Source organism: Mastacembelus armatus, chromosome 24, assembly GCF_900324485.2.
Source record: "Mastacembelus armatus chromosome 24, fMasArm1.2, whole genome shotgun sequence".
Lineage (NCBI taxonomy): Eukaryota > Metazoa > Chordata > Actinopteri > Synbranchiformes > Mastacembelidae > Mastacembelus > Mastacembelus armatus.
This window is the reverse complement of record NC_046656.1, coordinates 11,537,797-11,659,692: the sequence shown is the minus strand read 5'-3', so window position 1 is coordinate 11,659,692 and position 121,896 is coordinate 11,537,797. Positions and strand designations below refer to the sequence as shown.

Genomic DNA, 121,896 nt, shown 5'->3' with positions numbered 1-121,896 from the left:
ACATGAGGCCTTCAAACTGCTGAGGGGTTACAGGTGCAGGCAGAGTCGACAGGGGGTTGAACTGTGACGTCCGGTTTTCACTCACTGTTGCTCAGGGAATAGTTCCAACACAGTAAGAAAATAAATTCTATTTAAGTTTGAAAAGGATAAAGATTATATGGTGCATTTTGTTACATTTGTTTTATGATTCTTAAGATGCAAAAGGAAAAATAAATGTGTCTGAAAAATCAAACCCTACTTTTTTGATGCATTACGGTAATTTCCATCATGGTATTAACATTTTTATTGTTACACGCACATACACACGATCAAGTGTCATAATTCAGTGTTTTCTATCTAATTCCACTTACTAGTCAGCAGTCAAGTGTATTACAAAGTGCACTTATGTCAATCAGTAATAAATCTAGGACAATGTGTTAACACAATGTTAAAGTTCAGCATTACAATGCACAGACATCACCAATGCTGCCATTATATCTAAAAGTGCAGAAAATTTTTATCTTTTTTTTTTTCTATTTTATCTAAAAAATTTGTTTTCTTTATGTTTTTCTGACTACAGCATCAGATGAAATCATCAATACTGCCACTTTGCATCACCATGTCAGGTCTTCTGACAAAAGTGTCAAAACATCTGACATGGTATCTTTGTCCTGTCAGGTCTGTAAGGGATGAGAGCAAGACCACACAGAGAGGGGGAGGTAGGAAACATTCATAAATGGAACACAGCCAGGTAAAGTCTGGCCACCAGCATCCACAGTCACGTGTCTTGTCTGAGAGCTCAGAGTGTAGAGTTGAGGTGCAGCACTTCTACTGATGGCTGTGTACAGACACAGAGGGAAAGAGATGAGGAAGAGGGAAAGGAAGAAGGCATCAGGTGGGGGTAGACAGGACTGTGGGCTCATACTGCAGGCCGATCTGTTCCAACGGAGACTAAAGTCTTGCGTCAGGTGTAGGCTGGAGCCTCTGGGGAGGGATTTTTCCAGCTACAGGGAGAGAGGAATAAAACAATAACTCAGGCTGCAGTTATGCCATCCACAGTCAACAGCAGATTTAAAACAGCTTTTTTATTTTTTAAAATATCACAACTTACAGAGCATGTCTCCAATTCTTCCAACGGCTGCGTTATTGACTCTGTACTCATTCTGCTCAGACCTGTGATAAGAAAACAAGATGCAGACTCTTAACAAGCGTAACATTGGCATCAGAAATACAGACAGCTTCTTAGCCACCACAGAAAATGAGCTTTAAACCAAACAGCTTTACAGGAGATAATCTCATCACTCACCCCCTCAACTTTGTCACAGCCTCCACTCTCCGCAAAGCTGACAAAACGTTTTTTTGGGTGTCAGATGAAAGGGCTTCATAGGTGTGAAGCTCCCCTGCAACACACAGAAATAATCAGCTGAGGTTTTTAACAGCTGGTGCTGATTTTAGAGGTCATAGGTCATTTCTGCCACTTTCTGTTTTACCTGAGAGGATGAGCTGTGTAGCCAGGTTTCTCACAGCAGGTAGGAACTGGTTCTCTGTGAACACATGACCTCCCTCTTCAGAGAGGCACCTGAACATCACCTAGACAACAAAAATACACCGGATCAACCTAGAGAACCCAAGACTTCCTCTTTATGTGCAGATAGCATAGTGGATTTCAATGAGTAAAAATATAAACACTCAGTGAACAAAACATGTCTTAATAATCTTCATCTCATCTAAGAGCAAAACTTGTTCTCACTTTGAGAAAATACAGAAATCAAAGGACCTGATAAGAGTCTATGAAGGGCCGTAGTAGAGCCTGCAGGAAAGACAACACTTCAAGCCCTGTTTCAGACACCGTCAGTTCTTGCTGACTGATGTGTACGGCTCCACATTTCTTCAGGAAGAAGCATGCCTCCTCAAAGTCCTGCAACACAAGTATCAACATTTTCTTAGATTTCTGCAGGTTAAGACCCCGAGTGACATAAGTAAAATGTCACATTTGTCAGAAGAGAGGTGTAATCATGTCTGTATGGAACATTTTGTTAAAAAAAGACATGGTTTAAAAGAATGAAAGTCATGATCTCTGTGGTGAAATGCTGCAGTGACTGAGCTCATCCCTGGCAGGTGAGGTTGTTACCTGAGACGACTTTCCAGGAATGAAGATGAACTCAAAGGAAAAGACGTCCTGTAGGAAGCAGAAGCATGAGAAGAGCTCGTCTGTGAACACAACAGTGGAGCACAGTGAAGTGGGAGGAAAGTACATGTCATGGTGTGTTAGCTAAGAAGGATAATGTGTCTAACCCTCACCTATCTGTGTGCTCTTTGTGATGTGTATGACAGATGCAAGCAAGGCAGGACGCACAAACACGTGCAGGGCCTGATTCCTGTAGGAGGCCAACATCAGCACCATTGCTGCTGTTTTGTTCACACCCTCCTCTGGGCTGACTGGGTGTCTCCTCGCCGGCTCTTCCTCCTGAACCAGGTAGACACGTCCCGATTTACAGCGAACTATGGAGTGATGAAGAGTCACGGTGGATGACATCACATCCGAGTCTGGCATTTGTCCTGCAGAAAACGTTACATATTATATTTCTTTGCATGTGTGCGTCTGTGTGCTATATACATGAGAGCTGTGAAGTGAAACAGTTCAGAGGGGTCCTCTTAGGGTAAGTTACTTAAAGCGCATTAATCCACTGAACATCTCTTAAGTGAAACTGAACACTTGTGCCAGCTCACATTCATCTAATCTGTCTGATCTACCTCAGACCAGGCTGAAAGAGCCTTTAGTGTCCTGCGGTGAGACGCTCACAGATTCAACAGGAGGAAACTACTCAGTTACTTTTCTCTGCATTAGCTTTGTCTGGGTCACTTGTAATGCAATAAGCAAATGCCACCTACTGGTCACTCATGGGATGTGTAAGTAAAACCTCACCGCAAGACCATTATAAGGAGAGCTTAGCAGGTGTCACATACTCAAGCTGTGTTTGTTTTAAATTAATTAAAAGCAGAAAAATGTAAACTATTCTTTCTTTCCCCCACCAGGCCAGTTTAGACGAGCCCCGAAGTCCAGCACCAGCTTCCTGAGCCAGAGGGTTTTTTCTGTGAGCTGATGCCACAGCAGGCCCTCTTCTGTTAAGGCTGTGATAGGTTCCTGGAGCAACAGGCAGGCCATCAGAGACCAAGGGCTGATGAGAGAACCCTCTTCTTGGATTCGTACCATTACGTGAGCCAGCCAGTTCACCCATGCCTGGGCCTCTGCAGTGGGCTTCTGAGGAAGATCTCTATGAATACAAACAAAGGGAGAAAAGAGGAGGGAGTGAGCAGGAAGGACGGAGGAGCAGCCAAACAGACTATGTTGCAGTCAGAATAAAAATTAGAAGAGTGTAGGAGTAGTGCTGCTATGGTTACTTCTAATATTTTAATCCTAGAATTTTCCATGTTTAGGTCTGCACCACATCATAGTAATTTGGCATCTCTGTGCAGCTGTTTGGCATCTCTCTGTGGAGATTTTGTGTCCTTTTGAGTACATTTTGCTGCTCTTTGTCAGTTTAGGGCTATTTTTAGTCATTTACATGTCCTTGGATATGTTTTTCCATCTCTTTGTAGTTGTCTTGCGTCTCATGCTGGTTGTTTTGTGTCTCTGTCTTGGATATTTTGCAGACAAGGACCAGAGCCACCCAACTCCTTGGACCTCTGGGCCTGTGCCTGGTAGACACGGGAAGGGATCCATTTGTGACTACATTGATGTAGCAACCACTGGGAAAACTGAGGTTAGGTCCTTTCTGATATTTTTTGGAACTTTGCGTGGTTTAACCCTGACTACAGGCCAGGACAAATGTGGTACACATGCAAATAAATAAATAAATAACCGTACAGATTTGTAAAGAACAGCTCTACCTGGGTGTCAGGTTGTACTGGCAGCGATTTATCTTGCCCTGACACATGTGTCTGACTGACAGGGGACGACCAAAGTTCACATGCATGCTGCCGTAATCTTCCTGGAGCACTTTTCTAGCCGTCAACAGACCCTGTAGTGAAGAGTGAACCACAAGAGTGAGCTTTATTTAAAGGTGAGCATAATCTTTCTGACCAGGATGGGAACAGGGCGTACCATAGTGCTTTCTTTTGGTTTAGGGACACCCAGTAACTCATGGGCAAGCAACGACTCCTCCAGCACTCGGTCGTAGCTGATGCTGATCGGCACCAACATGATGTCAAACACCTCACCTTTAAAATAGGGTTCCAGCACCATGTGCATCATACCTGCAGACATATAGAGATTCTGTAGAACATCTTTTAATGATTCATAATAAAACGGTGACCTTAAATGAAAATACGGAGTTAAAATTAGTTTGCACATTCAGAAATACTGCTATACTCACCTAGTTTAGGTGTCAGAGACTTCAATGTGCGGCTCCTCAAACCTTCCACATAAAACTCCAATGGAGCGTATCCTCTCTACAGAAAATAAATGAAACAGTTCGAAACATTTTTTTATATGCCAAACTTTAAAAAAAAATACTCAAACAAGCTAAAGCCATTTCAAAAAGTGCTATGCTGAGTTTGGTATGTTGGAGAAGGTTATCTTATCCTACCCTGACAATGGTTTTGACATATTCTGAAAGCATCGCCCAGTAAAGCTTGTCAGAGCCGATGGCACGGCGGATAAAGAAAGCTCCAGAGCGACGCAGTATCTCTCCCACTATCTTCATCCCAGCAAGAGCTTTATTACGTCAGAGGCGTAGAGGCAAAAAGAACAGAGAGGAAGAGACGTCATTAGCCTTCATTTGATGCAAACCTTAATCAACTAGAGATGCTGTAATATAACTATGATAACATTTTGATGTTTTGATCCAAATAGATACTTGCGAATTCCTGCAGCTATAACAGGCACAGGGATGTCGTAGGTGAACAGGATGTAGGAGATAATTAAGAAGTCCACATAACTCCTATGATTGGGCATCAGGATCACAGGGCTCTCCTGAATGGCTTGTTGGAGCTGCAAGAACAGAAATATTAGCCTGCTAAACAATTACTTCGAAGTGGTACATTTGTAAGTGTTTGGTGTATGTGTTTTTCTGTATACAGTATTGATTAGTAAATCGCACTGACCACATGGAGTCCTTCCATGTTGACAAAGATGCTGGTAAAGAGCCTCTTGAACACCTTGGTGAACATGTATCCCATCAGCCTGATAAAACCCAGCTGCAGGTTTTGAGACATTTCCTCCAAAACCCCAGAGGCCTTCTCTCTTACCTCCTCCACCGATGACCCCGTCTCCATGGCGATCTGAGGAGGAATGCAGAGAGAAGACTGAGTCCATGTTGATTAAGCTGCAGAATGAAACTTTAAAAAAATAAAATAAAACCACACAGTCCCACCTCTTTCACCACGTAATGTAAATACTGGGACTCGAGCACGGCTTTGTTGAGCTCAGCCGTGGAGCAGGATGGGGCTCCTTGGAAGGGGTGGGGGTTAAAGGTCCTGAGGGCATGGCCAAGATCACTGCTGCGCCTCCTCTCCTCCAGAATATCCACAAACTCCTCCTCATCATCATCCAGGCTCACTCTGCCTGAATCCCTACACTGGAGGAAGGAGTCATGCATGTGCCAAAGTTAAGTTGGATGTTGACACATGAAATAGAAACAGAAAGCACTGAACGGAAACAAGACATTGCTAAATTAACCCGTATCATGAGAGAGAAAGCAAAAGAGAAAATAAGATATTTTTGGGAACATACTGCGCAAACACAACAGCACAGAACAATGTTCGAATTTATACATAAACAAGAAAACCATTCAACTTCATATGCTTAGATTCATTATTAGGTTAGTCATTAATATTAAGGAAGATAGACTGAGGGGATCTATGGTTTTTGTAATCATGCAAAACCTTTTATCTGCAGTCTGCTCTGTTGTGTACTATGACCGGCTCATGTTATTGGGCAACATCCACATTGAAGCATTCAACGTGTTTCTAACTAGGCCAAAGTTTCAGCCGCTTATAATCTTGCGTGTGTGAGAACTCAGTGAGTTCACAGCTAAATAACCTCAACAACAAGCACACACACACACACACACACACACACACACACACACACACACACACACATCACATGTATTCTGCTCGACTAGTCTCCAAGCTCTTTCACACACTTTGAAGAATTTATAGTCACAGTTAAGTTTTAAAGCGCATTAAGGCGGGGGCAAAAGGATGCGACGCGCACAGAGATGCGCACAGTCTCTTACCGTATCCGCCATTGTTTCCAAGAAAAGACGCAACCCCTCGCAGCCGGTGACTGTCCTCATCCACTTTGGCTTTACGTCCTTAGAAAGCTTCACTCCATACACCCTGAGCCTGCGGTGCAGCGCCCTGGGGCCCAAGCCAATGGTGTCGCAGGCGTTTGGAAACTCCTCCCACATATCATTGGGCGCTCTGCCCTCTAGTGACCCCAAACACTTGGGCGAAAGAGTCTGTTGAGCAGTGGACCTAAGTATAGCTGAGCTTTGCTGACTGGAGAGAAGTGCTTGAGTTAACGCTCACTACAATATATCGTGCCTATAGCGAGTCACTGTGCGCTTATAGAGGAGCTTATTACATTATTCATTCATTATCCCAGCAAGGATCATATCTGGTCCACACAACTGTGAGGGTTTCATTTCTGTGCTAGTAATGAATTCTAGGTGTTCTGGCTGTGAACAGTGCCATTAATTAAACATTTATTCATTCAACTTTAATCCCAATCAAATGAAGTGCAGCATGTCTGCATACAGTTCACCAAGTCTCAGGAAGTGCAAAACAAAATCATGAGGATGGGGAGATGAGGCTTGTTCAGGTAAACTCCTCCATCAGACAACAGGAGTGCACTGAATAAAAAAACAACTAGCTCTTTTACTGGAGCTCAAAGGACTCGTCAATTATTCTTTAAACTTCTTGTTTTAGCTTTAGGTTATTGAAGCGGATGATCTGTTATCGCTGTAAAAAGTGATAGTGAGGTGAATGGATATCGATGCACAGTTACTGCTGTACCCAAGGCATGTTTATTGAGTTTGATTACACCATTTTAACAGTGAACTGGTCAACAGACAGGATCGAGCAAATAAATGAGCAGATTATCGATCACATTCACAGTTAAGAGAAAAAAATAAAACACTTTCACATTATCTGATCTCTTTCATGGAAAGAATAGTAGTGGCAAAGCATTATATACACATAACCTTATTAACTGGAGGCTTAACTCGCACCTACTGTACTGTTGCAATATTCTTGTGGTTTTATTCACAATAAAGCCACTGATACATCAGGCAGGACACCACCACAGCAGCGTACATTAATGACCTCGTAAAATCTGTGATATTTTGACAAAACAAGGGATTCCTCTTCAAATGTCAGTAACTTAGATGTGAAATGTTGATTTTAATACAGTGGCCTACTGGAATCGCTTATTCTGATAAGGATTTTCAGAGCAGTGCTTCGTTTTGAGTGCTATGACATGAGGAATGGCAGTAACAGTAAAGTATACCATACACTACATTTTATATCACTCAGCTGCTAATCGCAAGATATATAAAATAAATAGAACATACTTTTGTTGACGCTGGGCATGACCAGTATCTTACAACATGATGAAATGTTTCTGTGTGAACTTTAAGTGGCAGAATAAATTAAATGACATTTGACAAAAGTCCACCACAGAAATGATCATACACACTGGTATGGTTAGAAAAAGAAAAAAACAATTCAGCAATCTATCTCGTGCACACACACACACACACACACACACTCCTTATTTCTAAGATAAAGATATGGCTATGAGTATTATTTCTGTTCTCATCGGCACTACTTTTTCTCAACAATGAATATTATTTTTAACTCCCTTTATAACATACGTTTTGTTATCTAATAAAACTAGTTTCATTCATTCCTTGTGCTGTATAATACATTTTTTATGTACTATGTAACTAATACTGACTTGATTTCTTACAAACAGAAAAACGCATATGTTACTTTGAAAAAAAAAACTAGCACACACTCACAAGTGTCATTCCTGAAAAAAGTTCAGAGTAAGAAAATAGATTCTACATTTGGCACATTGGAATTTCCCTCTGGGGATGAATAAAGTTTGTCTTAGCTTTAGTTTAGGTAACCTTGTTTTTGTAGTATGCATAGTAGAGCTGTATTCTGTATGAAGACATACAAATACCTTAGATGCATTGTCTTTTAAACATAGTATACAACTGTGCGCATTAACACAAAGGCTCGCTACAGAAATAATGTCAGCATCCGCTACAAAATAATAAATGTGTTGAGGTGCCTGAATAAATAACTACAATTTCTTGTATACATACATCTAGTCAGATGACCACAGAGGGCATCTTTTCATAAAAGTGCATTTACATCCACCTTGTGTGTTGTAAGACTATTCACAGCAGGTTAGGCTACGCTGACTCTCTGCTGTACACTAAAAACGTGCCCCACATTCTACAAAAATCAGCATCATATCACACACATGCACTCGACACTCTCAAATGACTGCTACATCTCAGACCATAAGTCAGTCAGTGCTCTGCCTGCTATGAGCTGCTCAGCAGGCCACAGGTAGTCAGTTGCTGGGGCTGGGAGTCGGTGGAGGGGTTGTTTCCTGATGATCCACCTGGGGGAGCTGCTCCCTCCAGTATGTGAAGTGGCTGTAGGTGTCTGAGCAAGGGAAGTCGGAGGAGGAGGCTCGTGCCTTCAGGGGGAACACATGGTCCACCACCTCACCTAGACGTACATACCTGAGGAGGGCAGGATTGTTAAACAGTCAGGGGCATTAAATGAACAAAACAAACATTTTTAGTCATTAATGTATTTCCCCATAGTACAGTGGCTTACGATGAGATGTTGGTCTTGGCGTGCTCTTGCACCAGCTCGCCTTTGGGGTTAACTGTAAAAATCCTGTTCAGTGGCACTCCTACTTCTTTATAGGAATATACATCCTGCAGATATAAAAAAAGGAACATATTATTAGAGATTATGTACATCTTGAACTGCATAAATTGAATGCATTTATGCAAGAATATACAGCACTTTAACATTAAATCAAAAAGCAACAGATAGATCAAATTGTATACCACCAGCAATAAGCAGCTTAAATGACCCAGTGTGATAAATGCAAAGACAAATATAATGCCGTCATTTAAACAGGACGTAGCCAAATGTGTGCATGTACCGTTGGTCGGTTCCCAAACGCTGCGTAGAAAGGCTGTGTGTTGGGGTAGAAGAGGTTCTTGATGTCATTGAGACACTCCACCTTGAACTTCTCTGGTTTCTTCTCAATCACTTCCCTACAATCAGAAACACAAACAAACGCACACACATGAACAAACCAAAGAAATGTAACAGCAACCAACAGTCAGCACAGAACAACAATGCTTGAGTCAACAAAAAAATGTATTCTGAAGAAATATTTGCAACTGTTGCCTCACAGCAAGAAGGTCGTGGGTTCGCAACCCGGCCTTTCTGTGTGGACTTTGCATGTTCTCCCTGTGCTTGTGTGGGTTTTCTCCAGGTACTCTGGTTTCCTCCCACAGTCCAACAACATGTATGTCAGGATGATTGGTGAGTCTAAATTGCCCATAGGAGTGAGTGTGAGTGTGTGAGGTTGTTTGTCTCTATGTGGCCCTGTGATGGACTGGTGACCTGTGCAGGGTGTACCCCTGCCTTTCACCCAAAGAGAGCTGGGATAGGCTCCAGCAGATCCCTCTGACCCTGGTTAAGGAATAAGCGGGTATAGAAAATGGATGGAAATATGTGCATGTGTGTGTCTGTGTGTATGCCAGACCTGTGCAGAGCTGAAAAGAGGCTGCTCGGGCTGAGAAGGACGGGGCCCATTGGAAGCATGGTGCCTCTCTCATTGACCCAGTTAAGGTACCCTCTGGTCATGTCAGCCATGCCGATGGCTCGAGCGGAACAGTACAGGAACTTGTAGCCATTTCTGGTAGAGCACAAATTGCACGTGCAATCAATTTGACCATATGAAAGAAATAACAAATCCATTTTTGTCAGATGTGTTTGGTAATAATTTCTTCCATTTTGAAGGCAAGCTTTTTCCTATCTTCAGTGAAATAGGTAGAGGATGATCTAGCAGAGTGTTTCTTTCAAAGCAAATCACATCTGTGTTAATAAAGTAGTGCTTACTGGCTGACTTTGTGGTAGAGCTGTGCAATGCCCTGGTGGGTCCAGTCCTTCCCCAGTGTGGGTAGAATATGACCCAAAGTGTCTGACCTGGAGACGAACACAGAAGTGATATTAGGTCATGTGAATACAAGCATTTCTTTACCTTAAATGTGTATCTTGGTAAAAAAAAAAAAAAAAAAAGGGCCACGTCAAAAGCTCTAAAACAAATGTTGGTTTAAGGTTAAATAGGTTGAAAGATAAATTAACTGAAGCGAGTGGATCATATGTGGATATATGTGAACAGATTGTTTCATTCAATGCACAACTCACAGATGACTCTGACAATTTGGGGCCACATCTATAGCCATTTTCACTCCAAATGCAGTTCAACTAATGTAAAGGCTGATGTGCCAGGATGTTTTGACATGTATCACTCGCCTGGTGATGGTTCCATCTATGTCAGAGATTATTATCTTGTCGTCCCAGTTCCACAGGTAGATGGTTCCCTGACAGCGACAGGTTCCCTGGTACTGAGTGGTAACACTGAACACAACGTCATTCGGACCATCCTGCAGCTGGAGAGATAACTGTACAGACAAATAGTATGTGAAGGTAAGAACTATTATAATAACCAAACAAGGTCTGCATTGTATTCAAGCCAAATCCCTCACCAGCTGCTCTGATGTAAGTCGGAGCGTTTTCTTATAAGACACGCCTCCAGATGTGAGCCCAGGCTCTGATTGGATGGTGGGAGAGTTTTGGCTGTCTGCTCTGTGGTCTTCATCACTGGAGGATGATTCTTCTTTATGTCTGTTTTAATATAGATTAACAGTGGCTTACAGGTTGGAATTTACAGGGTTCAAGTTAGTCATTTCAGCTTCTTAATCCTTGAATATCATCTTTTTTTTTTATCCTGAAATGTTTTAGGATTTTTTACCTGCTTGCCATTTTCCCAGCCTGTTCAACAGAGCCACAGGCATCACACTCAGAGACTGAGTCCTACAAGAGAAGAAACAGTGTCATTCTGATTTACTCATTCAACATATCACATGGAAACCTGTTAAATGTCCCAGTGTTAGGGAGCTGTGGAAAAATCAACAAAAAAAGTAGTAATTACTGATTTGGAGCTGCTGTTTCTGCCTCTCCAGGAGAACCACCACCTCCCTCCTTTCTTGGGCATCTTCTCCTTCATGATGTTGTCCACTGCAGCCTGGAGGGGAGCACGCAACCCAAACAGCCACAACACAACACCATAAAAACACATTTAAAAAACCAAAGCCAAACCAGACCATAAATCAACAAACAGAAACAACAATGTGTCTGGAAAGTGGAATTGGGAATAAAAAGCGATGTTTGCTAGGGGAGGCAGAGAAAATAAAAACAGAAGAAAGGGACATAAGATCAGATGAAAGTGAGTGATGTTTCTGACATACAGAGCTGTAGCCCAGCACACCAGTCAGACAACAGAGCAGGAACTCAAAGGCTGAGTGAATATAACTGAGGCATGAGGACTAATGGATGAAGTGATGGAGCAGAGAGGGAGGAAGTGAGAAAATTAGGAGGGAGAACAGAGGGGAAGATAAAGTTTAACATGTGCGCCTAAATAGCAGAACAGAGCATTTTAAATGTAGGGTATTTATACAGAGATATAAACAAACAAGGTGTAGTACCGGTTTCAGTCAAAAGGGGGCATAGTATTCACGCAGGCTACTGTAACTCAGCCAGCTTGTGGTCTGAGTTGTTAGTGTCTGTACTGTGTGTGCATATCAATTTCTTACCTTTGGCAGAGGTTTCTGAAATGCTTGCATAGCCAACATAATTGGAGCTGCAGTGCTCCAATTATAGTACCTGAGGGAGACAACAAAATATATTAATATCAAATCCATAAATGCAGCAAAAACACACTTCGTCATGGCAAATGTCTTTGTGAAAACCTTTGCATGATTCCAAAGAATAAAGCAAACACTGCAATTTACTCTAAGGTGTGTAGCAGTTAAATCCATACAGAATACAACAGATTCTCAGAAACTTATATACAGGAATTTCACTATATTGAGATAAAATGGACTCACTAAAGTAAATGGGAATGTCTTACTTAGAGCCTATTTTTACCACTAAGTTGGGGTCGTCGATGATGGAGGGGTTCTCTGCAAACTGTTGGTAGGAGATGATTTTCTCATGAAACTGATCTGTAAGGAAACATTTTATCATCAGTCTCCACTACCCACAGCAGACACCCCAGTATATAAAGTGTGTCTTGGGCCTTACCTTTAGTGATCTCCCTGTTATCAGTGAGTCCTCCACACAGAGAGATGGCGATGGACGGCAGGTCAGTCATGTGGTCACAGTAGCTGTCCACGCCGCTGTCTCCTCCAGAGCTGACCGACTGCGGGGAAATACTGGTGCAGTGAAGGCCCGGGTCTGAGATGCTCCTCACCGCTGCACCACTACAAAGTAGGTGGGTAGACAACAAATCCCAAATCTCTATATTTATTTGTTAAAATTCTCATCCCACAAATGCTGTGACCCTGTGTGCCTGTCCACGTACCTCTTAGGGAAATAAAGCGCTGCCACTTCAGGCTCAAGCTCTGTGATGTCATCTAGGTAAATCCCATCAGAGCCAAGATGGCGACTCCTCTTGTCTTCAACAGAGCAAAGACTCAGTTCAAATCAATTCTCAGTTTCAGAGAATTTGCTTTTCTGTTTGGTTGCCCCATACAAAGAATCATTTGGCTGATTGGATTTGACTTGTTAACAGGAAAAATGAAATTGGATCTATCTTGTCAATTCAAAACAGTGGAAAAGAACATTCAAACTTCAGTATAGTGGCCTGATAAAACGAAGGGTTAAAACATCTGCTTCTTGGTAATGCTAGGACTCCAGTCTCCTCCATGTGTTCATGTTTCCTTCTTAGAGAAACTGATTTAATTATCTCTTAATAACATACGTTAACTGATTTTTAATGCAGTGTGCATGATTTAAAAAGACTTTAATTTACCCTTAAACAGCATTTTTATAATTTTCCTTCTGACCATCTAGATAGTTGTTTTGATTTGCTGTTAGTAGCTGCATCTGCTCACCCTAATACAATGCATGGAATGCTATTTGGTTTGTGGAACACCAAAAATTTATTGTTAAGACTGTAACAACATCATATGGCTTTGGGTTATTATAATTTTGGTGCTGTTAATACCACAAACCAAATGCTATTATTGCACAAGGGAGAACTACAGCTCTAACCCACAGCAAAATAAACTGTGTCTGAAGAAATGTTTTATTATTGTTATTTCGTGATCTGCCTTTTCAGTGTTACCTTTTCTCTTAGATGGAGAGTCCGTCTTCCCTGGCGGACGCAACATTGTCTCCTCCACATCGGTCATCATACGAGTCACCACACTTCCTGCTGCTGCAGCCTGCGCCTCTGAAGTTACTGTCTGGGCCTCCATCCTTGTGGACTCAGACTCCATCCCACCTGGGAACAGTGTTTCTTCCGTGACTGCTGCCTCCTCCGACATCACCAGCCCAAGCGCAGATATATCACAGGAGGCGCCACACTGTTCTGAAGATGTCTCATGGGTAATCACACGGAAGTGAGTGTTTTCAGAGACAGGGATGGATACAGGACTAACTGGTGCCAGGTCAGATTTCACTGGGAGGAAGGATGGCTACAGAAACAGGGAAAGATAGTAATGATGGACTCAACTGAGAAAAAACACAGGCCAATATTAACAGTACAAAAATCACTAGAGAAGTACAGGAACCACTGGCGTTCTCTATGCTTGTTTGCATGAATGGGCAGTTTGGTTACCGTGGCAGCCTGTGGCAGCTCTCCCCATGCCCAGTGCATGGCTGGATTTTGGTTGTCAGCATTAGTGGCCTTGGTTATTAGTTCAGAGTCACTCTTGGGAGAGGTGGGACGAGAGTTTCCAGGACTAAGAGAGAAACACATGGCAAACAAATATTAGAGTTCTGTATATTTGATGGACTCTGGGATGTAAGTTGTGTGTATATCTTTATTTGCATGAGGTGGGCACCTCTGGATTGGACTCCATTCTCCATCTGAACGAGTGTAGATGCCAGACTGTTTAAAAGCACTGCTGATCGAACCAACAGTCTCTTCTCTTAAGACATCCCGCGATGATGACCTAAAACATATATCCAAAAAAAGAGGTAAATGTATATGATATCAGATCTTTATTTTATTTATCTGTAGCATATGTTTTTATTATTTTATAATGACCTGTAACACCAGGCTATAATATTTAAACATAGACTCATTGGATATTCTTCATTGGATATGTGCTTTTGCAAAAACAATCCAATGAAGATTTTTTTTTTCTTTTCATATGTAAAACTACTTTTCATATCCAGTAAAAATCATAGAGTAGATGTAGTGTTTTCCATGTGGCCTTGAAATGTCTCATTGGTGTTTACTTGCTAGCACCACAGCTGGAGTTCTCTCCGCTCGACACTGTTTATTCTTAAAGAATGCTGGACCGACTCCAGTATTGTACTGTTTATCTCATTCCCTAACGTTTTTCCTACTTCTCTTAATCTGTCATGTTTGTCATGTTTCCTCTTTGCTTATATTTTGCATGTATTTCATTACTGTTTTCCCTCGTCTCACTCTTTTGTTTCTCACCTGCTGTTTTCCATGTCTGTCCCTTCATCTGAGCTGATGTCTATGGTGAACATATCTTCGTTCTCAGAGTAGTCTGCACTCTCCTCCCTCCTCACGCTGTCCACCCGAGCCTTCCTCCTCCTCTTCCTCCTCTTCTTTATCATCCCGCTGCCTGTCTCTCCGTTGCTCCCCGTGGAGCCCAGGGTCTGTATGGGTGGCCCAGAGCTCTTTCCCATCAGGGAGGAGCTCATCAGAGCAGCCCCTTCAGACAAGATGGGAGAGGTGGCCAGGTAGGAGGGAACCACCTCCTGTTTAGATAAGAAACAAAAGAGAAAAAATGAGGGCTTTCTTTGAAATTCCTACAGTGTAAAGTGACCTACCAGAATATGCATTCTGTGTTAGCTAACACTTCAATCAAAGGCTAGAATTATATTAACATAGTGCAATTCTCACTCAACCTTTTCTAATATAAAAATCCTGAAATACAGTATTTGTGCTGAAATGAAAAGCTGCAGGAGGATTATGACAGTGTATCTGGAACATATCCAAATCAAATAGATCAGCTGACTGCACCCTACAGTTAAATGACCTCAAGCAATAAGATTAAACATTGACATATAGATATATATATTCAAAGAAAAAGTAAATGCTGCATCAAAGATGTGTTCTCTGTGTGCATGCTGGCATTTTTTGTAAACAAGTTATAACTTGACTATAAAATATGGAACAACTCTGACTAAAACATGACTGTGTTTTGCACTACTTTAGGCTGAGTTTGACAAGGAAACAAATCATCCTATCCAAAACTGAATCTGTTCTTCGGCTTTACCCTCCTTCTAGGAAAAAGGCTTTCCAGGAAGATTGCCTGTTTTTAAGTGCAGAGTAAAATTGTGTATATGCATGCACATATATAGGCAGAGAGGGGAGGAGAGAGGAAAAACTGAGGCATAACCATATGATTTGTGGTTGGGCAATATTCTCTCACGTGTTGCTTCCCTGTGCCAAGAAAAAGGGTTCAGAGACACAGTCCTCCTTCCCCTCCTTTCTTTTCCAGGCCTGGGAATCTGACACCAATGTGAGGAGAATAAATCACCCACTTCCCTTGTTAAAGCCAGCCCCCCACCTCAGTACTTCACCGCTTGTTTATGTCTTTCAACAGCACACAGTTTTATGTGCATTCATTACAAACATTTATTAAGAAAGTACACACAAATTCCCTCATTAAATCTGTAACGTATGACCCTAAAATGAAGACAATGAAAAAGGTAGTTTTCCAAGACTTAAAAATGTATCTGTTTAACTTGCCGACTGGTATGCTCATAACTTATTCAGAAATACACATGCTTACTTAAATTTGATGCATATTTATTTTCCAGGAAACTGCTTTATGCTCAGTAGTAAGGTCATAGCATTTCATACAGATACCCTGGCTTAGCACATGTTGTATTTGGATTAATGTTAAACAGAGGAATTCTGTTCAACCTAAAGGGAAAGGAAGAAATGCCTGGCCACCGTGCCAAATCTGCACACAGCGTGACCTTGTTCAAGCTACTATTACCGGGAGTGAGGAGGAAGAATATTGCTTCTGCGTTGCAAACATGGGTGTGTCTTGGTTTAAAGCCATCAGGAGGAGGGACGATGTATGTTTTCTTTTGAATTTTGTTTTTATTTGAATAATGTGTGCCTTTAACAGTACTGCACTTTGAATTATCACAAACATAATCAGTCTAGAGCATTTTAGAAAACCATTTACTGCTCAGTCATGCATACCTGATCATTCTCTGTTTCTTGCACAAAGAATGCTTCTCCATTGTCCCCAAGTTTCATGTGTAGATCCACTGGTTCTCCATTGATCTCCATGTCCACCTACCCCAAAGAGGTGGGGAAAAGGGGAAACAAGACTTAGCCTCAGTCCTCAAGTATCTGAGAGGTTATCATTCACAATGTGAATCTTTTTCCTCTAAACTGATCTGTGTTTACCACTTTTTCTCGGGACCGGAGGACGCCCATCTTGCCAAAACGAACATGGAAAGGTGAGCACAGCAGTGAGCCATCAGGCTGTCTCACAACAATAACATCAATACAGCCGGAAAGGGTAGCGGGATTGAGCCCTCTGTACAGCTCTTTGACCTGGACAAACACCTGGCCTGCCAGCTGGCCCACGTAGTTCATGGTCTGACGGGTCTGGTGGAGGAAAAGGTGTGGGGAGTACGATGGATGGGAGAGGGATACAACAGGAGAAATTTAATTGTTTATTTATGATTACCTACGTTCATATGAAATGATCTACATGCGCTATTTAAATCACCTAGTCGTGACCACTAAGCTCCACAACTCTGGACGTAATCATGCCTCAGGATCAGACAACCTTCAAATGAGAAGGTGTTTATGAACCAGTGTCTGCTGTGCCACTCTTAGGTCTGTCATTCAAACCACTGATGGCGTATAACTTTGTTGAAGTTATTCTAATACTCTGATTTCAGGTCAGTTTTGGAGCTGCATGACAGTGTGACTGGTATGAGTCTTATCTTTTCTCCCAGTCCAGTCTGTTTTATACATAATGTTCAAACAACCTGTCGCTGCATTGATCTTCCCGCTGTCTTGTCCTTTTCCTGAGTTTAAAAATCTATCCCACTTGTTTTCCTTTGAGTAACATCAAACACAAGAAGTCAAAAGACAAAACAAGCTGGACCAGTGTGTACTCGTCCAGCAAAGGTGATGTCAAAGCCACTGTGGTGTTTACTAACTGAGCTAAACTAATGCATTATAAGACCTACAGCAGAATATCTAGTCAGTGATTTCAAGAGGTCTGTGTGTGTCGTCAACGCAGAAGTCTTTCGGAGGAAAAGGATACCTGTTACACAAGAATGAGCAGAGTATTTCAGTTAGTCATCTTTACATTGTTCTCCATGTTGTTCATACACTGTACACAGTATTCATTTATGGTATGAGACTCTACAGCAACCGAAATTTTCAGCTAAAGCATTTGGTTGTATCACATAAGATGAAATTGGCTTTTTGTCTAATTGGATAATTTGGAAGTGGAGAAGTGGAAGAAAAAGATGATGTCATGTCGGAGCAGAAATCATGATTTAGCAACATCTTATTCAGAATCAGATGACAGGTGTTGTTTGGTCAACGAACACCCCCTCCCAACACACACACACACACACACACACACTCACACAGTCTATTAGTTGCAACATTTACCCCTGTTGTACTTTATGTTATACTTAACCAAATTTATAACTAAGGCCTTTCGACACTCAAAAACAGCTGGGAGAGACAATGATATCTTGTTCTGTGTGATATCTGATCAATAGCCAACACTCATTATGTACTGGGCATCACACCTACTGCAGGTTCAATAACTTCTAGATCTGGTATAGATCCTATGTTATAGTGACATTTTTATTTCACAATTAATAATAGTTTACCCACCATGGTGACAAATTCCCTATAAAACAAACTATTGCGAAAACAATGCAAATGTAAAATGTAAAAAAATATCTAACCTTCACTAATTTGGCAGTGATGACAAAAAATAATTGCAGCATCTGAGAAGAACGGCTGGAACAATGCCAATGCATCCCCCTCCCCATTCCCACCCCAAATGCATGTGACTAGGAGAAGGACTCTTAACGGAAGTCCTAATTTTAGAGCAGCAGATCAACCTGAGAAGCCATGACCATGTCTGAATCATGTAACACCTCTTGCAGAGGGCCTTGCCTGTTAAATTATTAAGTCTTATGCACTTTTCATGAAGCATTCAGCTACCATGCTGCTAACAAACCCAGCTGATCTTCAAAACAGAGTTCTGTTGGTGTGAAATGCTGCCCCAGCATCCAAAAATAGACTCTTTTGTGTTACAGAACTAGAAAGAGGAACAAAACACTACTTATTTTCAAAAATGAGCTGTAGAGGATAAAACTGTACCCCTCCTTTACTGTCTAACTTAACAGAGCCTTTGAGATAGTGTTTAACAGTGTCTGGACCACTCTTGCATGTGTACAGAGAATTATCCACCAAGTCTTATCAGTCCAATGTTATTACACAGACATAAACAAAATATAATTACTGTACACACGGCACTATAATTCAAGAAAAACAACTGAGGAAAATCCAACTTATCAATTATTAATTTAATAAAAAAAAACTCTCACATTACAATAGATGTGCCTCACAGCAACAATCAATGTGCTGCAGTTTCCTTAAAGCCTAAGACAAAATCAAATCAAATAGAAAAACAAATAAATGAAGGTAAACATCTTACTCATCACATCCTGACGATGCGAACACAAAATGTGTTAGGACACGAGTGTGTATCCTCACAGATACTTGCAGCTGAATGTAAAGCATGAAGTGCATTCATCAGAACTTAACATCATACAGGCAGGTGCGGTCAAATGCACTGTAAATAGAGGCGCATACCTTTTAATGCAGCCTACGTTGACCGTCTTTACCAACACACGTACACTGGCGTTTCTTCAGCGGTGAATGACAACACAGCGACACATAATAGAGGAGTCGTTTTCCGCTGGATGTGATGTCTCAGCGTGTGATAACGCCCTGATCTGCTGTCATTGACTTAAAGCGATAGACAACAGACTGCTGGAGTGACAGCGACACTAACATCTCCCTCTGACTCCCTCTCTCTGTCTCCCTCTTTCTCTCTCTCTCTTTCTCTCTCTCTCTCGGTCTCAGACTCTCTCGTCTGTGGCTGACGTCATCTCCAGCGATGACCTGCCGCTGACCAATCAGCGTCGAGCTGTTGAGTTGTAAAACTCATCGTTTCCGTTGCCACAGTGGCAACAAAATTAGTCACGTGATTGCATTATTGCGGCTAGTTGACTCTTTTTTTATAAGCGGAAACCACTTATGAAAACAGTTTTAGGACTTGTGTTCTTTGTTATGGGATTCGATTCAATAAACAGCACTAATATTACCCTGTTTTCATTTGTAATTGATACCCAGCTTGTAGTAAAACTATAAAAGGAATTATATATTGAATGCTTCGTGTTCTTCGTGTTGGAATACACGACATGTGAGGTTAATGCAACACTAAGAGCTGCAAAGGGGGAATAGTTGCAGCTACTCGGTCATGTCGGCGGGAACTACAGGGGCTACGTCAGCGTTTAAAGTCACTGAGTCAGTCTGACGCAGTGAGGTGATCTTTCTGGCCAATCACAGCCCTGCATTTCAGCACATGCTACGTCGGCAGTTTCAGCCTGAGACCCTAGAGTGAGACTGTGTCAAAAGAGGATGTGGTTGACTGGGGATGGGACAACGCCGAAGTGAAAGCAGCAAAACCAGTTATTTAATGTCTGTGGGATATGAATTTGTCGTGCTCAATTACAGACACACGTCGACGTGTTACAGAAGAGACAGTCCTAAAGTAAACACAGATTTCACGGCCTAATGCACGGTGCTGTGTAGTAAGAAGGCACCGAGCCAAAATCTCTACAGCGAAATCATGAGTTCGTGCCAACAGCCTGAATATTTGGTGCAGTTCTTTCAAGACAAAAGCGTGTGTGTGTGTGTGTGTGGGCATGGCAACTAATTGTTTTTCCAGACTGAATCAGCCTTTCTGGGCTAAACCAAAAAAAAAACAAAAAAAAATTTTCCATCAGAGTCTAGCAGTGCTGAGCCCTGGTTGTTGTCATCTTGTGGGACTCTTGTTTACTTTTGAAGCGTTCATTATCATGCTTCACTGTGAATTAATAGAAGACAAAAATCAGGGATAAGAGCAACCAGATAACAACAGAGAGTAGTTTCATTCATGAATTTAAAGTAGTTACAGACTGATAAAGTGTGGAGTAGCAGACAGTCAGGCAGCTGTACAATGTTCACACCTGCCGGCTCACGTTGTACTGCTCCGTCTGTGTTTGTTCTTTGTGGTTTACCACCTTGCATGTTCACTATCTTTAGTTACTGTGTGAGACATTTGTCTTGTTAAATTGCTGACCTTGCAGCAAGGGAAAGAACCTTGTAATCTTCTTTACGGCATAATAAGTTATGTAAAACATAAAGCATGGTCAAAAACTGTCTCCTTCATTAGACATTTAAAATATAAACAACAAAGAATGTATTTTTGAGGTTTTTCTCTCTGCATACAAAGTTCATTTTCATTTATCACCTTAGAGTCAGCTCCTAGTGTAAATTTGGACTTCTGTCATATCCTGAAGACACCCTGTTCATCTGATCGTTTCCTCCAACTTGCAGCATTGAGGCAAAACACCTTATGAAAGTGAAATCTGTCAAACTGGCTGTTACATTGACCTAGCACCACCATTTCTTTTAGATCATCTTATAAAAGTGGCCTAAAGGTTATACACTAAGAATCATTTTAATATCACATGGCATATACATTCCAGTATTAGCAGTGGTGAGGCTATATTGGCACTGCTACAGTCAGGCATTCCCTATATCAGTCTATAGGCTAGGGTTACTTTATCCTTCAAGTATTTGTGGGTGGACGTAACTGAGATGTTTCTAAGAACAAATAGCTTTGCTAGGAAAAGCTCAACTCAGCCCATGTACTGTGGACTCATGTACTGTGGACACAAAAAAGCACAGGGTGGCAATTTCCTTTTTAACCTGCCTGATCAGTGGTGTGGTCAGTATCAGGCTAAAAAACAAGCTGACATCTCCATGTTTTCATTTGCTTGAACTGTGTGAAATCTTAAAATATTCTGAATTTTATTTATATGCATACAAAGACGTAGCTATGAGCTGACTTGCTTCCTGTGTAGCAGTGACACTGTAGTAGGGCGGCCCTGTGTTTACTTTACATTCTTACATCTCCCAAAAATAGCAGATATTTTTGAAAATGATATTTTAAGATGTTTAGAGAGGTAAACATCAGATTCTGTCCACAACCACACAGGCAGCAACTCACCGTATTTACCCAAAGCTTCTGTCAAACTTGTCATGCATTTTAATACATTTACAGTCTGCAAAGGTAGGACACTGGAAATTAGTTTAAATCACTCCAACAAACTTTAGTAACCCTATACAACATGTACAAGTCATTCTGTTTACATGCCATTTTAGTTGACTCAGCAAGGGCATGCCACTTTAACAAATTCAGTGCATAATCTTTTTTTTTCCACACTTGATTGAGATCAAGGCCTCTGATTGGCTCAGACTACTCTGGCCTGAGAATCATAAGACCTTACACAATCATTGGCTGAAACTCTGACAAAGAAACTCTTCGTCCTTAATTAGTGAGATTATGAGCATTAGCAAATGTTTTAAACCCCTTTTTGAGCATTATATTGTTGACACAGCTGCAGAATGTGAAAAGGTAGAGAAATGAGGCGAATGGTTCTTTAAAAATTCAAAATATAAGATAGGGGTATGCATAAAATCGAATAAAAGCATTCACAAATTGGAGGTTGTTTTGGTCACAGGATTTGCAAATGGAAACGAGATTAAGAACTTTGAACTTTAATAAATATCTGTCTTCCAGCAAACGTTGCTTTCAGGTAGAAGCACTGATTTCATGCACTGAAATTAAGCTAATTGGTTTACCCATAATTCATGCTTTTGTTTTACTTGCACACATGCAGATTTTTTACAAATCACTATACCCAGCTCCAGGTGGTGTCTGTGGCATATTGATCATTTAATTCTTCACCATCCTCTGCTGATATCATGATTCCATAATGCGATTAATCCCAGCTGCCGATTTCAGGTCTATTTTAATGCTCCGTAGATGTGTTTATATGAAACTGCACAAGTCTGCTTCAGTCTTGAAGTTGTGTCTTCACTCTGTGAGCATGTCAAGTGTCTGACTGCAGTGGACGAATGGATAGCATCTTACTAAATTTACCTGGGCCCCCGAGTGGAAACCAGAGATGATCGAGGAGTGGTCGTCATCCACCAGACCCTATGACTTCTTAGGCATTTGAGGAAGGGACACCTGTTAGGATTGTTTGTCGGAATGTCGGTCTGGCCTTCTCACACATAGACACACATGATCACACACTAGTCACAAATGACGTTGGCACAGAGCAAATTAGGTAACACACACAGCGTGGGACACATGTTATTGCTGTTGACACTACGTTGACCCCATGCTGACCATGGTGGTGATGTCACTGACATTCAGACCAGTGCACCTGTTGAATGGGTTGAAGTCCAAGTCTTACTGGTGCCCAGTGACTTTTCTCATGACCACTGTAATTAATATGAGACTTTTATCACGGATGTGTTTGACCTGGCGACCTTTGGAATACATTTTATAGACCAGCTGATCGCTTGCAACCATGTCATTCATCTGCAATGTGAAGCTTATTCAGTTTTGAACTACACTGCCCCCCTGTGTTCAAACAAAGTAAATACACGTAGATCCAAGAGTTGCATTCACTTGCAAAAGTTAAACTCCGATTTGTAAATTTATGATTATAGAAGAAATTTACACTTCATGTGTTTTTGGTAGTCAGTGAAACCCAAATATCAATTAACAATAAGATGTGATCTACATTTACACTTAAGCCAAGTTTTGGCCTGCTTTTTTAAAAACATTTGTTACAAATTCTGATTAAAGTTAGATACTAGCCTTGTTTCAACTTGCATTTTGATTTCGTTTACTTGATATTATTTTTATATTAAGGAGACCTACCACAACCACATAGACATAACAAAAAAATCGAAATCCATCTAATCTATGAAGCTCTGAGCCATAACAGTAGTCTTACATTTTACTGCAGCACTTTAAGGCAGCATCGTACCTCTTGCTGCCTTCACGGTGTCCTCTTGTCGCATATTGATCCAGCGAGCTGATTGTTAGCTTTTGTGTCAGGATGGTGTCTGTGGTGTGTCAGTGTTTGTCCGTTGTTTCTGGCTAAAGGTATCTGGCATTTGGCGGCTTTCATGTTCCGTGCAGCTAATCTAAAAACCATTGGCAAAGCGGGAACCGGCTGGTAGGTGGTCTTTGAAATCACGTAACGTTAACATATTGTTCACGTCCACTCCACTTTCGTGATTCAACCGGCTACCGGGCTAAAGCTACCTATGCTAACCGGCTAACTGCAAATCCATTGCGAGAATTAAATGTCTTCTTTGTTAATTTTCCTGTGACAGTCGTCAAAACTACTACACCCAGCGACAGTTGTGTAACGACATGTTGTATGTTGGGTTTAGGGATAACGTGGTTGGACGTTTGTTGAAGTGAACTTAGCTAGCTAGCAAGAAACATTAGCTAGCTCGTGGAGCTAATGACGACCTGAAACGCCAAGTAAATCAAATCGGTGTCAATGTTCATTTGAAAACCACTTCTGGAAGATTTAAGCTGGTTGTTAACGTAAGTACGGGCCAGTAAACTCGATGGGTGTTGGTCGCTGTTAGCTAATAATGCCTAGTATGTTGAACGAGTATAATGCTAATGTGAGTTTTATGGCTAACTTGCCCATTTCTAGCAGCATTAGCATCAGGTATTAATCATAGTATCAAAGCTAGTTAATGTCCTTTGATTTAGATCTGTTTTGACAATTAACGTCACTTCGCTCACCAATGACTATATAGATTGCCTCACTTTTTAATAAAGTACTAATAAGTATCTCAGTACCACTCATAGCAGTCTGACACGCAGTGCTAGTTGTTTAATGCTATTAAGTGTCACACCTGTCTAACAGTGCTTTCCTCCTTCTTAGGCACTTTCGCCGGACGATGGACGAGCTGGTCCATGACTTGGTGTCAGCACTGGAGGAGAGCTCAGAGCAAGCTGCGCGTGGTGGTTTTGGCGATGGGGGAGACCATGCATTGGCGGTGGGCTGTCTGCTGAAGAGGCAGGCTCGAAAGCGGAGAGGTAGAAAACGACGCTCAGACAATCCGCACCCACCCTGGGAGACAGGCCACCTCAGTGAGGGCTCAGAGTCCAGTGTGGAAGAACACAAGGTGAGTGAATGGAGGGCAGTCCAGTTCAGTACTGCCATCAAACCAGCCGGAGGGTCCTTGAGTAACACACACAGACTTTTGTAGTATATAGATGTACAGAGATGTTCTTTTGGGGTGACAAGAAAAGGAAAACAAAACATACCATAATTTGGAAAAACAAGACATAGGCATTAATCCCTCTAATGCTTTATGACTTGACTTTTTGTTCTGTTGTCACCCTGAAGCTGATATATGAGAAAATAGGTTTCCCCTTTATTTCTTTTTTAGCTTCATAGCTGACCTACTTAAATCCCTCAAAAATAAAGGAAGGCTGTGAGTCAGAGCTCTTAAATCAGGTGTTTTGCAAGAATAGTTAAACCTTAATTAGTTAGGACTGTTCACTAAGTAAAAATTCCTCATTATATTTGGACTGTAAAACATAATCATTTTCATTTTAACACAAATCTACGTGATAATGTCCTATTTAAGTGTTGCATAAATTAAGCTTTAGTTTGCTCTCACTGTGGTCTAACTGACATACTGAAGTTTGTTTAGGTTTCTTAATATAGCATCAGCATCACAGACTGGTATTTACCACAGTGACATTTGCTGCAGGACTACCGTGCCAGTACTGGAGGTGTCTCAGCTGCCAGTAGCCATGCTCGTGACAACAGCGACTCGGATGAACAACTTGGCCCCAAACGGCGCACCCCCCTCACAGCTGACATGGGGAGAAGCAAGCGACCGCTATGGCCAGATGATCTGGGCGTCCTGGGGTCTGCAGAGGGAACTCGTAGCCTCAGACGGCGACGTAAGGTCAAACGGATGGCTGTAGACCCACCTGTAGAAGCGGAGCCGCCCTCATCCACCATGCTGGGGCCACCACCTGTCCCCAAAGCCCGTGTTGGTGGCAGGCCACATAGACTGGGTGCACCTGAAGGGAGGATTGGTATGGAGCTCTGTGGAGGTAGCCTGCTAGGACCATCAGGAGGAAAAAACAGGGTGAAGAAAAGGAAACTAGCAGCCCACAGGCTGGGAGTAGAGGCTGCAGATGAAGGGGTGGTGGTGGAGAGTGAGGACCCCATCTCTTCTCCAACTGAAGGTTCCAAGGACAAGATGGAGTTGGAGGAGCAGAAGGGCTCAGATGAGGACATGAGTGACAGGTGGTTAGTGTTTTGACTTTTTTCTTTTTGTACCCTGTTTCCAGACATTGCTACACTTCTCTCTCTTTCTGTATTCTGTGTATACAGGTATCTGTGTGAGTCTTTAGGCCATCAGGTAAAGAGCAACTGTCAAGTTGAGCTTTGATACAAAAGTCTGTTACCCCAAGTATTAAAACCTGTGCGATACCAAAAGCTGGTATAGCATCGGAAAGTTTCTCTGTTTAAATTAAAATTTGACCAATTAATTTTTATTTAGCTGGATTTGCTGTTGTTTATCTGAAAACCTTGACCTTGTGTGTGTACGTGTGTGCGTGCACAGGAGAGCTAGCTAGTGTTTTTTTTTTTTTTTTTAGTACACAGTTACTGGCTTTTTGACCACAGATAATGTCTTTACTGGATTTCTAAATGTGTTTCTCCCGTTTTTCTTTGTGCAGTGAAACCAGCAGCGTCAGTAACAGCAGTGATGGTGGCCTCTACACCAATGATGAGGGGAGACAAGGTACTTATTTGGTTTTGTTTAATATTATGGGTTACAATGAAACACCAACTGGTTCTTTGTATATACAGTGTGTTAGTATTTTATATATAAGTAAGTAATTGGGACTATTTGGACACTGGAACAAAACTGTGGCAACCATGACAGAAAAAGAAACACACATTACATTTCTAGAAGTGCTTATGAACCTGAAGCTACATTTTATGTCTCTATCCTCTGTCATCCAGGTGATGACGAGCAGAGCGACTGGTTCTATGAGGGTGAGCCAGGCTCTGGTTCAGGGCCTGGTGGTGCATGTGGAATAGCGGGAGTGGTTCCCTGGTGGGAAAGGGAGACAGGGTCAGAGGAGCTGGACCTGGCTGACCCCGTCTTCAACAGCATCCTGACAGGGTCGTTCCCACTTATGAGCCCTGGAGGACAGAGAGGTAGACTGTAAACACATACACCAGTGGCATGAAAGCTACAGTATGATGTGTATGTGGGCAAGTTTTACACCCTAATCATGAGGATTTAGGGCTCGGTGGAAATGTGCCCTCACATGAAGTGTACAGTGTTGTACAGTTTCACTTATGACCAGTAGGAGGCAAACAGTTCCCACTTACTCAAACAAGGCAATGCTCAGCAGCGTGGCTGTGACGTTTTGCTATATAGCAAATATATGGGGTAAAATCCTCTACATACGGCATAAAGAAAAAAGGTCATGATAATTCAATGACTTAATTATCTAAAATATTACTTCACACATGTTCAACGCTGAATGCCAAGCCAGAACATTTTCTTTCACAGGTTTAACCGAATGCAGTGCACCATGAATGTTGACCTTATTGTGCACCAGTAGGCGTAGTTATAGCACCATGCAGGATTTTTGAGCATTTCCTTGCCTTACTAATATCCCATTGGTCAAGAGTTTTGAATGGTAAATATGGGACTCATTGGTTCCTTGTCCAACATTAACTGCTTAATCAAGCTAATCAAATTATTTCAATAGTTATATAATCTTTAATGAGTTGTATTGCTTATGAACCTGTGCTGTCTTTGCCAGGGTTCCATGCTAGATTGAGTCGCCTCCATGGGAACCAGCAGGCATCTGATGCGGGGTTGCAGGGCAGCTCCAGCCAAGGCTTCAATGACAGACTGGGCAGGCAAACCCAGGGCTCCGATGAGTGAGTCACCATCTTTTTTTAAAATTTTGCTGTTAATTTTGGCTCTGCTGTGGCTTATCTTTTCTGTTTATTCTTTCTTTGTTATTTTGATATTCAATATGTTCTTTTAAATATACCCTTAAATCTGAAATGTGCTGTAGAAATAAGATGCTTGATAAGAGTCACCACCTGCATAGCACAGTTTTCATTTAAGATCAGTTCATATTTAATTATCTATTACCCACATTTGGTTTGTAGACAGCAGGGATTGATCAAACAAACATAGGTAAATTAGCTTAAATGAGTATCAACACAATATAACGGCAAAGCAAAGTGGAATACAGTTCACATCAAATTACATGAAATGTAGGCAAGGGAACAGCATTTTATAATACTGTTTTTTGGTCATTGTTATAGCACTAGTTTCACTTTCTTTGGAATTTGAAACTTTAATTATACCCGATTTCCAGCAGGCCGTGGTTTAGCTCGGGGTTGAGGAGAGAACATGGACAAGTGAGTCAAGTTTCATTTTATTCCCTTTTAAACTGCTTGAAATCCAGAAATGCAAAGCTCAGGTTTTGATCAATTATCTATTATTAAAGACCTAATATAGTGCCTATACACTAATGCCCGTGTTATTAAAACAACAGCCTGTTTACTGTGTGAACATTAACATTTGTTTTTTTCTTCTTCCTGTCATTGTCACTTCAGTTGCACTGGGACCCACGGACAGACAGAGGGCATCGGAGAAGCTGTTCAGTGAAAACAGCCAGCAGGTAAGAACAACAGTTTAACGTAAAGCATCTGTGATTTATGACCACAGTCCAGACTCATTTCCTTTTGTTTCTGCTGCAGTCTTATCGACATAACTCTGTCTAATTTTGAAACAAACAAGAATACTTTCTGTAGTGCTGTTTGAGATCAAACTAATGTGGTCACATTCTTTTCCTGCTTGGCTGGTTTTGCAGACAGACCAGCGGGCATCTCGGTTCTCTATGTACAGGGGATGTCAAGCGGAGGCGAAAAGCTGCCCCACTTGGTTCCACCGCCCCCTCAGGTATTGGATGCACACCTAGCCACACCTAATACACCATCTGGCACTTATTACCAGCTGCCCCTTTTACTGTATTTTTGGCTCTCATTTTCTCTCTTGTTCTCCTCCCCCACTTGATGAAGCTCAGTATGTTCACCACCCTGCTTTCCTCTTTACCGTCTGTCTTGCACATAAAACGATGCAAGCAAGCAGTGAGGCTTTCCATATACATTTTTATGAGGGTAAATTGATAGAGTCCACATATTGCGCCTTCTCCCCTCCTCTCCTATTACTAAACCTTGCTTTAGCTCCTAACCCCCTTTCCTCCTAAGCCTTATTGGACCAGAGTCAGCTGGCTAAGTCATGCTGACAGCACAGAGATACTGGATTAGCTGTTAGCCAGTTACACTTGTGTTACACCCCCCTTCCCAACAAACCACTCCTTATCTCTGGGCCAGTTTATGCTTTTGTAAAAGGAAGGGGGGAAATAACGATGCCCAGTGCTGCTAGTCTGTTCCATGATAAGTTAATCTGAAACTATGCCCTGTTCTTTTGCCATAAATTACACCTTGAAGTCAGAACTGTATGCAAAAAGGAGCACCAGCTAAGGTCAATTAATAATTCATTGTCTGTGGTGGGTGCACATGCTTGTTAAAGTCAAAGTCTTAAATTTATTTAATTGTATTTTATTGTGCTTAGAAATGTTATTTTCATGTATGAGAGACTACTGAAACTTCAGTGATAAAATAATAACAAATATCACACACGTCCTGATACTCAAAGCACAGTTGGGATGTGCAGGAACAGCAGGTGCTGACCTCACAGCATGGTGCCAAATTGACATCCTCACAATTTGGCTTGAACCCACCTGCGACTCAACAGTTATGTGTAAATAAGCGAGCGGCTTTTCTCTGCACTGCATACACATATAGACAGGATTAAAAAAGGGTAATAGGTCAGTCTCCGTGACTGGCCTGTGAACTTCCAGGTAGAACGAAGACAAGATGTCCACTGTTTGAGATAAACCAGGGTGTACTTCCCCCCACTTGATGTATTTGCTACATGTCTGCCAAATACGTTGCTAAGTTGATTATGCAATCATTTACTGATTTTCTTTTTTTAATGCTCTTGGTCTTGTCATCACAAGTTCCCAGTGTCCATGGTGATGTCTTCAGATGTTTTTGTGCTACAAATTGCTTTAAGTTCAAATATATCCAATGTACGAAGATATAAATGTTTAGCATTACTGCCAAACATTCACTAGCAAACTTCAACTACATCAGCACCAACTGTCTTTAATAGTTCACATCTTAAGTAGTTTCCTAATACAATGTGTTGTTTGTTTGCTACATTCTTACATGCAGCCTCAAAGAAGAGTTTTTGTTTCTGCCACATTTGTGATGTCTTATTGTCAATAGCAGTGTTAGTTTTGGCGCCTTACTTTTGTATTATTCTTTGATGACAATCTATATTAGTTTTAGTCAGATTTTTAGTTTATTCTAGTTTTCCTCAGTGACATTTTAGTCTCTCAATCTTTACTGTGTACAGTTACCATGGTTACAGGTGGTGGTGGTTTTGTAAGGTTTGAGAAAAGGGTGGTTTATTAGGCCTTTTTTGCAGACCATGGAGTATTTTTTTTTTTTTTTTTTAAATACATTTTCTCCATAGTTTTTGTTGACATTAACACAGATGGATAGTTGCAGAAGTTACTAGTACACGTTTGTGTACTTGTTCAAGTATTCCTCTTTGCTAACCTCTGAGGTCTTTTTCAGGAGTGGTCGGGGAGAACGCCCCTCCCATCCCTGAAACGAACATGGGGAACCGCATGTTGCAGAGCATGGGCTGGAGCCCAGGGTTGGGCCTGGGTCCGGAAGGAAGGGGTATCACCGAGCCCATCCGGGCCACACAGAGACCTAAAGGCACAGGTTTAGGTTTCAACTGAACACCCTGTTTTTGCAGTCCTGAAGATTGAAGCAGCCTGGATGAAGACGCTCCAAGAGTTACAAGGAGCGACAGAAATGAAATGCTGCTCAGGCTGATGAACAATAAAAAATGTCCAGAGTAATCCAGGCATGCATGTTATAAGATGTGAAGGAGTGAGGCTTGTCCTGGAATCACAGTCTGAGCTAAAATAAGAAAAACTTTCCCATATTGGGGAAACTACAACAATTCTGCGACTGACAGAGACAATGACATCAAGATCAGGACTCCTTGCAAAGGTATCCTCTCAAGAACCTCCATGTTGGAGAAAATAGACAGCATTGTTAGTAGGTTAAGCTGGCATGCTGCCTCAGCCCTTTTTTACCTCAGATGCCAGCGTTATAGGCCTCAGACCTTGGGTACTGTTGACCATCTACTGATGACAGTGGTCTGTTTTCAGTCGGTGGTATTGGTTAATGATGATTTTTTTTTTTTTTTTTGTCAAACATTGCACAGAAATTTTGGAATCAAAGAGTATTTGAATAGGCCATATCTCAAGAAGATTTATTTTAGGTTCCTTTTATTGTGAAGAACTTAGAGAACAGTGTATGGATGTTGGGATGGCAGGATGTTTTCCATTCATTTTATTTTTCATTTAATGGAAGAAGCTATGTCATCAGATTGTTTTTATCTGTACAAAAACAAAAGATAAAAATCCAAACCACAATTTTCCATTCACTGACACCACTTTGTATGCATGTGCAGCTGTAGCTGCTCCAGGTTACTGCTGCTGTTTACTAAGAAAACACACTTTTGTACACGTGAGGTAAAGTCTTGGAAGTCTTGTTTTAGGCAGTTTGGGTGGTTTGTCCTGGAATATCTTTGTACTGCAACATTGGCTTACCATCGCAACGCTGTTACTTCACACCCGACATATGATGAAATAACAGATTTTTAAGGTTACACGCATTTCAAGTGTTTCCATGCAGGTTTGAAAATTCTGGTGAAGTACAGAAAATTGAATCGATTCACTGATTTCAAGGACTAATGAGAACATATAAGGAATGTTGCTGTAATAACAACCAAACTCAAATGAAAACACCTGTGTGGATGTGCAGGACCTTTAACTACATGACTACAATAAACGCTGTAGAAGAAGAGCGTTTAATTGAAGTAAATTGTGGACCCATTGCTATTTTCTGTTTGAAGTTTTAAGTCTTCAGGCATAATTATGACCACTGGGTAACATAGCTTGGTTGGCATTTCACGTTACATTGAACATAGATTTGAAAAAAATTTAAATGCATTTGGGTAGATTAAGCTCTCAAAAATATGGAAGTGTGAATTGGAGACACTGCAGACACGTTGTGCTGTAACATTTAGTTGTCACTGTAGTTGAATAGGCTTTCAATGTGACCATGAAGCACCAAAATGATGTTTCCCCCCTCCCAGGTTAGGCCAAGGACAATTCAGAGAAACATCTGCTAAGCTGTCAGTGACAGAAAAAAAGTCAGAGACTGAAACTGTCTGTTTTTGTCCTATGAGTCCAATCCTATGATTGTGGTTCAGTTGGTGGTCGTCATTTTAACTACATCCTGGCCGATGCTGGATTTTTGAGGCCCACACCCAGTGGTGTGTTTCTACCAGCAATTCTAAGGTAAATGTCATAATTTTTATCTCCACATTTTTCATGTAAAGAAAACTTGTTTCAGCTGAATTTTTGTTTTTGTGATGTTGGTATGACATTAAGTTAGTTAATTCATTAGTTAGTCAACAAAATTGGCAATCATTTTCATAACTGAATAAACATTTTAGTAGCGTGTAAGGCAGAAATTCACATTGGATGTTCCAGCTTGATGGTTTTTCTTTTTATTAGTCAGGCAATAAAAAGAAAAAGGTGTATTAAGACTGGTGAGAACTTTAAAAAAAAAAAAAGTATAGAGAAAATAAATTAATCAAGGAAATAAGCCATAAACACCCACAGAATTCAACATCATTGAAATGTTTCTTTACCATAGAAATACAAGTATGGTACTCTTAGATTTGTATCAAGACAAAGTAAGTATTTGTGGCTTAACCCCTTTATAAAACAGCAGTTTATACAGTATTTATGGTTAAATCACAATTGTAACTAATAAAATTCCTTGTTTTATCTTCATTTTTTTGAAGGCTTTCTGGGTTAATGAAATGGTCCATATTTGTTTTTAAACATCACACAGCAGAAGCATTTTTGATATTGATCCCATATATTAGTTTACTAAAGAATTGCTAGTAAGACTTGTGCAGGCATACATTTTAACATTAATGAACTTTTATTTCTTTGGGCAAACTATGACCTGACAATGCCAGTCTTGAGTGACCTCAAACATTCATCCATTATCTCTACCCGCTAATTCCCGTTTAGGGTCACAGTGATCTGCTGGAGCCTATCCCAGCTCTCTTTGGGTGAAAGGCAGGGGTACACCCTGGACAGGTCACCAGTCCATCACAGGGCCACTGACCTCAAAGACATTTTTTTCAAACAGATACTGATCAACTCCTCAATAACACTGGCTGCCCTGATGTATTGATCTGATTCAAATTTTGGCCTTTTGTTATTTTATAAGGATCTCATTAGGTGCTACAGCTGCTATTAGTAACATTTGTTACATGTTTAAAATTCCTTTTTTGTCCAAATACAATTTTCCAGTCTGTGGTCAGTTTTATCATGCTTAAACAGGACTGGAAAATAAACCTGTTGAATTACCTTATATGTCCTGTGTGACGGAAGCCAGTTTGTTACAGCCTCTGGTCATGACGTTCATTACTTTAACACAAACCAGGAGAAGTTTCTAGTCTTTCTGAGGCAGCCCATGCACAAACGCACACTCCTTCGGACAGAGACTGCTCAACAGAACATGTCCTCTGAATATTTCCAGCTCTATCAACACATGCATCACATTCACATGCTGACTCGACATTGTTGAAATATGATGCGCTCTCTCTCTCTCTGTCTGAGTCTCCCTCCCTCCCTCTTTTCTCTCTCTCTCCCATCTTTGCAAAGCTGCAATACAAATACTTCCTCTGTATCTATGGGAATACAGGAGTGCTGTGTGTCCTCTACCCTCCCTTCTACTCACCACCTCCCTCTGCATATAAGGCAACACTGGCTGTGTCCTACCCCTCACACCCCCCTCAGTCAGCTCACCTCCCCCTCCACCACCAACACCCCTTCACTTAGACACACTTTCTGTCTGACACACACTTGCAGGACTCCCCTGTGAGAAAGCTAGGCAGGTAGGTAGCTAAACTCAGCACTGGATCAGTGAGAGGAGAGAAAGAGGGAGAGGGGAATGTGTATGCGTGTGTTTATGTATTTGTGTGTGTTGGGATGGTGGGTGCGTGTGTGTGTGTGTGTGTGTTTGTGAGTGAGTGAGTGTGTGTGCGCTGCTGCTGCATCGCTGAGCTACAGAGACCGGAGGCGAGGAGAGCTGGAGCGTTTGTCCTTGAGACTGACTGACTGACTGCAGCTGTAGAGCAGAGGACCAGTGAGCCGGCCAGTGGATGAAACTGACCGTGAGTACTGAGCAGGAGCAGTAAGACGAATGAATGGGAAGAAGTAGATGTAAGGTTTCTTTTAAATGCTGCAAATAGGCTGATGTGTTTTTGTTCCTGTTTGCTTAGATACAGTCCAGTGTTTGAATGGAAACAGAGCTGTGGATGTGTGTGTGTGTGTGTGTGTGTGTGTGTATGTATGTGTGTCTGACCCGGTGAAGGTCTACTCTGCTCCCAGGTGAACTCATCTCTGTTTTTTGTTTTTTTTTTTTTATTGACTGCCATCCATACTTGTTTTAAAACCTTTAAGTGGGACTTTATGAGCAGTTCAGCAGTTGTTTAGCTATTCAGTGCATCTGCAGCAGTATCCAATGTGTGTGTGCGTGTGCGTGTGTGTGTGTGTGTGTGTGTGTGTGCGTGCACGCACGCAGTATCAAGAAAGATGTCAGCAAACATACCATTACTGTACATCTCTACAGCTCTGTCCCCTCCTCTCCTCACTCCTCTCTTCTGTCTCACAGCTTCTGTTGATAGATCGATACTTCTGCATCTATAATTCGAAGTTATCGTTTATGGGGCCCCTCCAAAGTGAGTCATTATCATGTGTAATCTTGCAGAAAATTACATTTTGACTGTTAGTACCTCAGTGTGGCCAGGAATCAGTGGACTGTGCTGAGCGGGGTAACCGGCTGAGGGATGACTGGACAGTGTGAGAGCACCCCAAAGCCTGAGGAAGGGGTGGGGTCTGGAGTGGAGTCGTGAGGTATTTCATAGGGACAGGATGGTGTGTGTCTATATGTGTGTGTTTGTGTGTGTGTGTGTGTGTGTTCCAAATCCTGCCCAAAAACTTAGAAATCCCAGCGGTGCCTCTGGGTCCATCTGTGTGATCAAATAGGGAAGGACAAGAGGGAATCGTAACAAGAAACAGTCAAAGAAAGGAAACACAGGTAAAAGCCGTGACAGAGTGTGAAAGATTAGAAAAAAAGAGGGGGAGGAATTAGAGAAAGATAGGCGAGTATTGGCATCCGCTCTCTGTGGTGTGAGACGGTGTCCTGATATTAGACTGGCTCACCTGTGGAGCTGCTGACAGAATGTGTTATGCCACATTATAGGGGTGCTTAGATGGATTGACAGAAGGAAAGCCAGAAGGTGAATACATAAGGCTGTGATAGAATTTTTTTAAACCAACATGACAGGATAGCTCTTAATCTGTGAGCGTCTGTGTTGATTTGTTTATTGTAGACATGCTGACACTGAGCCAGAGGGCTAAATTTACCACCTGTGGAGAAAGAAGTGATATGATGAGATAGACTGTGTACTGCTTGTGTGTGTGTCTCTGGGAGGTGGGGTATGCGAAAGTGTGTATAATAGATCCTGACATCAGCATTTTGTGTGTGTGCTGCTGACTCCCAGGATTCAGTGTGTTTTGGGCCCGCACCAGCATCTTCTCACCTGAGATACATCTGGGACCCAGGTGTGTTTGTACTGCACTTACCTGGGATTTTACAACAGGCTGTTTATTTCTATAACATGATTGTGAAACCATATTGTTTTACATTGAGTGAATGCAATTTTATACATTTTTATAGAGCCCTAAATTACGACCAGGGGTGGAAATCGGATCCTTTACCAATACTAGAAGGTAGAAATACTCCATTGTTAGTTTCAGTTGAATGTTATTATCATCTGAATGTATTTAAAATATAAGAGTACTCATTTTTACTGATTTTTACTGATATATATATATATATATATATATATATATGTTCATTAATCCAGTTTTGTAAGTATATGTTGATGTTTGTGAAATTGGGGGTAACTTTTTGTACTGCAAACTTTTAAGTTGGCGATCTCTCTTTAAACTGACTCAGATGTCTGAGTCGTGAACACTGTTATTGTCTAGTAAGGATAGAGGGTTGTGCTAAGGGGCAATCCAGTCAAGTTCTTAGGGTACTAACAACTAACCTCAAAATTAAAAACAGTGAAAAAATAAAGAAGAAATCTAAACAAGAACAGCAGAGAAGGTTGGGGAGTGATGGAAAAAATTAAAAAATAAAAAGCAAACCTAAAAGAATATGGACAGGAGAAAGTGTGGCCCTCTTATGTAGACCTTGAAAACCTGGAAAGAGGACAGGCTACACACGCACACAGGAGGCAACATACATAGAAGCAGAAGCTACATGTCAGACACCAGAAGCTGACCAGTTAATCCAATACTGCTCGTTGCGAATATGGAGGACCCGTGCTGTGGTAATCCACATTATGCTGTTAGGAGAGGTTTGGTTACGTAATCAACCTCACAGCCTCCAGGTGAGCACCTGCCACAGACAAAAACATGGCAGGATGGTGGGGTGGATGAACACTAAATTACTGGTAAAACATTCACACATCACGTTAACACTCATGGCACAGTCTGTAGCGGTGTCTTTAATGACGCAGCTCTTATTAAACTTGTGGTCAGTTCGAGGAATTTTAAAAAGCTGCTGTGAATGTCACAGAAATTCCCCCACTAGGGGGCAGTCCAGCCAAGTTATTAGGTTAATGTGAACCATTAAGCCTGTGTTCAGTGCTCCCTCAGTTTGATTAGTTTCAAATATTATAAAATGGTCCAATATTAGTTGTTATTAAACCCCTGCCTGCATGTCTTCCTGTGCATATGTTTCCTAGCACTGACTCACTTCCTCTCCAGTGGGACTGTACAATCTCCACATTTGGAAGTTGAAACCATTTGAAGACCTGCTGAGCACAGCAGCAGCAGCACCAGGTCCCAGCAGCTCTAAGTGACATTTCTATGGTCATGTTGCTTCTCCAAGAGGCTTTCTCATGTTTCTGGCATGAATGTGTGCGTGAGAGAGCGACCTCTGATCTCTCTACAGTGCATTACAGATCAGTACAATGAAACTTATCTCATTCAAAGTGCTCATCTGTCAATCAATCCATCATTTTGTGTATCATTTCCCTCTCATCCATCTATTTGAAGACACGAAACTGTAAAGAATATGTATAGAATGAGGCATGTTTTCTTATGTTTATATGATAGGACATGTTGTGTTTCTGTTCCCCTCACTCAGTACTGCACACAGTATCAATAGTCTTTCCCTCTGTCTCAGTAATTGAAGGATGACCATGAGTCAGGCATAAACTAAGCAGATTTCCCTGACTAGATCTGAGGGCTGATGCTGGTGTGTGTGTGTGTGTGTGGTTGGGTGGGTCGGGGTGGGGTGGGAGTTACCGACTGTCCGGTTTCAGTAGTCATTCTGACATCTGTACCAGCAGGCTGAGATTTGGTGGGTATTAGTTTAGTGATGAGGAGAAGAGGGAAAACACACTCGTGTTGTGGTGTCTGCTTCATTCCTACTTTTCTTCTTTTCAGAGAAAACTGGATGCATCTGGTGTGTGTGGGGTCAATAGCTGGCAGCCGAGTGCTGTGTTACAGGCAGTGTCCCTCCAGAGCATCTATTGAACGCCTGTCTTCAGTTCAGACTGAGCAGTGTAAAAATATTTTTGATAGTGTAGCCACGCGTGTTCGGTTTCAACTGCTCCATTCAGCTTCTTTCTATTTTTCTATTTCACTTCTGGATTTGCTCTGGTTCTTGGCACAATTTGTCGTTTGAAGGTGCTGTGTTCTTTAGGTTTTTGCATCAGCTGCATCAAGCAGGTCATTGATTTTTTTTTTTTTTTTTGGCTGATGCTCATATTTAAAGCTTCACCAGTCTTTTTTTTTTTTTTAATACATTAACACAAATTATAAACATTTTGGATAAAATCTTTGTGACCATGAAAACAAGACACTCTACAAACCCGTACGACCGAGCGATTAAGTTCACCAAGTGCAGTGTCTTTTCAGTCAGAACCATTTGTTCTAAATAACCTCAAACTACATTAAAGTCTGAAACAAAAAGCTTTTGTACAGTGGCACACAGCAATAAGAAAATTATCAGAAAAAAATAAACTACTCAAGAGCGTTCTCCCTTTCAAGTGCTTCACTTGACGCCACTCTGGCTTGACTCAAGTGTGTTTTACTATTGTTGTGGCGCGTCTCAAGACCAGTCAGCTGGTGCCAAGGAAAATATCAACCATCGATAAAATGATTAATCTTTGTTTTAATTTTAATCATTACTTGGACACAGTATGAATATCTACTCACAAAAAAAGTGTTGCTGGAGCAGGATCCATTGATGGCAGTTGCCAAACAAAAAGCCACTGAGAGATAAGAGCCACTTCGCTTTAACGTCAACATTCAATTTCCTAAATGGTTTATAGAAGATAATTTCTGTGTAGATAATTTTTTGTGTAATTCATTAACTTTAGGAGATGTGATACTAGCACTGTTTTTGTGTTTTGTAATTGAGATAAAATTATCTGCTCCCTTTATCTTTTATTGGATTTTTTTTTTGTGTGTACTCTTTCCTTTCTGTTTGCATGTGCTTGCGTCCGTATGTGTGTTTACACATGTAGCATGTGTGTGTATGGCTCTGCTTTGATGCGGTGTGTGTTACTGCTGGCGAGCTTTTTCATGCAGCGCATAATGAGATAAGGCCCCACTCCACGCAGTCTGCTGTCTGGCTTTTATCTGAGCAACAGATTAGTGCAGGTGATTTCATTCCTGTGGAGATTGGTTCAGCGGGAGTCGGCTCAGAGCTGGAGCACAACGTTGATGTCAGAGCAAAAATTCTGAGGCCTAGAAGTAACAAACTCCCTCTGACAGCTGTACATTTTTGTCCTAAAACATAACTTCAGACTGTGATCAATTGAGGAACTATTAACTGAAAACAAGTATATTTTTTCTGAGTTATTTGACCCACAGCCCTTCCTTTTAAATCTCTGGGATTTGCTTGTCATGAATAGTAAATTGCTTGTTCCACATTTGTGCTTGTGCACTGATGGAAAATTCTCCATTACTGTTCCCATTCATATCCCAAAGGAACTGGATTTTATATCATAAATCAATTCAGAAAGACCTGGAACAATGTGGATTGAAAATGGTTATTGCACTATAAACATAATTTGTGCAACGCTTTATTCCATGCATTCAAACAGAGTCATTATTAAGAATGACACGTTTGGCCCGTGTACCATTATGACTGGAATTTGACCCATTTGACACACCTCTGAACAAGCCTCAAGAGTAAATATTACATATAAACGATGATGATTAATGATCAGCATGATAAAACACATCATAAGGCTCTTTTCTGTGTGTACAAATGCATGTTTGAAGGTCTGCATAAAGAGGGATTTTTGCAGACCTGGACCCTGACCATTTATATGAGTTTCTGTCTCTTAATTGGGTCAACACACTATTCGTTTTGGAAACTGAGTGGTATTTTTTTTTCAAAGATTTTAAATGTGTGAAAATTGATAGAGGTTTTTGATAAAGGTTTTTTAACAATCAGAACTAAACCTTATTCCACAGGGTCAGTGCCAGAGCAGCAGACAATACAAGTCTACACCAGCAACATGATGTTTTAAAAATATTGGAATTTAAGGTTAGATTAAATTTCTAAGTGTTGCTCTGTTTTCCATTGCAGTTTTGTTGTCTGTCCACCATATCGTGTGCACCTTAGCGTTTTTTTTTTTTTTGTATGTGCCAGGCACTGCTTACTCATTTTCTGTGCACGTGTGCAGTCAGTGAAAGGTGAAAAACATTAGGCACACAGCCATAGCTGATGAGATCAGATACAAGTACTAGCGCTAAGTCAGTTAAAGCTTTGTTACAGCCTGTGCCTGTGTGGTTCTGTGTGTGCATTTCTTCATATGTGGATTTTATTTTAGAGGTGACACTGGCAGTTGTTTATAAGCTGATCCTGCATATAACACAATGTTTGGCTTCATTAGCATCACCGCTTGTGTCATTCGTTTTTCTTTTTTTTTTTTTTTTGCTGCATACAATGCCCTTCACTATGGCTCAAGGTTTGGCAACATAACTGAAAATTCACCTTCTACTTTCTTACATGAAGTTATTTTATATGCTAAAATAAAACCTGTTAAATTACCAGCATCCTCTCTTGGCACATTCACCTGCCCCAGTGAAAGGCTGGCTCTCATTGGCGCAGATCACAGCCAATCAGCTGTCAGCTCATTGTTGTGGGGGAAGGCCATTCAAATGATGTGGCTGGGTATTCAGGAGGGCCGGCTTTGCTTGGAGACCCTTGTCACACACGGCTAGTGACAACAGTCAGGACTTCAAAGGCAGCCAGCAGCAGCGAGAAGTGTGAATGACAGGAAGACAGACTGGAGGGACAATGGTAGTGTGCTGATAGTGTGATACAACAGAGGAGAGGGCAGTAGATGGAGAGAAAGTTTGGAGGCAAAAGAAAAAGTGACAGTGCAGTGAGAGAGACAGTTTATAGAAGCAGAGGCAGACGTCCCTGAACTGAACATTTTTCTCCTCTTCGGAGCATGGTGGCAGAGTGCACATGGATTTAGTCGACCTCTACCTCCCAGAGTGTTTCACCTACCACTGTGACACAGAGTAAGTAGTTTCTCTTCAAGTGTCACTTGGGTATTGTGAGCTATTGTGTGTGAAATGTTTGGTAATAGTGACTAACAGCTTCTTGTGGGAGACGGACCGTCTTAACCTGTGTGTGGTTAAGCCAAATCTGTCGGCTCTTACTGACATATTTGCCAGATCATTTAGTATTCATGCTGTACAGGTACTATGTGTTGGATTTGATTACATTAGTTACAATAATACCCTTAAAATACAACTTTTAATTATTTATTTTAAGAGAGTTGGAGTGTGTGAATCAGGGTGCTTTGTAGGAAAATTGGGTGCGACTAGTGTACATCATTGTCATTGATTACCAGCTTGTTTAGGTCTGCGACTTCATTCTTGCACTAAGCATTGCTTTTTAGTATGTGATTAATTGGATTATTATTTTTCTTGATTAGTCATGAATTCTATTAAAATTCAGAAAATCATAATTAAGGGGGTATCTGGTAGCCTAATGTTTGAGATGTACGACACAAAACAGCAACCATTTAATTCCCACACAGGGGGCCTCTCTCTCTATCTCTCCCTCAACACATTCAAGTGTCTGCCAGCTTTCAAATAAAAACACAAAATGCCCCCCAAAATACTTAAACAGTAATCAATGGGTGCTACAACTTCATCAAGCCCAAGATTACCTCTTAAAATTGTTTCTTTTATCTGATCAATAGTCCAAAACCCAGAGATATTCAATTAGGAATCCCCTGTTTTTATTAAGTGAAGCTCAAATTCGTCGTTTTCTCTTATCAAATGTCTCAGTAATAAACTGATGATCGAATATTCCCTGGAAATGTTTCTATCAATGGACTTTACTGAACTAAACAGGATATATATGATTAAGTTGTTGAAATATAAAGTTTTTTATTCTCTGTGCTGCAGGAAAATTTAGATGACAAATTTTCATGTGTGTAGATTTGTTTGCATTGCTTACTGTTAACATTGTTCGGCCAGTTTGCTTGTTGATAGTGAGGGTGGGCGGGTATTACCAGTTTGTAGTAAAGCAGTCCTAGTGTGGGAGAAAAGCCTGGGTCATCCAAAGCTGGTGAAAATCAACCCCTGGCAGATGATGTGCAATGCAGCTGTTTCGTTACACTGCTTTTTGATTGCCCTTCTTTGCTGAAATCATAAAATCATCAGCTGTGGCGTAATCACTCTTCACTGAGAATGCATCTCATCACGCATTTTAGGATTTAAATGAACTTTCCCTAGCGGAGAAACACAAAGACATGAACAGATGAGGACTAGAAAGGGGCAGATGACGAGCAGACATGGACGTACAGGTTGGCTGATTGCTGCTGATGGAAGAAACCAGATACAGAACGGGAGGAAAGACAGTGATGGACACAGATGATCCCCCTGCGTGGCATGCTATCCATGTTTCCAGAGCCTGTGGGTCCAAGCTGCAGCCACAGGAACCTCATCACCACACTAACAGATTCATCCAAAGCCTGGCTAAGGCTCTTAGGGCTGGCTGGGGGTGCCACTGATCCCTACTCATCTCCCATCGGCTCATTAGTAAAACTGACCGCTGATGAGTGCTCCTTGGGTTGCGGTTACAAGTAAAACTCAACAAGACTTCAAAAGTATTTTTTTTTTGGTGATATTTCAGGAAGAATCCTGGCCACTTTGTGCTTCATTTTATTTGTAACTCACTTCTCCAAGGCCTGTGTTTTCCTTTACTTCTTTTTCCTAATATCTGTTGGTTGCTTCCTTCTTTTTTCTGTCTTTTCTTTCCTACCTGTTTTTTTTTCACTTACTCTCCTTCATCCGGTAGGTCATTGTCTGCATTATGACTGTGCTCATTTGAAAGTGAGCGTTGTCTTTCAAGACCCCCAGGTTAATGAGCCGCAGGACTGCCCATTTCTTTCTGTCCCTTCCTTGCTCCTTCACACTCCCTCTATCTGTCTGACTCTTGTAATTTCCTCCGGCCTCTCTCTCTCTCTCTGTGTTTTTCTCTCCATGTTTTTTCACACTGCATTTTAGCCATTGTTGCCAGGGTGCCATGAGAGTTGTTTTGGATACTGGGACACAAAGGCAGTAAGGTATGATAACTTTAAATACCTAGTGACACACGCATCCACTCTGATTTATTCGTGCTGTATTGGGGTGTAGACACTGCACCGACCGTCTTTTGATGGGCTTTTATGTGGAGTTGTAGATTAGTAATCTGTCAGAGTGAATATCGCATCACATCTGATCACCCCACTCTAATGCCATTTCATTATAAAAGCAAAACGTCCAACCCCCCCCCTGCCGCCCTCCCTCCAATCCCCTCCTACTCTTGCTCCTGGTGATGCATTATAATGGGAGAGTGCAAAGTATATCTCACTCTGTACCTGTCAGACACTTGACACAGCAATATGGACAACAGTGATGGATAACCAGTGCGTCATCTTAAAAGGAAACTAAAATCTCTTCGCTGTAGTGTTTTCGTAGTCTTCAAAGTGAATTGGAGAAATCGAGAAAGGGGGGACTGATGGAACAAAATCTGAGTCTTGTATGTAGAAGCTGGTTCATTGCTTAATGAGGTGATGTCTCAGAGTCTAGAGGGGTGGCAGTTTAAATTTCTCATACAAATACTAAAATAACATTTTCTTGATACTTTGAGGAAAATAAATAAGCTGATTTATGAACTTGTTTTTAATGTAACAAAAACTCATCGAATGGTTAAAGGAATATCTTCAAGGCATTATTTTATAGTACACATCTTTATTGTTTTGGTTCACTACCTCAACTCTCATAACCAGTGGAAACTTTCTGATAAAACTGACACAGAGCAGCAAGAAGTTGGTGGAGACCAAAACAGAGCTAAGAAGGAGTTTACCTTTGTCAGGTGACCAGAAATACAACTCCAAATGAGTGTTAATGTTGCTGGATGTTTAAATAGGCAAATGTGTTCCAGCATATAGCTAGCACAACACCTGAGGCATAAGTCAAAAATATATCAGTGGTAGTTTTACAGTATGTTACATCAGTCAAACCAGAATTAATGTCTGAAAACAAGCAGTTGCACAAGAGCTTGACTTAAATTACAGCCTACTGTAAAATCTGGATCAAGATGACAACTCTTTGTACCTGACAGCTTTTGATATTGGGTGCTATAGACATGTTTTTTTTTTTCTACTAACTTTACAAGCCAGTGGATGCTATGATTGTGTTGCTTGTTGCTCTCTTGGTGCCATTGTCAGTCAGTCTGTTTCTGCGTGTGTCTGTTTATGTGTGGGCTTGTAGAGGGGTCAGTAGCGCGTGGCCATGGTTTACTCAGGGGGTGGTTAAAAGCAGCCAGTCACTTTACCTACCAAATGACTTGTGGCTGTGAGATTACTGATTTACATGGCAGGAAACAAGACTGACTTTGCTGATATTAGACTGTGTGGATGCAGTTTGTGTGTGTTTCTCAGCATGTGGGAGTGTGTTCAGAGAGCGAGAGAGACGGCAGAGGGTCTTTTTTTTTTTTTTAATACTTGGCCTGGCGACAGTTGCATGCAAGCATGTGTTGGGGTGTTTATGACACATGCTTTAAAATGTGTTCGTATGTGTGTGTATGTGCAGGAAACACTGACACGCTCCTGATCACATGAGTCTAAAGTGTATACGGAGACGCAGGAGCCAGTCTATGATTTTTATTTTTACGTCCACACATGAACGTCTGTCGTCGCGATGTTAGCATGTGTGTTTTCAGGATGTGTGTGACAGCGGATCACATTCCTGCAAGCCAACTCTATACCTCAGCTGGTTTCACTTGCTTTTTTTTCTCCTTGGCTTGGTGACAGAGAGTCTATTGTGGTCACATTTTAATCCAATAATAGAGTTATGATAACATGCTGGACTAAGAGAAGGTTAATTTCAAAGTAAAAGTTTACAGAGAAATATCTTCAACTGAAATATAAATGATAATAATAATCAATAAAAGGCAGATGTATGTTGATCTTGAAACTGTTCTTTCTTGTATATTTAGTGAGTTAGACTGACTTTCCATGTACAATACACAAATCATTAACTAACATTTTGATCTTACATTTAATGTCTCTACAAAACAATAATTTCCTATAATAAAAACGTTGTTGTTGTTTGCCAGGTTGAGTCTGCTGAGTAACTCAGAGGAGCACTGAGACAATAGAGAGGGAAAAAGGGGCAGAAAGAGGGTGTTTGAGAGCAACAGAGAAGAGTGTATTTGGATTTAATGGCCACGATGAAGGTGGATGATTGCTGGTTTGGCTATTTTCCTAGGTTTGCTTAAGCAAGCTTCTTCTTTGAAAACAAAGCAGTGTAATTGACAGCAACTTTGCATATGTGGGACATCACAAACGGCTGGTTTAGATAAGACTGGTATGGATGGATGCATGAATGAAGGGATGTGGATGCAGTCGCAGCATTGGGAGATTGTTGTGGTGAGAAAAGGGATATACTGTAGCTGGCAGGACTGTAATGAGCTCAGCCTTTGTCCTTCTGTTTGTGGTTTGAAATGACACATATGAACTCATAAATTAACGAAGAGACTTTTTGCATGATTACTATCTGTGTAAATGATGCCTGACTTAATAAAACTGATCACAGTCCACAGACTTGAAGGTCAGCTACCAGCCATTAATATTAATGACAATACCAAGGTGACTCATTATATAAAACTGACCTGAAAGTTATGAATATTTATTACAATAAGGTAACATACACATTCATATATCTTAAATCTTCTTTGTTTTTTTTTCCCCTCCAGACATCTGGGCAGGATGTCAGTGAGGGGCTTGGACCCCACCTGTCCCTCCTCTATAAAGCGTGAACCCTCCAGCCCCAGCTCTCAGGGCGACATCAGCCCAGCTCAGCCAAGTCCTGGAAGCTCTTCCTCAGACACGAATTCCAGCTATGGTCCCCTCACAAAAGGCCACAGTCACAGCAATGGGGTGGACTCACCAGGCCTCTATGGTCACACAGCAGGGTTGGCCAACACTGGAGAAACAAACAGGTTGGTATTTACATTATGCTGTCCCTTATTTTTGTGTGTTTCACCTCATTTCATATGTTAAATAGAAGGAAGATGGCTATCTTAGCACCATCCGCTTATTTGTCCCCTTCATTTCCTTTCTACCTCTCCTTCCCTCCACCTCTATCCAGGAGATTTCAGGAGGAAGAAGGCCAAGTGAAGTGTGAATTCATGCTGGGCTCGGTGGCTAAGCGGGTGTGTCTGGTGTGTGGTGATGTGGCCTCGGGTTACCACTATGGTGTGGCCTCCTGTGAGGCCTGCAAAGCCTTCTTCAAGAGGACCATCCAGGGTAAGACAGAGACAAAAATCACCAAAAAACACACATGAACATACTCAGTTTTATACTTAATAACAGAGTTTATTGTGTAAAGATGATATTGCCTTCTGGCATCATGTAAACCTGTTTTACAACCAACATGGTGCAGATGAAGTTGCACCCTGAGCGACTGTTTTGGTGTAAACAAACCTCGATCAGTTAAGTCACAGCTTCCGCCTCCTACCTCTCAAACTGCAGAAAGGATTTAAATAAAGAGCTGTTTGCAAACAGTCGATATGCGGTTAAACTTACAGCGCATCTTGTATATAGTCAACATGTTTGAGTTTAGCCTTTAAAGCTTCAGATAACATATGGTGCTGAATGTGTGTCCATCCCTGGAAGCTGTTAGCAGCGAAAGCCAGCGGCATCCAGTGTGGGTGTTTTAAAGGGATTGTCCTGTGCTCCATTGGCTCTTGGCCCAGGTCTAGGACCTGGCAGGCTGGGTTGTGTTTAGGCCTCTAGAAGTTGGCTACTGTAGATGGGTTCAAAGGGCAAACAGAATAAGCGGCTGTGAGATCTGATGTCTGGCTCATCAGCAACTTCCCTTTTCTGATAGGAGGTGGCAGCTGAGAGCGACTACAAGTGGCTGAACACCATCAGGATTTATATAAGCTTTAATTTCTATATTAAAAAATGTGATAGGATATATTTAATTACCTTCTTTCCCATAACAAAAAATAGACAAAAAGTATGGTATTAAAGAATAAATGTGACAATAATTGTGACGCACATTTCTCTTCCCGTGTGCCTGGACCCTCACACTGCCAACAGTACTAGCCTGGACCTAGCTACATAATTCACAAAGTCCTCTGGGTATTATCTGTCTAGTACTTAGTTTCCATTGTATGCTAAAAAGGTTCCAAATATTTTCTTCATTAATGTGTTAAAATGGTACTGTAAAACCTATTATAAATAGTTATAAATAGTTTGGATTCATTTGCTGCATTTTTGCCTCAGTTACTTCAAGAATACATTTCTATATTCTCTCTTCTCCTCCAGGTAACATTGAATACAGCTGCCCAGCGTCCAATGAATGTGAAATCACCAAGAGAAGAAGGAAATCTTGCCAGGCTTGTCGATTTGTGAAGTGTCTGGCAGTGGGCATGTTGAGAGAAGGTCAGCTATATACCAAAAATCACTTTCATATCTTGGTCAAAACATTATTTAAGTTGCTTTTTCCAGCATCGATTGCTTTGTAGACTTGGCAGAAGTTCAAATATTATCCTTTAGACAGCTGAGGTGAAGAAAAAGCTGCCAGAGAGTGAAGACTAATACAAATCTGGCTGCACTGTCTTTGTTGTGCGTTCCTGGAAACAACACCCTCATTAGCAGCTGAGATTCTCTTACTGTCTCACCTGATAAACTGGTGATGCCATGTATTGTACCTGTGTAAACTCTTGTGAAACCTAAAACTTCTGACAGTTAAACTTCAGGCCCTTCGTGTCAGCTGTGATGTGTGTATAGGTCTGTGTATGTGTAGTAAACACTGGGCTGAACAATGCATAGGAGAGGGAGGGGAGGGCGGCTAGCTATTTCTTCACCAGTGTTTGAAATAGTTTGTGGAAATCTGCCGGTGTGTGTGTGTGTGTGTGTGTGTAGGTGTGTGCAACACCGCAACAGCTAGAGAGATAATAGAGGCCTCCTGGGACGAGGCTTTACAAAAATGTAATGTTTCGCCCACAGTTTTACAAGTGGGGATTTTAATATAAATAGGTTAGGTTACCTACCCAACCCTGCCTATTGCTTTGTGATAGACCATAAAGTGAGTCTTCCTAACTTCTGAATCCGAATCCTTATTTCACCCTAGGCAATCTGAGGTGTATATCTACATGATGTGTGTTATGACTCTTCATTAAATTCATATATAAAATGCACCAAATAATTTTAATGATGAACTTTACATGGCTAAGTTCTACCACGCGTTAATTTCATTACATAGGCTCAAAGAGAATGCAGATGGTGACATATACAGTATGTACATTCCTCAGAGAGGTTGTGACAGCGGTCAGGTGCTCTCTTTAGCCTGACTGTGTGCCTGCCTGGTGACATATTGTTGTCCAAATTTAGATGTGACTCAAAAAGGAAAACATTAGCAACCTCCTACTGTACTGGCCACTTATTGTCTGCTGTGTAGGGCCAAGAGATGACAATAATGAATGGAAGGCAGGTAAAATATTAAAATTGCAAATTTTGTTGTTTTTTTTTCCAATACATGCCTTCCTTTTTACTATGGACAGTCCTGTCATTTCACCACACATCAAGGTTATGTGCGATCAATAAAATCCAATCATTGTAGTATAATAATACCACAGTATGTATAGTTTTTTTTCTGTTGACATACAGCCCGTGAGCTGTCACACAGCTTTTTGGCTGCCAAACTTTGCTGTATCTCCATATCTCAGCAATTACTTTCATAAGTATGATGTTATTATAAGCAATAGAACTGATGGCCAAAACTATGAAAGTAAGATCCAATTTGCAATAAACTTGAATGATCATTTAATACCACCTACTCATCTCTAAACACACAGCATCCATTTATGTTCATTAATGTGTGTTTGAGTTATGGATACACATAATTATAGAAAGATCTTTACACCAGTATCAGTCAGTGTATATTTAATCGTGTTATCATGCACACACCTCTGTGCGTCTGCCTTTTTCTAAATTAGCTGTTTTTAATAGGGTAGGGGCATCACCAGCATCTCGACGCCCCTTCTTCTTGCCACCGCCTTTGCCTTCCCTCCCCCCTTGTAAATTCTTCCAGATGCCTTGTGGGATTCCTGGACCTCCGTGAAATGCAGACTGGCCCTCGTAACTCCCGTCATAAGCGCCCTCGTAATGCGCTTCATCGTGTCTCGTAATGCCCCTCTTCCCTGGAGAGGCCACAGTAAAGGCAGAGACAGAGGAGCTGTGAGGTTTAATGGGGAGAGTCAGAGCCATATTAAATACACAGCTTAAAGGCATATAGACCCCAGGCAGGTTTTAATTAAGCCCTGTTTAGTGTCCATTTCTATAGTTGCTTTCGCTTCTCAGGGCAGTAAAAATACAATGTGCACAATATCAAAACAAAAAAGCTTTTAATCATACAGATTTGTGAATTGGGCAGGGGTGCAGTAGTATCTTGTCAAGCACCTTCCTTCTTTTGTCTCTGCTTCCTATCTCACGCTCACTTCCTGCCAGCTGAAGTTATTTGGTCTCAGGTGTGTTAATCATGCTGTGTTAATCTGCATTCTGAGAAAAGCATCAGAACAGAACAGAGGGATGCTGTGGGCTTTCCGCTGCCAACTTTCCAAATCCCTTCCTTTTCAGTTGCTTGACGAGAAGCAGTGTGCATGGAATGTGTCGCCACAGCAGCGTTGGTGGCAGCCATGTGTACATTTGTCACAATATCTAAAAAGCGTGGGATTGTTTATTGTGAACACATGTTGCTGGTGGCAGCAGTAATGAACACGGTAACCTGGATCAGTCTGGATCAGCATTTGGATGTTGCTGTTCCTGATCCTGCTTTGCTATGTGCGTTTAGGGGACTTATAAAGCTCCTCATATGAACGTCCACAGACCGTCAAAAGAAGGCTCAATGATGAAAGTGGCAAAAAATAGATCAATGCCTGAGTAGTCTGTGCTTATCGAACTCTGATGGGCTGCACAGAAGAACAGGGAGGAGGTATGTGTGCGTCTGTTTTGTTATCCACAAAGCTATTCTTGGTGTTTTGGTTGTCAGCACATTCCACTGTGAAGAGTTACACTTAGCTCAGATGTGTGTGTTTGAATAACTGTCAGGTCCAAACACACAAATATACCTTGTAAAACACATTTTCTCCATATATTGACCACAGAAGTTGATTTAATCTGCATTTTTTTAAGAGTTTGTGTTAAATATGATGATAAAATCCCTCATTTCCCACCTCAGAGGTAAATTGTATTTTATTTTATTACCCTATATTACAAATTTATCCTCTGTCCTTTGATCCCGTGGCACCTGCCAAATGCCCTGGTTAATCTACACTTTCTATTTGGCCCTCGTGACATCACCAAAGGGTCAGGGCATTGAGTTTACCTGACCGGTATCTTCTTTAATACCCTGCTCATCTACTGCAGTGCCAGCATTTCACTCATTCCTCTTAACCCTAAAACTGCCGACTCGCATGTCACGCATCTAAACCACTGCTGGACCAAAAGTGTTAAGTGGAGCTGGACAATATGATCTAAAATGTATGTCATGATCATTTGTCACTTTTATCTTGATCATGATAAGCATAGGAATTTAAAAAATAATATATAATATAGTACATGTTCTTCATCAGCAGATGGTGGAGATGGGGATGGCTCAGTTAACATAAGGGCTATAAGGAAGGTCTGACAAAACAATTTCAACTTATTTAGCAGCTTTTAGCATTTTTTTTGTATTGAAAAATATGAAGAGAGATTCAAGATGTTGGTCATTTTACTCGTCCAAGCCTAGTTCATTGGGTTGGATTTTTTTTACAGCTGCTGAAAATGTAATAACATAAAATATTTATGCTAAACATAAATTAAAGCTTATTAAGTGTTTATTAAGAATTAAATACTCTGACGCTCAGCTAATTTTCTTTATCAGGACTGCGTGTGTGTGGTTTGATGAGATTACATTGAGTGTACTGACAGTATAAGAAAACATAATTGACAACTGATTGATGCAGTGAATTTCCTGACGTCACCTTTTTCCAGTTGAGCTCGACCCACTTCTGAATTCTTCCAAAATACAAAGAGAACACAAATACAGATGCAAACCAACCAAACTGTACATTTGTCAGAACACTTTGTGCTCATGTAGGACCTCATCACTCTACACTTTATATTGAGTACTACAATAACACCTTTAAGTAGGTGGCCAGGTAGAAACTACGCATGTGTTTATCTGTCAAAACTTTCCACCTTTAAAATTTGTTGTTATGGTAATAGCATACCTATAAAATAAGACAAAATGATGCAAATAAATAAATAAATAAAAATAAGAAACTGCCCATTAAGCAATATAACTCTACAACACACTCTACATGTCTGATTAGGAGGACATTATGGTATTTAACACTGACGCACGCTCCCCATAAAAATCTGCATAAGTAAGAATAAGCACAGGAAGCTGCAGGCTCAAAGGGATGAAGTATTACTGTGAGGTGTCAAGTGGGCAAGTAATCCCCCCTGAGTGTCTCTTAGAGACACAAGTGCCATTACAGATCTATTCAGGGCCAATAGGGCCATTTACACCATGTAGAGCAGGTAACCCAACAACACAACTGACGGCTGGATAAATACATTTTCTATAGAGATGAGCTCACAGACTCTGACTTTCATTGTGTGTTTCTCTTCTATGAAACCAACCAGCTTTTCATTTTTTCTCTCTTTTTATTGAAGAGTTCAGAGTAAAAACAGCAGAGTCATTATTCTTTTTCCATATGACCTGTTTCAACTCAAATAGACAAAGAACATGAAGAACAATCAACAACAGAGCAGAAATAAGTAATAACAGCAACAACAACAACAATAATAATAATAATATTAATATTAATATTAATAAAATGGCCCACAGACTGCAAAAGAACGCAATGAATTAACAAATACATATAGTTTGTGTTCCAGGGGCGGCTAACCTTCATACATCATTTTAGATAAAGGAAAATAAATTAATTAAATCTTATTAGTACATACAACAGCCATAGAGAAAACCAAGAAATATGCTAATGAGAAGCATGAAGGCATTAGAAAATGAATATCAGCTTTTTATAGAATGCTTTCAAAATGAATAGCTAATAACTTAGCCAAGTAATAATAGTTTGACATTAAGCAGACTAAGGGAACTATAATCTTTTCCTTTTTAAGTAATTTACTACATAAAAAAAACAAACTTGTGTAGCATCTGGATCTGGGGCTTTATTATTCTACCATGTTGAAAGCTCCTGTAAGGTGAATGGTTGGATCAACTTCCTTACACATGTTCTGATCCAAATCATGTAATAACTAAAACATCTTGGAAGACACTGCCGGGGACTCTGATTTATAGAGTGAGCATGTATGACTTGAAGATTGCATTTATAGCCTTGAGGTCAGGTATTCAGATATTTTGGTGATCATGAAAGCTGCTGCAGAACTCGCAGAGCGTTTTGTCTAGTGAGGGAGTTACTGTTTCTCAGTTTGTAATAATATGCTTGTGGAACGCCGTCACAATTGTTCAGCATGTCTAGTGGAAGAAGATCAAATTCTGGTTGTAAAGACAAATGCTGTTTATACAGTTCAGTGCCACGACTGAGTGCATATTTTTGATCAATGTTAAGAATTGATTCGCTGAGCTCTTTTAGTCTATGAAGAAGTAGTTTGTTGGAATGGGAAGGATATGAAATTATGGGGCTTTTAAGGCTGGTAGGCTTTTAAGGATCCCCCCACAACAGAGAGATGCAAATGGAGCCATTTACAGATTACAGTCAAGAAAGTCATCAGTTGAAGTAGCAATATAATAACTTTGATTCAGAGAGAAGAAGGAGAGAGTCTCCGCTGTGCAATGTTATAGAAGTGAGCAGGTAAACACAGGTCTAATATTAATGGGCCATGATCTGACATAACAATAGGTGAATATTGAGTTTTGGCAACTTGGGGAGGTAAAAAATGTCCAATAAACAGTGATGTGTTCTGGAAAGAGAATGGTGGATATGGAAAACTATAATGATCTAGATATATACACTTTTAATCCTTATTAAATATTAATAAGTGGGAGCCTAAACATGGTATCTGCTCTGAATAAACATCTTCAGGAATTATTTCAGTCGAAATAAATTGTGTTCCTCACCAGCGCATGACCTCACCTTGTCATGCTCAACCGGAAGTCCTTCAGCAATCAGCTTTGCTCAATCTAACTGCCCCCTTTGACACACACACACGCACTCTCACCCTTAAATCCCTGTCACCATGGTGACACGGTTGCCACAACGGTCCTTAAGATGAGCAGTTGTCTCCGGCCGCTCTAAGGTTGTCGTTGGGTGTCGGGTTGCAGGATGCAACGCTGCTACGCCAGCATTAGAAAGGTCTCCTTGGGCTCGTGAAGACATGTGAGCAGCGTGTCAGTGATTGGCTGACATCCTGCCGCTTTCTGAAAACTGATTACTTTATTTGTGCCTGTCAAAAAAGTGACAAAAATGAGCTGACAAAAGCTCAAGAAGAATCGAAATATTGTTCCACTCCTTTTATTAAAAGCTTAAACTATTAAGAACTTTCAAATAATTATCACACTTTATCAGGGTTTAATTAACTTTAAATTCAGCAAGTTAAACATGTCACATTTCACAATTTGAATTCCCTTTTAATCAAAATAAAAACCATTTTTTATGTTTTTATATCAGTTTAACTTAATACCAGACTATCAGTAGTCAGTTAAATTTTGTTTCATGAGGACAGGTGTGTCTAGTAAACATGTTGTGTTTATTTCTATGTATTTAGGGCTTCGTGCCGACTTTGTAGGACTTTTGTGTTCTAAGGACAACCAGGTGTGTAGTGACTATTTACAGTGTTACGGCAACAACAAATGCATCATTAATGTTTTGTGTTTGTGTTTTTGTAGGTGTGCGTCTGGACCGGGTTCGAGGTGGCAGGCAGAAGTACAAGAGGAGAATAGACGCTGAGAACAGCCCGTATCTGCACCCACAGAACGCCTTACCCCAGAAAAAAACATGTGAGTGTAAAAATATCACTGTGGTGCATTAAAAATAACACTGAGGTACATTATGACCATGCCTGTAGTATTTAAGTCAGCCTATGTTAATGAAATCCTTTACTTCAGATAACAAAAGCTTTGGCTTTATCTGCATTGTGATCTATGAGTCAAATCATGCTGTGTGTGATATTGTCAGGATATATATATATATATATATATATAAAATACATAAAGTACATAAAATTAAATTAAGGTTGCGCTCTCTCTCTCTCTCTATTAGTCTCTGTTGGTGGTGTGGTCGAGAACAAAGTCGTCTCTATGCTACTAGTAGCCGAGCCAGAGGGCATCTTCGCCATGCCGGACCCCACTGTACCTGAGAGCGACATCAAGGCTCTGACTACACTGTGTGACTTGGCTGACAGAGAGCTGGTGGTCAACATCGGCTGGGCCAAACACATCCCAGGTACTGTCTCAGTCAGTCAGTTGCTCGCTCACACAATCTACCACACACATTAGCTCACATTAAGTCTCTAATCAGATCAGACAAGACGACTGTTGTGACTTGTGGTTGCCAAGACCCTTGCTGGATACCCAGAGTAGAGAACGAGGGCAGGTTGAGCGGAGCTGTGTGTTATCTGCCAGTCACCCTGTACATGTGCGTGTGTGTGTGCGTTATACACTGTGTGCCATGCCCTTGCTGACCAATGTGTGTTCCTAATATATCAACGAGATGAGTAGTGGCCACCTGGACGTTTTAATTCATTTCCTGGACCGCAGCCGTGCTCCCCGTGCTGTGTGAATTACGGAAATCCTTCTGACACTTGGATCGCACTTAACATCTCTGACACAGGAACAGCAGGAGGGATGTCCAGTGTTTTTTTTTTTTCGCTTTGGATGAGAGGGTGGAAAGTAGAGAGGAAGTGCATTCTGACAGCTTAGTGGGATTAACATGCTGGTATGCAGCTATGTTGACGGTTGTAATTGTATGTGAAGGCAACAGAAGTTTGCCCGTCTGCTTTGGAGACCTTTACAACGCTTGACAAACAGCACTGTTCAGCAGCACTTTTCACACTTCCTGTTGTGTGAGACCTTCAGCAGAGTTAGCAAACTTATTGCTCAAGCTGCAGTTTGTTTGAGAGTACAAAATATGTGAATCTATGAGTGAACAAAGTAGGTAAAGTCCTACCAACAGTCAAAAGACTCAAAGATATTTTGTTTCCAGTTTGGTATAAAACTGAATTCATACATTTTTAAAAACTGAAATAACAGAACTTATTAGCATTTTTGCTTTCTGTAAGTAATCGGACTAAAACAATATTAATGATAAATTTATCAAGCCAAAATGCCAAATATTCACTTCTGTGAGTGTTTTCCCTGATTTATTCTACAGCTAATTGAGCACATTTATGTTTTGAACTGTTAATTGTTAATCAACTTAGCGCATCCATTAGATGACATAATGCAGCCATATTAAATAAGAGTCTTAGGTTTGAATATTTCACTTTTTTTAAACATGAAGATAGTGGATATAACATAATGGATATAACAGAATAAGACAGTGCAGAATAAATTCAATGTTTTACAACCTTGCGGACACTTTATGGTTGAAAAGTAATCACAGGAAGAAATCAAAGAAGGAAAAATAGTATTATTATTCCATTTTAAGCAGCAGTGACCAGAATATTACATGGATTATATCACTCTCAGTCATTTTTCTGTCCTGCTTTATCGTCTTTTTTCCTCTAACTGAAGCCGTGACGACTTTATCTACTGTGGTTATCCACACCCAAAACATCACCAGGGAAACACCTGGGTTTTCTGTTGATGTCTTGTCTCTGAGATGCTTACAAAACAAATAAAGCAGGTGTGTGTGTGTGTGTGTGTGTGTGTGTGTGTGTGTGTGTGTGTGTGTGTGTGTGTGTCTGCGTGTGGGTACAAGTGTGTATATCCCTCTATTCTATATTTGTCCCTACATTTTTGGGCATGAAGCAACTATTTGAGCGTGTGTTGGTGTCCGTCATCAGCTTTTCCATTGTTCTGTTAAAACAAAGAAGAAGAGCATCACAGAATCACCTCCTCCTCCTCCTCACTCCCCCAGGCTGTTGCTGTCTGTCTCTTTTCTCCCGTTGTCAGGTCTTTACTTACACAAGACAGACGCAGTCTGAATGATGGGTGTATTTGTAGCCCTTTGCCAGTGGAGGGTTTGACTGGGAGCACAGAGCAGCGGTGAGAGGCGGCCATAGACACAGCAGATACCCACCCCAGAGGGGCTGGGGGGTGAAGGAAGCCATGTTTTCCTCCAACTGTCAAGAACATTTTTCTCACACTGTTAAAATGTCGCAAAAATAAAAGAAACTGCTGCACAATGCATCAGGCGAGTTATGACAAACCAACAACATCATTTGGAAACCTGGCAGTAGTTACTCTTCATTAGTGTCGGTTCATTTTCAGTGCTTGTTATTGAACGTTGACAAAATTATTAATCTAATACAACAACTAATGGTCATGATGACAATGATACTACCTAAAGCTGTTGTACCAGTTGTGGCTGAACAGGTTGATGAACTATGTCCATTTAAAGTGTGCACAAAGTTTTCACACGCAATTTTTCATTTTAGTAAATCGCTTGGACCTTTGGGCAGATTATATCACGCAGCTGGCTAAAAGATTGTCCTTTTAGTAACTGTGAAATTTTGGAAATTTTCAGTGATCCACTTTTTCACATTCACAAAATAGCAGAGAGAAAAACAGAAAGATAGAGGCTAGGAGACAGAGGAAGAAAGGGACAGATAAAGAGAAAAAGGATGGAAAAGGACAGAAATGGCAGAAATGAGAGTGACCTGAGGTGACATGAGGTAAAGGAGACTTAGCTCAAAGAATGAAAGGTAGATAAAAAGGACAAATACATAGAGAGAATGGATATTTAAAAAAAGACTGGCCTCCTTGCAGCGTAATGGCCATGTCACATCAGCTCTGGATGAGTGGCAGGCCACACAGCCCCCATCGCTGGGAGAACCAGGGTCCTGGGCAAAGTGGCCTGGGCCATCTGAGTTCTTAGCCCACGGGGAGGTGAGTGTGATGGGGCTACTGTCCTGGCTGCTCCCCCTCCTCTGTGTCTGCTCTTATCAGGCAGTTTGACAGTGATGTGGTCTGAAGTCTGAGGGCCAGACTGGCAGATGAGCTGGCTAAAGACCAACTGCCCTCTTTGCTTTTGGCCTTTTTGAGTCTGCACTGCAAGTTGGCTGTCAAATGTGCGTATTAAAGGTGACTGTGGTTTGGCTGGCTATGTGTTGTTGGTATGATACAACAAGATAATTCTCCCCAAAGGTCAACATTCCTGATTGCATTCAGCACCTTTTTCTTTGTCCCTTTCAAAGATGCTATTTTCTCTTCATTGAATGTTTAACTTGTATTTTTCCTTAAAAAAGAAATCTGTCAATACATTGCCTGAGATTTCATCACAGACTTAAATGCACACACAAACAAAACATTCAAACAAGTCCCTGTCCCTGATCGATGGTCCAGTGCCAGAATACTGATCCCTATCGACCAATGAAATTGTGCACAGACAGCGTTTCCAATCAATCAGGGAGCGATAGTGGAGAAACGGGCGCCAGTGATGTCCCCGTGGTGATTGTAAAAAAGCAGTGCATCCTGATAACAATCCCTGATGGTGTCAAACACACAAACACCTCCCCCTCCTCTGCTCACCCTGTAAAATCATCTGTTTAATTACAGTAAACGTGTGTGTGAGTGTGTGTATGCAGGCGTATGCTGGGGACATGAGCAGGTTTAATCATGCTCCTGTGGGGCGTAATTGTCAATCAAAGTAGGTGTGTCCAACAGAATGTAATTAAATTTACCACCTATCCCCTCCCTCTGTCCTTAGTTGTGCCCTTTCCTGTGTTGTTGCTTTTTTCTCTGTATTATCAGTGGCAGTAGATGTTCATTCACACTGTGACTCCACTGGGTTGTTTTTTATTATTTAGCATCATGAAAACAGAGAATAGAGACAAGGATCGTTGCTTAAAATGGTTCTTACCCACAACAGTATCTCTAACTTGTCAGTTTCATCCTCTTTCTTTCTAGGTTTTCCATCGCTCTCACTAGCAGACCAGATGAGTCTACTGCAGAGTGGCTGGATGGAGATTTTGATTCTTCGAGTGGTTTTCCGCTCACTGGCCTTCGAGGACAAGCTGGTCTATGCTGAGGACTATGTCATGGATGAGGAACAGTCGAAACTGGCAGGGCTGCTTGACCTCAACAACGCCATCCTGCAGCTGGTGAAGAAATACAAAACTATGGGGCTGGAGAAGGAGGAGTTTGTGGTCCTCAAGGCAATTGCGCTCGCTAACTCAGGTACAAAGCTGTTGCAGAGATGAGGCACTCAATCTGCACATTTTAAACTTCGATTTACCACTTTTAAAAATATTTTCATGCTTCCGTTTGTTGACATACAAGTTTCATGTGTTCTTACAGACTCCATGCAAATTGAGGACTCTGAGGCAGTTCAGAGACTCCAGGATGTCCTTCACGGGGCCCTCCAAGACTATGAGGCCACCCACCACCCAGAAGACCCTCGGCGGGCAGGGAAGTTGATCATGACCCTCCCTCTCCTGCGTCAGACAGCTGCACGAGCTGTCCAGCACTTCTGCAGCATCAAACAGGATGGCCGCGTGCCTATGCACAAACTGTTCCTCGAACTGCTGGAGGCCAAAGCCTGACCCAGACACAGTTGGGATGAGGTGAAGTGAATGATAACGGGTAATCGTGTGTATGACACCATGTATTTGTTCATTTCAGCTTGCATTTGACAATAAAGTTTTAAATTTTTAATTGCCAGGAAGCAGCTGGAACATTTTTAGGTCCGCACCTCTCCTTCTTTCAAATATAAGTCTGAAAAAAAAAAAGCAGTGACATTAGCATTTAGTGTCTTGACGCCATGGACGTTACATTCTTTGCTGTTTGTGACACTAATTTAAGCCTGTTGACCAGCTTTGAAAGTTGAAGACAGATGAACAGACAGCGTAAAATCAGAAGAAATCGCCTTTTAGAGATATTTACAGTTACATGCCAAAAGTAGAGCTTCCTTTGTCAAAAGACCACCTGATACTTGAAGATCTTCAAGATGGAAGATATATGGATTTCATCCATCTTGAAGCCTGGTCATTTGCATTTTAGTGCATTTAGAGAGCCTTTTAATGGTCTGGTTTTATTTATCCTTTTTGTATAAAAAAAAAAAGTAAATGTGTCCTATAAGTCTTGCCAAAGAGTAAAGACTCATGTTATCAAATAATACCAGCAAATGTCCACAATATTATAATGTGGCCTGTAAGACATTCACATAACCTGCATCCCTGCTCTATTGTGTATCGCGAAAATATCTTATCTCTTCATCGCATCCATACATAGACGGCGATTAGGTGATCGGCATCTCATGAAACAATAACCGGCCTCCTGATTTTAGTAGAATATTTCAGGGAAAGAGTATTTAACATGTCGTAATTCAAATGAACAGCAAAGTGATATTTATTTAAAAGTGGCTCTGTCCTTTTGCTATTTTTTATTTACTAACTTAGCAGTCATGAAGAGTAGATTAAAAACAATTACAGTGGATAATAATTTTTTAAAGATTTTTAAATATCATTGTAAAATAATTTTATACTAGCTTCTCTGCTACAGCACTGATACCTATGTATACCATATCATGAAATTTAAGACACATTGATTATAAGTGGAGTCTGTACTTGAGGATCATAATGTTGTAGAGTTGTGTAGACCCATAGATTTAACTTTAACTATGTAAAACGGCTGCCATACTGTATAGTCAGGATTAGGGAGGCGCTTGATGTCCTTTCTATGGTAGAAGTCTATGTGTAGGATGAAATTAGTGCACTACTTTTGCTTTTAGCCATAAAGTTTGGGGAAACTGGTGATGGCGCTCTGTTAATCTGTTAGTGTGTTTTGTGTGAAGAGTAGTTCTATCTGAAATTTGTCTTTTTCTGCACGTTAAATGAAGGGATTAAACTTGGAAGGAATTTCACTACAATAGACAATAAGCTGTGCTCTCTTACTTAATGCAAGGAACTGTGACACTATAATGTGCATATTTTTTGTGACAAGATAATGGCAAGTAATATGATGGTTTAAATGTATGTCCTGTACACTTTGCTGTATATACGTCATGTCTTATGCCAACAGAGATGTTTAACGATGCAAATAACGTTTTGTTTGGATGAGCTGTGCCGTGCTATTTCATTCTCAGGTGGATTCTTGGGCAATAAAGATCATCCCCTTAATGCAAAGCTCATAATAATAGCGTTGTCTTTCGTCATAAAGAGAAGAGAGACAGAAAGCTTTTGAAACAAATTCATTAAGAGCTGGTAAGTGGGTACAGTCCATTCTGCACGGTCTGACAATGGACTGTCATTTCCAAGTAGAGCCCATTATGACACATTTAGGCCATCAGAGCCCAGTTGGATGAAGATTTATAATTAACAGATGTAATGTAATGAAGTCTAACAGTGGCTCCAGGGAGCGCTGGTCATCAGATTTCTGTTGAGTCTGATGGAGAGAGAGGCAACCAAGTCATTGCTTCATCATCCAATATTTGCCATTTATAAGCAGTATGTAAATACCTAATACACTGTTTATAACATATATAATGTAGCTCTATTTTTTTGGAAGAAGACATTTAACTGTTTTACACAAATTATTCACGTGGAGTTTTAAAACTGCTTTAAATGTTCAAAGTCATGACGATATGTTGAGCTTCAAGGTTCATTCTTGCCTTTAGAAATAATAATTTAACAAAAAACCCTTTAAAGGTCACTTTGCTAGATTTCTACTGAGGCTTTCAGCATCATCTTGTGGCCTTCATTCAAGTTTGTCATGAAAATAATACATCCTTTATAAGTATTTAAATAATTGACATTTCATAAGCACATTATTACACTGTCAGAAATGAAATATACTATTTGTATAATAAATTTAACAGCAAAAATTTACATTAATATAATAAAAATATCTACTTACAGCTATATTGATTTTAAATGGATGATATCTTCTATATGAATGCTAATTTTTAGTGTGTTACTATGATCAAGCCCAACACCATGTCTTACACCATTCATTTTGAAGATACCATTGGAAATTGCTTTTATTAAAGTGGTGATTGAAGAAACAGATATTTAGTTTGGATTACATGGTTTTTGATAGCGTTTACAGTCAATAAAGGAAGGAATAACTGGAGGGACATGCTGAATTCAGTAGCAATCAATTGCAACTTGATCAGTAACATGAAGCACGCTGCCTTATTTTTTTACAGTTTTTACAATAATAAGGACAAAATCTATATTAGATTCTTATACCTAAAGAGGAAGGTGGGAGAAGAGGAGAGAAGCCAGTGCCAGAAATACCAGAAGAATGAAGATGAATGAACAGATAAAAAGACAAATCAAACTACATGTGAAGCCATTCTTCTTTTATCCCTCCTTATCTGTCAGCAGAAGCTAAGTAATCTCCTTATTTACCCATGGTTAAAACTTGAGGAGTGCACCGAAGGATTTGGAGCAAGCTGGAGACTTTATTTATTTATTTATCTATTTATTTTGCCATAACAACCCAGCCGTCAGTAAGTGAGTTAGTGATCTCGAATGAAATATTCCTGGATGTCCCTCTCCTTAAGTGAGTTAGTATGTGTCTAGCAGCTGTGTCACCCAGACACCTTGGTGATGGATGACACCCCAAGGAAATAGGCTGTAAAAAAAGGCCGATTCTGGCACTCAAGGGTGAGATCACTTCCTCAATAAAAAAGCATTGTCCCGAATCATCACAGCAAGGTATGAATGCTGATTAGGGTATTAGACGGAGGAGAGCTCGTCTGTAAAAATAAATCAAATGAGCTGTTGGTTAATGTGGGGGCTCCTCTGATACAGATGATGTCTGGAACTCAAGGACTAAATATTTATAAAGAAAGAATTAAATAACTCACTTGCTTTGTGTGATTATTTGGCAAATATAATTATCAGATTTTGCATGTTTTGTTGCAGGCAGTGCCTTTCAACACACAATGAACCCAAAAAGGTTTCCTCTCAATGATGACTGCACCAAGCCTGAATGTTTCATGATTTAAATGATTTATGATAATGATTTAAAACATTTTTACATGATTATTGTTATATATATTTTTGTTGTTTGCACCTCAGTTTTCCCCATTTTTGAGTGAAGAATTCTTAAAATGACACCTGGGCCTCACTGAAAACTCATTTCTCCAGTTTAGCTGTTTCCTTATATGTTTTATGGTTCATATTAAAAAATGATCATCTTTGAAGCCTCATTGTCCAGTACAACATCAAGATTCATGTTTAATTTAGCCATTTTCAAGTAGAAGGAGAAAACACAGACATAGAGCAGAAAAATGTTTGAACTGGTCCCGATCCGACCGCAAATCCTCTCAGACCTCCACCTGAGCTGCTCACGTGTTTAAAAGTTTTATGGCTTCCTGCGGCACTACCATGAAAATCCTGACATACTGTTACTAAATCTGCTGCTCTACCTCTTTCCTGTCATTCTCAGCCAATCCCTTGCAGCAGATGGACAACTGTACATGTACATTAGAGGTTACTTGAGGATATTACAGAGATGTAATTTTTTTCCCCACACCAGGGCCTTCAGCTCACTGTAATTCTGATGCTTTGACCTGAAAGGAAAGACAAGTGTGTATTTTTGGAGCATGCATGCATGCAGCTGTTTTCAGCCTTAGAATGAGAACACTGCAATAAAAGCTGGTTCTGAGGGTAAGACACACTGCAGCTGTACTTGCATTATTGCTTCCTTCTTTGATGCTATTGACTCATTATTCTGGGCACTGCCTCACAATAACACAGCCAGCAGCTGCTGTTCAGCGCCATCATGTGGTTACATATATTATTACTAAGAACACAATGTACTGTACTTTGTGGTTTATACAAAAAGTCAGAAACATTTAGACCACAGCGGTATCCACAGACACAACATGAAGAGATGAGTCTACTGTTCCAACATAATTGGTTTTTAAAAAATTGCTTTGTTGGGGGAAAATATTCATCAGCATATTAAAACTCTGTGTGTAATTTCATTGTCACTGTTTGAGCAAAACAAAGAGACAAAATGCATAAGCACTTACAGATGAGTGAAAGAAACATCTATTTAAGATGTGCCTTGACAATGCAGCAACTAGACAGGAGGGGTATGGGAGACATTTATTATTGCATAGACCACTTTGTCAGGGCGATGCATTCAAACCAAAGTGAGGTTTTAACACTATAAAGGGTCATTTTACACCCCATATTGTCAAATGTCTGTTATTGTGTTAAAAACTATAAATGTCTCAGGTCATGACTGTAGTGGCCGGTTCTGGCCAGGAGGGGGTGCACTGAATATATTGTGTTTGTACGTGTGAACAGAAGAAGAACAATTAGGTATCTGGTTGTATCCCGCCGGCTGTGTCTTTTAGTACACAGTATAGAGGAACAACACATGGTGTCAGAAGCTCATGCCCCACAGCAGGAAGAGTCTAGTGGCACAGACAATTAGTTGGAGCTGTTTGCTGGTGTGGACAGTGAGAAAGAGCGACCTGAGGACAACGAGAAAAGAGCAAGTCGGCGAAAGCTAACAAGCTAGCGACAAGCTAACGGCAAATGGCATGGAGCATGTATTCACCGTCACACCACCAGGACCAATCGACTTGGAGCCAAGTTCGTGGCCCGCGTGGATTAAAAGATTTGAAGGGAAATGACGGCGCCTACCAGGTGATTCCTCTCCTTTACACTGGGTGATAAGGCCGGTGATGTCCTGGGCTCACTGCAGTTGTCAGAAGAGAAACAAAACGACTATAACGAAGTAAAACAGGCTTTTGATGGACACTTTTTATGAGGGCATAATGTCATTTATGAAAGAACCAAGTTTAATAAATGATGACAGGAAGTCGGTGAATCTGAAGAGAACTTCATCACTGCGGTGCACATGCTATATGAACATTGCAAGTATGGCGTCTTGTGTGAGGAAATGATCTGAGATAAGATTGTTGTCGGGATACGTGACGCCAAACTCAACCCAAATCTGGATTTAGCTGCAGGTCGTAGTTCAAGTGAGGCAGTACGAGGGAGGCGAAAAAGGAACACGATCTTCTGGGGTCAGCCGATCCACCAGGGCAAATAGGTGCGGTGTCTCATGACAGTAAGAGACAGGCTTTTAGAAAAGAAGTCTGCTCAACGCTTCAGTAATTTTCAGTGACGCAGAGACTTGCCCAGATGTTTTTAAAGGGCTAGGTAAACTTAAAGGTGAATATAAGATTGAGCTGAAAGACAAAGCAACTCTTTATGCTCTCTCTGCCCCACGATATGTAGTCATTCCTCTCTGTACCGAAGTTAAGGTGAAACTACCTCGGATGGAGAAGATCGGGGTGATAGCCCGTGTTGCAGAACCAACTGAACTGTATGCGGACATGGTCCCTATTGTGAAATCCTCAGGGACAATATGTATTTACGTGGACTTAACCAATCTGAATGAGAGCGTCATCAGACAGACAAATCCTACGGGCAGTGGATGAAACTCTGGCCAAGTTAAAGGGAGTCTGAGACTCACAAAGCTTGATGCGACATCAGGCTTTTGGCAGGTAGCACTACATAAAGTCTCAATGAGGTGGCCACATTCATCACACCAGAGGGCCGCTACTACTTCAAAAGGCTTCCCTTTTATATTGTTAGCTCCCGAGCACTTCCAAAAAAGGATTTCTCAGCTTTTTGATGGCATTGACAGAGTTGTGTGTCCTGCTGATGATGTCCTCGCCATAGGAAGAGATCGGGCAGTGCACAATGACAGACTGCAACGAAATTTAGAGACTGGGCTAACTCTGAATGATAAATGCCAGTTTGCTGTGACAGAGAGCCACTTTCTGTGCCACGTCATGAATTCTCAAGGCATCAAGAGCAGACCCAGATAAAATAAAATCGGTTCTTGACGTTCCTGAGCCAAAAGATGTGGCAGATGTTCGCCATTTCATGGGCATGGTCAACTTTGTAGGCAAGTGTTCACCATGCCTGCCTGCCTGACCTGACAAAGCCCATCTGTGACCTTTTGAAGACAGAGAACATCTGGACATGAGGGGCACCCAAACAGAAAGCATCCAGGAGACAAAGAAAGGATTGGTGTCAGAGACCGTGTTAGCCAAGTACAGCCCAAATCACAAAACCATGGTATTGGCTGATGCTTCTTATATGGAGTAGGAGGTGTCTAGACACAAAAAAGGCCAGATGGTGAGTGGAGACCTGTCGTCTCAATCTCTACAAGTCTGACCAAAGCCAAATCAAGATATGCATAATTAGAGAAAGAGCATTTAGCTATGACCTGGGCCTATAAGGGCTTGGGAGGATATTTGAGTGGCGTGGACTTTACCATAACGGATCACAAGCCACTCGTAACTCCTGAAGTCCAGAGCACTGGATGACTCTCCCGCCTATGATTATCAGATTTAGACTCAGGCTGCTTAGATTTAATTTCAGTATCATCCATGACCCTGGTAAAAACCTGATAACAGCTGATTCCCTGTCTAGGATGCCTGCTTCAGCTGCAGCCACAGAGGAAGAGCATGTAAGGCTTACCTGGACAGCATTAAAGAAAGCTTCCAGCCACACTGACAAAGCTGGAACAGATTAAGAGTTGGACAATAGCTGCAAATGATTCAGTTGCTACATTGCAAATGGTTGGCCTGAACACAGAAGAGATGTGCATGAGCTGCTGATACTGTACTGGCCTGAAAGGTCAGTCCTGCATAAAAGAGAAAAGGAGAGAGACTCATAATCCCTGAATGTATGAGACCTAACATCTTGCAGAAACTTCACCAGGGACATCAAGGTATCAACAAATGCTTAGCTAGGGCAAAAGAATCTGTCCGGTGGCCAGGCATCACGTCTGCTGTAAAGCAAATGGTGGAAATGTGTGAGATCTGTGCATGTGAAGCTCAAACACCAGTGGAGCCTCTGCTCACGACTGAACTACCAAGCAGACCATGGCAGAAGGTCACAGCAGATCTTTTCTAATGGCAAAATGAACTATTTAGTCATGATAGCAAACTTCTCTCATTATGTGGAAGTATGCACCCTACCAAGGAACACATCGGCAAAACAGACTTTGCAAGATTTAAAGCTGTGTGGATGCCAAGAAGTGCTTGTCACAGTCAATGGCCCTCAATTCTCCTGTCATAAATTTGCTCAGTTTGCACGGGATTATGACTTCACGCATGTGACAAGCAGCCCCCGTTACCTATGCAGTATAGAGGAACGTTGAAATTACTTTTCCTAAAATTGGTGTTATTAACTATCTAGGTGAATTATGGTGGCTGGGGTTAAAAGAAAATGAGCATTTATACCTAGAACCACTCAGACATTGCTCAACTTTCACCCTTGGTTGCCTAGCAATGTGTATTGTTAGCACCAGCTAAGCTTACCTAACTTAACAGATTGCTAACAGTCACTAGCTGTGTCCCAACCCAGCAGAGCTTTGCGACTCAACAGAAGGGGCGGGAACAGTTGGTGACGCAATCAGGAAGTTCTATGTAGTCTACAAACTACAAACGTCTCATTTCAGCTCAACCCATTGATGGGCCAATGCGGTCTACGTAGGTTACAAAGGCTGCGTCTTTCTAGATCGCGTCCTTCATTCCTACAGCCCCTGATTTGGGATAGAACCACTGAACTAATGTCCTGTACATGGCAGCAGTGCACACCTGGGTCCTATACCAGACTTATTTGGGCATGAATATATTCCAGCGAGATTTCCTTCTGGAACTCTGCATGCAACGATGGAGCAAGCAACTTACACGTGACGTGATGTAAATTACCTACAATAAATAAAGTTTAAAAGTTTGGACATAATGTGATGTGACATGTTGGGCTAGGGTGTTATTTGGACTGGGATTACGGTTGGGCTAGGGTTAGGATTAGAGTTAATGTTGGGTTATGGTAACGGATCACAAGCCACTCGTAACTCCTGAAGTCCAGAACACTGGATGACCCTCCTGCCTATGATTATCAGATTTAGAATCAGGCTGCTTAGATTTAATTTCAATATCATCCACGTCCTTGGTAAAAAACACTGCTGATTACCTGGATCAGGTGTGTTCAGCCAATCAGAAACTGGAAGGACAGGGATACTTGGAAAACCTGCAGGACAGTAGCTCTCGAGGACCAGTGTTGAACACCACTGGTTTAGGGTTAAGATTAGTGTTGGGTTAGGTTAGTACTGTTATTTTCTTAATTGTCCCTGTGTGACTTGTGTGCACTGGCAACAGGGGTCCGTTCCATGTTGCCCCATCTACCACTCCCTATTTAGGGAGTAGGGTGGGATGAAGATGAGGTCGGGGGTGGAATGGAGTAAATTAGGAGGATAAATTAGGGTTATGGATGCGGTCAGTGTTAGGGTTAGGGATGCAAAGGGGTGCAGGTTAGGGATAGGAAGGGGTACAGGTTAGAGTTAGGTATGGGAGACGGTTAGGGTTAGATTGGGATAGTGTTAGGATTAGCAGTGAGAAATATAAGTGCTAAAATCATGTTTCAGAACTATATAAATGCATAATCATCTATAATCCCCTAAACATCAGTACCACTGAAGAAAGTGCCCATGACAGGATTCTGCTTGTCTTAAATTAGTAAGTGCTACACATACGTGTACACATATATATACATACACATATTCAGTTAAAAAGAGGTTAAAATAGAATAAATGTGACATAAGGGACAAGAGAAAAGGGGTTATTTTATTCCCCTTATTTGTTTTTCACTTGCTCCAGGATCCAAGCGACAGGTTTCTGTAGCTATTAGGATTGATACACGTTAAAATATCCAATAAGGAGTAATGGATCTGTGAAGGACATCTCACATCTGAGTGAGTACCCAAATTTATGTAGGGAAAACGATGGAGTGGGGAAAAAACACTGTGTGAAAGAATATACTATGTGTGACATTTTTTAAAATTAAATATAGTAATGATTTGTGGGATGTAAGGGAGGTGGGAGGTGGCAATTCCTCTGCTGGTAGACCTGTGTTGTATATTATATATCCATGTATGTGTTTAAGTTATCACATGTCCAGAGAGTGTTGTGTTAGGGTTAGTGTTGGTGCCATGAAAAAGATGTGATTTAAATGGACAAAGAGAGGTAAGATATATGTGTATATGTAATAAGTGAAACTTTCAGAAAAGGGAAGTATAAAATCCTTCTCTGTTAAGGCATCATTTTCATCACATACTTCAGTAAAACGAGTATAATTTTGGCCACATCCTATGCTAAGGTGTATTTCTTATGATACTAAGGCTTAATGTTAGAAGCCACTTCTGTTCCATTTTTAATGCTGTACCTGTGAAGCTCCCACCACTAGAGGGAGCCATGTTGCCATAGGCCAGAGGGCTTTTTAATCAAGTGGACTGGACTCAGGTGTTGCTGATGGAAGGAACAAACAGTTTCAGACCGTGGCGTTTGACATAATGGATAGATTTTGCTGTGTGTGTTATTTATGAGGAAATGGACAAGTATGTGATGTGTTGCAAACGGATCTTTTATTCAGAAAACTGCTGTGTGTAAAAAAAACATGTAATTGCTGAACTGCTCTCCCGTCAAAAACAAAGCATCAGCAACAGCTGTGGCTGCTTTTGAAATGCAAAGCGTCACTACATTAGGTCTAAAACGTCCTGGTTGTGGACTGCTTGGGGTCAGCTGCCGGTCCACGTTGAGGACGGAGACTGCTCATCGTTTAGAATGTGAGCTGCAGCACATCATCATCATCATCTGGATACCAAGGTATGTGCAGCGCTGCACTAATGGCCACTGGTAACTTTGCTCATTAAATCCAATTTATTGGTGTTTGACTGAATACAACTGAGCACTGGTTCTGTATGTTAGATTATTAATATTCACAATATAAGCTACTATAATTAGGCCTAATTTTCATGGCAGCATAATAAACTAAATCATTTTCAACACATGCCATATTAAGGTTAATTATTACCTTTATAGTCAATTATTAGAGTCAATTATTATCTAACGTGTTAAGGCTTGATTTTCAAGACATATTATACTAAGGTATACTTTTGATGACTGGCATCAATTTTATGACACTGCAGACCAGTATTTGGCAAAACTGTAAAAATGTTATGTACATATACAGTAGCAGTCAAAAGTTTGGACACACTTTACCATTGAATGAGAAAGTGTGTCCAAACTTTTGGCTGCTACTGTAGATTTAGTCAACTATTATTTCTATACATCAAAATCAACTAAAATTCAAACGTGTTCAGCCTTTGGGTGAAAGGGTGAATAGTTTTTGAGTCAGTTACCTTGAAAATCTGACTTTAAGAACACAATAAGTGCTTTCAGTTTAGTGTCAAAGTCAGGCATCAATCTGGATTCAATATTTGTGAATGAATTCTTCAGTAGGCTATTTACTTATTTATGTTTTGCTCTCTGGGAATGTATAAATGTTCTGTACATATGAGGCAGATTTTCCTATAACAAACAGAGCACCTGAGGACCAGGAGGTAGCCCAGGACTGTACCATCCCTCCTCAGGTAGACTGAAACCTGATACCTGGCTGTTACCATGGTGCCGCTGAAGGAAAGCAAAGGTTGATGGGAGTTTAAAAGGGTTTTCGGGACCACACATGGGGCTTTGTCAGTTCTGATACTAGAGGCTGTGTTTTTCTTCACGTTTTCTAAGAAACATTGTCGGGGCACGGAACCAGACATGGGAATCTAACATTTTGTGGCGTTGAATAGAGCAAAGTCTGCAAGGAAAAGCATCAGGTGTAAAATATTGATGGGGCAACAGGTGTGATCCTTAAACAGCAGCCAGGAGATTGGTCTTCTGGGTCGAAGGGCTGCCAGGACCCCCGCTACACAGGCCGAACCACGGACCTCAGCACTGGTGAGTCTGACTGGACACATTTCTTTCTGTCAGTCTGAAACAAGAATCTCTTGGACAGAGATAGGCCTGTGTTTCTACCAAGGAGTCTTTTAGGAAACATGCTACAAATGATCCTGAAATAGTGGAATTATTAAACACATTAACGGCACATAGTTGTCACAAGGGTCTAGACATATTTAAGGTTGCAGAAGCATATAGAAATATAAATAGATAAAACTGAGTGTGGTGCTATCTGCAGGCCAGAAACAAGACCATGTAAACCTGTATGTCTCCAGTTACACTGCTACCTCCTCCATAGTATACTTGGGATCATCTTTCCTTATCACAGTGCAGCAATACAACGTCTTATTAGATGTATATTGGGTGTCAGGAATATAATAGTTACTATCATACCTGAATTGAATAAGTGCGTCTAATGTCATTTGGAAGACTGTTCTAAAGAAAAGGCCCTATAGTCTGCTGGTTTCTTTACAACTCTTTGGGACCAGTAAATGGTTGCAGTTTAAAAAGCAGAGCAGGCACGATGAAGTACAGCAATTACAATCAACCGCAATCTAAAATACAATTTTCCCCCCTCAGACTCACCAGGCCTCACTCCTCCTGGAGGAGGAGGGGGAGGTGAGCGAGCAGAGGGAGGTCAGGACGACCAGCTGGTGGTCCAGGAGCTGTGGTTTATCGTGGTGATAGCAGGCGTGGCCCTGCTGCTGCTGGCCCTTGTGTTAGCTCTCATGCTTCATAAGGTAAGAGACAAGACTGTTTTGTGTTGAGGACGACAACCAGCATAGGTTCACATGTACCTCGTTTCACTGTAAAAGGCCTGTAAATAATTTTAGAGTAAGTGAAAAACAGGGTTAAGAAAACAAGTTTGTAAGTTTTGCCAGTGATCAGGTAACATTTTGTTAAACCACTTCTTAGGCAGGGACAGATCATATAGAAAGATGACATTTTTAAAAAGGGAGACTTTCAGCTTGCCCTTTTTATGAAGGGTACTCAGTTTACTTTTCCTACACTAGGCCCTGAAAAAACCCCCCTTCACCAGAGAGAGACCTCCACTGGTGGCCCTACCCATGCAGAAGAGGAGCCCCATGGCTGTTTACCCACCCAGTAACTCTGTTTTGGTGAGGGGGCAGATTTACCCTGGTTGTTTACTTACATTAAATGTGATCAGTAAGTAAACAACATTAATAATCTGTTTTATTGCAGTTTCATTCATTGATTCATACAAATTTAAGGATGACACATTTTAGTATTTTAAGCAAGAGGACTTACTTAACCCAAATTTTCCCTCTGGGATTAATATCTTATTTCTGCCTTTTACAGTTTTAAATAATAATAGCAACAAGTTCAAAGCTGTATGTGATATCTCAGGATTTTTTTCTGATTAATTTAAACAAACATCTGTGAAATATTTATGTCAAGCCTCAAAAATGAGGTGTAATGCCATAATAGCAGTTAACAATTGACCAATACATTGCATTTCTCTCTTGATGTCTCTTCTTTTTCAGTTTGACACTGTGCCTGACACAACAGGCTCCTCCCACAGTGTGACCCTCAAAGGCTTCACCATGAAGATAGAGGTAAACCTGAACACTTCAACAACATGCACGGCTTTGCTGTGCCTGTGCTTCATAGTTTTGTCTTTTTTTCTGTTTGTAGCAGGAAGTGCTGGAACCTAAATGTGAGCCTGCTGAGGAGGTCCCTCCGCAGGGTGAGCTGGAGATCCTCAGTGTGAACTCCCTGAGACGCAGCATCAGCCAGGTGATGGATGGAAAGTCCCTCACAGGAGACGACGAAGCGTGGGACCCAACCATTTCAGGCCATGACAGTGGGATGGTGAGAGACCCCAGAAACTTATCAGCACTTGTTCAAACTAGAACCACTGAAAACTTATTAGCACCGAAGATGCTATTATAGAGGCTTTAATTGACTCACTTTAATGTCTCATTGACACATTTATACAGATGCAGCCAAAACACGAAAAAATACTTCTGTGAATAGAAATACAAGGATGGGTCCTGTTACATTTCTGTTCTTACCAACCTTTGCTCTTCTCCCTGTTTAGTTTATGGATGATGAGGAATTTGTTGACACCATCAAAGGTTTCAGCACCGTGAGAAAGGAGCACACCATGTTCACTGACACCAACCTGTGACCTGAGGACAACCTTCAACTCTTGACAGTAAGGCCACTTATTCACATAAATCATCCAGGTTCTGTGAGAATGTATACGGTGAGCAGTCAAGTCATTAAGTTAGGCAGTAGTAGCTGAGAAGACCATGCACACACACCAGGTGTGTAAATATAGAGCCAACACCACATAAAAGTCTTCACGTTAATTTATTTGAAATGAGTTGCAATGCAATGTGGGCACAAAACACTTGTACCGTTACAGTCAATAATGTGGTTACAAAATGAACATTTACATAATAAATTAATATACTGCAGTACCACGAGACAATAAACATAAAACCCCTAACTGGGGAATTATACCGCATTAAAAACTAAGGAGTTGGTCGAATGTACAAAAAAGTTAGGCATTTACAAAGGCAGACTCTTTCTTCTTGCTTGTTTTGTTGTAGATTCTTAGTATATATTTATATACTTCCATAAACTCCATGCTCCACTGCCATTTCATTAAAAAACGAAAGCTAAATAATTGACCCAGTTTGTATTCCAACCATTTCCACCAAAGCTTTTGATTTACCAGATTATGATTGGCTGAGAAACATTTGGCTGAAGTGGCTTGTCTACTGTGTTTCTAACAGATAAAACTAAATGATCATTTTGTTCTAAAGTTTTCTGTATTTCATTGCAACATGCATTTGCCCCCTTAGTGTGAAATGAATATGTCCTTAAACAAAAAAGTTAACCGTAATTAGAAAAATGTGTTTGCAGCAGTAAAGTGCATGCAGCACATGCTAGGTTGTAGCCGTTTTTTTTTTTTTAAATTTTTTATCCAAGCTGGCAGCAGTACATATAGTTAGTTAAATATAGCACTATAAGATTATGTCATCCTTTTACAAAAGAATAAATGAACTCCTCCTATTTAAGCAACCATTTGTGCATTTGTGCAATCATCCCCAATATCCATAATCTTTATCACATCCTTTTCTTCCAGCCACGATCATGAAAGCTATGCTTCCAAATTTTAACCAGTAAAAGTCAATTCCCTTTTCAAGAGTCTCAAACTAGTCTCCAACTCAACCAAAGATTTTCTAATAAGTTTTCTGTTAAATGTTACAACTGCTATGCTGTGGTCACTAGACTGCTACACCAACTAGTGCTACGATAAAGTTGTAGGCCGTGCTATTAGAACTGCTACTGTACCTACCTAATGATTACTACTAAGCAGACTCGCTAAAATCGTAGCCTAAAATTTGTAATGCTACCTGATTTAGTCAAAAGGCTACCATAATTACCTCCATCTGCTCATCCAGGAATTTAGAGAAAATGGTGTGAATAGATAAAACATCTAGCTGCTAAACTGTCATCAGAAACTTACAAAGCCTCAGGAATATCAATACCTATCAGAGCAAGATTTGAAGTGTGTAACATTGTTGAGCGTACCTGAGAGCTAGACTAGACCTGATCCAAACATGTGCAGCACCTGTACTGGCTGGTGATTTGAACATTAGTGTCAACTTGATGATGGGCTGTGCAGTACTATATTGGTGGTGTGTGGTTTTAAAGAGGTGCTCCAGTGATTATGTATCGCACTACCGTCGCATCAGGAGACTTGGAAAACAAAAATGATTTAAATCAATAGGACTGAGTTGAAATCCCTACTTTGGGTCCTGTAGTTACAACAGTGCAACTTGATAGCATCTTTCTGTTAGACCGTCCCTGTTTGCTAAACACCGCACCCTGAATCTTTACACAGACTTTCTGCATCTCTGTCCAAGCTGAGATAACCGATAACATCGGTACAACATAATCAGGGTTATCGTCTCAAATTCAACAGGGTTCCTCCATCGACACAGATACTCAAACTGATGGCGATACGTAAAATCAGTGGAGCCACCCCCTGTTAAAATTCTCGTGCTCACAATGACTGTAAATCCATCAGGATGTCTGCCAAGAAATCTGTTTTCTGCACCACAACCTAACGTTTCTAAGCTTCTAACAATGATAGACTAAAGTGCTACCACAACACAGTTAAAGGTTAACAAAGAAAACCTTTAGTTGACATTAGAAGAAACTACACAGTTATCAAACCTGGCATAAAGATAGTCAAATCAATATGACCATTTAGGTACTTTTATAATGATGCAAAAATGTAATACTGTAGAATCATATGATGGCAGCTCCTGAGGAAGTGATAAAGTTGTTGGGGATGGGGTCACTACTTGAGGGCTCAGAGGTCAGTGGACAGCATTTACAACATGGTTCACAAAAGTGGCTATTGGCAGCTCCTTAATCTACCTAAAAACAACTCCTTATCCAAAAATATGCTTTCCATTATTTGTTCATCCAGCTATTATTTTAAAGTTTTCACTTTCTTCCCTTTTCCAAAACATAAAAAGTTCCCCGAAGTGTGCAGTTACCCTTAATTGTATACAAAATATTTCAACATTCAACCAACTTTGCTAAAAGTGAGCATAAACCCTAAACCAACATGCAAAAAACAAGTGGGCTTCAATTTGGATGTTTAAGGGTTTGCTCTTTGATCCTTAGCAAGCAGAGCTTTCAACCTCCAGACATTATATGCAATTGATCAACAAATGCCATTAAAGCAAAGGCTTCCAAAAAGGAAAAACACGATTTATGCTTGCTACCATGACTCACCTGGCACTTTCAGATTCAGTAATTCTGCCAGGATTTGCATTCGGTTTACAAAACAGATCAGACTACACTTCCCTCACACAGGTCTGCAGATGAAGCCCGCAGAATAAATAAAAACCACCTTATTTCCCTGACCTTTCACCATCTAGGAGCCACAGGCTAATCAGGAAGTGAGGTGTTGAGACTAATACTGATTACTGGCATCCATAGACAAGTCATCATGCAATCAGGATAAATGGGATTATAGTACTCAATGAAAGGTTAAGATTACAATTAAAATTATACAGACCAAGGCATTACAGCTAGAGTTAAAAGCTCAGGAAGAATGTACAAAAAAAAAAAAACACCACAAGGGGAATAAAAAGTCTGTTGTTAAAAAAAAAGCAAGGAAGGTTTGGGTTTCAATCCATTTTGTGGGTTCCTCCAAATTACCAGAACCTTCTTCTGATGGTCCAGTGGAAGGTCCTGGAAACACGAGACTCACCATTGGCTTTACGTGGGGCAGAGAACTGTGGAGACATGAACAGATCAGCTGATTATCAGTGCTGCTCTTTGAGAGCTGAGAAAGGATGAAAGAGCGACTGCCACAGGGAGAAATGTGGGGTGAGGAAAGAAGAAACAGTAGCTACAGGTGAGAAGCAAACACGTGAACAACAGCTGCTGCTGCTACAAGCTCGCAGTAATGGGGAGTTAGGTGAGTGTATTCGTGTGTTTCAGCATAGGCGTGGTGCAGCCACAAGCACCGCACAGCACGACAAGTTGGCGCTACAGCGTAGAGCAAGTGAGGGAAGGCTGCTGCTTTAGGGAAAGACAGATACTACACAGAGTGAAAGAACAACACAAGGCTCATGATAGGAGGCTGAAGGTGAAGGATCTGTCAATGTGTCAGTGCTCACGAACCTCAGTTTCCACTCTCATACCAGAGCTACCCAAAGGACAGTGCAGCACAGATGAGAGACAAGGAAGGTACAGGTCAACAGTGAAGGGTTTCTCCATCCATTTAATTATTTGTGTTGAGTGCTACTCTTTTCTCTACTGTCTCTCAATTTGTTGATTTTTGCTTAGTTTACTTTCTGTAACTGGAGGCAGCTATGACCAATCAAAAGTCACCATAAAGGAAGTTTTGAACCAAACCCTTTCCATCCTTTTGAATTATTTTACATTACTGCAACAAACCAACTTGATGAAGAAGATGCTGCCCAGCTTTTCAATGTTCCCTGAAGTCAAAGAAAAAGAAAAGCTGTTTACCTTTGAGAATGTAGTCTGTTAGCAGGGCAGGTACCTTCTCACTGTCATCCCTCATGGCATGGAGGACTAGCAGAAAAGGGGGGGGGAACAAAAACAAAAAAAGCTAAAACATTTGACAACACACAAGCATCATGTATGTATGTGTGTTTGTGGGCTGTAATGGTATGCTCACTTTTTGTGAGGATCTCGAGGTCCTCCACCGATTGGGAGCCTGCTTTCTTATAAGGAATTACTGTGGTGAGGTACTGAAAAGAAAAGACAAAATACAATGAAACAAAAAGATTCTACTACATACTGATGTAATTGTACATCCTTTAAATGTAATCTTGCTCTGTCAGTATCTTGAAGATCATATGGTAACTGTAAAGGCCTTTACACACCGACACCACAACACAAGTAAAAGTCATGAAAAACATTTGGAGGAAAATTCGAATTTAACACACTATAGATATCCAAATCAAACGTGACATGAACATCTGACTATGGGTTCTAAAAAGTTGTGCTTCAAAAAAATGGATTCCTTATCAAAAGGTGAAGACCTTGTGCTGATTTTACTAAAGAAAAGCACATAAAAAAAGAAAATCGCTGGGTGAGAGGCAGGCTACACCCTGAACAGATCACAGGGCCTATTACAGAATGGACACAGAGACAAAGACTCACATTCACGCCTACAGGAAATTTAGAGTCCCCAATTAACCTAACCTGCATGTCTTTATCCAGTATCCAGAGTAAACCCACACAGACACAGGAAGGACAAGCAAAGGCCCCTGGTTCGACAGTGCTAATTACTGGAATGGCATCCAGGTTCCAACTTCTCAGAGGTTTATTAGTGCATATGTTTACCTACAACAGTATCTTCTTGACCTAAACCAGACTGATACAATTATAACAGTAAAACCTTCAGAAAAACAATGGCAGGAGAGGGAGAGAAATAAAGTTATTCAAAAAAAAGTAAAGAATGAGCGAAGTGAAGAAAACAAGAATAAAAATCAAGCACAAAGAGAAGACAGAAATGACAAAACAATTCACAATGAATGTCAGTCATGGCGGCTGCAGAAAAGGAAATAAACGTGCCAGTGGGGTGGGGGGGGGGGGGGCCACAGAAATGTAGCTGCATTGGAAAGAAAGAGCAGGGGCACCTGTTTGTCCCCTCCTGTGTTGCCAAAAGTTTGACGGAGGCCGTTTTGAATGACATTGGAGAGTCTCTCCAGATTGAGGAGCTACAAGGAGTGAGAGGAAGGAGGAAAAGAAGAGAGTAAGGAGAAATGAGGTTTCTGTATTAAAAGAGAGAAGGAAAAGGCTTGACACAAACCCTTGGTGCTAGTGTGACAGCAATCTGTCAGTCATGCATTATGCCTATCTGCCTAGAATTTAAAGAAGTGTGTGGCTGTGTGTACATGCATCTCACTAGTCACCACTATAATGATGTAATAAACAGCATATGTTTTGTCTTTGACTATGGCCCCTACAGTGCCACCGCGTGACTCACCGTGCCTGGGACGTGCGTGCTGGTTGTCCTCTGGCCGTTGGAACCGGTGGTGGTCGTACTTCTGATTTTCTTCTTCTTACGGAGCAGCTCGCGGTGCTCTTTCTGTCTGTTTTGCACATCGATCAGCAGAGAGATGAAGCTGTTCTTCACCTGTTTTTTTAAAAACAAGATTTGATTGAATTATGTTGGTTTTTAGAATCACTTTATGTATGTAACACTATTAGAGATATCTATTTTTAGCTACTGTCAAAATACAGTGTGATAGTTATGACATTGAAACAAATTACATTGTAAAAATTAAGCTGCTAGCACTGACCTCTCTCGCTGGCCTACAGAACACTGAGCACCGCAGCTTGTTCTCACTACACAACAGATGTTCAAATGGCTGTCCTCTCTTTAAATCTGTATTTTTATTTATTTATTTTTTTACATTTATTTTTACATTTTTCACAAATTCAGCAGGCACAGAAGGAGTTTATCTTTTTGTGGTAATGCTAAAGCCATACATTCGAGAAGATACAAATTAAAGTACCTCCTTTTCATAGTCCAGTTCGTCCCGCAGGGCCAGAGCCTGGATCAGCTCTTCACTGTAGCAGCAAATGGTCAACTTCAGTTTTTCCAGAGTCTCGTTCAGCTCAGACACAGTCATCTGACGCAGGCCTGGAGGTGATGAGCAAATATATGTATAAAATAAGTGTGACAATAATTGAAGTTGTATTTTGGGCGCAACAATATTCTACCTTTAAAAATATTACAATACTGAATCTTGATTAAAGTAACGTAAAGGCTTGCAGTACTAACTTTGGTTAAATGTAACATGGTGAACAAATGGCCGTGTAAAAACAGACAGAGGCTTAAAAGCACAAATACACTTTTTTTTAACTTTTAAAGAGAAGAGAATTGTGTTTTCCATTTGAGGTTAAATGTACAGACCTTTTGTTACAAACTACACAAATGTTTATTAATGTGTTCAATACATTTAAAATGCAATTGAAGTGATAGGAAGTAAAGGATAAAATGTGACCAATTTTCAAGTCTGCTGTGTCCTTCTGTATTTCTATCTCTGACGGGAAATGGTTCAGTACAAGTTGTGCACACATTTTGCCATGCATGTAATGAGCTGTCTAATATATTAAACACAGAACAGTAAATTATTATATGCAGATGCCCGAAACTCAAACGCCATTACAAAACGTGTTCAAGCCAAATGCATGTACTATATATGCTGTTGATTATATAACTCGTAGTGACGAGGCGACTGCTGTATATTTAAATGTGTCACACATTGCATAAGAATGTTATGTGTGCACGTGTGTTGTGGTTTGTTCATGTTTGGGACTCTGACCGATTGCACATCATTAAGGGAATTTAGTGAGCTGTCAAATGGCAGCAGAGTGTGAAACCTCACTGTGCGCATACACACCCACAAGGGGGTGAATTAAGAGCTTTGTGTTACTATGTTATTCCTTGTACAGGGGTACTCACGGTTCTCGTAGCTGGTGTTGGAGCCAGAACGTTTTAGAGGGTGGAAGTCCTGAGACAGCATGGACAGGTCCGACTGTAAGGGACTCTCGTCATCCTCTGGGTCTGGAGACTCCTGCATCATCTCCTCTATCTCCTCTATTACCTAGATGACAGCACAAAAAGCACACACACACACACGCATCAACATGTTGATTTAGTTAAAGCTGGTGTTGCAGTTTACACATGGTTATTTAACCAGAGGCTGTGTTTTCTCGTGGAACTTTTGACTTCAGTATATGGCAGCGTTTCAATTTAAAGTAAAGGATCAAAGTCGCACTGTGGTTTTGTTTTAATAAACTACAGAGCACTCCGCCTGCTGTGTCACATGCTCTGATGGACATAAGCTAAATGCTGCTGACCTGCATGTCTCCCCGCAGCTGATGATTGAGTAAGAAGAATATCACGGGCAGATGAAGTCGAACCTAATGTGTGTGCACCACTAACTTTAAGAGTGTGAAGAATTGGCGATTTGCTTCAATGTTACAGTGCAGTTATTTTTAGGCACATATGTACTGATAACTATCATTTCTTCTACCACACTTCAGTCTGTCTCTATGTGCATCTCAGCAGCTGAAAAATAGAGCTAATCATGCTGTCAAGCTTTATGGCACGCTAAAGGCAAAATGCATGGAACTATTATTGCACAAACAGGATGAACTCCAGAGTGATTTCTTGGCCAGGCTTAGGCTACTTACATAAATACATAATATAAATTTACATCAGCATCCTACAGTGTTGATTTGACAGATGTGGGAAGAACAGAGACATAACAGTGTGACGTCTTTGTAGCGCAAGCCAAGAATTCAGGATTAAGGTTTGCGACAGATGTGAAAGTCAAACAAAGCTTAGAGAAAAACTGAAAACTTTTTGTGCTTCATTGTGATAATGTGACATGACAGGAAAAAAAAAAAAAAAATCAAGGACAGATGAAGTCAAACCTGAAGAAAACTGAAATACAATGGCAACCTTAAATGTGCATATTTGTATACTGACAGCTATAATTGCATGTACAGGCTGGTGGAGTAGTAAGTTGAATTATACCTGTATTTATTTATTTGAAATAACAAAACTGACTTTCCAAGTAAAAGAATTCTGAGGATATAAATTACTCCAAAGAGCTGCTGACAATGTGCGTATGTGTGCGTGTGTGTGGATGTGTTACTTGTTCAGCTGTGAAGAGCGGCTCGTCGTTGATGCAGGAGACAATGATTGAGTGCATATCCATCTGCTCCCTCAGCTCCTCGTCATCTGACAGATCCAGTGACTGGTTATCCAGCTTCTGTCCATCAGGGGAAGGCAACGATCGAGAGACAGAGAGAGAGAGCGAGAACTTGGATGAGACCATAAACAGGTGGTTAAGCAGATTGAAGGGAGATGAGCAAACTGCTTACACCTTGCATCTCAGCTCTTCTTCAGCTAAGAGAATATTTCAGATACTGTGCAGATTTATGGAGAAGTGCCCTGTGTGCTCTAAACATTACACTACATCTCAGACTCTGTGAGGGGGTGTGTACCTCATGGTCCGCGAGGTTGAGGGTGGGAAGGTGTAGGGAGCGAATGTGCGACGTCTTCCAGTCCACAGGCATCACATTGCCGTAGTTATCAGTCAGAGCGTTCCATACCCTGGAAGAAAGTTCGAAGGAGACACGACTCAACGAGCACCGGAGAATAACAGACAGATATGATAAACATAAACACAGATCAGAAGATAAATGAAGACTTCACTGCTCACTGCAGCTACGAGTAACCCTGTTTCCTTCTCTTTTTTCTGTGACACAGCATTACTTGGCAGTCTTATGTCCTCTTCTCTGACCACCCCCTCATCACTTTGCTATGTTCCCGCTTATGGCTCTCACAGCAGTCGCCTGAAACCACTGACAAATGCAACAACTCCTGAATCACAAGTCCTTCTCCCTGCTGTAAACATGTCCTGGTTAGTAACACCGACATGTATTTGGTTGAACCTCGAAACAGAGGTCTGCAAACATTTTAGTCGCTCATATGGAAATAAAATCTGCAAACCTACAATTTAAGAGTGCTGCATGTTTTTTTAGGTTTGCTGGTAATACTGGCTAATTTAGAAACAGTGTCGTCATCACGAACAGACTGTTGAATGTTTACAATGTTGTTCAGCATTAAAGTTGGCTGAAAACCTATCACAGCCAAGCAGATGGTGGCTCTGAGTCTGCTGAACATAACAAGTTTATTGTTCAACTGTGAAATCCCGTCTCTCCGTCGTCTTTTTTTTTTTTTTTTTGTTAATCATGTACATTTATTTTGGGGAAATAAAAAGTCGTTTTCAGCTCCAAACATATCCAGTGCTTGGCATGTAGTACCCTTCCTTATAGTCTAAAACACATTCATTTCCTTTTATTCAGGACTTGCTGGAGACTACTTTAAAGTGCTGTTTAATAAATATGTAGCACTATGTGAAACTACCTTTATGTGGCCTTGCTAACATAGCTAAAAGCTGTAGGCATTATGCATGCTTTCTTTTCACACACCATTATAGGAAATCGAGTCTGTGCAGGGCATAAAATTCAACACACATGCAAGTCACTGTGCTTTTATTCCTGGCCCCTGACTGCTGCGAGGATGGATGCTGTGAACCCATGTGTCAGAGTGGCTCTGCATCGTCACAGGCGCTTTCTCTCTCTCTCTCACTCACACACACAAATGTTTATGTAACTTGCATGTTTTTCCCTGAGGTGTCCATGCACAGCTTGGGGGGTGGGGGGCTGTTGGGTTGTTCTAAATAGGGCAGAGGATGGCAGGAAATATATTCTGTGCCTCAAGCAATGACAGTGTCTCAGGCACGTGAGTGGATGCCAAAATACACCATTAGTTTGCGTTTGGCCAAGAGAATTTACATTTAAAAAACAAGCCCAGTCCAGATTTCACGGAACCAATTTGTTTCTACTTTCGACTCTGCCAATTTGTCTGAGCTACTCGCTTGAATACATTCATGCGGATGTTGTTTTATCTTGCACACACGATGACAGATGTGATTCACATGCAAGACTTGGCTTTAACGCAAACACATTTTGCTTTGTAGGTTTTAAATCTCACCGAAACACACATAAATGCACACGCATTTCCTCCTTGTCATCGCTGCTGTTCGTCTCAGCCCCGGTCTTACTGAAGAACTTGTTAAGCGCCTAGGCAAGTCCTGCAAAAGTGCAGTCATCCAGAAAAGACTCTCACTGAGTCTGGCACTGCTCTTTGGGCTTCAACGGGCTGCTTTCCAATTATTCCAGTCCCTTCTTCCTCTAGTTCTTTGCCTTTAGCAACCATCCATGCCTTTCCCCTCATTTAAGCAGATAACATACATATCCCTAATTATTCACTGATGTGAGCTCTCTACTACATATGAATGTTTATGGGTTAAATTTAAGTTAAATTACAAAACATCCAGGTAAAAACTCCACATCCAAGCTACCGAGGTCCTGTTCAACTCCCCCACTTCTCATGGCCAAGAGATGAGCTGATGTTCCTGATATGTAACCTGACATTAATCAGCATCGTCACTTAGCCAGCAATTTAGTACTGCCCTAGTTAGTATATTACTAGAATCGTAGCACTGGAATAATTGTTCAACTGAGGAAAATACCACACAAGCATTTGTTCCAGATGCTCAGTTGTGATAATTTGCTAACTTCTTCAAATATGAAACAGAATATCTTTGGGTTTTGGACTGTTGGTTTATCAGTATAAGCAGTCATATAAGAATAAGCAATCTGAATAAGCATCATAAGCAGTGTTTACGGCAACATTAAAAATGAGTATAAACAATGGTCATGATGACAGAGTCCCACATTTAAAACCCAAGTCCTGGCTCAGGGGAGTTGCATCACCAACTTCCCTGTTGGTGATGCAGGGGAAGCTAACATACATTACATGATCTGATCGTACAGTTTCACTTTGCTATAAGGACGAGAAAGCAGGAGGAGGAGGATTCAGGCAGCTCTGTAGCTACAGTGACGTCCGTGCTTGGTGTGGGACTGATGTGACTAGTTGATGTGAAATCATAGTATGTTCCTATGTGAATGTGTATTTGTGACATTTGTGCATCTATTCACAAACATACAGATAACACTGTCTGTAAAGGTGCCAGGAACAGATGCTGACAGTGTAACCTTCAAGGCAGCAATGATTACACATATGAAACATGACATAGTGTGTCTGCTAGTTGTAAAAAGAAACAGTATGACTCCTGAAAGTCAAGTCAGTTAAAGCATAGGTCAACAACTTGGGTCCCTCGCTTTCTCTGTATGGATCAGTGGTTTAACAGCTATTATAAAATCAATCTAGCATGAAATCAACGTGGCATGACTCCTGCTCATCACACAAATGAAAACAAGCAACACCACAAAGGTGAACTCCTGTCTCACCTCTTTAAAGACAACACCGTCAAAACATGTTCATAAACATAAAGTGTACTTTACATTTACCACTAAATTAAAGCACTAAAGTTAGCCAAGTGCCGTTTCTGAGTCTGGTTGTGTTGTTATAGTCAGGTGTCTAAACTCTCGTCGAAGCTAAGCTAAATTAGCTGCTGTCGAAAGCGGGTTAGCCTGGAGAGGCTAAAGTAGCTAGCTAACAAAGAGATTAAAAGTTAGCATAAATAAACCCATGAACATGGATGTCACACTCACTCGTCGTCTTTCAAGTAATTATCCTCTGTGATGGGTTTTATAGGGGCTATGTCTTCTGTCGTGGTGTTGTAGTTTCGGAAACACACGGTCAGCTTCTCGTCGAAGTCGTGGACGAGGTCCTCCATCGACTTGAAGCTGCAGATCTCCCCGGAGAAACTGTTGTCCAGGTCTGAGAAATCGTCCAGGCCCGACGACGGATCGCCCACATTTGAGTTCAACTGGTCCAGCTGCTCGGCCGACTCCGAGGACGGCTTGAATTCGTTAAAGTCCTGCCAGTCCTCGTCGAAGTGGGCTAACGGCGCCGCCATGACTGCCGTCGGAGCTCGGTCGACAGTCAGACAAACACTCGATGCTGCTCCGTTCTCGGCCTCGACACGCTGGACTACTCGGTGAGGGACGGAGACCGGAGGATACGCGAGGGGCGGGGCGACGTGGCGTCACTGACAAGCCACTCCCTTTCGAGATGAAGCAAAACAAACCCACGTCTGACCCTCTGGACTATTATCCATATCACTTAATATTTTAATCTCATCTCCCTTTGTATGGGCTCAGAGGTTGCACATTTAATAAAAAATATTGTGAAATAATCAGATGAAAACATACACAATGAATTCTCTCTAAACAGTTTTTAAACGTATATTGTAATTTCACAATGTCTTATTTATTTGATGGTTTCTGGTTTATTTTTTTAATATTGACAGTTTGGGTCGCCATAAAAATATTCACATATTTTGTCAGCACCCTTGCTTTTGTGCACCTTCCTAAAGTAAATGGCGAGGTCTGTATAAAAATGTATGACCAACAATAAGGATAACGCAAAATAATTTGACTTCACTGGCAATTGTTAATTTTGGCATAATCTGGCCTTTTCATGTCATTTACAAAAAATGACTAAATACAGAGGATCATTCTGACAGAAACTCAACCTGGTGTTTTCCACCACAGACCCATTCACACATGCTTAGCCAAAAACAATGATTCAGGGCTAAAATGCATCTACAGACCTTTCTGTGCTTAAGGGTGGGCACAGCATCTAATCTGTGTCCAAAACTTGGGACTTCACAGTTTCCTGCCCTTCCAAACTTCCATGGGCATTTTTTTTCAAAACCCTGAATGCTTTATTGAAAATATGCATACATAACACTTTTCCTACACAACAATACAAAACAGTACAATCACTTTTGTAAATAACACATTGAACGCAAACCCACACATCACCCCTTCCCATCCTAGCCCAAGGAACTTAGAGATGCTACAGTAAGCCCTTAGTATTCCCCACCCAGCCCCTACCCACCACCCTCACCACCTCTGAGAGAGAAATAAGACATTTAAATCAGAAACAACTCCCTTGGTAAACTCAAGACAAAAGAACAGAGTCGACACCAGATTGCATACAGACATAGCATTTGCCACCAGCAAGTGAACGATGGGCTTTACTCATTTGGGTTCTTAGTGTGAATGATTTACTTCAAGTCTACTGAAATAATGTCAGATGTGGAAGAAGAGTCCATTCTGCAGTCCAGAGTATGAATATTAGACCAGAACCACCTACAGAAAACACCACAGTGTCTCCAGAGATTTGGTTTTGATACGGATCAGAGAAGTGGCAACTGCCAATCAACAATGGCACACCAAGAGAGAGATTTTGGTCAATTACACAGACATGCGATAAAAGATTTTCACATGAAGGAAACTCTTTAAAGGCGAGGTGTGGATAGTTGAAACCTGATTTGATTGTAGGTAACACGCTTCCTACAAGCCTCTTCCCACTCCTATTGGCATGGGTGTTACTGTGCATATTCATTTGTAATAGAAGTGGTAGATAAAATGCAACTAAATATAAAGAAACAAAATACATAAAAGAAAGTTAAGAGGGATTATTAAGATTATAAAAAATGAGGACTCCAAACATCTGGTTATATTTTAATATGATCATACAGGGATAGAGGTCAACCAAAAATGATATAATGTGAACAAAAAAAATTAAAGTAACAAAAAAGTTCAATAAAAACAGACAGAAAGCACTGTTCTTTAAACATCTGTACTGTATATCAGTCTGTAGCAAATAGCCATAACATACCCTGAAAACGGGAGGAAGAAAGCTTTGAATGGTGCACTGACCACTGAATAACTTGGCTGTAGAGCAAAGGGGGTATTAATGCTGAATTCTCTCTAAGCTCCAAGAGTGGTACCCTCGAGAAGAGGCTGCTATGCCCTATATTCACAAGGTTGAGTTTTATGTGTACAAGATGATCAGTCTCTGTTTTTGGGTGCATAGAGGAATAATGAGGACTCAGTTCTTCAAGCAAATTCCTGTTAGGTTTTAAGTTTTTGCCAATGGAAGATTTTAAGCCTAAAGAACAGTAAGTGTGGTGAATATGAGGCTTTAAAAACCCTTTGGGTTTATGCCAATGCACTATGTGCAAGAGAGCAAAAAGACCACATAAAGTGCAGTGGGGGATGGGGAGGGGGGGGGTGATATACATACTGAAGGTTTGTGTGCAACTGTATGAACAGGAAGGCAGTTTGTGTGTGTTTTAGTTTTGCACCAACACTCCCTAACATTAGGGGTTCAGAGTGTGGTTCTCACTGTGCTGACTATTCACCCAGTACTTACAATCATTAACTTCTCATGTGAAATGATGCTTTGCTGATAAAGTATCCCTTTACAGCTTTTTGAAACATGCCTCATTGAAACTGCTCTTTTTAAAGTTCCTTTTCATTTTCCCACAAAGATGATTTGAAGCCAATAACTCAGTGCTATTTGAATGCCACGTTGTAAGGAGAAAAAAAACTTCTAATGTAAAAATCAAAGCCCCAGATTAAAAAAAAAAAAAAAAGTTTTTGTTTTACAAAAATGGCTCTCAAGTATTCTTTGTTCCACAGACAGAGGTCCCTACGGGGCTTTGGATAAATTAGAACTGCTTTAAAATCCTCTTTACAATTTTACTATGGGACACAGGGGAAGAGGGGAGGTTAAGGGGGGGGGTGGGCAATCATCTTTTGCTGGTGTGAATTGAAAACACATACAAAAACACGCGTTAATTAAACCCACATCCACAAAATGTCAACTCTCACACGAATGTGTGCATGCATAATCGCTCTCACTCACTCTCACACAGAGGAGGGACAGCGGTCACCGGCGTGCAAAGTTGAACTTGAACTCTTTCGCATCTGAAAGCTTGTCTTTTGAGAAAGGTTATGTCCAGACGGTGGAACCACCACTTCAGCAACAACGTCTGACCTCTTCACCACTGATATGTGACCTGTGAATACCTCTGTCCTTCTCTTAGGCAAATGTAATGGAGTTGTGCGGTAGCTAGCTCGAGAGAGGGGTCGGGGGCTGTCAGTTGGAAGTATTACAGCGACTGTCCTTGTTAGAAGTTAAATTAAGGAATAAAAAGTTTGTTTTCCTAATGAGAGAAAAAAAGTGGAATCTTCACGCTAAAGTTTTCACGGGCACTACTTGAGCTAAGATTCACCTCTTTAAACGAGAATAAACGCTATGACTATCATAAAAAAAATCCAACATTTAGCATAGCCTTTTTTGTGTTCTTGGTGAGCTGGTTGGTCAGTGCTTTTTATGGTAGATTTTCAGCCTTTGTCCAACACATCGAATGCAAAGAATATATCAAGGAGGGAAGAGGAAAACAGACATACAGAATAGTTGCCATATCCCCCTATGCACCATCCTCCCCCAACAACACCTCAACCATGTCCATGGAGAGTAAAATGAGACAAACAGGCAGACAGGTGTAGTCCAACAAGTAGACGGCTGGTCTGCAGTGTCTGTCTGGAGGCATCATGGGGACTTGATGTGCTCCAAGTCCTAGGTGGAGGTGGGTTTCCTGGGAAACTCTGCGAGGACCTGGCATGGCTGATGACCATGCAAGAAGATGGGGGAAGAAGGGTCAAGCTGGAGAACAGCTCTTACAGCTTACCAGTGGATGGTGGTATTATCCTGCTGGGCACTGACTGGTTTTCCAGGCCTCTAGATCAGGATCAGGTTTTGGATGAGGACTTAAATCTTCAGTGTCCATCATCGCCTCCACCATTTTGTCTAGGCCAGTCAGGAGACACATTTTTTCACTTTTTGTTTTCTCTTTTGTCTTGGTTGTTTTTTGTTTGTTACTCTTGACTTTCTTTAGGTTGTTGTTAGATTTCATTTGCCTGTTTAGATTTTCTTTTATAGTGGGAATCTTGGACTGTTGTTAACGAGAGAGATCATCTGCTCCAGAAGTGACCATCAACTGTCCATGTTACTGCAGTTCTCTGAGAAGACAAAAAAAAAGACACCAGGTCAATACAGGTGTAGTAATAAATGTGAACTAAATAGCAACATTAATAGCAAGCAGAATCAGTAACATTTGAATATACCAAAAACTAAAAATATGGTAAATATCTGCACATAACATTCACACAGATTTCTAATCTGTTGCATGCTTCAGTAATAGCTTGCAGGTCCAGGCAGTTTGTCTATTACCTCAGGTAGATGCCACCCATGGTTAGAAGCTAACATTGTGCACTAGCACCTTAAAACTGGAAATTACCATTGAGTCCATCTGTCTCTTGCGAGTCGAGGAAGGGTGCAGGGCCCCAGACACGCACTGTGCCATCATCTGAGGCGGAAGCCATGAGTCCTGGGATGGCTGGGTTCCAGCTCACACAGTTAACGGTGCGTGTGTGGCCTGTTAGCTCAGCAATGGGAAGTTCACCACGCCTGTGCCAGATGTACACTTTATGGTCTGTGGGATTCAGAGGGGGATAGAGTTGACACATGCCACCTTTTCACAAGCCAGTCAAAAAACAATTGCTCTCCCCAAAAAAGAGACTTTTAAGTTTAAGTGCTGCAGTGGATTAAAATGAACATCTGCCTAAATCATGATATAATAAATTTCAACCTTCGCTGCCACTGGCAATGAAGTCTTCATTGTGTCCTCCAAAGCAGGAGTGGATGGTGTAGAAGCCCTGGGTCACACCTTGGTATTTCCTCACCAGCACCCGGTCCTGAAGGTCCCACAGGTGCACTCCCTACAAAAGGTTACAGAGCAACAGGGTGGCCTTGTGCTTTAGAAGCAGATAAAATGATACAGCCAACAGTGAATCTGGACAAAAGGCTCACCTGAGTTGCTACATTTAACAAAGCTAATCTTCCATTCTTTGAAACGGTAAAAGACATGATAGGGTGGTCCTCCTGAACTCTGTAAAGAACAAAACACAGGCAGTCAGCTACACCCAATATATTGTAGCTGATGATGGAAACCTTGGTAACCTGATGACAGGGCGCTCATCATTCTACAACATGCCAAAGTTTAGACTGCCTTTTACTTGTTGGATAATTTACAGAACAATAACGGAACATGAACTCTGCTCCAGGTACATTTATACTTTCTCAACGAGCACAAAGAAAGAAAATGTTTTTTTCTTTGAAACATGAACACATGGACTCTAAAAATTATGCATATGTGGACTAGATATTCAACTTGCTTTGTGATCCATCCCACATCCTATGACTCTGGGCTAAAAATTACCAATTAATTTAGTTTGACTTGTAATCAGTGCTCCATACGTATATCACAACAAATTCTGCAACTTTTAAGTATTAACATTCAGGTCTGTTAACTACTATAAAGGAAGCATTAAAGCTTTATGTATATATACGACAGTACGGGTGGTAGGATGGTTGACGTACATGTTTCTGTCCGTAAGGTCCTCAAAGTTGTACCCCCGGATACGTTGGTGGGTGTCCGAGGCCAGCACTGTCCTGCCATCACTCAGGCACCACAGGCACTGCACTCTCACACCCTCCCAGGAGTCCAACAAGTTACCATCCAGGTCCTGACAACACAGACAACAGAACCCCAAATCATCTCACATTCTTTATAGGGGAATGAAAACATGGACAAGAGACAGTATGGTCACATTTTTTTTTTTTTTTTTGAAAAACTAAAACACCTGTTAGAGACTCTTTCTTTCTGCTCAGACACCAACACCATGCAACAGACACAAACCATTTCAGTTTGTCAGAGAAAAGGACAAGAACATAATAATCAAGTGCAATATATGTTCAACACCGAGCGAACTTTCTACATCGAGACAAGTCCACTGGATGTATACTAGATGCATAAAGTACATTTTAGCATTGTAGAATGCCTAGTCTAACTTCTGTAGTTATTCTGGTGAAAGTAGTGATAACACATTACAGTTAAGAGACAGTAAAATTGTAATGGAAGTAATTATTTTTAAAAGACACTAACTAGTAACATATAAAGTATTACATTTTGGAAGTAACACACTGGAGACCTGATTGTCCACTAAACACACATATATACACAAAATTAATTTTTAAAACATACATATTTCCATGATCCCCAGGCTCAAGGCCAGTGAACCAATAAAGGGAAGCTCAAGTTATCTTGAAACCTCTGGTTAAAGGTCAGAAAAACACAGATATTTAAAAGATGTTTTACACACACCACAGTTGGCAAACAGTGTTTTTCCTTTTGTAATCCACTCTTCTGACTGGGTACAGAAATGACAAGTAAATGTTGAGAGGATTAAGTATTTAGTGGAAGACTACACAAATAAATTATAATATTAATAATGTTTTCATTGTATATAATGGGGGACAATCATCCATTCACTTACACACTGATAAAACTGTCCTCTCTGTCCCCCAGTAACAAAGCGTTTGCCATCAGGGTTCCAGGCCACACTGGTCAGACTGTCCTCATGAGACTGGGACATTTTGGTCCGCAGCTCCCCCGTCTGGTTGACAAGAGGATTGACAGAGACATTGGAAAAAGACAGCAGGGGGTGGGGTGAATCAAACAGCCCAAGTCTGTGACATGACAGAAATATGCTTTTATTCCAATCATGTGTACTGAAAATGTTGCCATATGAAACATTGCTGGAGGTATCAGAAGTATAGGATTATGTACAGCTAGAAATTATACGCGTGTATAAATTTCACCTGAACATTCCAGAGCCAGAGCTCAGAGCAGTCATCAGGTCCACAGGCGATCAGGTAAGTGTCATCAGGACTCCAGGCTAAGTAGGAGACTCCATATGCGTGACCCTCCAGGGTTCGCAGCAACTTCAACTGGTGGCTCTCCTACACAAACAGGATTAATCCCATTATGAAAATATGTATTTAGGCAAATTAAGGGTTTATAGTGATGCTAGGATTACAAGCATTCAAACTAAAGTCAAATGTGCAAACTAGTTGGCGAGAATTAATACATTAAAGTGAAGTCTACAGGTTGCTCCATAACTATGAGTGAGACAAGTCTGTTTGACAAATTAATTAAAAATAAATCTTCAATGAATACAAAGTGGTAGCCTTCAAAAAGCCTCTGTAAAAATCTTTAGTTTTTATATTCAATTACCATTTTCAGATAACCCTTTTCTAGATCATTTATATCACTACAAACACATGCTTATCATATGCACATAAGTATTATCATGTGTAACTACAAATAAAATGTTTCACTGTCAGATAAATGGAAAGAATGTTGAATGATTTTGTGTTTATTTATTGAAGTATTTTTCCACACTCACCGGATCCACTTGCCAAATTATGACAGTAGTGTCTTTGGAGCCAGTAGCTAGTTTGGTGCCATCGTTCGAGAATTTGCAGAACCACACTTCATTACAGTGCTCTGTCAGAATCTGTTGGGTGTAACATGGGAACTGCTTCCTGTGACCCCAGAGAAAAACAAAAGGGAAAATCATCCTTGTGTAGACCATAAATGGTATGTCCTCTTAACTTAAAGGATGTTAAAATCACAGCAAAATCAGATAAACAATACAGGGCAAGAGTAAAAGGGCTTAAATAATGATACACTTAAAAAGTGGGGCCATAAAGAAAGAAGTAAATGCAAGCGGTAAGAACTAAAAGATATGGTGAATGAGTTGTGTTTAATGCAGATTACAAGGTTTGAAAACACAAAGCATGGCTCACAGTGTATGTGCTGTAAATTGCCAACATATACGTGAATATTAGATGCCCCTTTATGTCAATTCGGCACTATATCTGTACAGTTTTGATGGGCCTCAGCAGCATGGTACCAACCTGCTACAGACATGATCGATAAGCAAAGAGACAGAGTCCAGGTTGCTGTCCAGCTTGGTGTTATGATAGAGGCAGCGGTCTCTCTGCAGCTCCACTGCTTGCCGCAGCAGGGTCTGCAGCCGCCGTGGGGGCAGCATCACAGAAGGTGGTAAGTATGCTGCAAGAAGACATGAAAGCAGACATCTTGATCCTGCATATGGGTTGTGTGTAGTCAGGCAACGTGTGCTAGCTGTACAGGGTCAGTGTAAGGACACGTCTTCTCACTTTGTAATTTGTCCAGCAATCGGCAGCGTGAGGCGGTGCCTTTGCCTTCCCACTCTGCCTTGGCTCGCAAATCCTCAGCGTGGCTACACATTAGGTATCTGTCAGAAGACAGAAAAACAGACAAATATTACAACTGAGAAAACAACATACACGGAAAGCTTTTTTTGTAATAACTCAAGGCAAGCCATTAGCTACTAACTACTGCAGTAGTATTATATTTCCAGTGTAGTACAGATGAACAACTGAATGAACCCTCTAGATTCTTCTAGATCATAAAATAGGGAAACTTAGTTTATCAAATGCAGGTATTGTTTGAGGAATCAATTAACTATATTGCAGTAAAAGAATTGCACTCAATCACTCAATTAAAAAACTAATGATAACAATACTCATCTATGACATTGACTTTAAAAAAAAAAAAGTTAACTAATCAAGACTTAATTATAGTAAAATTTCATCTACTTTATCTGGCTCACCACCTGTGGTAGGAGCTGTATTGAGAGCTATCTAGGTTTATCTGTATATTCATGAAGACTGGGCAAACTGTCTAATAACTGTGAAAGAGACACAATATTAAACTTGTAACAGTACCCGCTGAGTACATGGATGCGATCTGTGTTGTACTTGAGAGGTGTCAGCTCTCCCCGGAGCACCTGCAGAGCCTCCAGGACTTTGCCATCCTCCAGATACTCTAAGTACTTCTGCTGGAGCAGCAGGAACTTCATACGCTGAAGATGAAAGGAGAAGAAATTTTATTAAAAAAAATAAACAAAACAAAACAGATGACATCAAAACAAAAGGAAGATAGAAAAGAAAGACAAATTAACATAATCTACCTAAGGTTTCACTTGATGAGAATTATTTAAACTGGTCGGAGGTGGTCTGTGTGGCTACAGGAGGTCATAAAAAGTTTCACATTTCTAGCAGTGAAGTTGTGCATTGCAACAGAAACCAAAATATAAAAAAATGTATGAAAAGAAAAAGATACCATCCAAACCTGAAATGGTGGTAAGCATATTACAAGGCTGCCTGATCTCATTAACAGAATATATTTATAGATGTGCCCACGACATATTGGTCTTGTTGCAGGTATGCAGTGGGAGCTGCAGTGCTGACAACTGATACAAGCACGTTTAAGACCTACAGCACATAAATTCAAGGCAGAAATCCATCCACAGATGCCTACAAAAGATCTCTCCAACTACGCCTGTGTTATAAGTAAACTGCCTGCTATAACCATGCTGACAATAACACTAACCTGCTACAACTTAAGATCTAAAATGGCTCCCCACACTGTTGCCAAGTAGTTGCTCATAAGGGATTTGTTGGGTAAAGTGCCTTGAGATTAAACTGAACTGAAATATAGAGAAAGATGAAAATCAGCTACATCCATTCTCTCAATAACCCAACTCGTACTGGCAGTTAAACAGACTTCTGTCCAGACAGCAGGCACAAAGACACAGTGCAGCATTTTAGAAGCCTACCTTGTCTATTAGGCCTAATTAACCTGACCTAATTCAAACTAATATTCAGTAAAGCCTGTTCTATTATACTGATCTATACAGTATACCATTTTGGTAAGCATAATGAAATATCTGTGTTCACTTGAAAGTTTTCAGGTGTGACTAAAAGTATATTTAGTGTGTCTTTTTTTTAACTAATCAACAGAAAACAGCTCTCTGATCTAAATGATCTAAATAACAAAAATAAAATATAAACTACTTAGTTGTATAAGTGGTCACACCCTCTGAGGCACAATTTGGAGTACAAACTATTTAATTTCATTACACATTGTATTTTTAGTAGATAAATCAAAAACATTGGGCCTTTTTTTTTTAGTTCTGAATGAGCTAAAATAACATTTGGAGTAAAATCAGGAACTAATGATTATTTTATTATAGATTATACCACTCTTATTTTCTCTTGCTGCATGTTCCAGGGAATCATTCAAAACACAATAGCTTTCAGCGTTCCTCAACAAGAACCTGCAGGCCTGCCATACAACAGTACCATTCTAGAACCTCCAGCTGTGGCTCTAAATTGTCTGTCCGTCATTGAGCCCAGTTCAGGTTTGGGCAGAGGGAGCTTACCACAATAGCATTGGGAGAATGCATCAGTGCTCTCAGCTCATTGAGATCATTCTCAGCCTGGACCCAAACAAAAGGAGAGTGATGGAGGGGAGAGACAGAGAGAAAGGGTTAGCTCAGCAGTTTCATACATGCACAGGGGAAAAAACTACATGAACAGTATAAAGATATGATCACTTTCTGGTTTATAAGCAGTAAAATGAGACTATAATATCAAAGTTGATGCACATGTGCAAAGGACAGTGAATTAATATTCGGAATCAAAACAAATGTCAAACAAATGAATTATTTACAACTGGTTTATACAGTGTGTACCTGCCACATTTTTAAAAAAACTGGCTCAAAGTTGGCAATAATTTTCCATCCTGCAGTTCTCAGACTAGTTCATAATTCCAGAAGACTCACAAGGCTGCCTTTAATAAGACGTGCGCTTTATGTGTCTCAGCTGTAAAATGTTGGAATGAACACCATTCAGCAGTGAGATCAGGGTAATATCATCTAAGACTAGTGATTTAAAAGGCAATTACATGATGTGTTATGTTATGTGTTCACATAAAGCCAGTGTTTTCACATTCTACATTGTTAGGTCCAGTGGAGCGCTATCAACATCTGGCACTAATGACCTGCTATGCTAAGTGTTGTGACTTTGATTTTTTAATAACAGATGCAAAACAGGACATGTGTCTTGTTATAAAAAATGACAGGGAACCGTTTCCTACACTTTTGAGGTAGACATAAAAATGAGTGGTTATACTTTTACCATATAGTGCTCCTCATAAATTATTACCAGTGAACAAACAAAATGTTCTCCTCCCTAACAGTAAGCAGACCTTTCCCTGCACTCTCATCAACAATTCCCAGCAGGAAATCACATTTACTTTTGTTGATAATTCACATGAAATGAGTTTGATCTATCAAAATATTGGTCTGCTGGTTTCTTGAGCAAACATGCTCTATATGCTACAGTATAATATGAACAGATCCCAAGAAAGGCCAATAGTCCTCTGTGTATCAAAGTGCTTGATTTTATGTATCCATGGCAACCCAAGACTGACCTTGTCCCACTCCCCCTCCATGACATGGTTGCGGAACTTGGTAGCTGAGGGATGTTCCAGTCTGCAGCCTGACTCCTGCATCAGCAGGTCCACTGTCTGACTACAGAGACAGAGAGGAAGAGAAGGCAAATTTAGGCACCATACAGAAGCACTATGATAAAAGAGACAAGGACTTAAAGGGACAAATTAATAAATAAATAACAAACTTAATAATGTAGCCCAATGATGATATTTCAGCTATCAATGCTTCATTATGTGCTAAAAAGTTAGCACAGGATTATAACAAAAGCATTTCTAGTCAGATTATTCAACTTTCCTTGATCATTTAGTCATTTATTCCATGTTCTTAGGAACAGTTAGTAAGTTAGTGGGAGATCTGCAGCAATAATTTTAGCACAGGTGCAATATTAATATCATCGTCTAACAATAGGATGAAGATATTCATGATGAACCATGTTTGCAGGAAGCCAGCCCAGAGCGTTTGTGTCACCAGAGCATTATTTGTGTTGTGAACAGCAGGAGGTGCGCTAACATGAACCGAGCTTCCATTGCAGTTGACATCACCCTCTCAGCCTTGTCAACCATGAACCATATCCATCTGTCCAAACACCACCTCTCTGCTAAACGCACGTCATCACCACAAAAAGATCTGCTGATATGTGTGTGTGTAAAATAAAAAAGTGGGTTGGGATGGGGGTGGTGGGTGGGAGGGGGATCGCTGACACCTTCAGCATGATGACATCATTCTCAGGTATCATTGGAGTGGTGCAGCAGCTCTGTGTTGAGCATTTCATCCAGCTGACTGCTACACTGATTTCTTGCTTAAACCAGACAATACCATGCATCCCCACCTTCTTTGTAAACATAGCCATGTTAGGCTGTGCCTTATAATGCCCTATAATGGAAGCAACACTTTCCCAGCTGGATACCAGAGACCAGAGAATGTCTTGCTATCTAATAGTAGCTACCACAAGCATTTCTTGAAATCTCACGATGTTATAATTAGGTTCAAACACAGCGTTTCTACCTAAGACAGCTGGTAGGAAGTGCATTTCTCAGCAGCCATTAAAACATCTGATTCTGTTCTGTCGTCCACATTAGTGACCGCTGCCTTTAAATAAAGACATGCTCTAATACATACATGTCACTGCTGGTGACTGTTGACACGTTAGTTTGACAGTGACAGAATAATGAAGATACTAATCTAGGAAGAAAGTTACTATCTTTGTGTAATAGCAGCGATTCATTTTATGAATAAACGAGTTGATCCAAGTGACAGCTCAAGACATGCACTCGGGAATACCAAAATAACCAGGCCGGTTTTCATAACCATGTGTGGCCGACCCATTAATGTTTCACCCACACGGTCTGGCAAAAATCGTGTTATTATTACGAGAAAACCACGAGCATCAGGGCGAAAACCAACTCTGGCAACCCGCACATTAACATTTCCTCCGCATTTTTTGCGCAATAACCGTTAACGCACTTAACGCAAAACTGTACACTGCAAACTCAATAATCAATAAAATGTGTACTTAATCATGAACCTAAACCGAGTCTCCATATTCCCGTGACATCGATTTTCCGCTTTGCAAATCATAACAAGTCAACGCATTTTGCGTTCTGGTCGTTAATATCGTTAGATGATGTAATGCTTTTTATTAGGTGCGGGATCTGTTAACGTAACTCAACGCATCACGGTGCTGTTGGCACTTAAAACATCATTTAGCAGATAATGCAGCCAAATCGACCACTGTGTTATATGTATGTGTGATGGGTTTAATGACCGGACACAACACCTCAGCGCAGGCTAGGGCTGTTAGCCTTCAAGCTAACTGTTATTGTGCAAGATGGACCCCTTCTTTCTACCAACCACCGAGCTCACAGGCTAACTACCCCATCCCCCATGTTTGTGTCTGACGAGAGCACTAACACCGCTTTTAACAACTGCTATTTGGCACTTTCACACGAAAATCAGTAAAGGAGGCTGTACTTTATCTGTTGACCGCTAGCGTCTGATGCTTTTGTAGGGTTTTCCTGGACTGACACACTGAATAAACTTACTTGAGCCCTAGTCCGTGGAGATGTTGTCCTATCAGTCGAATGACATCTTCCTCCGCCTGTGTGAGTCGTTTCTTCTTTTTCAGGGAGCCGACCTCAGAGCCCGAAGCCGTAGAGGCAGCCGAAGTCCCCGTACCGGGTCCGGTTGAAGACCCGTTACTAGTACCGACATTATTCCCGTTGTCCGTGCTGGAGAGAAGCCCGTTGGAATGGGTGCCGCTGGCCGTGGATGACTCCCCGTTTTGTGCGCTGTTTAGGCAGGGAAGCTCTGAAGACTCTTGTCCCTGTCCTGCCCCGTTTGCCTGCATGCTGCTGCTGAGGTTGTTAACAACACTCCGGTTAAAGTGGATGGCAGAGGTGGCTTGAGAGTGTGGAGAGTGTGTAGCAAGTCCTAAGACAACTCCAGAGAGGCCTGTTACAACTGCTGAAGCCCCGGGCTCTCCTGCTCCCTCCGCCGCCGAGGCTCGGTGCTTCTTCCGCGGGGGCGGCGACGCTCCGCCGGTGTCCGAGTCGGAGGAGGAGGAAGCGGAGGCCAGAGTTTCCTCACCGAGAGCGGCCGTGGTTAGAAGCCGGCGGAGCTCCGGGTGGGAAATGAAGGTTAAGTTTCCAGATTTGAGGCCTCGTTGTGGGGCTCAGAGCGGACTGTCAGCATACAGCTCTGCCAGTTTTCCCGTTTTTGTTGTTGTTTCTCTCAAAACAGCTGCAGCTCTAATGGAGTCCTGACGCCCTGACGTAACCGGAAATTCCTACACTACCAAGCTTCCGGGTAGAATTATAATCCATGGGTGGCGCATAGAAACTTAGTTAGCATAATAATTACCTGACAACAATAACACATTACATTAAATTTCACTTCAATGTCCCCAGGGACTTGTCTTTAATATATCCGGATTTTTAAATTAGCATAATGCATGAACCTCATTTCCACAAGCGTCCAGCTTTTACATTTCTAGCCAAACCACTCACATCTCAATAAATCATGTAGCTACAAATTAATTATTTCCAAGAATAGGCCTAAGCAGAACGAATGTAATATGCTTATTAAAAAAACAGCTGACTTGACTTGATCGCTAAATGGAAAATATTAGACAGAAAAAATAAAAGCAGCAATAAATAGTCCGGACCCATACATATATTATAGGGATCTTTATAGGTACGGTCCACAGGCATTGTTGTATGTGGGCAGCTGGTGTTGTGTGTCTGGGGCTTCTGGCCAGTGGTTGGTCTGAAGCCCCTGTCCCTGATAATATTGATATGGTTTTTTTTATATATATATTCGTTTCTCTGATGTTTGTTTTGTTTTGATGTAAAAGCCTAACCAGGGACAGGGCCTGCAAATTAGCCTTGTGCTATATGCCCCATGTACGCGGTATCGGTTGCCTATGAGCAACAATGCTTAGTGTGCGGCCCCTGATTAAATAAACAAATAAAATAAAATAAAAAAGGGTGTACGAGCATTGCACAAAGATCTGGGCCCTGAACACATGCAACCTCAGTGGACCCTTTCTCCTTTCAGTAATCCATTGTCACACCTTTACAACAACTGAAACAACAAACACATACATCTGTATTGGGTTGCAACAAATTATTTTTCATTATCTATAAATCTACTCTTTATTTTGTTTGTTTATTGATAATATAATAATTTGGTTTCTGAAAGATCAGAAACTTTTACACATTCCAAAGTACAGTAGTATTTTTATATTTAATACAAAGACGTTTAATAACATAAATACAATGTGATCAACCTACATTATTTTACACAACCTCAGTTTGAGGTAAAACAACAAAAAGTTATTTAAGCTTGATATTCTCACAGCACTCTCTGAATTAAGTGCAAAGGAATAAAACTTCTCTATCAGGAGCTCTGAGATATTCAGCTGCATTCCTGAATTACGTTCAGCTATACAGACTGAGTTTCTGTTCTCAGGTTTATTTGTGAGGTCACAACTGTAATGCTCATAATAGTATTATTTTGCTGTGTTTGTCTATTTGCATATGATTTACATTACTATAGAGGGTATGAAAGAAACCTAGGTAAATAAACTGTGTGTATCAGAGAGCCAGAGAATGATCAGTCTGCCCAGGCTTATTTGCTCCTCAGGTAACTTGGTTTGGTAGGGTAGTTGTCACTGGGGCACCATTTCTACTGGGTTTATCTTTGCCTTTCATGAAAAATGTTAGCAGCTCTCCTTTCCCTTTGACATAAATGGGCCCTCTTCGGACAAAGCGGAAGCCGTACTGCTTCAGGATGTCATGGCAATCCTCCACTACCTGATGGAGATACACAAAATAAAAAATTAAAAGTTTTAAAAGGCACAGTACAAACACAGGATATTAAAATGTTGTTTTGGGTATGTGTATGTGCTATACCTGGATGTTTCCCATCACTCCAGTGGACTCCATTCTGCTGGCCACGTTGACTGTGTTGCCCCAGATGTCATAATGAGGTTTACGAGCTCCGATCACTCCAGCAAGAACTCCTCCCTTATTCAGACCTGAAGGAATCAGCATGAAAATGTGATCATACACACTTGTAATTGTACACACAAACAAACATACACAAATACACACACCCACTGACCGATTCGAAGCATGAAGTTGTTGAAGGACTGTTTATTGAGGTTGTTGAGGGTGACTTTCATAGCCAAGGCAAAATCTGCCAGATCAGAGAGGTGCTGCCAGTGCTCAATCAGTGACTGGTCCTGTGGCTGTGGAAGAGCAGTAAATAAATAAATTTACACTTATCATCATTACCACTGGCAGCACCAGATTCTGTAGATTGTTACACTTTTAACAAGATACATCTGTAGTACATATCGTGTGTCAGACCTTGTGATTGCCATATCCATTTGTGTTGCTTTCTGGTGTGAGTCCTGATGCGGCCATATAAGTGCTTCCTATTGTCTTGATCTTAGTGATGCAGCGGAACTCGTCCCTGTCCAGTAACTGGTGGAGAAAATGGACAGTAGTTAGTTAGTTTCCGTAAATCGTAGGCATTTGCAACCTCTGAAGGTTGTTCATGGTGTCATATAGAAGTTGTACTGTTAGTTCATAATGTATTCAACCAGCTGTAGAAATTCTGACAGAACTCACACTGTCAAAATCTGAGATTATCTCATTGAGAATCCTGAGACACTCAATGCCTCCATTGTTGATGCTCTCTTCAGTGTAGAAATCAGAAAAGTTGGGAATGGAAGCAAACATCACACCAATTTCATCATAAGACTGGCTGTACAGCTCCTGCAAATGACAAATGATACAATGTTAGTTTTTTCTTTGTTTTAATAAAGCTCAATGAAAACAATTTTTAGAATACACCAGAGGAGCACTAATTTGTATTTAAGAAATTGCCCACAAGATGGCACTACTATGCAATGATGAGCTGCAGGTGTCACATATATTACCTTCATTATTTTATATATATATATATATATATATATCATATAACATGCTTTTTTAATACCTCATCTCTCTTCTTAGAGCCCAGGAAGTGTTTGGCCACATGTTCGGGGAGCATGTTGGTGACCAATGCTTCGTTCCAGCGTCGCATCTCAAAGACCCTCTCCTTCTGGTCATGCACACCAATTTTCCACAGGAACAGTTTCCTGGACTGACGCTCCAACTACATACACACCCCATGAAAAGGATGAAAGTGATAGATTATTAGGACGACATTTGTAGGGCAAAAATACTATGAAAAATCTTGATAACTGCCCTGTTAACTGTTGCTGACTGTGTGATACAGACAAAGTGACTCACATTGCGGGCAAAAAAGTAGAAGCCAATCATCATAATAATAATCATTATGGTCATGAGGTACTTAGATGGCACTACATTTGCTCTGAAAACACAAAAAGAGAGGCAGAATTAGCGATAACACATAAAGGCTACTGATATTACAGTATACTGTAATTTAGAAACACCAAACAAATCAAGAAAACCTGGCAGAAACCTTCTGTACTGGCTCATCAGATTTTATTTATTCATTTGTTTTCAATAAAATTGCAAGAAAATACACAACTCATTGATTTACCCATTTCTCACCTGTAGGAGGAAAACCGTATATAGTCATACAGGTCATAGATGTCCCGCCAGCTGTAAATATTAACGGCTCCAGTTGCTGCCACAACCAGCACCATAAGGCCTAGTTTAATCAGGTGGCTGACCTGTACCAACATGGTGGTTGCAATTAGTGACGTCACAGCCATGAAGGTGTAGTGCTTTGGATTTTCTGCACAACCCCGGTCACCATATGACTCGAAGACAGGAACAGTGGTGCTGTTGTAGACCCAAAAGGACGGGGGAATACAGCTCAGCTGCAACATTAGGAATGAACTGAGTGAGTCATCTCCAGTAAACACTTATTGTAGCTATTATCTAATATCTCAGTATTAATGCCTGGGGTGAGACAGAACAATTTATTATACAAGGCCACAAAAATTATAAAAATAACACGTGCCTTAAAAAGTGACAGAATATACATTTATTTAACAAATTACTTTTATAATCCTTGTTTCAGCATGAACCTGATATGTTAATAAAATCTTTGCTAGCATAAAGGATTTAATGCCATGTTGGTTCTGATTCATCTTATTTAAATATATAAATTATGTGTTGAGAAAAAAACATGTTAGAACAGCAACAATAGTAAAAGTAAAACATGTTCACTTCTTTTTGTAAGGATGTTTTTTAAAGCGTAACTGTCACTTCCACATGACAGCCAGACAAAGAAATGAATGTTCGCTTTTGCACTTCTATTCCTGTTAGACCACAAAGGCAGCCGTGTGTGTAACAAGCTGCTCCTTTGGGGCCACTACAAATGAGCCAGAAGGCAACAAGACAGACAACTAATGGATTCCACTGGGAACATGTAGTCAGACACATAAAAAGGAGTGACAGTTTGATGAGGACAAAATGAAAACACAAACACGAAAAGAATCACTCACACTGGGGTGGATTGTATTAGATTAGATTTTGCTAATTTCCGAAATAGCCTAAACACAGACACACACATTCACAGCGTATTAGACTTTAATAATGTTTTGGAGTCATACCATGTCAGCGATCAGAGCCATAGTAAGAACAAATATGGCTGCCATAGCCCATGTGTTTCTTGCCCACCTGGTGCGATCGATCCACAATGAGAAAGACACCAATGTATTGGGAAACATCTGAAAACACAAATCATTGTCATTATCATCAACATCAAGTGTTCTTGATGCAAGCAGTAAATCACAAATGCCCAGGTAATGAGAAACAATTATATTTTTTTTGTGAATATATCCCAGAAATTAAAGAGTTTGCGCAATTAACACTTTTCAAACTTTATGCAATAAATTTAGCTCTTTCCATGGATACTTCTTGCTTTCTCACCCTAGGGAAGATGGCAGCCAGGGAGCACACTGTGAGGATTAATAGCAGTACTTCGCCTATTGCAAGAGTCACATAGTTCACAGCCAACCTGAAACAAGAACACACATTTTCATTTAGTTTCTAACAATTTATAACACACACACACACACACACACACGCAAAATATATACGATAATAGGTTCATTAATGTTCATTAATTCACTTCACACATTGTCCTACTTTTTTATAATATACATATTATTATTCACAGATGGCTAAGGAATGCATCAAAGCCTGTAAGCAATTAGCCTTCATATTAGATGTGTATTAAAGTTTTATAAACTCTATTAAGACAAAGTAATATACACTAACTCACAGTGGGTCTATGAAAATCTGCGTAGCTGTATTGAATAAGAGCACTATCATGCAGCAGCAGAACGCTGCTCCGCTTCGCTTCTCCTTCTCTGAGGAATAATGATCCTCCAGTTTCCCATCCACAAAACGCAGCGAAACAGAGTTAATCTGATGATCCTTCATTCTGGAAGGAACACAGAGAGATATGGCAACAGGGAAAAGGCATGAATAAGGGTTTGAGAAGAGAGGGAATGCATGCTTATAACTCATAAGTGAGGCAATTTCTTTGCAGTATTTTGCCATATCAGCTGTCTTTAACAGCCTTCTGATGGTGCAATCATCTCCCTCTGCTCTTATCTTCTTTTCTTACATTTGTTGAGTTTCTCTCTCCAGAAGCTCCTGCTGTAGTCGTTTGTTTATCCCTTGTTCCTCACCCGTATTATTTGTCTGGGGTTATTATTGGGGGAAAAAACACATCAGAGAGGTGTACTCATGAGTTTTAAAAAAAAAATCTTTGCACATTAAATGGTACTGAGAATTATGTGTGTGTTTCTAATATCAATAGCACTCTTTGCCCATTTGTACTAATGTGTGACTCAGGTTTATACATGACAATGAATAAAGACATTTATAAAAATTAACCTCCTCTTTAGACTCAGTGGGTGTGGACTGGGCTGAGGCTGCGTTCCCATTGGCTGCAGTAGTGTTGATCAACTGGTTTGAATTCACTTTAGGCATTATTACAGATGTCTGAGGGAGGAGAAGCAGGAAAAAACGTGTTAATGTTACATAAATAAAAAAGAAACATGAAAAATTAGCTACTTTACACTGTTTTTAATTCAAGCAACCATTGGTCTGTTAGTTATTAACCTCGAGGTCTCAAAGAAATGGGGGTGTTTTTGAAAAATAAAACGAGAATAGCAATAAAACCACTCACATTCCCATTGATCTCATTTGCCTCCTTTTTAGGCACTAGAACCAACCAAGTCTCGATGCCCTTCTCCATCAGGTACTCGCATCTTTCTCCACCGTTTCCCGGCTCCAGATCAAATTCACCGTGCAGACTGTCCTTTGTGGTTTGGGAAATATGCACTCTCCTGTGTAGCGCACAAGTTTAAAAGTAAAATAAGTAACATAATTTGATTGTCTGCCATCACTGTAGGACAAAGTATTTTTTTTTGTACCCAGGAATCCCTCCAGACTCCATCTTGTTGGCTACAGTGACATCTGTGGACCAAACGTCAAACTGCCATCTCTTTTGCCCGAGGACTCCTCCTAGCACGGTGCCTGTGTGGACGCCCACACGCATGTCCACTTCTGTTTTAGTTTTTTCTCGCACATACCTAGAACAACAGGGAAAAGTGAAAATCATTAATTACTGTCTTGAATATGTCCTTGCCATTTCCTGTATTGATAACATCTCTTCCCCTCACTAGTGAAGCATTCGTCCTACCTCTGCACTGTTTCTGATTGGTTTTATTCATTTTAACTGCGAAAGTAAGGTCACTACTTACGAGATAGCATCTACCATTGATAGACCCATCATTATGGAGCAGGCCGCATGGTCTTCTCTGAAATCAGGAAGCCCACAGATGCAATAGTAACAGTCTCCAAGGATCTTAATCCTCAGTTGGTGATGTTGCTGTAAAATGTACAGATGATTTAAGTGAGTGCTGCAAAGCAAAACACTGTCGATACCTGAACAGAAGATTTTGGCAGAAATTACTATCAAGAAGGTAGAAAAAATATATATTTGTCAGATAATACATGGTCAGTAATACCATCGATGTTATTCGATCACTGTTATGATCTTATTAACAATCTAAGATGTTTGATGAGACTCACTGCTGCCAGTTTATCAAAGCGGGCAAACAGTTCATTAAGCAGCTTTACGAGCTCCTGGGCACTACAGGCTGAGGACAGCTGAGTGAAGCCCACGATGTCGGCAAACAGGATACTGCAATGACAATGCAGATGTTGCAATGTAAAAGTTAAAAAGTTATAAAAACTTTTAACACCTTCACACATAGATAATTCTGTGAACCTGACCTGACGTTTTCATGGCGGTACATGTACATAGTGTTGAACTGCTGCTGCTGCTGGACTTCTTTCTGATTGGCCTGGTTCTTCATGCCCTGCAGCATCTCATCCGCTATGTGCTTGGGCAGGATTGACAGTAATAGTTCCTCCTACATCCAGGAAACAGTCAAGGAAAGTAACGTCAGTAATGACAGAAAGAATAAACTGTTCTGTGTGGGGAGCTAAAGGGATCCTCAAGAGATCCTGTCAAATGGGAATTTGGCATTTTGGGAATTTCATCTCGTCTTTTGCTCGCAGTCTCTTCCTGTTTCGCCATCCTCAGCGACATATCATATCACCACTTCAACCTCTGCCTAAACAGCTCTCACAGGTCTGCTTTTTTTTATTCCTCAAATGGTCACAGTCAGGATAGTGGAAAGAATGACGTGAGATTGCACTGAATTAAATAATTAAATGAATAACATCAAGTTTGGAGACAGTGTAGGTTAGATTATCTTTGACTTCAATAAAGTTCTCAGATTCGTCTTTAAATGGTGAAGGATTTTGAAATGAGAAGAAACACATAATAGCATAAAATACCTGTAAAGGCAATGTGATATAAATAACCACAATTTGATTGTGACTAAAAAAAATTATATTTGAATACAGTTAGACAATATATAAAAAGCAGGACAGCAGCAAATACCCAACAGTAATATTGGAACACAAATAGAGGTAATACATGTGAATAGAATAAAGACAGGATAACATAAAAAAAATAAAAATTGATGACTTTAAACTATCACATCATATCTTTCCATAAGTTTGGTAAATGTTGTGGTGGTTGTCAGAGAGCTTAAGGTGACCGTATTGTGTCTGGTCCCTGACGGTGTTTCTGTTGGTGAAAACAACCACCTGTCAACCTATTAGCCCTGAGCTGCGCAAAACACACGATAATTAGACAGCACACAGTTCAACTTCCCAGGTGAATTTGTGCTTACATATGCAAGGAAGACAGAGGCATCTTGACACCTTTTTCAGTCTTTTTTTTTAAATCCGGGAATCTGCATGTTATATCAATAATTTGCCCCATTCATGGGTAAGAAATAATAATAAAACGAACTGAAGTTTTAATGATTTTACTTAAAACACTCTCAAATGCAACACCTGCAATTTCACACAAACATTTACTAAATCTTCTAAATCACATACAACTTTCAACTTTAAAACTTGCCTAATCTACACAAATTTAATATAAACTTAAACAGTCTTTCAGAATATTCAAATGCAACTATTTGATTTTGATTGTGGTCTATCTAACAAATCAGGGTCCTCATATGAAATGCAGTTCTGGCATAACACTACAGAAACAGGAGCACTCTTCATGGGTCCACACTGAACCCAAATCCAACCTGGACGGCTATTAGCGAACAGTCTCCCCTATGTGTTTGTCCAAAATAACAAAATGTATTATCTAGTAAGGAATGCATAGTTACTGTACTTGTGTTTACCTGCTGAGTGCTCTGCTCCTCCAGTGTGAGTTTGACCTCTAGTGACTGTCGTGCTTCCAGGAAGGCTGTCCTGTACTTCCTGTCTGCCATGTAGTACGACATGACACCCACTATGACTGCACACAGGTACAGCATGATGTTGGCTAGGAGCTGAAGAGATGAACAGAGAATGTAGGCTTGTGTGTGGATAGGGTCACTTTTTGGCAACTGTCTAGGATGCACAGTTCAGACAATGAATTGTTGCTGGTATGAACTTCTAGAAACTTCTAGATTTTAATATTTTGAAACTGACCATTGTAGTTTTTAGATGAATTATGTATTTCTTGCATAAACACCTTGAGAGACAGATGTAATTGACAGTTTAGAAACATGACATTGTTTTTGACCAAGATGCTACATTTATTCAAAGAGAAGTTATGATTGGACTGGCCTTTCACAATAAAAGCAACACAATTTATATGCAATGCAGATATAGCGCAAAATTATGAAAAAAGATAAATTAAGAGTAAGTTTTAAAAAAGCAGCAATTGCAAGCTTGGGTTTAAAATATATTTCAATTTAAACAAAAATCGTTACTTTTTTAATGTCACTCTTTGCATTTTAATTTAAACTTGGGGTGATCAGGTGGACAAGGTGAAGCTTGAGTTAAGAAACAACAGAGAAAAGGCAAAAAAAAAAAAAGGTATTTTTTATGACAAATATTTCTTATCTCTTATGATACCTGGGATTCCCTTTGGTCCTAAATTAAAGTGTGGACGTGTAATACCACTCTCTTCCCTTTGCATTTCCACTTCCTCCTCATTTCTTTCTAAGCCTGTATGACCATCTTTTACACTTTGCCCTCCTCCATCATCATTTGTCACTTTACTGAGGTGCCATAGTTACCTGTCTCGCCAGCATGGCCCCCTGCAGGTTGACACCAGACCTTTGAGTGACAGTCACCCCCAAAACCAGCGTTTGTATCCCGCAGGAGAGAGCCGTGAGCAGCAGCAGGGGCAGCAGGTCCAGTGGCAGAGTCAAAAAACTGGAGAAACTGAAAAAGGCCTGCCAGCCCACAGAGTCACTGGCATGGGGGTAGCGCTCGTTGTTCAGTCCCATGTAACATAAGACGTGGACGCTCACCAGCAGCCACAGCATGTATGCAAACGCTCTGTGTGAAACAAGCGACGCGTGCAGCTTTTGCAACCAGCACAGCAGGTAGAGCGCGGTGTCCGCGGCCAGCCCCACAGCCGCGATCACCAACATCGCCAGTTTGTCCTCAGTGTACACCACCGCGCACATGATGATGATGAAGCTGTTGAAAAGAGCAGCAAACATCATAAACACCAGCAGGTTCTCTTGTCTCTGCCGACGAAAGTAGCTCTGATAGAGCCTCTCCAATGACTCGGGCGTAAAGATGAGGCGCACTGCGCGCGGCAGGCACCGGCAGCATCTGGACTGGAGTACGGTCACCTCACGCGTCCGACCCGCTCCGTGAACCGGATCACTGTGCACCTGCCCTGAATACTCCACAGAGTACTCTGCAGACTGCTCCGCGTCTGTTGTTTGGATCCGGTTCAGAGACATTTTTGCTTATTAATGATAATCCACTTGGTGAATGTAATACTGTGTTAGTATTCCTGAAGTGCGCCGAATGGCAAAATCCATGGAAAAATAGTATTGTGCCCCACCTTTGTGCTACTCTTGGAGATAATTACATGATCAAAGTTTTTAATGGTGCAAAAAATAAAGAAATAAATAAAACACATCCAGTCAAAACCTGTTTAGTGAATAAAATATTTCCATTCCAGTGTGTCAAATAACACTTCAACACAGCTCCAGCAACTAGTTTTTACCATATGTCCATGAAAATCTCTTACCTTTAGAATTTATTACCATATCTCTTCATGTAATTATTTTGTTGTTTGCTCCATAAAAAATAGAGAACTTTCCAAGCGCCTCTTATTCCCAGGTTGAACCTCAGGTAGTTATCCATTTCAAAGTAACATATCATCTTTTCATTGAAGTTAAATGACTGTAAGTGGGTGGAATAAGATATCCTGATGTAAAAATCTTTTTTTTTTTAATAGTCAGTGCTCCACCAGATAATCTACTGAGGTGTTTGTCTGTCTGTGGATATTATTCTTTATTTCTCCTCCCACTCCCCCTCCTTTTTCTAAACACCAAGTCCTCTGTTACTGTTGCTAAGATGAAACCAAAGTAACTACAGGCTTGAAATCACGTCTTGGGAAATGTGACAGTGATGCTGTGAAGAGGAGGAAAAGGGAACATTAAAGCTGCTCTGCCAAATGTCAACTAATTGATCATTCATGTTATTCTCTAGTGCTTAATGGCATCAGTGCGATATTTCCTCAGAGAAGAAGTTATCGCCAACTCTTCTCTCTTTTATGCACTGGTGGTCACAATAATAGATATTTAAGACACAACTGGTAGATTTGATCTATATGTTTTTACTTTAAAGCAGTAGATCTGAAAAAAATCAGCATATCTTGAAGTACCAGAATACACAAACACAAACACACACACACACACAAATTGAATAAGAAAGATCTAATCTCATGTGTTAATCAGTCTCTGTGTGCCCTTGCTGTTGATGGTGATTTTCCTATTATTCCACCCAGAATATTTCCCAAAGCCAACAATATGGCTACCAGAGCTCCCACAGTCCCCAGTCTCCCCAGAGCTGCGGTCCCTAACACTGCAGCCCCAAGTGCCCCTGCTCCAATCGGTGCTGCTGCTGCGGTTACCGTTTCCATGCCGATTCCTTTAATTAGATCTGGCCCTGTGAGAAGGCCCCTTTGTAGAGTCACCTGAGTGTGGAATGGGCTCTTTGGTGCACCCAGAATAAATGCACCCACTGCAACAAGCAGGATGCTTATAAGTTCTGATGTTGTCAGAGAAGTTGTTTTCCATGTTGCACCTCCTGTGGCCAGAAATGTACCACCAGCTACTGAACCTAAAACTGCTAAAGTTGAATTTCTAGACCTGAATGCTTGTTTTGCTGCAACACTTGCAGCTCCAAGTGACACCCCTGCAGCTGTAGCTACTCCTAATGCTCCCCCCAAGCTACTTCTGGCCCCCAGAGAAAAGCCCAATTGCAGAATAGCTCTCAAGGCCACTGATGACATTATAGCAACTCCCACAGAGACCTTTCCAGCCACTTCAGGCCCCACCCCAACCATGGCCACAGTTCCCAGGCCAGCTCCGACCAGTGCTGCAGATAGAAACGCCACCCAGAGGACCGACCGCAACATCAAAACCACCTCTGCTTCTGACCCTTCTCCTGCTCTGCCTGCTACTAAACCTATAGAAAATCCCAGTATTCCCACAAAAACAGAGTAGAAGAATATCCTTTCCAGCATTCTGCACCCAGTTTTAGACTTTGGTCTTTGTGGCAACCTCTCTGTCAGTGCTTTTCGTAGGGCATAAAGTACACAGATAGTAAATCCCATAGTGAAGAGTCCAAGCATGACACCCATCCTTCCATATACAACGCTCACATAGAGAGTGGTGAAGATGATTAGCAGCGCTGTGGTCATGTCATTTATATTAGAATATGAGTAGACTACAAGGACCAGAATGCCTTGGGCTGCGATGTAGATCCATGGTGGAAGGATGCCCACTAATACTCCAGTAGTCACAGCACCCACCACAACAGTGGCCCCTGTCGTGGCCTCTGCCAACCATGAAAATCCCACTCCAACATTGGTCCATAGCTTCATTGCGATAGCGGTGAGGAGGAAACCACATCCCAGAGAAATGAGCACCGAGGTGAACACGAGGCATGAGGCCACTACACCGACACCTGTAGAACCAGCTCGCCCAGCAGCCAGGGTTGCTGCCGAGAGCAGGCCGCCATCATCAGTCAATGTGTGCTCAACTGCAAATAATGCAGCTTCTCCAAATGCCAAACCTGCTGCTGCACCTTTCAGGATTGTCGTTACCATGCCAGAAACACCTGGAAGAGGTAAAGACACAGGGATTTTCAGTTTTCATCTGAATTGTTTTATTTTCATTTTACTTGGTTAATACAAAAACCCATTACATAGTAAATTTTACATTAGTATATATATATATATATATATATATATATATATATATATATATACATATATATATTTATGCTATGGTAATGCTGCTTTTACTTACTTAAGGATATGACTACTTCTTCTACCACTAACATGCACAGACTGTCACTTGTCACTTTAAGAAGAAAGGGAAACAGTTGAACGGCTCCATGCTGAAACTTTAAACCAGGAAGTATCTCTTAACTACAAAACAACAACAAACATTTCAACAGGCCATCTCGTTACTTATATACCAGTGTCACTGCAACTGATTCCCTGTAAAATGACGATTTATGCTTTGTTTGCACTCATGCTTTTTTTTGTTTGGTTAATTTTAGAAATCAACACTGCAGCTCAAAGACATAACTGCAGCTTTCAGATCCTGTTTAAATACCAACTCTGTTAAAAATGTACAGTTATGCTGTTCCTGTGACCAGATTTTGCAGTGTATTTCTGAATCACTCTTACCTAGACTTGTTTCTGCCATGTCTCCCTGTGTACCTAGTTTGTGTAGTCAGCTTTTCTTCTTCTTTTACAGCAGCTGGCATCCTTCATGACATTACTGCCCCCTACTGGACATAAATGTGCATTTATTTAGATTTGTGTAATTTCCATTAACAGTGCCCATATTTAAATACACTTTCAATAACGGCTTCTTCTTGTTCTGTTTTCTGCAGCTTTGTGATCATCGTCTTTCTTTCTACTGTACATTTCCTACATGACTTGACTACATGCTGTGTTGCCTCTGCCTCCTGACACGATGAATAGGTTTAGTACAGTATATACAATCATCCATCTACTTGTTATTACTTGCTCTTTCCTACTTTAACCCTCTATTTCATATTATACCTATTTTATTATGAACTGTGTGTAAATTACATAATTTTATTACACTACCTCAGTACTGTTTCCACTGGGACACTTTCACTGTGATTGACTATTGTTGTTGAGTTGTTGTTACCTGTTTAATACTTTTAAGTGTTTGGAAAAACATAGAATTTAAGTGGCATTGAAGTGTTCTCATTACACATCCAGCGGCTCATTTGTAGCCCTTGTACTGCAGTATTGTGCTACTGAATACAAATGAGTAATACCTAGTCTCTGCAGTAGGAAAATAATTGCTGTTCTCCTCCTCAGATTTTTGACTGATTGCTTTCACTGACAACATCACAACACTGACATTGTGGTGGGTTTGTCGTTGCACCTTAAACTAAACCTCCTCCAGTTCTATAATGGTGGTAAGCTCAATAGATCTGTTTATTGGAGGTCAAAGGACACATTTATGTTACCCTTATCTTTAACAGGCTTTAGGTTATAGTCAGAAAAGCTGTAAACTGGGATACACAGTGTTTCAAGTAGCATGAAATCTGAACAGCTGATTGTCAAATAAACTGATTATAGATTATTACTATTTCTTAGAGGCCTCCTGCTGCTTCTATTGAACCATTTGCTGTAGTCTGTCTTAAGCTTGAGGAGGATGACAGCCACTGCTGTGCTTTGTTTAAAGTTTAAAGTGTTTAAAGTTCCATTGGATAATAAATGAAAGTGTTTAAGAAAAATCATTTTGATTAGAAATGATGCTGTGAATTATTTCACATAAAACCTTTTCACAAATTCAACAGAGATGCTGTTCTGATTAGATATTGGGGCTTCAGACCAAAAACGATTTTCAGTGTGTAGTTTTTGACACTTAAAAATAGGATACTATGTTTTTGCATTATGTATTTGTTTATTAAAAGTGACCTATTTAGAACATGGTTTCAGTTCAGCTTCTGAGATTTCACGGCTCATGTTTTCCTTCTGTGGTGACAAACCTTCAGCTTTCACTTCTCATTTGCTCTGAACTTTGAGTTAGACATTTTGTGCTGACATTTATTGTTTTGTACCATAATGTTCAAAATGTGAATGAATGACGAATATATATGTGATATTTACCATGAGTGTAACATTGTACATATACTGATTCAGCATAGTTCATAAAGATTTTGCAGGCTGTAATTCATAACTCTATTAATGGTTATTAACAATTCACTAATTCTTTATTGATCAGTTATTAGGAACAGTATTTGGGTTGCCAGGTTGTTGAGTAATCCTCTACTAGCATGACACTTTGCTTGTCTTTTTATTAGCTCTGTAATTTGTAGGAAATCTGGACCCGAAATACATTCAGAAACATTGTAGAAGATTTTATTTATACTATACTAAACTCAGTAATTAGTAAGTGATTTATCAAACATTAATAACTTTGTTCTACAACACTAGCGCTCAGGAAAAGGTGTAATTGGAAACAAAGCATCTGATCTAAGTAAAATTTCATGAAACCTTTGGGACTTTCCTCTCCAGCTTCCTGCTCCGTGGTCAGCTGACAGACCCGCTATGTCACGTGACTGGCGCTTCCTCTCCTCGAAGCGGTTTATTCTTTCACTGTAGAGTTTATTATAAAGACGGAGCAGCGAGAGGACCAGAGCAGAGTAACTTTAAGTAAGTTTTGCTTTTCGCAGATTCAAATATATGAAAATTTTCGAGCGAACATCGGCAAAAATTTTTAAACGTATTAATGTATGTTAAATTTTTATACACATCGTCTTACAGTGAACGCATCCTTATTAATATTGTGTTTTCTTTGCTAATGCACGTTTTCTACATGAATCATCCATGTTGTAAGAACTGTATTTGACTGGGTGTCGACTGAGTCAGCTGGTATGTTAAAGACTACAATGGAAGAAGCTGGTTCTTTCAGCTGCAGTCACACCCAGTCAGTTGAGACTCATCAGGTGTATGTGTGTGAGAGGTGCCTGCAGTTTGTCTCTCATAATACAGCCTATGAGTATTCAGAGGATGGCTGTCGTGAAAAACAGCCTCATGTTCATTAAACACGTTAATAAAGAAAAAATGTTTGGTGATTTTGACTGTAGGCCTATGAATGAGGCATCTTTCATTTGGCGTTTGGTGTCATCTGATTGAACAGAATTCTTTGTTTTGCAGAGATGCATTTTACTGTGATTGTATTTGCCTCTGCGCTCTCTGTGATCACCTTCGCCCTCGACAATGGACTGATGAGGACCCCTCCAATGGGCTGGCTGGCGTGGGAGCGATTTCGCTGTGACATTGACTGTGAACATGACCCAAAGAACTGCATCAGGCAAGTAATATGAAAATGGTACACTGTCATGTCCAGTTACAGCAATTTTCATGCTCTAATCTTTGAAATTTTTAAAATATATTTGCTATTAAGTATTTATATAAAATCTGTGTTCCTCCATCTCATGAGAAATTTCGGTCTTTCTTCCAGTGAGAGTCTGTTCATAGACATGGCAGACAGACTCGCAGAGGATGGCTGGAGGGAACTGGGATATGTTTATGTGAACATAGATGACTGCTGGTCGTCCAAAGAGAGAGACCAGCAGGGACGGCTGCAGGCTGACCCAAAGAGGTATGGAATAAACCGTTCGTACACACACACCCAGCACCCGCTGTTGCTCACTGCAAACACTAATCTTTAACTAATCCTTCCAGTCAATAAACCTGTATAGAAGGTGTGACATTGTGACAGTCATATGACTAAGAAAAAAACCTGTATAATATGGAGCACAAGAACAATACAGACACTGAAGACCGTGGAAGGAAGGTATCATAAATATACAACTACATACAATATACACTTCACTTTTATATACGCTGTACATGGAACAGTAAAGGTGTAACAATTGGCAAAATTCTTAGTAACATTTTAAACATTATAGTAACATCATTTGAAGCTAATTTGATATAATTTTGAGCGAGCATAAAAGTAGTCCCCAACACTTGGATTTAACATGTATGTCTTTTCAGTCTTTCACAAGACTCAACATTATAAAAGAGACATCTCATAAAATAATGTGGCATTTCATTTGATCCACACTTGGGTGACATTGTAACCTTTCAGGTTCCCTGGTGGCATCCATAAGCTGGCACGCTACATGCATGACCGGGGTCTCAAACTGGGGATCTATGGGGACATGGGGACCCTCACCTGTGGGGGCTACCCTGGCACTCCACTGGACAAGATCGAGATAGATGCTCAAACCTTTGCAGAATGGGAGGTGGATATGTTTAAATATGACGGCTGCTGGTCTAATGCCACAGAGCAGGAACAAGGTATGACTAGACGTGCCTTTTATTGTGTTGTTATTGAGATGCTGCTGATTTGACCTGGTTTGAGTTGTGTTTCTCTATTGGACAGGTTACCCTCTCATGTCAAAGGCTTTAAATGCTACAGGGCGTCCCATTGGCTACTCCTGCAGTTGGCCTGCCTACCAGGGAGGGCTGCCACCCAAGGTATAATCAGTTGCTAATCATATCTTAAATGATTTATTTTCTATTTCAATATTCAGGCCTGACAATTTGACAGATTTTATTTCATTGAAAAGATTTTTTTTCCAGCAGGCTTAGACTCTGTTGTGAGGATTACATTCTAATACTTAAAGTCCATCGCTAATAGTTTTAGTTTTTCACCAAGAGTAACTGTTTTGTTTTCAGGTAAATTACTCTCAGTTGGGTGAGATCTGCAACCTGTGGCGTAACTATGGCGACATAGATGACTCTTGGGACAGCATCCTAAACATTATTGACTGGTTCTTTGAGAACCAGGAAGTCCTGATACCTGCAGCTGGACCTGGACGATGGAATGACCCTGATATGGTTTGTTATAATAACTGAAATATATTTCTATGTTTACTGTTTTACATGATCTGACAGTAAAGTTAGGAATGACTAATAGTAAAAATGAAAGAAAACACTTTCTTAAGCATATGGAAACAGATCTTCTTACTGACAAAAAAATTAACTTCCATTATAAAATGATAAAATGTATTTAAGGAAAATTAATAGTCCTTGTAAGGACCTTCAGGTATAGTACCAGACCCTGTTTTAACAGGCAAAATACAGAAAATATATATCTCATATCATCTTTTTGTTCAGATATTCTTTGATTTTGTTTTTCCATTGTGAGTCAGAAAAGTGCTACACCGATGAAATTCTTCCATTTTGTTTCATCTCTGTTTTTTTTTTTTGTTTTTTTTTTTTACCTCCACAGCTGATTATTGGTGACTTTGGTCTCAGCATCGACCAGTCTCGTACTCAGATGGCTCTGTGGGCGATTATGGCTGCTCCTCTTTTCATGTCCAATGACCTGCGCACCATCAACAGCAGGGCCCGCAGCATCCTGCAGAACAAAATGGTCATTGGCATCAACCAGGATCCCATGGGCATTCAGGGAAGACGGATTTTAAAGGTGATACATTTTGCGTGGACTTTACAAATTCTTGCAAATGCTGAAGATGAGTTTTGACTTATTTTGTTTATTTTACTTTACTTTTCCGATTTATGCTCTTCACATAGTTAATGTTTTTGTCCATTTACTTTCTGCCAGGAGAAGAGTGGCATTGAAGTGTTCTGGCGCCCTCTGTCAAACAATGCCAGCGCCTTGGTGTTCTTCAGTCGTCGTAATGACATGCCCTACCGCTACCCTACAACCCTGAGCAAACTTAACTACACTACTGGCAGCTACAAGGTTTGTCTTTAAAAGGCTTCTAGACAGTCAGATGATGTTGCATTCAGCTGGTTTGATTCTTACCTTTCAGGGGGAACACTGTGATATTGCTGAGAGTGCTCTGTCAATCTCAGGCCCAGCAGTAATCGAGTCCCACACAGGATTCTATTCTTGATCAATAACTCTTCAGATTTTACATAAATAGCATTAGTCCTCCCAGTCAACACTAAGGAGTATGCCACATGTGTCACCCCAACGCAGGCTCTGATTATTATTTAGTTTGTTTGTTATTTAAATGCTATCCGGGGCACAGTAGGGTGGTGGTTAGTACTGTCACCTAACAACAAGAAGGTTCTAGGTTTGGATCCCATTCGATTCCCACTGGAGCCTTTCTGGGTGGAGTTTCCATGTTCTTCTTGTGTTTACGTGGGATTCCTCTGGGTACTACACTTCCTCTCAGTCCAAAGACATGCAGGTTGGGGTTAGTTAGTCTCATCATAGACTGGAAATCTGTTCAGGGTATACCCTGGCTATTGCCCAATTTCACTTGGGATTGGCTCCATCCCCCACGTGACCCTGGATATTTTTGTATACAGGTTGTGTACTTGCCTGAAAAAGAGCTCAACATCAACAACACTACCCACCTGATATATTGGACAGTAGTGTTGGTGCACTTGACACACAATAAAATACCTCTCTGCATGTTGGTGATTGCTAACCAAATAAATATTATGATATTGCAACAGGAGAATCACTTCATTTCTGTTTATTTCTACTGTTCCTCAGATCTTTGACGTCTTCACTGACAAGACCACAATGCTGAAAGACTCCACTGAGTTTGTAGTGTCAGTGAACCCCACAGGTGTCGTCATGTGGTATATCTCTGCACCTGCCAAACCGAACCACCACCAGTTCTATAAACGTGGCAAACCTCAGGGATCTGCCTATCATTATGATGATGAAAACACCATTCCTTTATTCCTCTAACTGCTCAGGACTGAACATTATGATTTAAATCATCAGCTTCTGCTTCAGTACAGAATATCTGATAGTGTTACCTATCAGAACATCACATAACCATCATCTGGTCCCCAAAGGATTTATTTCTCTATAAACCGTAAAGTGCCAATGACTAAATTAGGTTATCATCAACAGCTGAGCACTATCTCTTCCATGAATCACTGTGAGCTCAGGGACAATTGCTTGCATCCAGATATATCACTAATCTAAAGTAATCTGTGAACCTTCGCTCAAATTATGCATTTGCAGTTCCAATACTGACCAAGTGAATGGATCCAAAACATAGCACACTTCATAGTCAGATACAAAGAGTGTTTCTGTACTTCATAGAGCGTGAGCAGAGTAGGACCAATTCTCAAAAGTCTCCTGCTTCTGAATGAAGCAGGGTGTTGTGTGTTTGGGCTGCTTTAAAAGTCATAAGACACGATGTTAAAGACCACTGCCATGCTGGTTTTAGTGAATATGTTGATCTAAATTGTGTTTTGTTTAAAGAATAATTCTTTGATTCTGTCATGATCCAGCTTTTGCACTGCTCAGGATAAATATTTTGACTGTGTGTTTTTGTAAGAAATTGTTTTGTAAATGTAATTACTGAAATAAACGAAATAAACCATCTTGACCTAGCATTATCTCTCATTATCTCATTATCTCGCTCTTCTGGGATCGCGTTTGTTGTTCAGCCTTTCTTAAAATAAATGAACACACACAGCAAGAGTGTGCTCCTTTAGGAGTTTTGGAACAAGGTCCCATCAGTGATTACATGTTATGTCAGTGCTTCAACTTGGGACAATTACATGTTTTACTGGAGTGACCTTAACCCAAAGACTCTGAAGGATTCTGTCTAATACAGAGACATTTGAGGCTCAAACAGTTCACACACACACACACACACATGTATGAACATGGTACATTTTTACAATATGAGAGTACAATGTTAGTGCACTATACATTATTATGAGGATTTGTTTAAACCATAGTTTCTTTGTCTTTCCTTTATTTGTTGTTATTCACTTCTGGCTTCCACTTTCCGATTGCTAAGTAAGTCTTAACTTATGAAGGCTTTACTGCAAGCTGCACACAATTCTTGTGGAAATTACAATTACCATCAGTGCCAATTACTGCTTTATTTATGTAACTGTGTTACATAAATAAAAAAAAAAAGATGGAGAGGGGAAACCTTAATAATGTTGCTCACAGGGTCATAAGCACAGTAAACCAGTAGAGGTCAGCGTTGCTCTTTAGTCTGGAAACATGATCACGGTGGCCCTTCAGTCCCATCCACTGCCAAAAAATGCACCTGCTGAACAAGGACACTCAGCACATTTGGTCCTTTATCTCTCTGTTATGATTTTCTCTCCACTGACGTCATCTCCTCCCATTTTCACACACATAAAGCTATGTATAAACTTGCTTACACTGTATTTTGTCCTTCATTCCTCTCCTGTTCTTTATCCATCATCTACTAATTCTTCATTGTATTCATTCTGCCTTCATTCCTCACTTCTTTCTTTCTCCTCCTCCTCCCCCTCCTCCTCCTCCTCCTTTCTCATTCGCCTAAGTCTTGTGCAGAGTATCACCTCTGACCTTGGCCTCAAAGGCTTATGTTTGCACAAAGTCTCACGATACTGGAGTAGTCACATGAGTGTGGGTTGGCATGCTACTGCATGTGCATACTTATGACAAGTAAATTGCTCTGAGTAATATACACATGGATACACATATCCATTCTAAGTCATTTCAGGCAAGATTGGCCATGTATGTGGATGGGTTTGGGGGGGGTTTTGGACTATCTTTGCCTTCCCTTCTTTCCCTTTCAGTCTTCGCAGATATCTGTTTCCTAGCTGAACACGACACGACTCACTGTCAAAGTCCCTGTCGTTTTGGAACATAATGTGTGAGAGAAGTAAAGCGAGGGAGTTAAGAAAGAGAAAAACCGAACAGTGCAAGAAGGATTTGGACTAAGGAGAAAGGGAGACTGAGACTCAAACATCTATTAGAAGGTGCAAAAGACGGAGGGGGTGAGAGATGAGAGAGAGTGACGGAATAAGTAAGGGAGGGGGGTGAGAAGAGGAGCGAGAGCGTTCCTGCCGATGCTCACGTAGGCCCACAGCTGCAGAGAGGCGCAGTTGCCACTCTTGTCTTTGTGCCACCTAACTCAAACACCCCTGATTGATCCCCCCTCCTTTGACCAACACACATACATTGTTGTCACGCTGCTGGTCACACTCTCTCCCTCGCGCCTCAAAAATCCAAACCAGATGAAAGGGTATTCGAACAGTCACAGCTGCCCTGGGGTGGATAGGATGCAGACAGAAGTTCGTATATAGGTCAGAATAGGTGGTCTCAAATGAGGCCACACAGCTAAAACCCTATGGTGCTGCTACAGAAAAAGAAAAGTAATTGAGCTGCGTCTCTTTTGTGTCTGCTGGGAGTATGTAACATTTACATTGCTGTTGTGTAATAGGACAAAATAAGCATTTTCATGTCTGGGAGCACAGTCTTGCATGAACAGACACACACAAACACTGGCTCAGTGCTCTTCAGCTCATTCAGGTGACATCGACACTGCCTGTCTACATGGCTGGTTGCTGACTCATGACTCCACCACTCCAACGTCTGATGCAATGCAGAAAAAGTGTTGGGTAGACAACTCTTACGTAATTCCTCTGGATTCACCATATTGCCTTCATCTTCATTTAAACCTTTGATCAAATGCAATGAAATATGTTTTGCTATAATTTTCCTATGTCACCAGATATTTAGAGAAAACACTGGGTAATGGAGCAATAAGTAAAGACATTCAAGGTGAGAAAATATGTGAAGCTTGACAGCAAACTGTGGCAAACTGTAACAGATTTATAAGACATAAAACCTTAATTGTATGACTATAGGGGCTGATTATTAACCAACACACTGCTGCAGAGCTGGAAAAGCTAAAGAGATCAGAGGGATGCCAGATCTCTACAAAAGGAATATTTGTTTTTTTTCTTCACCTTTCTTAAAATAGTAATAAGGCGAATATGGATTGTAGATGTAGCTACTCTGCTAAGCTGCTGCAGGCTAGTTACACTTCAGTGTGACTGGTTTATTTGATACTTTTCACTGTGCTGTAACAAACTCAATTGATTGCGTCAGGAAGAGCAGGTTAATTAGGGGTTAAATTAGCTTTAGTGTTATATTTAGCAACTTACCGGAAATGGCAAAACAAATGTCACAAAGACAGATTTATATTCAGTTTTTATCGAACATGTTATTGCATTATGGGTCTAAAGGGCAGAATTGAATCATTCTATCTAAAATACTTTATTGCCTTAACCACCTATTCCAAGTACAGATAAGATGGAATACTGTCCAGATCCCTTCACTTGCGACTCTGTTGCTATTTTGAGACCTGATTCGTTATTCATCATCTCCTGCGGCAGTCCAGACCGGACTGAACACGTTTTATTTTATGTCATCATGGAAAGTCTGCAAGGTGTTACTTCTCTGTTACAGCCTGCTTTTCCCTCTCTTAGTGCAGCTTTGATGTATTTTCCCTCCCACCTTTACTTGCTCATGCATTAGGCAAATGCCAGACACCACCTCCTCTGGCGACAAAGCTTGCATTACAACGGTTTCTCATGTGCTGGACTCTGACCTCAAAAGCAAAAGACGGTGTATGTGCTGCAGACTCATTGTTTGACCTACTCTCTCCTTTAATTCAAAAGTACCGGGGCCTTAAACTGTTTTGAACTTTGTCAAATGCCTGACGGAGACTGCTGTGTAGACTGTTACAGCAGGGGATCTGGCTGTATGGAGATGCTGTTATTTCAGCTGGAGTGTGGAAGTGAAGTTACATCTAATAGGCAATTTAAGCAAGACACATATAACCAGCGGACTCTGGAAATGTGTGCACATTATGTGATTTAAAAAAAATGGTTTCTTCTGCATTTTTGAAGGGATAGACTGATTTGTCTATATGTCACTAATGATTAAATCTTACACGATCCATCCATCCATCATCTATACCTGCTTATTCCAATTCAGGGTCATAGGGATCTGCTGGAGCCTATCCCAGCTCTCTTTGGGTGAAAGGCAGGGGTACACCCTGGACAGTCCATCACAGGGCCACATATAAACAAACAAACACACTATGGGCATTTTAGAATCACCAATATCTTACATGATGTTAGTGTAAAAATCTTTTTCTGATCTAGCAGATTATACTTCCAAATTTTACCGTCTGTAGCTACTACACTTTATGAGAAATGCCTCTCTGGTCTTGATTTTTATGAATGAATGTCTGGATTTGTCCACCAGTGGCTGCTGTTGACTCAGTAAAACAGACGTGCCTGGTAACTGTTTCCACGACGCTGCTGTGTACGAGGCAGGCTGCACGTTGCCGAGGCGTTGAGTTCGCATGGCAACTGGCCAGGCTGTCAGCTGCCTGCTTACTGGCAGCCAGTGTGGGTCAAAGTCAGAGACTGGGGCCAATACTGTTCTCTCTCTCTCTCTTTCTTATATACACTGAGACACTTTGACAACACACACACACACACACACACACACACACACACACACACACACACACACACACACACACACACACACACACACACACAGACACTTAAACACAGACACACACGGTCATGATCTCATTCTTTCCTTTTAACCCTGTATCTCCTCTTCTTGCTTTGCACACACATTCACACAGACTGAATGTCTCTTTTTCTCTCTCATCTTTGCATACCCTCTCCTCCCCTTCGCAGACAAACCCACAGGACCCCACAGCAGAGTGTGACCACATTTACTTTCCTACATACTAAACGTGTGAGACTGCTTGTGTGTGTGTGTGTGTGTGTGTGTGTGTGTGTGTGGTCTCCCCATTCCCTCACTGTATTCCTCTCTTCCAATGTATTCCTTTTCTCAGGTCTCCACGTCAGATCCTGAATCCTTTCTGGGCAGCACAACAAAACCCCAATCTTCCCTTTCACTGGTGGGAGCAGAGCAGAGCCAATGCAGCAGCAGGACTTGGCCTGAATCGGTTTCAAGGAAAATGGTTGGAAAGGACTGGAAAGAGCAGGTGGACTTCTTTGGCAAGTGTGTTTGCTGGTACGTGTGTGTGTGTGTGTGTGTGTGTGTGTGTGTGTGTGTGTGTGTGTGTGTGTGTGTGTGCATGTAGTGGGGGTCATAATATTAGATGCTTGTCAGATTTCCAGCAGATATTTGATAGGCCTTCACACTGCAACAATTTGTTAGGCAACAAGATGCCATTTGAGCTGCTGCTGATAATGCATCTATTTTAGGGCAAAGCCCATAATGAAGCACAACATGATGGTGTAGAAACTTTAACTGCCAAGATTAGTCTGCAAAAAGGAATAGTGTGGGGGCGGCCAATAAAAATAGACATGTGATCGGTCAACAATGCTTCTCCATAACCTTCGGCCTGGTCTCTGAATATCTATGTGCTTGGT

The 121,896-nt window shown here is 40.8% G+C and overlaps 9 protein-coding genes across 19 annotated transcripts; 4 read left to right on the top strand and 5 right to left on the bottom strand.

The window, feature by feature from the left end:
- Positions 1 to 254: 254 nt before the first annotated feature.
- gnpat2 (glyceronephosphate O-acyltransferase 2) lies at positions 255 to 6,354 on the bottom strand. The gene is made up of 16 exons (XM_026318138.1): positions 6,222 to 6,354; positions 5,355 to 5,558; positions 5,086 to 5,262; positions 4,843 to 4,972; positions 4,569 to 4,696; positions 4,356 to 4,431; positions 4,085 to 4,236; positions 3,871 to 4,001; positions 3,013 to 3,254; positions 2,281 to 2,538; positions 2,111 to 2,190; positions 1,757 to 1,897; positions 1,470 to 1,569; positions 1,286 to 1,379; positions 1,091 to 1,152; positions 255 to 983 (listed from the first exon to the last, which is right to left on the bottom strand). Exons 1-16 carry the CDS (start codon positions 6,279 to 6,281, stop codon positions 931 to 933), a joined length of 2,088 nt encoding a protein of 695 aa, XP_026173923.1. The 5' UTR covers positions 6,282 to 6,354; the 3' UTR covers positions 255 to 930.
- A 640-nt stretch (positions 6,355 to 6,994) lies between these two features.
- Positions 6,995 to 22,712, bottom strand: lpin1b (lipin 1b). 4 transcript variants are annotated; one of them, XM_026318137.1, is made up of 21 exons: positions 22,345 to 22,448; positions 17,061 to 17,120; positions 16,733 to 16,936; positions 16,523 to 16,618; positions 14,774 to 15,060; positions 14,166 to 14,276; positions 13,940 to 14,063; positions 13,445 to 13,796; positions 12,680 to 12,773; positions 12,400 to 12,578; positions 12,227 to 12,320; positions 11,910 to 11,979; positions 11,249 to 11,341; positions 11,069 to 11,130; positions 10,803 to 10,941; positions 10,570 to 10,718; positions 10,153 to 10,239; positions 9,797 to 9,949; positions 9,185 to 9,299; positions 8,848 to 8,951; positions 6,995 to 8,750 (listed from the first exon to the last, which is right to left on the bottom strand). In XM_026318137.1, the coding sequence occupies exons 3-21, from the start codon at positions 16,922 to 16,924 to the stop codon at positions 8,576 to 8,578; spliced, it is 2,676 nt and encodes an 891-aa protein (XP_026173922.1). In that variant the 5' UTR covers positions 16,925 to 16,936; positions 17,061 to 17,120; positions 22,345 to 22,448; the 3' UTR covers positions 6,995 to 8,575. The 4 variants fall into 4 exon arrangements, with proteins under 4 accessions (XP_026173922.1, XP_026173920.1, XP_026173918.1 ...); XM_026318135.1 differs by lacking the exon at positions 22,345 to 22,448 and adding an exon at positions 19,184 to 20,364; XM_026318133.2 differs by lacking the exon at positions 17,061 to 17,120 and having other exon boundaries at positions 22,345 to 22,712.
- A 788-nt stretch (positions 22,713 to 23,500) lies between these two features.
- Positions 23,501 to 32,599, top strand: gpatch2 (G patch domain containing 2). 3 transcript variants are annotated; one of them, XM_026319113.2, is made up of 10 exons: positions 23,501 to 23,679; positions 24,409 to 24,652; positions 25,247 to 25,797; positions 26,229 to 26,293; positions 26,518 to 26,715; positions 27,333 to 27,453; positions 27,906 to 27,945; positions 28,144 to 28,208; positions 28,401 to 28,489; positions 30,238 to 32,599. In XM_026319113.2, exons 1-10 carry the CDS (start codon positions 23,630 to 23,632, stop codon positions 30,405 to 30,407), a joined length of 1,593 nt encoding a protein of 530 aa, XP_026174898.1. In that variant the 5' UTR covers positions 23,501 to 23,629; the 3' UTR covers positions 30,408 to 32,599. The 3 variants fall into 3 exon arrangements, with proteins under 3 accessions (XP_026174898.1, XP_026174896.1, XP_026174897.1); XM_026319111.2 differs by having other exon boundaries at positions 27,903 to 27,945; XM_026319112.2 differs by having other exon boundaries at positions 23,502 to 23,679; positions 25,247 to 25,794; positions 27,903 to 27,945.
- Positions 32,600 to 40,076: 7,477 nt separating this feature from the next.
- On the top strand, positions 40,077 to 59,651 carry LOC113137667 (estrogen-related receptor gamma-like). Of its 2 annotated transcripts, none has more exons than XM_026319497.1 (8): positions 40,077 to 40,394; positions 45,130 to 45,375; positions 45,525 to 45,682; positions 46,709 to 46,825; positions 53,301 to 53,411; positions 53,674 to 53,856; positions 57,483 to 57,752; positions 57,873 to 59,651. In XM_026319497.1, the coding sequence occupies exons 1-8, from the start codon at positions 40,339 to 40,341 to the stop codon at positions 58,115 to 58,117; spliced, it is 1,386 nt and encodes a 461-aa protein (XP_026175282.1). In that variant the 5' UTR covers positions 40,077 to 40,338; the 3' UTR covers positions 58,118 to 59,651. The 2 variants fall into 2 exon arrangements, with proteins under 2 accessions (XP_026175282.1, XP_026175283.1); XM_026319498.1 differs by lacking the exon at positions 40,077 to 40,394 and adding an exon at positions 42,711 to 42,833.
- A 9,495-nt stretch (positions 59,652 to 69,146) lies between these two features.
- LOC113137090 (usherin) lies at positions 69,147 to 76,985 on the top strand. Of its 2 annotated transcripts, none has more exons than XM_026318475.1 (7): positions 69,147 to 69,348; positions 69,928 to 70,088; positions 70,362 to 70,466; positions 70,854 to 70,925; positions 71,008 to 71,181; positions 71,411 to 71,527; positions 76,850 to 76,985. In XM_026318475.1, exons 2-6 carry the CDS (start codon positions 70,077 to 70,079, stop codon positions 71,498 to 71,500), a joined length of 453 nt encoding a protein of 150 aa, XP_026174260.1. In that variant the 5' UTR covers positions 69,147 to 69,348; positions 69,928 to 70,076; the 3' UTR covers positions 71,501 to 71,527; positions 76,850 to 76,985. The 2 variants fall into 2 exon arrangements, with proteins under 2 accessions (XP_026174260.1, XP_026174259.1); XM_026318474.1 differs by having other exon boundaries at positions 71,005 to 71,181.
- fez2b (fasciculation and elongation protein zeta 2b) lies at positions 71,667 to 83,440 on the bottom strand. 3 transcript variants are annotated; one of them, XM_026318473.1, is made up of 10 exons: positions 83,047 to 83,440; positions 79,906 to 80,014; positions 79,554 to 79,670; positions 78,353 to 78,494; positions 77,400 to 77,527; positions 76,868 to 77,017; positions 75,551 to 75,623; positions 75,379 to 75,444; positions 75,031 to 75,055; positions 71,667 to 74,639 (listed from the first exon to the last, which is right to left on the bottom strand). In XM_026318473.1, the coding sequence occupies exons 1-9, from the start codon at positions 83,352 to 83,354 to the stop codon at positions 75,045 to 75,047; spliced, it is 1,104 nt and encodes a 367-aa protein (XP_026174258.1). In that variant the 5' UTR covers positions 83,355 to 83,440; the 3' UTR covers positions 71,667 to 74,639; positions 75,031 to 75,044. The 3 variants fall into 3 exon arrangements, with proteins under 3 accessions (XP_026174258.1, XP_026174256.1, XP_026174257.1); XM_026318471.1 differs by lacking the exon at positions 75,031 to 75,055; XM_026318472.1 differs by lacking the exon at positions 75,031 to 75,055 and having other exon boundaries at positions 79,554 to 79,667.
- A 1,516-nt stretch (positions 83,441 to 84,956) lies between these two features.
- Positions 84,957 to 97,211, bottom strand: wdr26b (WD repeat domain 26b). The gene is made up of 14 exons (XM_026318585.2): positions 96,591 to 97,211; positions 94,527 to 94,626; positions 93,475 to 93,531; positions 91,976 to 92,112; positions 91,385 to 91,482; positions 91,121 to 91,277; positions 90,607 to 90,745; positions 90,020 to 90,160; positions 89,695 to 89,814; positions 88,739 to 88,884; positions 88,169 to 88,247; positions 87,948 to 88,077; positions 87,597 to 87,791; positions 84,957 to 87,318 (listed from the first exon to the last, which is right to left on the bottom strand). The coding sequence occupies exons 1-14, from the start codon at positions 96,893 to 96,895 to the stop codon at positions 87,293 to 87,295; spliced, it is 1,830 nt and encodes a 609-aa protein (XP_026174370.1). The 5' UTR covers positions 96,896 to 97,211; the 3' UTR covers positions 84,957 to 87,292.
- A 1,007-nt stretch (positions 97,212 to 98,218) lies between these two features.
- LOC113137416 (adenylate cyclase type 3-like) lies at positions 98,219 to 110,467 on the bottom strand. Of its 2 annotated transcripts, none has more exons than XM_026319038.1 (21): positions 110,362 to 110,467; positions 106,712 to 109,784; positions 105,827 to 105,976; positions 104,346 to 104,485; positions 104,142 to 104,253; positions 103,811 to 103,938; positions 103,481 to 103,639; positions 103,234 to 103,393; positions 102,939 to 103,046; positions 102,667 to 102,743; positions 102,319 to 102,480; positions 101,964 to 102,051; positions 101,645 to 101,761; positions 100,635 to 100,906; positions 100,350 to 100,431; positions 100,054 to 100,212; positions 99,684 to 99,830; positions 99,420 to 99,536; positions 99,172 to 99,298; positions 98,961 to 99,085; positions 98,219 to 98,861 (listed from the first exon to the last, which is right to left on the bottom strand). In XM_026319038.1, exons 2-21 carry the CDS (start codon positions 107,390 to 107,392, stop codon positions 98,688 to 98,690), a joined length of 3,285 nt encoding a protein of 1,094 aa, XP_026174823.1. In that variant the 5' UTR covers positions 107,393 to 109,784; positions 110,362 to 110,467; the 3' UTR covers positions 98,219 to 98,687. The 2 variants fall into 2 exon arrangements, with proteins under 2 accessions (XP_026174823.1, XP_026174824.1); XM_026319039.1 differs by lacking the exon at positions 110,362 to 110,467 and adding an exon at positions 109,976 to 110,115.
- Positions 110,468 to 112,237: 1,770 nt separating this feature from the next.
- Positions 112,238 to 117,064, top strand: LOC113137675 (alpha-N-acetylgalactosaminidase-like). Its single transcript, XM_026319519.1, has 9 exons — positions 112,238 to 112,374; positions 112,879 to 113,035; positions 113,186 to 113,326; positions 113,819 to 114,030; positions 114,116 to 114,210; positions 114,412 to 114,573; positions 114,968 to 115,165; positions 115,304 to 115,444; positions 116,210 to 117,064. Exons 2-9 carry the CDS (start codon positions 112,881 to 112,883, stop codon positions 116,408 to 116,410), a joined length of 1,305 nt encoding a protein of 434 aa, XP_026175304.1. The 5' UTR covers positions 112,238 to 112,374; positions 112,879 to 112,880; the 3' UTR covers positions 116,411 to 117,064.
- Positions 117,065 to 121,896: the final 4,832 nt, after the last annotated feature.

Excerpts from the sequence above, each read along its gene's own strand:
- gnpat2 (XM_026318138.1), bottom strand. The coding sequence starts at position 6,281 with ATGAGGACAGTCACCGGCTGCGAGGGGTTGCGTCTTTTCTTGGAAACA. Across the intron at positions 4,697-4,842 it reads TGTTATAGCTGCAGGAATTC|CTCTTGCTGGGATGAAGATA; the intron begins GCAAGTATCTAT and ends GACGTAATAAAG. Across the intron at positions 3,255-3,870 it reads CAGTACAACCTGACACCCAG|AGATCTTCCTCAGAAGCCCA; the intron begins GTAGAGCTGTTC and ends TTGTATTCATAG.
- lpin1b (XM_026318133.2), bottom strand. The coding sequence starts at position 22,410 with ATGATATCAGCAGAGGATGGTGAAGAATTAAATGATCAATATGCCACA. Across the intron at positions 11,980-12,226 it reads GTGGTAAAAATAGGCTCTAA|GTACTATAATTGGAGCACTG; the intron begins GTAAGACATTCC and ends TGTCTCCCTCAG. Across the intron at positions 10,719-10,802 it reads GACTTACATCAGAGCAGCTG|TTATCTCTCCAGCTGCAGGA; the intron begins GTGAGGGATTTG and ends TTGTCTGTACAG.
- gpatch2 (XM_026319111.2), top strand. The coding sequence starts at position 23,630 with ATGTTCCGTGCAGCTAATCTAAAAACCATTGGCAAAGCGGGAACCGGC. Across the intron at positions 23,680-24,408 it reads GGCAAAGCGGGAACCGGCTG|GCACTTTCGCCGGACGATGG; the intron begins GTAGGTGGTCTT and ends CCTCCTTCTTAG. Across the intron at positions 27,454-27,902 it reads CAAACCCAGGGCTCCGATGA|CAGGCCGTGGTTTAGCTCGG; the intron begins GTGAGTCACCAT and ends CCCGATTTCCAG.
- LOC113137667 (XM_026319497.1), top strand. The coding sequence starts at position 40,339 with ATGGATTTAGTCGACCTCTACCTCCCAGAGTGTTTCACCTACCACTGT. Across the intron at positions 53,857-57,482 it reads CTGGGCCAAACACATCCCAG|GTTTTCCATCGCTCTCACTA; the intron begins GTACTGTCTCAG and ends CTTTCTTTCTAG. Across the intron at positions 57,753-57,872 it reads AATTGCGCTCGCTAACTCAG|ACTCCATGCAAATTGAGGAC; the intron begins GTACAAAGCTGT and ends GTGTTCTTACAG.
- LOC113137090 (XM_026318474.1), top strand. Across the intron at positions 70,467-70,853 it reads CACCCAGTAACTCTGTTTTG|TTTGACACTGTGCCTGACAC; the intron begins GTGAGGGGGCAG and ends CTTCTTTTTCAG. Across the intron at positions 70,926-71,004 it reads GCTTCACCATGAAGATAGAG|CAGGAAGTGCTGGAACCTAA; the intron begins GTAAACCTGAAC and ends TTCTGTTTGTAG.
- fez2b (XM_026318471.1), bottom strand. The coding sequence starts at position 83,354 with ATGGCGGCGCCGTTAGCCCACTTCGACGAGGACTGGCAGGACTTTAAC. Across the intron at positions 79,671-79,905 it reads TCAACCTCGCGGACCATGAG|AAGCTGGATAACCAGTCACT; the intron begins GTACACACCCCC and ends CCTGATGGACAG. Across the intron at positions 75,624-76,867 it reads GCACGCACGTCCCAGGCACG|TACCTCACCACAGTAATTCC; the intron begins GTGAGTCACGCG and ends TTTTCTTTTCAG.
- wdr26b (XM_026318585.2), bottom strand. The coding sequence starts at position 96,895 with ATGCAGGCAAACGGGGCAGGACAGGGACAAGAGTCTTCAGAGCTTCCC. Across the intron at positions 91,278-91,384 it reads ATTGCTGGACAAATTACAAA|CATACTTACCACCTTCTGTG; the intron begins GTGAGAAGACGT and ends GTCTTCTTGCAG. Across the intron at positions 90,161-90,606 it reads TAATTTGGCAAGTGGATCCG|GAGAGCCACCAGTTGAAGTT; the intron begins GTGAGTGTGGAA and ends CTGTTTGTGTAG.
- LOC113137416 (XM_026319038.1), bottom strand. The coding sequence starts at position 107,392 with ATGTCTCTGAACCGGATCCAAACAACAGACGCGGAGCAGTCTGCAGAG. Across the intron at positions 103,640-103,810 it reads TCAATGGTAGATGCTATCTC|GTATGTGCGAGAAAAAACTA; the intron begins GTAAGTAGTGAC and ends CTGTTGTTCTAG. Across the intron at positions 99,537-99,683 it reads TAATCTCAGATTTTGACAGT|TTACTGGACAGGGACGAGTT; the intron begins GTGAGTTCTGTC and ends TTTCTCCACCAG.
- LOC113137675 (XM_026319519.1), top strand. The coding sequence starts at position 112,881 with ATGCATTTTACTGTGATTGTATTTGCCTCTGCGCTCTCTGTGATCACC. Across the intron at positions 114,031-114,115 it reads TGCCACAGAGCAGGAACAAG|GTTACCCTCTCATGTCAAAG; the intron begins GTATGACTAGAC and ends TCTATTGGACAG. Across the intron at positions 115,445-116,209 it reads ACACTACTGGCAGCTACAAG|ATCTTTGACGTCTTCACTGA; the intron begins GTTTGTCTTTAA and ends ACTGTTCCTCAG.